Consider the following 142,896-nt stretch of genomic DNA (forward strand, 5'->3'; position numbering starts at 1 on the left):
TATGCAGAGTACATTACTGGAATTAGTCTGTTCATGTATCCTGTTCCACGGAACATTTTGCTGAAAAAGGTCTTCAGCAAGTCTCAGTACTTATTAGTCCAGTGTCCTAGGCCTGATTTACAAGAGATGAGGTTACACTTCATCCCGGGCGTAACAAGTGAACAGTATTTTGTAGCCAACATACTGTAACCTTGAGAAATTACAACCAAATGAATGTTGCATATGAATATGCATATAGAGTTTTGCATAACAGGTGTAAAGGTAGTAAGGTAATGATTAAGAAGCTCTACAGTTGTGAAAACAGAATAGGCATCTAATGACCTAAATATTTGTGTTTCCAACTCGACTGTAGCAGGTGCCTAACTGTAAACTCAACCACCCCAGAGCTGTTTTCTTAATCCTAATTTATGTTTGTACTTTTAACACTCCCCCCCCCCCCCCATTAATGCCATGTGTTTATTTGGCGTTTCAAAGCCTACGTGTTTGAACCCAAAGAAAGCATTGTTTTTTACAATCGTTAGCTTTAGAGAGGCATACCCCTGTCAATACCAGTAGAATTGTGGGGCTGTAATTTATTTTCTGTTAAACTTTTTTTTTCTTTTTTTTATGTCTGCCTTAGGTTAAAGGTATAAGAAATACTATTCTAAAATTAAGATGCTCCTTTTTGTGTGAGTGGAAACTCCTACTGTAGTATGCTATCTTGCTTTTGCTGGTTTGCCATCATTGTATTTCTGCAAATATCAAATGCTAATGCTTTATTTTTTTATCAGCTACATGTGTGGCACTCCAAGACGAAAGAAAAAAAAAAAAGTAGTGAAAGGTACTTTTACACCTTGTAAGCACTGACTTTTGTATTTAAGACATGTCAGTTTTCATTTCAACACACATTACACCTGAAGACTCCCTCCTCTTCTGTCCAGATGCGTATCTGTGTATCCACTCTACCTAAGAGAACTGGAATGTAACTTCGTTATGTTTGAAGCAAAATGTAGTAGTTACTAACAATCTCAGAGAGAGTATCCAACATGCAATGGCTAGATTTGTCAGGAACTGTATTATTTTCTTTGCATTATGAGTTTAATGGAAGCCACACAAGCACATCAGGTTCATGATTCCAGCTGTGTCTAGTTTTACTGGAACTCCACCTGTGAACTATTAAGCAAGATACTGTAATTACAAAATGTGTTGCAAAATTGTTTCAAGTATTTACTGTCTGAACGCACCCTGTTAGCTCCACACTCCTGCTGTGCAGCTACAAAAGCAGCCATGTTCTGGGTTACTCTGACTAAAGATCTCATCTTACAAGTTCTATTTGAATCACGTCACGGGAAGATGAAATGGTGTCATCACTTGCATAATCCTAAACCACTGATAAGTGAACTCGGTGACTATTTGGAGATGTTTTTTCTTTAATGAAGAAAATAAAAGATGCCTTTAGTTACATGGAACTTGGAGAAGATATACAGAGAAATGTCATTAAACCTATGAGTCTCATTCTTCCTCCCATAGAGAAGTTGACTTTGTCATCAAAACAGTTCAGTTCTTTTGTGGACATTTGAAATGTATATGTTTTCAAATACCAACTAAAATTCAACAGAGTTCCTGTAGCTAGCTAAACCCTACTACACTGCAGGGTAAATTAATTACTTGGTTGTGAGACTACTGGAACAAACATTTCCTTAGTACTCTGCCCCCCCTCCAATATTTTGACAGGAATCTATTGCTAATAATAGGTCATATTTAACAGATAGAAGAGGGTTATAGCTTAGTCCTATGGATTTTGAGTTTCATAGGCCCAAACAAAAGAAAATGTATATATAAGTTTGTTTAGAACGGGATAGCATTTTTAGCATAAATGAGAAAATATAGCTGGCAGTTTCATAGAGTACTGCACGAAGATTAACAAAACTTAAGAAGACAACATATTCCAAAAGCAAAAGGACTTTTTAGTCCTTCTTTGCTCAGAGTTCCAAATTTCCTTTTTGTGCCAGAAATGAAATTCTAAAATTCAGATTTTGCTTATGTAATCATTTTGTCAGAACTTGGCAGCTGTGATGATGGCTGGATTCACACAGCTCAGGATTTCTTCTAAAGTAAACAAGCAGAGCGGCTTAAGCCTCAACTCAGGAATCTCAGTAAATTAAATGCTCCTTTTGGTGCCTTTTGCAGAGAGGATTGCTTATCAGAAGTTTGCCATAAAGCAAAGCAGGTTTCATTAGGATGAGCACAGCAACAATTTGAACACCATTCCCCTACCCTCCCAAAAAAGACTGGTAATAATGGTTAATCAACCATATATTTATGTGACTAGCAAGCGAGTCAGCAACTCTTTTCTCCATCAGCCTGTGGGATGACAGTCTTTTGCTCCTGTGTGGTTACTTGCTGGTGTGACTACCCAGTGGGCAAACGCTCCTTTGGTAGCGCCAGTGAAGGAGTGAGATCTACTCACCGTTCCTCGTCACAGGACCCTGAAGAATAAACTTCCACTGGCCTCTGTGAAGACACGCCTGGTTTAACTGAAGGTCTCTTCACAGCTCTGCCACACCTTGCCACCCACTCCAGCTGCAGCGCCATCTCGACGTGGGCTTTGCCAGCACGAGCACCTCTGTGACCACACTTCGCTGGGCTCAGCCTGCTCCACAGCCCCCCTGCAAGCTCGGACAGCGGGTCACTCTTCTCCCTCACCAGCCAGGGTGCTGGGATGAAAGGAAAGTTCGGCCCTCAGGAGCCGGGGGAGTCGCCATTTCTGTCAGCGACGGCCTGCAGGTTGAGACCGGTGAGCTGAACAGCGGCGGCCCTAACGCCCCAAGCCAGCACCGCGGCATCACCCCGATCTGGCTGCGCAGCCCCGAGACTCTGGGCCGCACCGGCCCTGCCCCGCTGCCGCCTCGTCATGGCTGGCGGCGCAGAGCCGCCCGCGCTCCGCCAGGCGGCGCCGTGGCACCCGCTCGCGGCGGTGCCGCGTGCCGGGCGAGATCCGTGAGGCGGGACGGGCGGCGGCGCCACCGCGCCCTCTCGGGTATTCGCAGCTGGGCTGCGGGCGAGAGGGGCGAAGGTATCGCTGAGCCGGGCAGCGCAGCGTCGGGGAACCATGTTCTCTCTGTGGAAGGCCCTTCTCTCAGAGACCTTCTTGGGTAAGTGGTGGTGCCGCCGACGGAACGGGGGGCTGTGAGGGGCCGCGGTGCCTGAGGCGGGCCGGGGTAGAGGCGGCGGTTGCCGCCCCACTGAGAAAGTGGGTAACGGCGCCGGCCGGACTCCTTGAGCCTCGCTTGGGAGCCCCGTGGCAGGGCAGCGCCGGGATCTCTCTCAGGCGCGGCCGGCGCCCGCAGCGCCGTGGGGCTCGCAGTTCGTAGGGAGGTGTTGCCTGTCAAAGGTCCGTGTAAATACGCTTCTCCAGTGAAAACAAGTAAATCACGGCCACTGCCGAGTGCCCTGCTGCGCGGGGCTTTGCTGGGGTTCTTTTCATTCTGGTGCCGGAGTGCCTTTCGTCCTTTAACCCAGCGCAGCGTTTGCTGCGCGCCCGCAGCTGGGGGCGCGCGCAGGTGTGTGCGCCGCCGGCACTCAACTGCGCGGCGCTGCCCGAGCGGGGCACTGAGGCGTCGGGCGGGGAGGGGGGGATATGTCACCAGACCGCTTGCCCGCGGGGCCGCGGGTCCAGCTGCTTGGCGTACCGTCTAGGTAGTGCTGCGCTACGGTGCCTGGCTAAGTGCTCCTCAGGGAAGAGCGAGGCACCGATGCACGAGAGTGATTCATTTAGCTGCCTGCCTGTCTCTGAGGAGCCCGCAGACTGCGGGTGGACTGCTAGTTTAGCGGGCGTTGTTCCCTCTGAGCGCTCAACCCTTCCCTGGATTGGCCGCTCCTTCGCTGAAGATCAGAGTAGGAGCTGCTGTCTGACCTGGGAAGAGCGGTTTCCTTTTCACTGTTCTGTTTTCTGGGAGAATGTGTTTGTTTAACTTGAAACAGCAAATATTTCTTTTCTGAGAGTGAGGGTTGTTACTTGAACTGCACTAGTTCAAGTGAATATTTGATATTCATCATTTGGAAATATAAAATTGCATCTTTTGAAGCAATCTCCAGGAAACTATGCTGCTAGGAGTAGATGATGAGGGTGTTTTTTCTTTCTTTCTTTTTTAGGCTACATTTCTTGGTCCCTTTACCATGCACTGCCACCGATGATCTATTACTTTCCCCTTCAGACGCTGTCCCTCACAGGTCTAGAAGTTTCTGCTGTTGCCTTCTTTTCTCCTGTATTCTTGATAATTGGCCCTTTTTGGAAGTTGGCTAACAATAAGCACATCCTAGCCTTCCTGAGACTGACTGTGATTGGTAAGTATGCGCTGTAGTGAATTATATATTCCATCTTGATATCAAGGCATAAGAATAAACATTCCAAATTGCCTCAAAATTAAGATAATTCTGAAGAGACAAGAATAAGAAATTGTTGCTGTCCCAAACTCATGCTTTTCTTTTTCTCTCAAGCATTTAGATATGGTCAGAGGAATGTTATTTGCTTCCATTGGGTTGGTTTTTTATTTTTGCTGCATAATCAATGACAAATCTAATTTCACTTTTATCGCTAAAAGCTTTTAAATTAGTAGAAGTCATGCCCAATAGGAAATAAATAATTGCACAGAGATTGGCAGAGCAGGTGTCTTTTGTATAACAGTTCTGTGTCCACGACAATAGCTAGGGAAGAGACATTACAGAACAGCTTGGAACTATTATAGAAGTAATCTGCTGTGAGTGAAACATTCTTCTTGGTAGACTTTACTTTCTGAGGCAGGGTTGTTTGGGTTTTTTTTCTGTTAAAAATTGTTTGGGTTTTTTTTTAATTGTTAAATGTGTCCATATACCTGTAGCATATTGATGGGGTTATAGGCTCATCCTGAGTGTGAGATGGCTCTCATATTGTCAGTTGCACAGAAAGCTTGATTTTAATATTAGAGATAAAACTGCCTCATTACCTGTCCCATGTGCTCCTCACTAAACCAACACTTGCTGGGGTTTCCTCTATGGCCTTCAGCTAACTGGTGCAAGTCTTTGGTTATGTTGATTTTCTGAAAGTTTGTTGAGAGAAGGTTTGGCAGCTACAGTTACATTCAGAAGCAAGTTATTACTAATGAATTTGCAACACTTGAGTGAGCTCAGAAGAGGCAAAGTTCTCCATCCTGCATACAGGGAAAATGCTGCTGCCAACTGGTGTTTTTCAGAAAAAACAGGTTTTGACTCCTCATTTACCAATATAAGATGATAATCGGAAAATCACTTTCCATATAATTTCCTTCTTTTACTAGTGGAAGACAGAACAGGATCATTTTATTTACTTTCTCTGTAGAACGTGAGTTTAAAAAAGAATTCTTGTCCTTTATCTCTTAAAAAGATACTGGAACTGAACACGCTGGTGTTCATCAGCTCTTTGCTCATTGGTTTTGTCAGTTTACGTGAAGCATTGTTTTACCATGTTCCTTTCTACTCTTTCTGTCATATCCATCCTAATACTTTTTAGTTTTTAATAAGCTTTTTCGCAAGCAGTGTCTTCCACTTCAGTTTTCTGCAGCACAGCTCAGTGAGTTGCTTTCTACATGATGTACTGATTTAGAAGCTAGTAATGAGTGTAAGCCTTTTAAATTGACCAGGCATTCTTTCAGTAATTCACAGTAACACAAAATTTATTTAAGGTTAGTCCTTCAGATCATCTTGCTGTGTTTACTAGCTCACTTTGCCAAGAGAGATGGAAATCACTTCAATCTGTGTGGGTTTTGTTCTGGGTGAGGAGCAGTGACAGGTGGATAATGATGTGTGAAGTTGGTTGGTTGGTTTATGCCTGTTTGCCTCACCTGAATTGCAAGCTCCTGAAGATATTAATTGCAAACAAAAAGCTAGCATCTTCATTAGTAATCTGGGGAAAGGATATGTTAGTGAAAGTGGTTGTAGAAGGACTCCAGAGCATGGGCAAACTGACTCTCTATGCCTTCTTAATTTTGCATGAACCTGAGCAGTGCTGTACGGGTATCACCTCACCTTTCCTGCCTGAAGAGGAACTGTTCCTACAGTGACCACATCTCCCTGCTTTTTCCATCTCTAAACAGTCCTAATACTGACTACCCCTTGGTGGGTCTTCACAATATTCTCTCCCAGCTCTACTGTACTTTGATTTCTGGTACCTGTTGCTCCTCAGTGAGCATTGACATTTGGGGAAGATGCAAGAGCTGGTTCCTCACCCTTTTTGTCTCCAGCAGAGCTTAGTAGACAGTGGTAGCTCTCTTTTCTTGCCTCCCTACTGCAGGTTCTAAACCACTTTAAGTTATTCAGGTGCCCTTGCACAGGCAACTCTGGGCATTAAGACTTTCCAGATGGATCATTTTACTTGTTTCTCATCACTTTTATTGTCTTTTAAAGCAATTCTGTCTTACCATGCTGTGTGGCTGTTGCTCCTATTCCTTAATTATTCCTGCTTGCTTTCCTTCCTCATACCTGACATGTATTCCTTCTTTTTCTTTGTGAGTTTTTTTTTTTTTTTTCTTTTTAGAAAGCCAGTGACCTTTCTGTGGGTCTTGTTGAACAACATTGGGCAGAACAATCTACCTCTTCATGCTCCACCCCATTCCACTGGAAATACTCAGTCTTTAATTTCACAATCAAAAAATCTGGAAATTCTTCATGCTTAGCTAAAACCAGAATATTTAGGGGCTTAGGGTTTTTTTTTGGTGGATTTTTTTTTGTGTGTATGGAAAAGGCTCTTCCCTTATTTATCATTATCTTTCTTTTTGCCTTTTCAGAAAGCTTTATTTTCTCAAAACCTTTCGTTTTGATTTCTACATGCCTTCAAACTACCTGATTTTGTGTGCTATTTTAAAAAAACGCCAACAAACCAAACAACAAACTACCCTTGTGGTAGTATCCATTTCAATCTTTGTCTTCAGACAACACACAGTGAATTTTCACACTTGGACAGATCTACTTACGTTTTGTGTGTACTTGCTCAGCAACAAAAGGTGTGTCTGCTGTGAGCAGGCAAACCCACGCTAACTTTAATCTGGCTAGTACAAGTGATGAAAGATTTGAAGAGCCAGAGTCATAGATTTCAGCAGAGTTTAAGAGCAGAGCTCTCTGTGCACTCATACGAGTAGATCTTCACTCCACATTGATTTTGATTTTACTGTCTTTGTTCTTTTACCCTGAGCAGAACACGTAGGTAGACAGTTGGAGGATTTCTAGCAGGCATTGCCAGAATTTACAGCTCCATTCTTGGCTTTCCTTGTTTAATGCCTCTTCAAGTTTGACTCATACTCACTTAGCAAATGGCTGATAACAAAAGAATGTTGCTTCTCCAGCCATTTGTTACTCATTCCGGGCCAGAATTTGCCACCCTGACTGAATTTAGGAGATGTGTGATTGATCACTGGTCACTTGACTTGGAAACCTGCAGGCAGAATTTAAAACTGCTTGTAAAGGTGGCATCACTGTGCCCTGGGAGATGGTGGATGTTCATGGTCTCTCCATGAGTGAGTGGGGGAGTGACAGTTTCCAGTAACAAGATGACACAGGCTGCTAATGATCAGACACTAGGCAAGAGAAAGCCTTGTTCACTCCCAGTAAGGCAATTCCCTACTGATCCTTGTGTAGCCTGTGGTGGCTGCTCCTTTCTAAAAAGACCACTGCTTTCACCACAGCGCACTAAGTTTTAGGCCTTCTGAGTTATGTGAGTGCACTGTGGCAAAAGCCATGTCTTTTTTAGAAAGGAGCAGCCACCACAGGCTACACAAGGATCAGTAGGGAATTGCCTTACTGGGAGTGAACAAGGCTTTCTCTTGCCTAGTGTCTGATCATTAGCACCGTACAGAAAGTGTTATGGGGTTTGAGTTATGTAACTGCACTGTTCAGGAATATCTGTATGCTTAGATATTTTATCCCTATATGCTATTTATGAAATTAATGACCCCAAGTATTTAAATCAAAGCAGTCACTGCAATCTTGGATAATCATGTAATGTTTGTTTGTTGTGTAGTTTTTTTTCCCCTGAAAATGGTAACTGCTGTGATGTCATATATACCCAGTTTCTATTTACACCTACGTTTCCTTGATTTGTTTAAAAATGTGTAGTGCTGTGTGTTTTCAGATGAATGGTGTGGCCATTCAAATTACAGATAAGATTGAACTAATGCAGAGTGGAAATCCTCATTAATTGATCCCTATTGCCCATTAAAGCAGCCTCTATGTGTGTGTGTTTGCTTGTAGGAAGCTTAGCATCATACCAGGCACCAAATGCTTCAATTAGACTGTTCATCTTGGCTGCAGGTGTTTCCTCCTCATTGCTGGTTCAAACGGTAACGTGGTGGTCAGGAAACAGTTTACAAAGGTATCTTTTTATACTGATGGGATTGTAAATGATACTTCTTTATATTAAAAGGCTGGTTTTTTTCTGAGAAGTTGAGATATTTTGTTGTTTCTCGAATGCATCACTATTCCAAAACTGATTCCTACAGGTTCATTAGGATATGGGGCTTCATGCTAGGCAAGATAATGCTCCTTGTCCTTCGCATCTGGTATACATCACTGAACCCAGTCTGGAGCTCACAAGCTGCCAATACTGTCATACTGACACTTGGGTTTATAGCAGCAGTGGAGAGAATTTATTCAGGTAAGCATATTACAGCAAAGATGCCAGTTATGGAAACAAAGTTATACTTACTTATGTGTCACTGGGGTTAGATTCTTTGTTGTTTTTTTTTCTCTCTCTTTTTTTTTTTTCCTCCCAGTACAGTCTGGTTTCAGACCTGATGCAAACGAGCATTGCAGATTTTAGAAACCATGAAGTGCTTCCATCTGCCTATAACATGGCAGAACCAATATCACAGCTCTGTACAAGCTGGGGTAATTTGGTATTGGAACTGCCAGCTAATTGCTGTATCAATAATGTGCCAGTAACACAAACAAATGCAAAACCTAAACCAATAAAATCAGAATGGGTTATCCTCATTCCAACATGAAACATCTGTGGTATTTCTGTTATTTTCTTAATTCTGTCTGCTCTTTGAGTTTCTCAGCCAGTTTGTGTCCTTTGGCAGAGAAGGGCAGACAGGGCAAAGCTAGGGAACAGCTGATGTGACAAAATAAACAGAAATAATTGAAAGTGTGGATGAGATGTCCTGGTCAAAATTTGCCTGAGTTCCTGGAGTGTCTGGACAGAGTACACAGCAGTTGGGGCTGGCAGAGCTAATCACACTTGAAAACTGTGACAACAGTATTTTCAAGAAAGACAGCATGGGTGGACTGGTTAGGTAAGGCAGCTCATGTTAAATTCTGAGAAGTTTCTTCCTTCTCACTATAACCTGAATAAATTAATTGAAAGATAAGACCTTATCTGTGTCTAAGTTGGTATAAATTGGCATCTTGTGTCTTGTTTGTAGCCTTGCGTTACATGATATAAATGAAGCCTGAGCTTTCATCGCCATTTAGAAAAGGAATCTACTGCAGCAGGTTAGGAAGGGAATGTCTTCTTTCCAGGTGACAAAGCAATAAGTCTATACAATTAAAGGTGTTGCTTTCTTCTTAGAGCAGAGAGGATCTAAAGTGCATGGAAAAAGGAGAAGGAAGTGAGTTTATTTCAGGCTTCTTTGGAAGTATCATGTTTTGTTCTTATCAGAGTTTAGAGTTTCAGAGAACAGAATCCTCTGAACAAATTCTAATAACTTTTCTGCTGATTTTGAAAGCTATTTTAATTACTTAAATTCCAGTAGTATGAAGAATAATCATATGGATAGATAGCCGACTTTGTACACTTAAGGTGAATAGCTTTTTCTGTCAGACCTAGGAATGTTTTTGGTTTTCTTTTTTTTGTCTTACCTATTTTCATGAATGATCTGGTAAGTCAGGTTTTGTGTATGAGTCGGTAATTTTTCTAGTAATTTTGTGATATTGATTATTTATTTTTTTCAGTAATCCTTTCTAATGGAATTTGACAGTTTACTCAGTTACATTTCTATTCTTATTCTAGGTGGAGACAAGAGGAAACAAGAAACAAACAAAACTGGTAGTGCAGTTAGAGAGACTGTTTCCCACCCTCATTGGCTTTTGTCAGGGATTGCTTTTGGCAGCCTCATGTTCCTCACCTTGTGGATATTTGGGGAGGTCTCCCTAATTTCTAGATGGGCAGTAAGTGGACATCCACATACAGGTCCAGATCCTAATCCGTATGGGTAAGTTCTTGGGTTTTTTTAATTAATACTGTTTAAACAAAACAGTAATCAAAAGCCAGTGCTGTACTGGGTGATAAATTAAAATTCAACCAGCTGATGGTATAAGAACTTATATAGAACAAGGTACTTCACAAGGAGGACTTGTGGATTCGTTCTTGCTTTCAGATACCTCTGAGCATTCCATCTGTAACAATAAATTTTGTTCTTTTCTAATACAGAAATATTTTTATTTCAGCAGTAAAAACTTGTTCTGTTACATCACAAAACAATTTTTAAATTAGGACTGAGGCTTAAGGACTGATGAATAAAGTACATCTGTAATATGCAATAAATGAATCTAGTAGTTGAGTTCAGAGGGAGATAGAAAACAGTGTACATCAGAGATGCATGCAGGTAAAAAAGTAAACTGCGTGCACTATTAAGAGAGATACGTCTATAGAAGTTTTGTTTAGTAAGAATTTAGTCTTAATATTGTGTGTTGCTCAATCAGGTCCCAAAATCTAGAATGAGACCAGATTACTTATTCTGAGTCAGCTGTGTGTAGTGGCAGGTGAGGGAGATAACAGTTGGGAATTAGCATACACAAGAGCTACTGATAGCAATGTTAGATGCTGTAGGACCCCATAATTACAGTGAAGAAAATGCTTCTGTTTGGGGTGGCTTCCTCCTCATTTTCTCTGAGTTCTTTGGCCTTTGTGCTGTTAGTTCAGCAGAGTGCTTCTGCTGCTGAACACAGCTCATACATACCATACGTTACGACAAACTGCCGTTATTTCCAACTGGATGCTGTTTACATCCAGTAAAGAGAAGAAAATGTAGCAGGGTGTGAAGTAAAGATATTTTATTCTCAAATTGAGCTCTGTTTAAAATAAAAGGATTATAAAATATTACTAAGCATCCTTGTCTGTCTAGAACTTTGTTTTTCAGCAGCAGCTGTTTATAAAATTATATTAATGTGGTATTTCTGTTTCCTTATTGTTATATTAGAGGTACAGTTCTGTTGGGCCTGGCCCATGGCCTGATGCTTTCATTCTGGACTTGGTCTTCTGTCACCAGTTTGGCCTGGTTTCTCATAGGTAGGTGCAAATCCTGACCAGACTTTTTGCTTTTATTACCTTGTTTTCTTTACTGTAGCATTCCCTTGTCTGACCAGTTGACCAAGGGTTGCAGGCTAAATCTCCAGGCCGTTGCAGAGCAGCATTGTTCTGTTAAGAAACCAGTGCTGAGGCACTATTCCTATGAGTAGTGTCTCAGTTCTCACCATCTGCATTGTGTAAGGTTACATTGAGGGTTGCAGGGTTGAGAGGACACAGCCTCTTGGTTCTGCAAGAGGCACAATAAGTTGGAGCTTAGTGAGCAATTCACCTGGAAGTAAGCTTGCCTCCTCAGTTGCCAAGATCTCCAGGCAGTAAAACCTTATGAACATTGAAGCAGTTCTGCTTGAAGCAGTGTACCTGTGAATCAGTCTGCGCACAGTGTGTCTTGGGTGGTGGGAAGATGGATTCGAGTGCTGGATATATAGACATCTGTTTTTAGGAGGATGGTATAGCTATGCTGTGGAGCAAGCTGTGTGTGGAGAAAGGAGGAGATAGAAATAATTCTGCTCTTGAAAGTGGAGAGGTGTGTTTTTCATACCTTCTCAGAATGGATGGATGGATACAGCTTGGCTTAATTTGTAGGCCTATCTTATTGAAGTCTACTGAGATAAATGCTGCTTAATAAAAACATAAATCTGTTTCTTTTTTGCCTTAGCTAATTGTAGATGTTTATAACAAGAATACAAAGCAGCACTTCATACAAATGTTTAATAATAAATTGGAATATGTCAAAATACAGACACCAAAGGAAATGATGAGTTATGCTTTGCTTTTTTTGATTCACCTTTTTTGGAGCACTTAAGAGCCACACTTGGAAGTAATTTTCTACAACTTTGAAGACAACCATTTTAATGCAAATTGAGTTTCTCCTAGTCAGGAACCAATATATAATACTAAGTATCAGGAAAATCACAATAAAGGCACAAGAGTTGACAGTGCTTAAACTGGTGGTTGTTTGGATAGTTTACCTTTTTGTGCAGGTGTTAGTTTTAAGAAATGCACGTGCAGATTGTAATATGAGGATGAACATTCAATTTTTGTTGTACACACTTCGCTAATTTAAAACAAGTACTGAATGTTTCCTTAGCTAATTCAAGAATTGTATTCTAAAATATTCGGAACCTTGATGCACAAGAGTAAAATAATATACATTCTATACATTTTGCCATCATGATGTGAAAGTTAGTAAACATTTTCTTATCTACAATAAGGTTTTAAAATTAAGTTGTCCTGTTACAGACTTTCTTTGGTTTTAACGTTCTATTTGGGGTTAAATCCTGTGAAAGACAATGTAGTAAATCAGAGATCTTGCAGTTAGTAAAAAATGAATAGTTGTTTTGTTGCCTGTTACACTGTTATCTAAAGGGAGAGAAGATCAGGGAAAAGTATGTTTTCTCTTCACATTAACCTATTTGATTCTTTCTGTATTAAAGGGGTTTCATAATAGGCAGATCTATTAACCTCTTAGAAACTGCATTGTCTCTGTTGTGCTGGGAGAGTTTTGTGTAATAAAAATTGTTCAGTTTTGACTCTTGATGATGTCTTTTTGCTGCACAGTTTTCAGCCAAATAGACCATCTTTAAAAGAATGAGATATTCAAAAAGCAAGAGGCAGTCTAGCTATTGGGAATAACTGTCCTTTTAGTGATGCAGTTCTCAGGGCTGCAGTCGTAGTTTTATTTCCTGGGCTCTCTTTTTCCCTTGGCCAGACTGTAAAAAAGAAGGTGGCAGATGATATACCTGATTGTGACCTCCTCTATTCTTCTCTATCCCTTCACAGGTTTAGCTTCTTCGGCTGGACTCCTTTATTTACACACCTGGAGTGCTGCTGTTGCAGGAAACGTTCTTGCTGTCTTTACTATGTGTGTGTGGCCTCAGCTGGTTGGACGCTTTGTTAGCTGCCTGCATCCTGGGAAAGCCATGAGTACAGCCATGTTTGCCTATGTTCTTGAACTATTCTTCTCTGTGTGGTGTACAGCTTATAAATTTGTACCTGGAGGAATTTATGCCAGAGAAAGCTCCCATCTTCTTTTAGGTACATTTATGTCTATGAATGAATACAAATACGCTTGCTTTAGCCTCAAACAGATGTTTCAAATCTATTTAGTGTATAATTAATCTTTCCAAATGCCCAGTTTCTATTTGATTTACTATGGTAAGAGTTTCTATGAGAAAATTAGAGGTACATGCTAAAAATAATCTACTTGTTTCTTTACTGCTAGAAATAGTTTAAAATGTTGGCAGAAAATGGAATTCAGTTGAGGGGAAAATGACAGTGGAAAAAAGTCTGGTAACTCTGCACACAACTGAGGAAGAGATCTGTTTATCAGTCACCCTAAAAATATGGCTGCAAACCATGGTGTGAATGCACCTGTGTGCATCCATACTGGCTATCTAAGATAGCAGTATAGTGCCTTGGGTAACAATGTGGTTTCTGGAAACTCAGGGGTTTATGAAGGACACATTACTAGGACTGTAACATGATTCAGTGCATTATTTAGCCCTGCTCTGAGGAGCAAAGTGCAGCATCTGCTGATCTAGGTAGTCTCTCTTTGAGACCTGAACTTTATTTCCATGTGGTTCTACCTTACGTGTTCTGGACACACCAGCATGTTTGGAGGAATATTGATAAGCCTGCAGTGTCAGAAACATTCAAACAGGAGTGGAAGAAATTGCCAGGTATTTGCCAATGAAGAAGAATTGAGGTGAGCAAATATAAAGGTTTTAGCAAAATGATCCCTTGATGAATGTGGGGAGGTTGAAATCAAACAAACTCTTTTCTGGTTTTGTTTTCAGAATTATTTTCTTTGCAATAGCATCTTTCACTAATTACATTTCAACAATGCCAAACACTGGCACATTTTAAAATGTGATGCACAATCCTATGTTTTGTTTGAAAAGCACTAATGAATGCTGTGCTTGACTTGTTACTCGAGCGGCTTTAGATTTCATAAGTGTCTTTGTAGCCACTTTCAGTCACTCCAGCTTCTTAGTCTCTGTGTTTTGTAATGTACAGCAATCACATGGAGGGTTTCAGTTCATTGTGTTTTGAAGAGTTCCATTGCATTTATTGCCATTTTCTTTGTTCTGAATGTGCTCTGAGGACCCATGGAAACAGTTCTCAGTTAATTTTCTTTTTTTCAGTGATATGAAGAAAGTGTGTGTTAGAGGAATATCAAATGCTTTACTGAGTAATGCTTTGACAAAAGAAAAGCTGTTATATAAAACCCATTTGTCACTTCCTTTGAAATACACACCGGTGATTAATTCACCTGGCACTGTCACTGAGTAGTAACACAGAGATGGTCCTAACTTTCTCTTTGATTAAAAAAAACCCTGGGAACAGAACCCATCTCAGCTAATGGTAGTACATGAGTTTGTATTGCATCTGAGAATCTGGTTTCTGTCTTTGTGATGCCATTCTGTTGCTTATCAAATATTTGCAAATTATACCATGAGACTGTGTACTTGTTGTTGCACTTCTGCCCTTACAGCTTGGCTTTCTGGCAAAGTGCTTGTTTTCTTCTGGTTTCTTTCAGGTGCAAGTGCTATTTCTTGCTTTCTCCTCCTGTCTCTCATCCTTTCTCTTGCCTGCCGTTTGGGTAGGGACCTGCACCAGGAAGAGTGACAATGAAAGTAAGATCATTATATTCAGAACTCTTGTGCTGCTTCACTGTGATGTAACAATGCTGAAGGGCCAGATCCCTGGTCTTCCATCAACTTTAATGGCTTTGAATCAGTCTCCCCTTGAGGAAGGTTTTTTGTGTGACCCCCCTTTCTTCACTGCGCTAGATCCAGCTTCCTGGTTTGCAAACTTTCACTACACTAATGTAACAAGGGAAATAAGAAAATACCAAGTAATGATTATTTAATCTTCAGCTATAACCCTGAAATAAAACACAATTTCTACAGTTCATTATGCCACAAAGATATTGTTGACATATACCCTCTCCAGCAGAGCTCTTATCCAGTTCATTATGCTGTGATGCTTTCTTTGCAGGTAATTGAATCCTAAAGCTCATAAGGGATGGGGAAAGAGCTTGTATGATTAGTCTGAACTACCTGTTCAAAAGAAAAGATACTATCACGGTGCATGTGAACAGTTAGTGCACTGAAGCCACTTAGTATCTTTTAAAATGTATCTTTAGGTATGTTTAGTTGTCTATTCTTAAAAAGCATAGCTGCTTCTGTTGGCATTAAAGTCAAGAATAAAAGATGCTGACACATTAAACTAGCCTCCCAACCTCCTGCAGTCTGCTTACTCTGCTTAAAACAAACTGGTGAGCAATTGTTTTGTAGTTCCTAAATAAAAATGTTACTTCTGTCTTGGTGAGGTGACAGAGTAGTTCATTTGCAGCGATAATGTGCATCTACATATCTTTTTCATCAAGCTGTCATTGAAAGATTCTGTAATGTGCTTCTATGTAGGTCTAATAATTGCTCTTGTCCTGGTTAATTCTGGTAAACTTAGAAAGCACTGGGCTGAGGTGAGTTATGTCTGTCAACAGGGGCCTGGAAGCATTTTAGCATCACTTATCTACCATCTACCAGCCTTTTTTGGTGTAATACTCTGAAACTCTCGAGCAAATCAATCTTTGCTTGAGAGTGCTGGCCATGTGCTTGAGGTTCTGTGGAAGCTGGTGCTAGGATACACAAAGGGGAGAGTCTTGCTGGAAAATTTGCTACTTGGCCCCCGATCAAAGGATTCAATTTTAAAAATTATTTATTATTGTTCTTCAAATTGGTACATGAATAGAGAAAGGGAAAACATGGCTTTAAAGGAATATTTCACTAACAGAAGAAACCTGATAAAAGGTGCAGTAGTGGAAGCCAGTGGTACCAGCAGAGTTCAGCTATCTCTGTGTTTCCAAAGTGAATAATGAGACAGGTTCTAAGGATTGCTTGGTGAGCACCCAGCACAACCTGACACTAAGGACCACAAAGCTATCTGCTAATATCATGGTGCTTATGCTGAGTTGTGAGGGAAGAGCAAAAACAGCTGCAAGTTGCGTTAATGACAGTAATCCCTGTTCTGCTCAGCTTGAAAGACTCAAAGGCGGACTGTATTTTGGAGCTCACCATAGTCCAGACTCCATAACATGAAGAGGTCTTTGGCTAGACATGTTTGCTATTAGGTCCACTCTTCAGTCATTTTTGTATGAAGCAGGTGTTGAGTGGCATTTTAACCTTTTAGCTTTGAGTTCTTATTGCAATACTACTATTTTGAAATATATTAAACAATATTTATCATTAGTGGCATGTTTAGTGTCACTAGCTCATTTTGTTGGAAGTAATGCTTATGTGAACAAATAGAACAATGTAAATTAAAATGTTTTGAAGTGCTGTATGTATAGTTGAGGAGGATACTGTGATGGTGATAGGTAGGATCTTCTCTATCAATAAATCTCGTATTTCCTACATTACTACTTTTTTGTATGGCATTTTCTGTGTTTGAGCTTTGAATTGTCTTTGCTGTTAGAGCCATAAGGTTGAACGAAATGCAACAGCAGAGAGTTTATAAATGGTGCATTTATGAGCAATGCTTAATATATTCAAGCTCTGTGAAAAAAAACTAATGACTTTATATTTTACAGGGTTTATAATGTTATGTATTGGAGTAGACTTTCTAATGGGACCCAAGAAAGACCTTAGCTCTATCTTTGAAGTGAAAAACAACCAAAAGCCACTATTCAAAAGGAGTAAAAACTATATTAAGCTATGTAAGTATAATTTTACTTTCTTCTGTGACTCTAGGAATACTCTCTGAGGAGGAGGACTAACGCAGTCGTGTGTTTTGCTCAGATGTTTTAGAAATGTTCTTTAGGTGTTAGTTTTAGAGCAAGGCTTGTAATTGTTGCCCTGGTTCACGTTTTAATGACATGTACTATCAGAGAATTGGATTCACTATGATTATGGTTGAGAGAGAAGCTATTCCTCACAGAGTGTGTGTGAAATGGAGACTGGAAAAAAAAAACTTGGGGGGGGGGAAAGAAAATGTGAAAGTGGATTTGGCATAATTTGTGATTTCATTGTGGCAGTTGAGGAGGAGGCCTCTCTGTATCTTGAGATTTATTGCATGTGGGACATGTAATGGACAATTTCTTATCCTGTTTGGTATGTTGATTTGAGCAGTTCAGCGTGATGCTGTTTATAGGGCTGTGTGAGCCTGGTTGGCAGTGGGATGGGACTTGTCTGGCCCAGGAGCTGCTGTGTAACGTGAGGAGGCAGTTCTGCAGAGACTGTTGTGGCTGACATCACAGCGCAATCTTGATGCCTTGCTGCATGTTCAGACCATGCCTATGCTTGGGAAACCTTTGTCATCTCTTGTCTGTGTACTATGCCTGGGGATACCAGCTTTCCAGATGATAGATGAGGTTTATTTTTTTCCTTAGGTTTTGAAGAGAAACTAGAATATTTGAGGTTTTACTGTTTTTTGGCTTTTAAACCTCTGGAATGCATCCAAATGATGCTTTCAAGTATTTCTCTACATTCATTTGATCTTTAGATTTGTTTTCATTGGTAGCTTACTTTTTGGAAGAAAAGAAGTCTGTCAGTATTATGAAGTTTGGTAAAGGAAAAAATTGCTAGGCATTAAAGCATGCTAACCTTACAGAGATCAGGATGGTGGAGGTTCAAATTCCTGCATCTTTTTTTTCCTCTATGACTTTGGATCAAATCACTTCTCAGTAGCATACCTCATTGTGTCTCGTTTGGAAAGCGGAGACAATAGTGCTTCACCACTTGAGAGCTGTGTCTGAAATCTGTATGAAGCTCTTTACCCTGTATACTCATGTGTCCCCTGAGAGTTTGTGTGGTAGAGGCAATGTGGGCACTGATGCAAATGGTTTGAATATAACTACTCAAAAACATTTCACGTGAGTGAGTAAATACATCACTGTACTGTCTGACACAAAGAACAGCCCTTGCTCAGCTAATTCTGTGACATTACAACAGTAACTCTTGTACTTCATCATGCCCAGACTTGCATTGCTTCTCAGCTTCCCCTTTAAGCACCTTTGCATCTGGCAGAGTATGAAATTGCTTGACATTTACCCATGTAAACAGTGTATTTTTTCTTCTGACGTCATCCATGGTAAAATTTATTTCAATTTTACACAAAATTGTTCCAGAAAACTTGCATTAAGCTAATTACATATCTGTTTAAAGATTTTTTTAAAGAATAAACAGAATTTTATCATGAAAATTAAATGATTGTACATACTATATGCTACACTGTAAATGAAATAACTGCAGAGGGGGTTGATCATCAAATTACAGTGTGCCAAACCTTGAGAGCTCCTAAGTGTCCACTGCAGTTACTTGGAAGGCTACAGGCGCAATGAGCAAGCTCTGAATTTGCATTCTGTGAGGCCACAGTGCCTTTCCAAGAATGTGTCAAGCAAAGGACTGCTCTGGAGGTCTGGTAGGGTTCACATCTTTCTGATGTCTAACTGCTTGTGAAATGAACTAGATTTTCTTCCATGCATTGTATTAATATAAACCAAAAACTGTGTACTTCAAATGCATACCTGGAACACAGAGGAAAGTTTACATGATGCTCTCTTTTGTCTATAATGAATTTTTCAATAGCCACTGTTTTTATGGAAATATGCCAAAGCGTTTTGGTATTTAGTATCCACTCAGTCTGTTGTGTTTTGGAGAATGTAGGTCTATCTGCTCACATACACATGCTCTTAAGTGCGTTACTCTGGAATGGTGTTATTGCTGGCATATGTGGAAATTGAAACATATACGTTTCCCATTCTATGAATAGCACATCTTGGAATGACAGTGATACCCAGTTCTGTTTAACTGAAACGATGACATTATTTTTCTTTTTATCTAAAAATAACTTTTCCGTGTATCTCTGTTTCAAGTATTGTGGCTGTTTGTTGGTGTTGGATTGCTGGGCTTGGGTCTACGTTATAAAACTTACCAGAAGAAGTTGGGCCAAGGGGTGAGTAGTGTGTTTGTGAAAAGGGTAACTTTCAAATACACAGTCAGACACACGTGATAGCTTAGGTGTGGTGGTTGGTGCTGCAGAAGTGTTTGTGCCAGTATCCAAGTATTCAGCAACAGCGATGCAGAAATGAAGGTGCAAAAAGCTTAATTTGTAAATTCACATTGAATGCAGGAAATGTCTGATCTTTGGAGATTTATAGTGCTGCTGTGAAGGAAAAAATATTCTGGAAAACCCAAGAGATGCTTGCCTCATACATACAATCTGGGTGTTACTTTGAAAAATGAAAAATGAGTTAATTTGAATTGTATTCAAAACTTGACTACATGATGCTGTTAGCAGCCTGAATTTGTACAAGGGAAGTTTGAATGGGTAAACTTCTGAGGTTTCTTTTAGCTGAAGGAATCCTGTGCTTCTGTATTGATATGCATAATTGAATTGAATCTCTCTGAAAAGTTGGTTGACTTAGATTAGATTTAGACTAGTTACAGAAATTGAATAAAAATTGGAGAATTCCAGTTTTCTACCTGGCAAAAATAGGTATTGCCACAAGAGTAACAAGGTCAATGCTCGCAAAGTTTAAGTAAGGAGAAATTATGTGTGTGCACACATGCACACAGACGTAAGCAGTTGACTTGGAACTTACCTGGGTTAGTAGTACCTTAAAATGTGGGAAAAAGTGGGTAATTCCTCTTCGATGACTAAATTTGTATTCGCTTTTACTTGTACAAATTTGTTTTCACTATAATGACTTTTCTCCTCATGTTAATAGAGGATTTTTCTCAGAAATGCCTAAAGTATTTTGTAATCCTAATAATTTACTTAGGAAAATATGTTGGTTAAAACATCTCTTCTTGTATGTCTTTTTACAAAATCATGTGTCTGAGGTTGTTGACTGCAAAGGTATAATAAATAAAAGACAAATTATACTTGGCTGCTTTTTTATTTAGGTTCCAAAAAGAGACTTCTCTGCTATGATCTGGCCATTTAGATTTGCATATGACAATGAAGGATGGTCTAACTTGGAAGGATCAGCTAGTTTGCTTAATCAGACAGGTAACTTTTTTCCATGTTGTTTATATTTGAGAGGGTTCATTTGAAGAGGCAGAAGCAAGAATATCTGCTGGGTAACTGAGTCCATTCTTGCGTTAACACAAGGACCTAGGGGCTTTCTCCCGAGTTTGTGAGCTGTTCCAATACAACCACTCCTATTAACAATCCATTTGCAGAAGTGAAAATATGAGACAATAATGGGCACATTTGATAAACTGAGATGCGGGGCATTCTTGTATGTATGAGATTCCACAGCTTATGGCTTATGTCTGAGTGTTTATTTCATCTTTGCATATTTATTTATGAATTGTAATGAATGCATTTATTTCTGGAACCTATAGCTTAAGTTCATGAATATTAGAAAAAGTGATTAACCTGGTTATGTTCACTGAGCATTTCTTTGTGGTAATGAAGTATCACTTCTAAAAGAAGCAATTGGCAAGTAAAAAATGCAACAGATTAAGAAGAAAAAACCTAATTCATGATTATTAGAAACAGTATTCTGAAGTTGTGTGTTATATATATATCTCGTTATATAAAATACTACATCAACATTTCCAGAAAATACATTAATTCATTCAGAGTTAAGCTGGAGATTCTTAAATGATTTGTTTGCTAAAGAAAAGTGGCTGATGTGAGAGCCACAGAGAAGAGTAGCTAACTTCTGCAGCATGAAGGTTATTTTTAACTGTGTGGTGGTGTGCGTTCCTTGGGCTCGTCTTCTCACTATTGAAATAGTGAAGATGTGTCATGTAATGGCTTTTGTGACTGGAACTGCTGTCTGCCCTGAAGGGAACCACCATCAACCCCATGCAGTGGTTTCTGTCATTGTTATGTGTCTCACACATATGTTAATGATGCAAAAAACTGGGAATCCACTTAAAAGTACTCTGAACTGCTATTTTCCCTGCTAGCATTGCTTTCAGAGAACTAAACAAGACAAGCAAAAAATCTTAGGCAGCAAGAGTGGTGCTGGATGGAGCAGTCTAAATTCCTAATAGAAGGGCTGCGGATGAAGTGGTGACTCGATCTGCCTCCTAGATAAGAAGAGCACTGCAGGGGGGTGTAATCACAGCCAGAAGGGAGCACTTGCTACTGCAGCAGCTGTACACAACTGTTGCTCAAGCTGAGCCCGAATGGTTCAGTCAACCTGTGGTCAGCTTGCAGAGTCCCACCTGCCTTCAGGCATGGGCGAGTGCCAGTTCCTTGAGGGACCACATAGCTCTTCTTGTATCCTGCAGCTAGCATATAGGGAAACCTGCCATGTTCCCCTGACAAAACCACACCTCAGCGTGTAAACAGGGAGAGACCACAGAAGTGGAGGTGGCTGTGGCTAGTCAACAGTTCACTAGAGATGGGAACTGTTTGGTTACCCTGCCTGGGAGCTGCTGTTACGTTGCAATGGGCTGATCAGTTGTTTTGATGGCAGCAACCTGCTCTTGCACAGGACCCTTTGGGGCAGAATAGGTGAAGGTAAGTGCAGATGTGCTGCATAGCACTTAATGAGTTGAAAGCAGTAGATTCACTGCTGTGCTGTTAGTCTGTGTGTGCATATTAAGTCTAATGTATTTGAAACAGCCTGCACTAGGTACATGCACGCAAGCTGTTCCGTAAAGTCTAGTGTGTGTCTGGTTGTGGACCTGGCAGGAGCTATGAGTATCTCTCCCTCAGAGTCTCTGTAGCCTACAGTGACTGAAAGTTTGGGCGTGACATTGTTGCTAGTTTAAGATTTGCCCTGATTGGCTCCTGAATGGCTTATGTCCATCCCTGTGTAATCAAGAGTGAAATGATGACATTACATAGAGATTTATAAATAACATTTTAAGGTTGCAATCACAAATTAGTAATTATTTTCTTTTTTTATTCTCTGTTTTAGGTGCAGATTTTATCACTATAATAGAGAGTGATGCCTCTAAACCATTCATTGGGAACAACGATCCAACAATGTGGCTAGGAGAAAGACTAGGATTTTACACAGATTTTGGTCCAAGCACAAGAGATCACACTTGGGGGTGAGTCATCTTCATATGCACAGTGACAGTCAATAAATGTAAATACACTACCCAATACTAACTCCACTACGGCATTGGCAAAGAACAGTTGGAATAATAGTCGCCATAATTTCTTGTTGGAGCTTGTATTTATGAACATGCTTTGCTTTCTTAGCATTACAATGCAATGCAGACAAAGTTTTTTCACTTGAAAAATGATCAGGGTTTGGTGCCTGCCCCTGCAAGCTGCTTTGGCTTTGGAGTTGCAGAGAATGGCATCCTGCCCCTTAATGTGCAGATTTCAAACTCTGTCATCTTAAGTATTATATCCAATTCACTTTTCTCATTTTGTTTTGGACTATGAGAACTTTTGGATTTCAGACTTTAAAATATAATAGCAGTTGTAAAATGTAACTGCACCTGGAGTTATTAGAAGTTTTGAATTCATTAATTCCAGTTGGGGATGTATAGTGGGAAATGTGCATAGAAAGGCATGTGTATATTTGACCAGATTTTTTTGTGTCTGATTTTATTTTAGTGATTGACCAAATACTGGTTGCATACCTTTGAATAACTTTGTCCTCTGGAAAATAATGGCTTCTGATGTGGTTTATTTCCTGAGGGATATGTAGATCTCTGCGGCAGATGGGACTTCTTAGTGATGTTGCAATGGCTATTTTATTTTTTGCTGTATGTAAGGGGAATTTAGTAACTTTCCTCTTCCAGATCCTGTGTCTTTAAGTGATGCAAAATGGGGCAGAAAACTAATTCTCTGAAATTTTCTTCATGAAATATTTTTTAAAACCTGATGCAAAATGCTTTTAAGGTTGATTCCAAACAGCAGCTGAAAGAATGAGAAATGGCCTGCTTCAAAGATGTATTTCCACCTGCTTCTACTTTTAATAAAACACATTACTGGTTCTGTCTGAAGATGCAGATTTTGAAAGGCTGAGAGTAAGAATTCATATATATGGGGTGGTATGTCTTAGTGTAGGAATGAATTTAATAATACATATTTAGATACACACTTCAGTAATACACACCTAAATTCCAAAAAACCCACTAGAGATGGTTTGTGTTCTGGTCCAATGGTTTGGGTTCAGTGGTCATTAGTCCTCTGCTCACTCTTATCTGCTTAGTTCATGCTTGTGAACCACAAATTGTAACTGTTTTTCCTCTTATGTAGGATTATGGCACTATCAAGGTATCCAATTGTAAAATCTACCCATCACCTCCTTCCATCTCCAGAGGGAGAGATTGCACCTGCCATCTCCATGACTGTCAACTTCACGGGGAACCTGATTGATTTTGTCGTGGCTCACTTTGGAAATGAAGAGTGTGTATATTATTTATTGTTATATATGTCATGCAAAGTTGGGTAATGTGAATGTATTTTGTAACTTCTGGAATTTCTTTTGTACCCTTTAAAATCTGTTGCTGTAATGCTGGTTCTAACAAGGCATGTTGGAGTAATTACTATGACATAGCTACTGGTTTAAAGTTCTGTAGTGTTTTTCAAAAGGGACAAATGTGACACACAGAACTCAGCTGAGCCTGATGTCTGAGTTACTAGATATAAAGATACAGTTCTGTAAAACCACAAGTAATAGGGTTACAGATACATCTCCATGCAGGGATAGCATCTTTCTGACTTTCTGCAGGTGGAATAGATTATATTTCACAGTCAGTGCAGATAGGTACAGTTGCAGATAGACAGCATTAATGGACAATTGATGTTTATTAAAATGAAAAAAAAAATCACAATTCTGAAACCTCCAAGAAAGAACAGTGTTGAACCAGCAATAAAAATATCTATTCTGTGTCCTTCTGAATTTGTGAAACCAGAAATAGGAAACTTGATCTCTGGATTCTGAAAGAAAAAATTACACCACTCACTCAAATATGTGATGGGAAGATCCAGGTATATATTCCAGTCCTTACTTTAGAATAGTGTCTTGTTTACTTGTGCGTGATACTAATAAGAAGTAGTTTTGTGATGCTCTATGTAGCTGTATTTTCTGGCTTATTTGCTGCAATATTGGGTGTGTTTGTGGTTATATAGTAAGACTTAGACTTTTTTTAGTATTTGTTATAATTCACAAAGAGGCAAATTAATGGGCTGGCAGCAGAAGATGACGCCGCTCAGAAAGCAGTAGGAATTCTCATGAACCTGTACTGGGCTTGCCCGTTTCCCTCCCTGTATAGAAGCTGTGCTCCAAGAAAGCAAATCATTTATAGGTTTCCCTTTTACTAAACATGTTTAGTTGTCACAAACCACTCCCAGTTTGCACTCTAGAAAGGAGTTTCATTCTATGCCTCCCAAAGATTAGATGTGCCTCACTGAGAAACCGCTTGTCAAAGTAGAAGAAAATAGCACAGTATTCCCCCTTCACAGAGAGAAGAGAGAAAGATGAAGGAGAAAATAGGAGCACACATGTGGGAAATGAGTGCAAAAATGATTGTGTTTTGAGGTGAATTAGTTTGTAATTAAATGGCACACACAACTGCTGTTCTGTCTTTCTTTTGTCTGCTGCTTAGAGTGACATAAACTATAGAATACTGGATAACTAGGGATTTGTTTTAAAGACTGTTTTTCAAAATATGGGAATATATCAATGCCTGTCTCACTTAAAACAGCCCATCTTCTTGGAGAGGTGTAATTCTGGAAAGAGCAGCTAGCTCTTCACATAGACCTAGGTCAGGCTTCTGTTTAAATGGTTGGGGGTTTTATCTTCTCTGTGTGCTGTCTCTCCTTAATGAATTTGCTTCAGTCAGTAGTGCTATTTAAAAAGCATAGCAGCATTTAAATTCTTGTCTTCTCTTGGAGTTACAGATTCCAGAATCAATGCCTCAATGGTACTGAGCCCAGTCTACCAAAACACAGAAGAGAGCATGCTTTACACAGCTGTTTAAAGTTCTTCACATGAAGAATCATAGAAAGTAAACTGCCTTTACGTTATGTTATGACAAATCCAAGGACAGGGAATAGGATCCAATGCAGTATATTAACAGGCTCTGCTTATACTGTCACTTTTGTTAATGCTGGAACTGTTGTGTAAATCTTGTTAAAGAGGTGCAGAATACCTGCCAAATGTCCTTAAGTAGTGTTAATGGGATGACGTAGGTTTTAAGTTATATTTCATAAATTATGTGACCCACACTTTAGGGCTATATTTACCATGATCTGTCCATCGTAAAATTTTGTAAGCATGTGAGCTCTTTGTTATTCACCATGCTGTGCTAGCACAATTAAGTTTCAAGTGCAGGCAGAGACAAAGCCTCAGATGACTGAAGCAGTTACATTCACATTTCCTAGTGATGAGATCAGTATGAAAAACAAAACAGTAATAGAAAAAGTTATTCCCATAATGGTTAGAAAGAGAACCCCAATTACATCTACCTGACCATGTGGCTTTTATCAAACATAGTGATCGTTTTGAATCAGTGAGCATTTGGTAAACTTTCATACTCTCTAGTACTGAGCAATAAAAAAGGTACCAGACTTATTTGTGGTTTGCTATGTTACAGCACAAAGATTCTCCGTTAAAATATATACATATTAAAAGTATTTTCCATTTCTTTCAGAGAGGACTTGGACAGAAAACTCCAGGCTATAGCTGTTTCAAACCTATTGAAGACTAGCTCTAAGCAAGTTGTATTTCTGGGATACATCACTTCAGCTCCTGGATCCAGAGATTATACCGAATTAATAGAAAATGGAAATGTCCAGGTAAAATGCTGCTTCTCTGAGCAATTAATGATAATATATATTTGAAACCTTCAGCTTAATATTTCAGATTGGTGATTTGGAAATAGATGTCTAAGAAAATACGCGCACGTTTTCAAATATATCTTCAACTACCTCGTGCTGTTACAGAGAAGGTGTGGTTACAGTGATAGAATAGGATGCAATGAACAGCCCTTTCTGCAGGGGGGTGCCAGTTAGGTGGTGGAACTAAAAAAAATAAATAGTGGCAGTCAGGGTTGTGAAGCATAAGAACAGGTTCTTTCTTTCTAACCTATCACAGTGCTTTAGGCAAAACGATTTTCTGTAGCAGGTTTACACATCGGTTCTGTTACTGATTTAAAGCCTACTTATAAGGAAAGCTTGCCTTATTTGACTTTTTTTTTTTCCCCTTTTACTCATAGGATATTGACAGTACAGATTATGACAGATGGTGTAGCTATATTATGTATCGTGGAGTAATAAGGTGCGTTAAAGTGGATCGTTTATTCATTGGTTTAAAATATCTTTATGACAATTAGTTTTGCACCCTTCTGTGGGTAACTGGACAAATCTTATATCCCTAAACAATTATGTATGGACTGTTAGATATATCATTACTCTATAGAATCATAGTGGTTGGAAGGGACCTTGAGAGATCATCGGGTCCAACCCCCAGATCATCATGGAATAATGTGAAACAGTGTTCTTGGGATGAACTGGTATATTTCTGAGTATAGTTTTCAAAGACAGTATTAGAGGTTTCATCCTTCTTTGTCAAAAGCCTTCAGATCTAATCTGCTCTGATATTGTAAAACTACTGTTTCTCAAAGCTCTGGCTTTGCAGCTTCACTCTGAAATGTGAAGGCTAAGCTCTAATTTGTACGTGACACAGAAGATACAAATGTTGAACTATGATTATAGGGTTTGTTTGAGCAAAACGCTGATCTAATCCAACCAAGATTTGTGCAGGATTTAAGGGAAACTTTAACTGCATAAACCCATATTGAAGCACTTTCCACTGCTGAGACCTATGCACTCTGTATGTTTTAAAACCAAGTTATTTCTAAATCATTCTCTTGGGGATGTATATACCAGAAAGGAATTCAGTTTTTTCTGACTAAAGTGTGCAAGTTCTGCACTGTTCACAGGAGTAAAACCAGTAACAATATTGAATAAAAAGAAAAAAGGCAACAAACCTCCTCATCTTCAACCTATTTTTTCTCATTGCTCATATCATTGATGTATCAGTTCCTTTCTTGAATTTCAAAATCTCTTCAGTGAAAAATTGTTGAGCTTATGCCAGTTTACATATTCTAAAGCTGTAATTTAAAAATAAGTTTCTAAATTTAGAACTTATTTTTGTTGTCAAACACTTGTGCTTTCTCAGTTTTTTCTACTTGTCATGTGTTATGATGATTGTGTTTCTATAGCACTTTAAATTTAATGTTGGTGAGACAGAAATGGAAAGTTATGTTGGTAGGTTAAATAATAACTCTTGGAAAAAAAAGAGACATGAAATTACTTTATTTCTTCAAACTAACTCTTCTTGTATCTGATAGGTTGGGCTATGCTCGCATATCTCATGCTGGTTTAAGTGATTCAGAAGTCCAGATGGCCAAATTTAGGATCCCAGATCACTTGGATAGCTATATTGATAATGACAGAATTGTCACTGATCCCAGACAAGTTCCTGAGGACATCCATTTCAATCCCAGGTCAGCCTATCGTAAAAAATTAAGGGAATGATGTACTTGACATCTTGTAAAAGAGAAGCTGAGGAACAAAGTAGTTCTTAAAGTGGGAGGCGCTGAGCAGAAGATTAGGAAGCAAGAACTTGGATTTGTAATTCCTTTTTTTCTACTGACTTGGCATGTGCCTTGGAAAAATCAGTCTGCTATGTCATATCATAAATTGAAATGCTTATTTCACCCAGGTGATTAATTTCAGAGATTGTTTGGTAAGGATATTTGCCAAGTGGTGTGGTGACTCACTGCATAGATGATGAGAGATGTCCCATGTTTCTCAGCACTTTTGAAGATTGGGGTCTTAATATACTGTTACTTAGAATGCAGAATATAATATATACATTAAATATCCTTTGCATAAAAATTTTAAAACATACTATTTAACTGGAGCAAAAATTAAGGGAATGCCTAAGGCAGGATGTAGAAGGAAATATGTCAAGGAGAAAAAAAAGGCTGGGATTTTATGTAACAAGTTATTTATTTCTAAAATGCTGCCATTTTTCCACTGGCATTTCAAAAAGAAGAGAAAGATGGAGACAGGTACTTATTCTACACTGAATATCACCAGAAGAGTCATGAAGATTGAGGCAGATGTTGCCACAGAGACAATCTCCAGCAATGCAGTATTTATTACTAGTATGCATTGTACAGAATGTATTAATTTCTTATGTATACCTACCATTTGAGCTGCCTCACCTTTTATTTACCACTCTGTCACTGGTTTCCTGTCTAAGCAGGAGTTTGCCCAGTCTTTTCCACATAATGAAACTTGGCTGAAGTTTGCATTCACATTCCCATTTTTCTCAGTTCATTTCAGTGAAGGGTATTTTTCTTGTCCAAATTTCTTTTATGTCTGTCTATAAGCAGAAAATGTGTACCCTTTAGGAAAAAGTTTAACTTTTTCCAATTAACTACAGTTCTTTTGAAATACAATGGTATTAAATGTTATTTAGTACTGACATTTTGAATCAGTACTACATTTTACTTTTGCAGGTCTCTCTATGGCAATAGTCAGTAGTCAGAACTTTCAGATTTAAATATGGCATGAAAATTTACAATTTTCACCATAATTTTCAAAAGCAAGTTGTACAATATTAACAATAGGATATACTGTTTGGATGCTATGGGGGGTTAAATTATATCTCCATGGAAGTCAGTAATAAAAAAACTTCAAGAGCCCTGGATTTAACCAGATAAATGCACCGCTTACTTTTGTCAGCTGGAGTTCCATTTATAGAGTGCCTGTGGCATTAATCCAATCAGGGTGATTAAGTGTCCGTGTTATACTCAAAGACCTGCAGTTAGATAGTGTACATAGATTGTGATTTTTCTGTAAGTAGGATTGTAGCCTGTTTCTGAAATAAACTATGTAGGATGTTCAGAAGAAGTGTTAATTGTACCATGCTAAGTGTATGCTGTGAACACATGGGTTAAATCATGTTGTAATGGTTTTGTTTTGTTAAATATTTTTCTTAGGTTTGGATCTTATAAAGATGGACATAATTATGAGCATATTCATCACTTTCATATGAGCACCCCTAAATATTTTAAACGGACAAATTAGAATGAGAAAATCCCGTAACACTGGGACCCACAAGGAAGGTTTGCTGTTTGAAACTGCCTTGGCAGCTCGAAAGACTGCATTGCTTAAAGATGAGCACCTCCCATGCTGCAGAACACTGTGAATGTCTGTGTAACAGTTGGTGACTATTTTCTTTAATGAGTTGTCATTGCTGTGAGAGAGGGAAGATTAATGCATTTTGATAAACTGGTATCTACCTGGGCCAGGTATCTGCTTTTTGTACATAGCAAAACAAGGGTGGGAACTTGCTTTGGCAAGAACTTCTTCAACTTTTTTGAAGGCATCCTTTATTGTGCTGTTGCTGAGTTGAATGTATCTATCCACCTTTTCTTTAGAGTGCAGATATGACTGCTTTCTTCTCCTGGGAGCTCATTGCAACAATCACAAGCAAGGAATTTCAGCTGACTTCCACAGTTTTTTGATGACTGAGGCAAAGCAAAATAATGTGGTAGTGTAGCTAACCTGTAGATAATACACTGCACTTTGTAGTCCTGCTGGTATTGCTATAAAAAGATTGGTCTCAGGTTTTTCAAAACAGGAATGGCACTTGTGTGTTTCTTCATCGGGAGGTATGCAGTAACAACCTGCTTGAAGTGGGGGGGGTTTTCACTTACTCAAACAGTGTTTACATCTGTTCCTATTCCGCATTTTATTCTTTCCCGAGTTTTATTAGAACAATTTGCAGGTGATTGGTGTTCATGTTGGAGAAAAGGCAGTGGCTTTTACTGACTTTCTGGTTTTTAACAGCACATTAGACACTGCAGTGCTTTTACAGAGGGTCAAGTACCTCACAGTAGCTATTGTTATCAGAGGCTTATGTGAACATATTGCAGAAGAATTAAAAACAATCACGTTCAATGTGACAGGGTTTCTGAGAAGGGAGAAAAGTTGATTGTAATTTTTATTTAGAGTGAACTGTAATAAAACAAAACCTGCATTGTTCCTTTGCTAGTACTACACCTTGGTGGAACTAAGTGGAAGTGGGGCTTTTTTGACCTAGACAGTGAATTACCTATTATGTAACACGTGTGTAACACTGTGTGAAATGTTGTTTTCTCAGCCTCTCTTGGCAGTGTCTTTTATGTTTAACTCCCAATCATTCAGTATACGTGCAGAGCTTCCCTTAAACAATGAAAACATCTTCAGTGTTGTCCAAAGGAAGTTTTATGCCTTTGAGAAATATGCTGTATGGTTTATTTAAACAACCCTCTCAACTTGGAAACCACATTTGTGGTGTTGGTATTTAGTACTGTGTGTCTTTCCAGTAATACCTAAACATACTGTAACTGCAAGGAGTAGGACAGAAAAGAGAGTGGGGATTTTTTTTCTCTTTTGATTCTCCACCTTGTGCTTTTGAGAACAGCTTGAACTCTTTTCTGTGTGTGAGCAAATACAGGACATGTCTTTGTTTTTTGTTCTATGGAGTCGGGTAAATGCTGCCATCACCAAGCTTGTCACTTTGTTCTGGTCACCCATCCTTTTGCTCCCTTGTTTTTAGGACTCTGTTTCTAAGAGTGAAAAACTTCACTAATCTTTGGGGCTAGTGGATATTTGAAAGGCACTTGAGGAATACATAGTCAGCACCACTTCATCTCAGGTGGTATTCAAAGGCCTGACTTTGTTAGTTCAAATTGTTGAACTGATTTACCTCTCACCTAGAAGTGCTAGGTTTTTCCTTGAAATCCCAAAGTCCAATTAAATGTACCAGATATCCTTTAGGAAAGATTTTAAATCCTCTAAACACAATCTTTGTGTCACCCTCCAGCAGGACCAGATAAATGAGGTTTTGGGATGACGAGAGTGACTTCCTTGCACTTTCAGCAGTTTTCTTCCACAGACAGCAGTCGCTCCATCACTGCCTTCTCCAAGCCTGCCACAGCAGCTGGCAGTCGTACCAGTGTTGCACAGCGGCTCTGAGTATCCTCACTCCTTCCCAGCCCGCTGTCATGGTGGCTCTGACACACATCCAGCCACAGGTTTGCCTCTCCACAGCCTGTAGGAAACATAACATTATCTTGCCACATTACTTAATATTCTCCACAGGCTGACTCTGCAAATCCCTTGTAATGTGAGCAGTTTGTTCTGCTGAGATCCTGAGCAGAGATGCAGGAAACTATACTCATAAACACACAAAGCTCGATAGTTTTTTTTTTAAACAATTAAAAATTAGAGTTGGGGTATTTTATTTTTTAGTAAGTTAGATGCCAAAGTGTGACTTGCACAACAGATCAGACTACATGTCATCTCTGTGTGTAATCTTGCAAGTCTGTGAGCAAACTTGGACAGATTTCCACAGGATTTAGAAATGCTCACCCCATTAGAAATGTTTGTGTAGACACTGGAAAAATCTGGAGTCTGAATATTCTCCTCTTCTGAGTAGCTTGTGTAATTTAATGTTGGTGGATCCATACCTTGTGCCTGCTGTCAGAAAACACTGTATGCACATGTAATGAGTAGCAAATACTTGTTGACATTTGCATCATTTTATCAGGATGACAAAGAAAAAAACTATGACCATGAACTATTTGTCTGCTGCTTCTACTATGCATTCTACTAATGTTATGGGAAGTTAAAACTACATTTTATTCCTCAAATCTGCACACTGATTTAATCCCCAGTATCTGACAGGTTTAGAAAAATGTGTAGTACATCTCTCCATCACAATCCCTATGTTTCAAACTATGAAAGAAATGTGCTAGAACAGGTCCTGCTGCAGGGGTGTGTGTGACTAATCTTGCTGTTTTCTAATCATACTCACTTCATCTCTGCTTTCATAAGGTAGTATGTTATGAAAGAAAAAGTTTGTGGATATAGTCATGCATGCAGAAATAGCATAAAACTATAAAGATGTATAAAATAGACATTATTTTCTAAAGGTTTGAAGTTTTGCTGGCGGAGAAAGGCCTAGAATAACATGTTATTCTGTTGTACTTCTAATTCCACCCTCTTTGAATTCTGTGCAGGTCAGTTAAAGTTTCTAGGAATATAGAGGAAGAGACAGCAGTACATCAGGAGCCCACCAGAGTAAGGAAAAAGGACTCTAGGCAACACGTAAGAGAGCAACTTCTGAGAGTAATTGTACTGGATTGTTCAGCAGGGTGGGGACTCCAGTCTTCTCTTACATATATTCCTGCTTTGGTGCCTTGAGTTAGGCTTTTCTATGTGTGTTTTAAGCTCAGCTTCAAGAGCAGTGGCTCTGGTGGTGTCAGAGAGCACTCTGGAACCTGGGAGCTGCAATTCACACCTCTTGGGCTAAGAAGGACCTGAAATTTTTACTTCCCATTTTCCAAAAGGGTATCACAGCTACAGGCTTACTAAACACAAGTTGGGCACACCCTTTGGTTTTGGGCTGGAGTTGATGTTACTGGAACAGGTCGGGTGCATCTTAAGTGCGCAGGGGACCAGCTCCTATATGTCTTGCTGAAACAGAACACCAAAAATATTCAGGGTCTTCTATGGAAAGTGAGGGGGCTTTGTGGCCCCAGACAGAAGTTCTGGTTGTTTTGATGCACCTTCAGGGTTCAGGTAGAAATTGTGAGCTGCTCTCAAGCCTGGCTATTTAGAGCTTCCTAATGGTGAATTATGCAGATTTTCATTTTATTCTAGTTTCAGTCTGAAGCTGAAAAAACCCCTTATAAATCCACTTGAAGGATTTAAATATGAGGGTTTTTTTTCATGTATACAAAATTACATTGCTTTGCAGTGTGTTACCAAAGGGCCTTCAGAGTCAAAGTTACACATCTGTGGAGCAAGTGTGACAAAAGTTCTTAAACAAGGAGCGTAGTATATGGGATAGGGCAATTAAAATGAGCTCAATTACTTAATGAGGAGTGGTTTGAAAGCAGTTACATAATCTGCAGCTGCTACTTTCTGCCACCTGAGGTCCTCTTTTACCCCGATAGTACTGTTCGGCAGCTCCCACGCAATAATAACGCTGAGTTGAGGTGTTTCATTGTAACTCTGAGGGTGACAAAATCTTCTCAGAAGCATTACATAAACCTGTTTGTATTGAGTTGGATCAGTTACTTTTTTATATCTGCAAATGATGTACAAGTGTGATTGCTGGGCTTCTGGTAGACAATTTGTTTCTCTTCTTACAATGCCCTGTACTGTGCTTTGTTGCTGCTTTATCTGCTTTGTTAATGTTCAGCAAATTCTGCTTTGCTGATGTTTTTATTTCCAATACAATTCTCTCCCCCCTCTGACGTGTAAAACACATCATGGTTTGTGATGCTGGTGCCTAAAATTAACTTTCAAACTTGTTTCTAAGTGAAGGAAGAGAAAGCAAGATATTGGAGAGATGCAGTGGCTTTAGCAGTTTTGCATCTTGATACCCTTTGGAAACAGAAGGGATCCTCTTTCTCAAAGACCCCTTCTACACTGTGTTTCTGATAGCAAAGAAGATAAAACTAGGTAAACAGATCCTCTTGTGCATATTAGCCAGCATTTTTCACAGTCTATGGGTGGTTTTTTAATGTGGTTGCTATTTTAGAACAGTTAAAAAAAAAAACCTCAAACAATTACGGTCTTTCTCCTGCAATTTTAAGTTTGATCTAGCAGGTTGTAAGTGGGCTGATGCATTTCCTGCCCCTCTCCAGTTCCTGGTTATTATTATTTATATTAATGTTGATGGGAACATTTGCATGTATGTGTTGAGAGCCAGATCAGGATATACATCTAGCTGGGAAAACAAGTAAGTGAATGAACAAGAAAAATAAGCATTGGTTTGTTGTTTCTCGCTTTTTGGGGGTGTTGGGGGCAGTCTTGCTCTCTGACCTACCTAGCTATCTAGCTGTCAGAATGCTTGCACTGGCACAAAAGGAAAGATGCCAGGAGGACTAGGATTAAGAGGCTAATGCTGGAACTGCTTAAACTGTCCTTGAGACAATGCTTGATCAACTGCAACCTGATTGATCTGCTTTATGTGAAATGAACTATTTCTGCATTTTGTAAACTCAGGCTTCAGAAAGAAAATACAGCCATGATTACATAACATCTGCCAGCCTGGAGACTTGCATAGTTCACAACTAGTGGTAACAAAGAGGTATTTATACCTTCTTGAGGTTGGAATGAAGGTGCATGTTGTAATGGGCCTTTTTCTCGTGGGGCAGGCCTTCTCTGGCGGCAGCATATGTTCCCCTTGTTTCGCAGGCAGAAGCAGAAAACAGAGGCTCTTTTGTGTTTCCCTATGGATTTCTTTGCAGACCTAGTTTTTAAGGTCAGGGATTATACTTGTGCATTCAACTATTAAAAAATATTTTGAACTTGTGTTTGTCAAACTTAGAGTATTATTTGCTTTTGTCCTACAGATAGCTGTAGTTACGGAAGCTACAGTCTAAGGAAAGATTTGTGAAGTATCCTTCATTTCAGACTCGTTGTGGGGGGGAAATACAAACCTTTCCCTAGGTCTAAATAGCTTCAGGTACAACAAAATAAGGATGGGTTTTTTGTGTGTGTGCAAACTTACTTTAGATCTGTGTCAGTTTACAGCTGCATAAGGCATGGGAAAAGATTTCTTTTTGAATATATATATTTTTTTTTTATTCTGAACAAGCAGTCTTTTTATGGTCAATGTGAACAAACAGGCACGCCTAAAGGAATTGTTCCTCTCAATCCAGAATTAGAACAGATCAGATGAATTGCAACTCCATGGTGCCCCTATTGGGTATAAGAGTTCGGGATGACACGCGCAGATGTGAATGTCTGGCATGTGGGATGTTAGAACTACTCAAGAAGTGGAACCTTAGCTGGTCCTGCTTTACTCTGATACAGATTAGTATTTTAAAGGTGGTAGTGTAGAATATATGACAGTTGCTGAGGTAAAGAAAAGATGGTGCATATAGGAAAATACCAGAGATAGAGGCAAGAAGTTCTACAGAAACAATTTCAAGGAGTTGGTGAACAAGTAAGAGTTTCAAATAACAAGGTGGGTCATTCACTGTGCTGACACGGTCTCAGTATATTATTTTGAAGGCAGAAATAATGCTCTTAGGAACTCCTCCTCTAAAAAAGCACTTGAAAACATAAGATGTTGCTCAGTGAAATAAATACCCTGTACTTGTGCATTCTGCCTATTTCACTGAATAAGGCAAGGCTCAGAAACCCCCCGAGCAACCAACAAACCATGTGTGTGCTCAGCTGATTGAGAACTGTATGTGAATGCATTGCTTCAAGGAGACAATTGCCTTACATCTGGCACTTGTTCAGTTCTGAGGCCTTGACTTTCTTCCAATTTAACCTCTTAGATTAAGTTGTTTGTTTTTTTCCACGGGTAGTTTCTGCCTTGGTAATCCTCCGCTGTGCTGCAGCAGCCTTTTCCCGTCTGCGCTTCAAGGCCGAGTAGGGCAAGGGAAGGCTGTTATCCCTGAAAGGAGGCAAGATGCTGAGCTCAACTGCTAAGCAGCAATAGCCTTCAAGGTGTCTTCCTCCTTGGGCTGGATTTCTAGGAGCAGGAACAGTAAGTAGGGAGCGTGAGGATAGACTGATCTACCCCTAAGAGCAGCTGTTGGCCCCCGTGTACCCCCACTCCCAGCCTGCTGCTGCTGTAACATGGCCCCGCCGCTTCCGTGCGTTGAGCCTTTGGACGGGAGAGACGGAAGAAACCAAAGAGCTTTTTCTGAAATAGTTGGAGATGTGGCTGCGCTGAAGTTGGGTATCAGAGAGCGAAGGGAGGGGCTGTAGTCCGGAGACCTTCCTTCCCAGCACCGCCTACCTGCTGCAGCCGTGACGCCGCAGCCCCAGCCGCCGCGGGGCAGGCATTACGTACGCGTGCAAGCGCTCGTTTACCCGCGTAGGGCAGGTACCGGGTTTGCCGGCCTTCGGGCAGACAGAGGCCGGGGCTTGTCCCGACAGCCCGGGACCGAGGAGGCGGCCCTGGAGCCGAGGCTGCCTCAGGCTCCCGGGCTGCCGCCGGAGCGCCTTCGGGGCTGGGAGGGGGAGAGCGCGCTGCCGCCGGGGCCGCGCCGGGTAACGGTCGGGAAGCGGCGGGAGGGGCGGGCGGACCTGTAGCCGCGGGGCAGCGGAGCGCTCGGCCACGGACCGCCCGCGGCCCTCGGCGGGGCGGGGCAGCCTCAGCAGTCCCGCCCCCTGTCTCGCTTACCCAATCGGAATAGGATGTGGGTGCGGCCCTCGGCCTCTATAGCCAATCAGAGCCACGGGTGACACAAAGTGCTGCTCTTTGCACGCGCTTTCAAGGCTCGGAAGAACTGGCACCGGCAAAGCCCAGTCAGAGTGGAGGGGGGGCGGGGTCGACTCGGCCTTAAGCCCAATAGGAGGCCGGGAGCCGGCGTGGGAGGCGGCGCGGGGCAGGCGGAGGGAGAATGGCAGGAGGTTCCTGCAGTAGAAGAGCAGGACGTGCGGCCTCTCAGGTTAGCCAGAGCCAATGGGCGCCGCCGGTGGGCGGGGCGGGAGGTGTCCGTGCTTGGGCTCTGTGATTGGGAGAGGGGCAGAGGGAGCCGGGCCGGGCAGGGCAGTCTGTGCGCTGCACGAAAATGCACTCGGATGCCGCCGCTGTCAGTGAGTAGCGGCAGGGCCGGGCCGCGCGCTCCCGCCCGCCCACCGGTGGCGCCCGGCGCCGCCGGCCTCGCCTTTCCCACGGTGTGCGCTGCCGCACGGGTGGGGGCGGCTTTTCCTGCCCCTCACCGAGCGGGCTCGGCCGAACGCGCCGCCGGGGCTCCCGGTGACGGGGGAGGGCGTCGTGCCGGCGGGGAGAGAGAAGCGGTGTGCGTACCTGGGGGCGGGAGCCCGCGGGGACGGCGGGTGCCCCGCGGCCCTCGGCGGGCTCCCCCGGGGGGGTGGGAGGGGCCGGGGCTGGGCGGGGGCGGCCCGGGCGGGGGCGGGGGTGGGTGAGGGGCGCAGCGGCGGAGTGGGCAGGGGGCGCTCGGAGGGTGTGACGCAGTTTCCCCGACCCGGCTCGCGAGCGGGTGAGGCCGCGGCCGGCCCTCGTGGCTGGCTGCGAGGCGGCCGGGGCCGCCGAGGGAGGGGGGCGGCAGCGGGCGGCGGCGCTGCCCGGCGGCCTCGCTACGTGGGAGCGGGGTGTGCGTTGCGGGGGGGAGGGAGGGGGCGGGGTGGGTGGTGGTTAATTTAACGGATTCCACCGGGCCGGTGCAGAGAAACGGGCTGTGAAGGGGAACGGGGGCCGCGGTGCGCCGTGGGAAGCGTAGTCGCTGGCTGCGGCCCCGCGCGGCGGGGCTGCTGGCGGGGGAGGGGGCGGGGAACTACAGCTCCCAGCAGGCACCGCGCCGCACGCCGCTCCCGCCCCCGCGCGGGGGTGCGAGTTGCAGCCCGGTACCCCGCGGCCGGCGCGGAGCTCCCGCGAGGGTCGGGGAGCCGCTGCGCCCCGCGCTCAGCCCGGGGCAGGACGCGGCCTGAGGCGAAGCCGCTTGGCTGCGGGGCAGCAGAAGGGGGGAGCGCGGGGGGATCGCGCCGCCTGTTGTGGAGGATCGCAGGGAGGGCTTTGTCTCTGCCGTGTAGTTACTGGCACCGCTCTCAGAGCAGGCGGGACCGCATGCTGGAGGCAGGTTGCTTGACGCGGGGGTGGGGGTGTTGGGGGGTGTCACACACCTGCGTGTCAGCCGCGGGGCTCGGGAACAGGCCCCGTGCCCGCCTGCTGCAGAGGTGAGGCTGTCATCCCGAGCACAAAGCTGCGGGTCCCATTCTCGTGAAGCCGCCCAGGGACGTGTTCCCGCTGTGCACCGACCGCCGGGCCGGAGACGCTTCGTGACCGCGGAACTTGCTTGTGAGAAAGATAATGAGATGCGGAGCTCTGATCGTGCGTTACGGAGCGCTGGTCCGACTTTTGGGCAAAGTCCTGAAAGCAGTTCTGGACAGAAACGCTGCGTAAAGGCCTGGGCTCTATTGAATCTTCCTGTTTCTCAAAATGAGAGGTTGGACAGGGGCAGCCTGGTAAAGCCTCCAGCTCGTAAGGTTATATAATTTGTTTTGTGGTTCTCTTTTAGGTTTGGGTTTTTTTTTTTTTACCTTTTTATTCAGGGATCATTATATGTTGGTGATTAAGGCTACCATTAAAGCACAATTAACTGCCTCGTGTTGGAAATGGGAGGATAATTATTCTAGAAAATGCCTTCTGTTCAGTCTCTTTGTCATGTGCCCTGTCCAAAAAAAGGGGTAGGTCTGGATTATACACATGCAAGCCACAGTTACAAATATCCACTCCTCCTGCACCGGGTGTCAGACTATATAGTAATTTTTTTTCCCCATGCAGAAAATAAGGGGAACGCTGTTTCACAGCCTTCAGCTGTTACCGGCTTCTCTTTAAAAACATCCCTTGTAATGGCTGAATTTTTCGTATCAATACTTATTGGGGGGGTGCAATTCCTGGCCTTGTATACGTGTTACTTTACATAGGAACGCTTTCCTAAATGCACTAACTTAATTATCTGTAGCTTCATAGTAGTTGGGTTTTTTTTTTCTCATTGATTTAAATGCTTGAAACAAGATGTGTTCTTAGCATATTGTTGCACATACAGAAGTTAGCACACTGTTCCTTGGCTGAACGTTTCTTTTGCACCTTCTTTCTGATCCTTCTTAGATTCTTACCTTGTTCTTTTGATACAGCCTCTGTTGACACATTTTTGCTCAGTCTCAATTTCTGAGACTGAAAATACATATATATATATGTGTATATAGTTTTCACATTATGTGAGAAAATCAACTTCCCCTTTTTTTACTGCTTTTTTGACTTTTAAGTAAAAGTTTCTTGCAGCTCCAGTAACTGATCAGGTCAGGTGGTGAGTTGAGTTAGGCAGGTAAACCGTCATCTTCTCACTGCTTCTTTTAATTTGCTTGTATCAGGATGAAATTTTATTTGTTAATTTCAGCACTTGATAATTTATTTTTGTCTGATTAGGTTTTGTGCTAGTTGTAAAGTGAATTATTAATCCTTTATTTACTTTTTTCCCTCTCACTTTGGAGACATTGAAAACAAAGACTGTGGGTTTTTCCACAGGATTATTTCCTAGTTTTGTTTGTGTCTTCAAAAGAAAACTAAAACTTGCTTAATTTGTTTGTCCTGGGCTTGCCAAAAAGCCTTGCACAAGGAAGTGTGGTACATCCCATGAAAAGCTATAACTCTTCTATTTAATTTGAATATTTGAGCATTTAAGAGTGTAGTTATTTCTTTTGCTGTAAGACTACTAAGCAGTCCGGCTTCAAGCAGGACCCTTATTTTAAATGTGCCAGTGTTTTTCTTCTTACACTGTCCAATTAAGTCTTTTGTTTAAAATCATAGCTGAGATTAAGCAGAATTTCTACTTTGGGCTCATAAAGGCATAGAGGTAGCTAGCAGTTTGCTCAGTATTTTTAATACATGTATAGTTGTGTTCCTTTTTTTTGGAGGGGGGGTGAGGGGGCTGCGTGTGTGTGTGTATATATATATATATTGTTAGCTTGCTCTCAGGAACCAGCTGGTGTGACACATGCTTCTGTGTCACTCAATGCAGATGTGTGGCTGGACAGACTGTGGGACTCTGTCTACTGCAGCTGCTCATTACTGCCTTTAGCTGTTGATTACTGCTTCCCAGGCTCTACTGGTGAAGTGGTTTGTAGGAGCACTCTCTAATCCACTCAGTCAAATGTATCTGGGTTAGCTCTTGCCACTTACTTAAATCGTCTGAACTGACAGGGTTGATTTTTTTTTTTGCCTGCAGTGGATCAGGGAACGCGCCCACGACCTGTGCTGCTGGCAGAGCTGTGGGGTATGGAAGTTTTGGCAGAGAGGAAGAAGCAAACAGCTGGAGCAGTAATGCTTTGGGCTGGCACAGCGTTCCTAGGCTGCAGAGCCGTGGGGATGTATACCAGATCTGCGTGGTGCTGGATACCCTGCTAGTGCGTACTTGACAGGGTTGCATTTCTGCTGAATTAGCTAGAGCACGAGATACAAAGTTTTTATTAGCTTTATGCCCTTTGTAGGATGACAGATGACACCTCATCTGGCTTGAAGTTAGGAGTAGTGCTGGCAAACAACTGCCAGGCCGTAGCAGCTGATGGTGCAGAATTAACTCACAGGCGCTTTTTTGAATCAGTTTGGTGGTTCAGTAAGAGTTGGGCTGGATGAACACTTTGCATCCATGGGTGTAAAATTTTGCTTTGTAGCTCAGTTTCACATGTTCTTGACTGAAAGAGTGTGTGTTCACAGCCCGAGTGACATGAAATCACTGAAATGCTGTTTGACTTGGTAATAAGTGCTTTAGAAATAGATTTAAATTAGCTCTAATTAGCCACCGCTTCCAACTGGTCACTCCAGCTTTATTGTATTTTGGCAAGAATCTCCATTATGAATGTCTCAAATACATTTAGTAGGTGCACAAGTGGTATTGGCAGCAATAGAAACAGATGTTTTGCACCAGAAATACACTCGTTTTAGGGCTTTTCTATAAAAACCCCAAAAATACTCAACCAAAAAGACACACTCTTCCCAAAACAAACCAAACCCTAAAACCCCCATGAGCCAACATGCACGGTTTTTAACCTGGATGTTAGGGTAGCATGTGTTAGCATAAGTCTTCCTTGCTCAGAGTCAATTTCAAGCAAATGGAAATGCATTCAGACTAAAGAGTTACACAACTTTTGCGCTGCATAAATTGCTCTCAAATTCTCAGTGAACTTTAAACTGCAGTAGCTCTTTTTGTAAACAAGCCTTCAGATCAGGGTACTTTTTAAATGCTTAGGTGGAAGGAGGATTTATTCCTATGGGGAAAAAAAGATTAATGCTTTTCCCTACTTTGTGTAGCATGCAGTAGTTTTAAAATATTTTGTTGCAGATAAAGTGACTGACTGATGACATATGGTAATACCCAACATGAGAGTTGAATGTGAACATTTACCCTAAAATAAGTGGGTTTTAGTGTGTTTTCATTTCAACTGCATTTTGTTGATTGGGCTTTTTATATTTTTTTTCTTTTTAATAGCTCAAATCATTCTGTGTTTTGCTTCAGAACATTTTAGGCTGTTGTGTGTGGAAATTGTACACAAACTTTCAACTGTGGGTTTGGATGCTGCTGATATCAGCAGTAGCTCTGAGCCTGGTGCAGCTCTGTATGCATGTGTGCAGGAGAAAGGTCCTGCAGCACCCTGTCCTTAGCCATAATGCCTAGATCCTATTGCTCCTCAAGCTAGGATGGATCATTCCACTTCTCCTTCTATTTAATTGCATGTCCTTGCTGTCCAGGCTGGAATTTACTTCTATTTTCTGAATGATGCCCTATGTTCAACTCCACCAAATCAAGGGAGATGCTGCTTTTCCAGCCTGGTCTTCTCTGCCTCCCCTTGCTGACATCATGGACTGGGAGAGAAGGCTCTTCTGCAGGCTTGTCCCTGCTAAAGGGAAGGTGTCACTGCCTTGTGGAGTCAGCTACACACACATTGGAAGTGAATTCTTAATCCTATTTTTGACAGGAATGCAGAGTCAGCTCCTAGCTGCTCAGTACTGCAGAGAATCTGAGTTTTTAGGTGTGTTGTGATGTTTTTGTGTCAATAAAAATAACACCAATGCACACTTCTGTTCTCTGCATTTGGTGATGAATATAGACATTCTGGTTCCTGCACATAAGTATTGAAGGCTTTCACCAGATGTAGGTTTCGGAGGTGAACTTTTAAGTTCATTAATCAGTATAAATTACCTTAATGTTAGGATAATTCTGTGAGTAGACTAAAGAGCTTGAAGAGGCGTAGTTCACAGAAGATTGAATTATTCTTTTTTGGATAAGTAAAGTTTACTTAAAGCTAATTAAGGAGACAGTACTTTGAACTGTTATTTCCAGTAAGTAACTATTACTTCCTACAAGTTTCTTCCAGTTCTAGTATTTGAAACCAAGGAAACCAATTACATAAAAGTAAATGCATAAACATTCCATTTTTATTTTCAGGAATGAAATTGCCTAGTATGTGCCTTCTCTCTCTCTGCTTTTTTTCTTTTTTTTTTTTCTTCTTTTTTTTTCTTTTTCTTTTGTTCTTTTTTTTCCCTGAGAAGGTTACAGAAGGCCCACAAGGTTTGCACCGAGTAAGCTCTATCTTAGCAGTAATAAAAATTACTGCTACGACTACTTCTATACTTAATTTTTAATACAAAGTTGTAGCCATTGCATTTTTATGGCACGTGTGCCTGGGACAAATGCTTTTAGACCTGCTGTTACCACAAGATTTTCTGTTTGCTCAGAAAACTGATCTAGAACTTCTAAAGGAAACTTGGAGTTAGCTGCTGATCTGGTTTAGTACTGCTGGTAATTTTTTACTAGGTTTTTAGTAGATTGTAGTGTACCCTGTAGCTGTGTTTTGTCTGAGCTTTAAAGTGATAATTCTGAGAGCAGGAACTGACTTAAGGTTTTAGTTCAGGCAGGTGCGTGGCAGTGTGTGAGTGCACACAGGCAGAAAAGAGCTTTTCATTTTTACACCCCCCTCCCACTTAGGTATTAATTTGTGTTTTCATTTAAATAGCTTGGCAACACATCATTCCCTCCAGTTAAAGAATTGACCTTTAAAGTTTTTGTCATTTCAAATAGGAAAGTAGAGTATGAAAGTTCACCTGTATGATTCCCTTATATTTAAGATATGTTAAGGTTTTTGTTTGTTCATTTTATTTGTTTGTCTTACTGTGGGGTGTAGAATGATTTTTTTGGTTTGTTATGAAAACAAGCCCGGCTCGCTGTTTCTTTTGCTTTTCCATAGCTGTCAGGTCCATAGTATAAACCTTAATCTATCATATTTTTAAAGTTACTTCTAAACTGTTTGCTTTTTACATTTAAATTGTATATGATCGTGATTAATTAACTAACCCAGGCTTTAACACTTACCATTAAGTGTTAATGATAAACTGCAGACAGGATTTAAATTCCATGATATTAGGTTGGCTCTGGCATTTCCTTTCTGGATTTGCAGTTATTTTACTCTGATATTTTTTTTTTTGCTTTAGCCATTCTGAAATACTGCAAAGTATTTAATGCCATTTGGAATTTCCATCACTTCAGTCCTTGCTAAAGATAAGCTAACATCTGCATGAAAAATAATTTAATCAGCAAAATACATACACTTTTTTGGCATACACCTCTTGAAGTCTTAGCAAACAGCCCAGCACACTTAAGTATTCACGAAGGAAACAAGTTTCCTTCGTCTGATCCTGGGTCAATAAACTGTGTGGTACTTCGCTATCGTTTTTATTTTCAGAGCCATTAATGTGTGTGCTTCAAAACTCTGGTATTCAGTTGAAAAAAAGCTTCACACACGGTGTCTTTCTTTGTGTAAAGCTCACAGAACCAACTGCTGAGCATGTAGCTTCATGTGCTGCATCACTCTTCTCATGGTGGGGCTGGGGCGGATGGTTGGTTTGATTTAACGTAAGACATTGCTGCTGTCACAAGAGACTTTTCCTCTCACTTGGGAGGACCTTTCCTGTCTCTTGCTCTAACTCTGCTCAGCTGGTCTCACATCTCCTTGATGACCTGATTCAGACCATTGAGTTAGCAGTGTTGGTTTGTTTATGATTTTTGCAGATAAGACTCCTGGGGCAGGGGGCTGACCAGGGAGGTCAGACAGGCACAAGTCGGAGGCTGCATAAGCAAGTGTGGAAGTTTGGGAGGCAGGGGGAGAGAAGAGGGCAGTTCCTGAAGCCTACAGATGCAGCCAGCTGTTGAATCACTTGCTTGTCATGTGAACTACATGATGCTATCTGAGCATGGGAAGTGTTATTATTTTTTATTCTGGTTCTTCCAGAATATTTTTTTCTGAAATACCCCTTTTCAGTGGCATAGTGTACTTTGAGTAGCTTTGCAATATAGGTACAGCAGACACCGTGTCCCATTCAGAAGGTGGCCTGAGATGTAATTTAACGTCCCTAATTCATCAGCTGCTGATCATACTTGGTTTCATACCAGTTGCTGTAGAAGAAGCCCTATTTTCATTTTGGATAATATCCCTGCTTTGCAGGCTTCTCCTGGAGAAGAGGGAAAATTTTTGGGCCCCTCAATTCAAGAAGGGCATAGAACTCCTTGAAAGAGTCCAGTGCAGGGTCACCAGGATGGTTAAGGGAATGGAACACCTTCCTTATGAGGAAAGGCTGAGGGAGCTGAGTCTCTTTAGCTTGGAGAAGAGACTGAGGGGTGACCTTATTAATGTTTATAGATGCGTAAAAGGGCGAGAGTCAGGAGGATGGAGCCAGGCTCTGCTCAGTGATGGCCAGCGGTAGGACAAGGGGCAACGGGTGCAAACTGGAGCACAGGAAGTTCCATGTGAATGTAAGGAGAAACTTTTTCACGGTGAGAGTGACAGAGCACTGGGACAGGCTGCCCAGAGAGGTTGTGGAGTCTCCTTCTCTGGAGACATTCAAAACTTACCTAGATGTGTTCCTGTGTGAATTAGTCTGAGTGATCTAAAGACTTAGGTTCTTTATAGAATTTAGGCTGAGCTGCAAAGGAAATTGTACAATTCATATTCCAGAAAGCTTAGTCTGGTCTGGCAGTTAACAACATTAATCTTACCTTTTAATCTTGCCCTTCTCAGAATGGTTTTTATATCCATGCACCCCTTTTTAAATTTCCCCTATGTTGAATTGGGGGTTGGCTAAGAAACTTAGGGTTGTGTTTTTTTGCAGAATGGGTCTGCTTAGTACTGGTTGACGAGCAAAAATGGAACTTTACTGAGAACTTAATGCATCCAGTGCAAAATTTTCCTATTGTATCTTGATAGTAAGATAATGGATTGTCTTTTACTTGGTATAGATAAGTATAGCTAAAGTTGGAAGCTGGTTTGGGCACTTCTGACTTACAGAGATTGTTCTGGTGGTGGGTTGGGGATGTTACATGGAGAAATAGGTAGCAAGTAGTGAAATTATACTGACATGATAAATGAAACATGATTCCTAAAAATATCTTTTGATTATAATTTTTAAAAAATCTGCAATGAATTCCATACCGATGTGTGTAACAAGTAAGTTTACAGAAGTCAGTTGCTTTAGATCCACTTTTTAACTTTGTAGCAGTGTGGTTCACTGACCCGAGGATCTGTTACTTAGTGATGACTTTGTTTATCCTTAGATTCTGGGTTATCTGAAGTGTATTTTGAGAGCTTTTCCTTGAAATGTTGGGGATGGAAGTATGGGAATTATGTTTTTTTTTACCTTACTTGCGTCTTCTGTCAGCTACTGGGTAAAGCCAAATTAAACATCTACCAATAGGAATAACTTAATGCATTGATGGGGTGCTGGTGACAGTAGACACAGATTTTCACATACATAAGAGTTTTGCTTGAAATACTTTGCTTGTCATGTAGTACATGTCTCTTTTATAATTATATTGGGTTTGTGCTTAAGTTCTGGTAGGGTAGGTAATTTACTTTCCATTTAAATGGGAATAATTATATAATAGCTGACTGTCTTTGATCCCTGTCAGCTGACATGTTTCCAGCTTCTGAGATTCTTGTTGGTTTGCATGCTCTCTGGCTGGATAACAGTTGATCCTTTTTGTAAATTACTTATTTTTCAGTTTTGTCCTCGGCACATTTCTAGCTAAAATAGGGAATTTAAAAGAATAGAGAAAAATTAGTTTGTTACTTTTTTTTGCAACTGAAGCAAACTCAAGTGTTTTATTTTTGCACCATGGAAGCAAAGTTAACATCTACACTATGGCTTCTTTCATGAAGTGTCAGAATATTTTATTTTTGGTTTTATTGGCTCTGGTCTTTACAGCTGCTGTTTGTGACCTTTGGTTTGTTACACAGAAGTCATGTTTCAACTGTGTAAGTGTATTCCAGTTGTTTAGTTTTGCAGAGAAATTAATATAAAGGCAAGTACCTGTTTATTAATAAAATTATCTTTTTTAAACTAGTTTTTTTAGTAATGAATTTGGAATATTACATGGTGCTTAAATTGATTTTTTTTTTTTTCAAATAGATGGAACAGAAGGACTAGGTACCAGGGAAACCATAATGGAAACCTTCCCAACTGGAAGGAAAAAAGTTGTAAATATTTTATTTTAATATAATCTTGTATTTAACTGTAGTGAGCTGTAGTCCTATTTTGCTAAGGATCATCTATGCCTTCAGAAAAAAGCCTATGTAGAATATCTGGTGCATATTACTGTTTCGACTTGATGTTGAAAATGTTAATGCTGAAGGCATATTGAGATGGCTTTTATGTTATAGTCCTGTGATGATGATATTAAACCAGCAGAACATATGAAGATCTTGGTTGCTACAGCTGGAAACCAGAGAGTTTAAAACTTTCTTTTTTTCCTCCCCTAGATTTTCAACTGAATTCTCACCTATCAACACTGGCAAATATCCACAAGATTTACCACACCCTCAATAGGCTGGTAATGACTTGCCATTTTCTCTCAGCAGAATAGCTAGGACTTCAGTCCAGAATGTTTCACCACTGAAATCATTAAGTGATTATTTACACTTCTAAAAATGAGGACTGCCTTTTTGTATGAGAGGCTGTTGGCTCTGGATCCGTTAAGTGATAAGCAGTATATAAGATTATGCTCTGGGGGGTCAGAGGAGCATTTAAGCACTTGTTCACTGCAATGTAGGTTTCAGGTTTTGTCTCTGTAGAAGTTTTCCTACATCCATCAAATAATGGCAATCATGATCATTATCTGATTTTTTACAGTTCTTGTGGAAAGCATACTGAGTGAGCAAGCTGTCCTGCTACAACCATGCAGAGTGTGAAACACGATTTTTTTGGAGGCTCTCCGTGCTTCTTTGCTGTTCATTTACATTTGTTTCCTTGCAGCTGTAGCTGGAAATGACAGTATGGGTTCTGTTAGTACACTGCAAGTTTAGTGGAAAAGACATTGCCTAAAAAGGGGGATAACTTGTTTCTGAGATTTTAGTCGGTTTGGTTTTTAATGAGTTTTCTTTAGAACATATGAGTGTGTTTATCCTTAAGCAAAACCCTTTTTGTAGTCTCATGCTCCATTTATTAATGGAATTGTTCAGTACAACAATGCAAAATTCCCATTCAGGAGATAGTTATTTCCACTCCTGGAACATAGTTGGATATATTTTTGATTTTAAAAAAATATTTTACAAATTATTTTGTTGTTGTCCTTGCACTTTTTAGATAAATTTGCATGGGTAGCTTTTGAGATGAGTATGAACTGAAAACAAAGACTCTGCAGTCTAAGCTAGATGCTCCCTATGTAATTGAGATGAATATTTATATCAGAGGTTAAAAACATTACTGAACAATGAAGATCACCATCTTGTTTAACTGTATCATTCCTAATCTCTTGCAGAATCTGACAGAGGACGTTGGTCAAGACGATCGCCAGACAGGTATTTAGTAGGGATGTAGTAGAAGTAGAATGATAAACATGAAACACATTTCATCAAAGAAGTTTCTCTGACATAACTGAAAACTACATTGTAGAAAGCTAAAGGAGTTTCAGTAAACAAGTGCCAAGAGCTTTTAAAGTTTTCTCCAAAACAAATGTTTGTGCTTTTTATTTATCCAGTTGTGAAGGACTTGCATAAGTTTCAGCTGTATCATAGTCATTTAACTATTTCTTAGTGTAAGTACTTCACTAGACTTGATGAACAATTTCTCTCACTCCTTGGGCTCAACCCATTAGACTAGCAGAACATCCATGTTCTTACAGCGTTTTGACTCATGAAAGAGCATTAGTGAGAACAGAGCAGGAGCAAGACCTTGTGGCTATTTTGATGCCTGTGACCGAGTTTAAATGCTGTCCTCCAAACAGCCCAGCTTTTTTCTTGAGTGGTTTTGATGCAAGTTGTTCCTGTTTCTTATCCAGATGTCCAGTCAGTGTCTAAAGACTATTAGCACAAATCTATTTCCCGTTCAAGAAAATGTCATTGTCTTTTGAGACCTTCATCTCTGGTGCTTGGTACTAGCTTGCTGCTGTTCTTGTGCTTTGTGACTCGGTATCTTGCAACAGTTGTTACCTACCCCCTTTTGCGCTTGTTACTCATGAGCTGGCATCTTCCTTGATTTCTTTTTCTTCCTTCCTTTCTGTGTTTCAGGCGTGATACCTAAGGAGGAAGGAAAATAACTTACTGGCTTCAAGCCCTGATCACTCAGCAGAACTGTTCTTTAAAACTGACCATATCTGTCCTACCATCTGTCTCAAAAGTTTTCCTCTATCCTGAGGTGCGCTGCCTGTGTTTGCTGATGTTACCTTGAGCGCTTTAAGAAAGTGGAGAGAGCTGTCAGTTCCTTCTGGAGATTTCTAGGACACACTTCTAAACCTACCTCACTCTTAGCCTAGAGCAATGAGAAGAGATGCATAGGACTGCATTGTTTGGCATCGGGCACAGCTCACTTAGGGCTCACCTACCCTCCTCCACACTGTGACAGATAACTTGGTTTCATAGGTGAGCTATCTTGCCCGAGCCACAAAAGGCTTCAATCAAGTATTTTCTTTCAGTGTGGTTTGTGATTTGATACTTGAAATTGGTTGATCATGTAAAAGAAAAACCTCTGCAAAAGACTTTGAGTCAGATAGTTCGAGAGAGAGATTTTATTGTCCATATGATAGAACTAGCGTCTTCTTCCACCTTTTGATGGAGACTTGGAATTTTCCCCTTTCCCCTATGGAATGAAAATACATTCCATAATCTTTATTTACTTTTGATCACAAAAAGCTGCTGTGAAGCATTGAGGTAGTGCTCTTCCGTCACAAATCAACCAATACGAGTAGGCATGTTTAAGGTATTTGGAATTTGTCTTATCTCTTGCCCAGCACTGCTGTCATAAAGGTTGGCCTCGGAGCTCTCATTATCTCTACTGGAAGGTGTTTGAGCATATTACTGTTTGATGAACTACTTTATATTGACACAGCCTGTTGACTGCCTTGTGTTGTTTGAGTTAAGCTGTTTCAAAAGCTTAAATATGCCACTTGAATGAGTTTTGGCACAAAACTGCAGTAAAAAGTGTCATTTTTTTTACAATAGTTGTAAAAGAACCTTTCAAACCAGGAACAGGTATGAAATGAGAACCAAAAGTAGAGATTGGTAATGGCAGGCTCCTTATCTTCAGGTTTCATTCTAGTATTCCTTATGCTTCTGCCCTGTTTTATGTCTCCTTGTAGAAAAAGATGAAGCCCCAAGGTTTGCATAACTTCCAGGTGGTTCAGTCAGAATGTGTGCTTGGTTTTCCTCCTATGAGAACAAACACACCTGCAAAAAGCTATCCTGGCCATTGTGAATATAGTACAGGAGGTCTCCTCTGTCCATTTTGTGTGGGACTTGACACTTTTGAAACATCCTGCTGGAAATCCTTGTTTAAATCTAAAAAGAATTACATTTATAAGTGGTTTTATTTTTATGTGCCTAATTTTTTTGAACTTCTGTTTTCCAGCATTGCTGACTGCATGCTGAGAAGTGTCAAGAGCTATTAATGTTGTTACACAATTTCTAAAACTGCGTAGATGCTGTGAATTTGAGGTTCTATGTCCAGAACTCATTTGAAAGTCATGCTAATAACTCTGTTGCAAAAGATACTTTGAGTCTTGCCAAACACACCTAAAGATGACGTTTTAGTTTTGAGTGGTTATTTGTTACACACTTAATATTCCAGAGCAAGCCTTACCCTTACAGATTACTATTTGTTTTCTGACATAACTATCCTGGTTAACGTTACTATGTTGTGGGCTTTGCTTTTGGGATGATTTAATAAAAGCATATCTAAATTTGGTTGAGATTTCTAAAAGCTGTTATAAAACATTTGAATATTTAGAAGCTCAGAAATATTAATCTAAAACTTAATGTATGTTACAGTTACTTCAGAGCAGTTGTTTCTGAGCTGAGAGTAAGGAATGTACTGGACGTAAATTATTTTAAGCAAATGATAAGCTTTATAGGTATTAGCCAAGTCTCTTTTCTGGGTGAGATCCTAAATGGAGCTAAAGGGTGGCGGTTTCAAAATTCCTTCAGTGACTTGGGACCTAAGACAGACCTCACTTCAAAATTCCAGTAACCTGTAGTGATTGCAGTCTCATAAAATGTGTTTGCATTCAGTGTGCATCCCTATCTGAGGCTGTAAATGTGTCACAGGCCTTTGCCTTTTCAGCTCTTTGTGGGGGTAAGAAAGAGGCATTCGGATTCTGTAAACAATTTCTTCTAGTATTTATATGCATTAACTTGGAAAACTCTCTCTCCAGAATTTGAAGTAATAGTTGCTTTTATGTCATAACTACAAATCTAGCAACTTGTTAATAGCTTAGTCGTGATTTGGTTATTAAATTGTGACTTATTTACGTATCCAGACTAAAATGTCTTCCTCTTGTCACCTGGCTTGTTGAAAATAATGAGGTAATATCTTCAACAAAAACAAGGCTCATTTCTATTCTTGAAGCTCGGGGGCGGGGGGGAGTTACTTTTGCCTGTCCTCTTTTTGTTGTTGTTGTTGTAGAGCAGAAAACCCTCTTGAGTCCAAAGCAAATTCTGTAGTGTGGAATTCAAGCTAAAGAAAATGATTTTTCCTTTTACAACAAAATTGCAAGCTGTTTGATGTTTTGATGAGTATCTTACTTTCCTTGTTGTGCATCTGAAAAGCCATGATTGTTAACTTGCTTGTGGTGGTCTTGTTGCATCCTTAAGCGAGCAGCTATATCTTTCCAATTGCTTTAGCGTTCACAATTTCTAATTATTTTTCCTTTGAAACATCCCTCTACTTAAGCATCAGAAGAGCAGGATTATTCACAGGCATTATCTAGCAAGGTGAAAATTACATGTCTGTAAATCACTTCTGTAGGGACACAGCTTGTAGAATTCTTATTTATTGACCTCTGTTTTTTCTTTTTCTTTTTTTTTTTCCTTTCTGGTTTTGTTGCTATTCTAGGAGTGTTCCTCCCATGTGGTGATTATCTTGTGTATTGTTTTAAATTTCTTAGGGTGAATTTTAGTTCTTGAGTTGATGTTTCCCTTTGGTAGCTTTGTCTCCTTGCAAATTTGGAAGTACTGAGTAGAACGTTTGGCAAACAACATTTATACTCGGCAGGCTTTTGGCTGGTGGTGGCCTACTCAGCAGCCATTTGGAGGCTCTACCTTGCAAATGCTAGCTTCAAGTGTCAAAAAAACAGTGAGAACTAGGAGGGTTCTGCCATTCTTGAGTTGAGACCCAGGAGTAAGAAACTTTGAAGATAATCTCATCAGAGAAGCTGCACTTGGTAAGTAAAGTTCCTGTCAAACTTTGCATGAAGTCAGAGGGAGCTGCATGTTCATTTGCAGATGGTCGGACCTGTGAGAAGTGAAATTAGTTGTGAAAGGCTAGACCTAGAAATTACATGTGGAATTAGAAAGCTCTGTGTGGAAAGGTTAATATTGATGCTACTTTGAGTTTTACTGTAAAATAAGAAATTGCAGAAATTTAAATAAAAAACCCACAAGCTCTTACAGTTTTTAGCTGTAAATAGAAATAAAAGATAGAAATACACTGCTGGTCTAATTTCCAGAGTTTGCTGAAGTGATTATGACTGCTCTATACTGATTCTAGTAACAAAAGGAAGTGCTTCTAAAGTAACACACTTGTACCATGTTTTGAAGTGGTTTAGAGATCGTTCAGTAATTAAAACATAATGAAGACTTGGTCCAAACCTCTAGTTACGAAGATATTAAATCTGTGACATCACATATATGTTTGTCCACCCGGTGTCTGTCTGTGTGTGTATTTCTTTGGGGAGGAGGGTTGTACATGTGCATTTAATAGCAACGTAACAATTTCCAAGCTATTTCTTTTCTTCCTCCTCCTGTCAGTTTGAGAGCTGCAACTAGATACATCCAAACCAAGAAAGGGTACAAGTTTTTCATGAGTCATTGGAGAAATTGGGTTATGGTGAATTCTATTACTAGTTTAAACCTTTAAAACAGGTTTGTTGATCTTCCTAAAAATGTCCTATTATTTAATGAGGAAAGCAGGACTTCTTGGGTTAAATTCTTTGGTTTGTATGAGGTTGCAGATCTGACAAAATAATTTTCCTGTTTTAGAACTGTTTTATTTTTACTTTATATATATGTATTTTATGTTTATCTTTTGCTGTGCTTTTCTTTTCACAGAGCCCTCATATATTTATTTTCCCAATGAAATAACCAGTAAACTGGACAAGTACTGGGGGGGTTGATGTTTTTCCTTGCATTTTACCAGCATTCAATGCCTGTGGCCATCATGAATAGGTTTTTTTTTAATAGAAAAGCATTTAAAAGCTATCAAGTAGCTCTCAAAGGAATGAGAGTGCTACAGGTTGTACTCAAGTACATACGTATTTTCCAAAACAAGGTGTTAGCACACATTTTCATTTATGAAGTTTAGTGTGTGTCTGAGTCTGGCTGTCTCCAGCCATCTGTTAAGTTCTGCTGTCATCTTCAGTGTTTTTAGTTTGTGTAGGTTTTAAAAAAATACTTACTGTCAGAATCTTTCAGTAACTTACATGAACAGAATTTTGCAGTGTCATTAATTTGCAAATATCAGATGGAACTGATGACATTCAGCAGATCAGGTTCCTTAGTTGCTTTAATCTGGATATTAAAATGCATTGGGCAGACTGTGAGTTTTTGATAGTCTCTGGCTTACCTGTTTCTGATATTGGCGAGAAGTTAAGTATTATAATTGTTATAACATAAATAGTTATAATTTCCTTTTATAATGTCTTCTGGACAGTGCTTCTATCTAGAAGTATAGTCTTCTGATTATACTTCTGATTTTTTTTGTGTGATAGTAGTTTATGGAGTATAATGCTTGGAAGCCTTTTGATAACTAGTTAATTTTAATTTTGATGATACTCTTAAAACTTGCTTTATAAAAGATAGCATAGGTATGGCTGTAATTTCCTGGGAGGGTGCTGGGGTGGGGGAGCCTCAGGGAAGAAACAAAACAAAATAAAAACCAGGACATACATAGGAAGAATTTGTAATTGGAAATCTCTCAAACTAGAGAGATTAATTTTCTTCTTAATAGAAGGCATACTAAATGCAAAAGCTTTATTAGTTGAAACCACATTAGTTCATCTTGATGTAAAAACTGGTTTGAACAGCTTGCCTAATGCTAGAGAAATGCATAGGTTCATATGGGTATCAGTTTCAGTGCATGTTTACAGTAAAGTACATGTAGCAAAGTCTGTAAGGCTGTAAGGTTCCTTACATGTGTTTCTCCTATAACAGGAGAGAGACTTTCAAAGATACGAAGAATAGGTAAGCAAAAGATTGCCGTTAGTGTCTGTTGGGAATCAGTCTGCTCCCTTGGTGTCAAAACGCAGTTTTATCGATTGCTTCTGTGCTGTGATTTAAAATAAAACAGTTTGTGGGCATCTGAATAAAGCATAGCTAAACTTGGATGCTGTTGAAGCTGAGAGAAGGTAGCTTAGGCATGCTGGAGTTCATGTTTTCTTGCAAGTTTCTTTGGCATCGCTTTGTGTCCAGATTTTTACACCTCACCTCTCTCTCCCTTTCCTTTTAAAATTCTCTGCATAACACTTTGATAGCTCTTTGAGCTGCTCTTACACACACCTTTCTCAGGTGTCTGTGTGGTCTTCAGTATATGAAAGTAGGACAGAATTTTGCCTGGAGCATTAGCCTGCTGTTTTCATGAGACAGCAAAGACAATTTAAGGACTTGCTGTGGTCAAGAGGGCTGGTCCTGTGCTCTTTCTTGTGCTAATGTACAGAAAGTTGTTATTCTTTTTTGTTTGGGTTAATTATCTACAGGTTTGGTGAGCTGGATTGGCCCATTGAAGAGTCACCAGAGATGGGAGGAGTATGTAGCTGAGCGAAGGGGAGGGAAAGTCTGCCACTTGATTGCCATTAGTGTTTGAATTGGCTGTTTCCTACCTGGGCACTTTCATTCTTTGAGAACTATCGGGTCCAAATGATACAGCTAGCAGCTTACTTTTCACACTAGTGGCTGCTGAATGTCTCTTCCCCTGTACTCCCCGTGCCTTCACACTGCCCCTCCCTCCCCCAAACAAAACTAACCCTGCCAAAAAAACAAAACCAAACAAGCAAAACCTTTCCTACCCCTTGCTCTCTGTGTCATTAAAAAAGGTTCTGTTCTCTAGAGGTAGGTGCTCTAGTTTTTGAGTCATGTCTATGTTGCAAGAAGTAATGAACAACTTGCAGAAGTTCTGGTGTGAATAAATGATGAACAAAAAGGATGCCTTTTTGAGGACTTGGATACTTCTTCAGGATAGTCCCAGTCCTTGCCTTTTGTTAGACTGCAGCAGCACTGGCAGCACTGTACAGTTTGGTATTAGTACTTTTGGTCTTAACTGAAATCTGGTTGTAGAATGCCGTATAAAAGTCAGATGAATTTTGCTATTGAAAGGAGAGCGCTTTTTGTGATTTTTATTTATCTTTTGTTTTAATCCACTAACTTTCTCCCTTCCCTTTGTAATATACCTTTTAGTGGACACAGTTTAACTGGTCTGCAAGTTTCATTTCTTGTACTGGTGTTTTTAATTCCCTCTGTAGGAAGTCTCCGGTCTTGCAGTTCATCAGACTGCTTTAGTAAAGTGATGCCTCCAAGGAAAAAGAGGAGACCTGCAGCAGGAGATGATTTATCTGCTAAGAAAAGTAGACATGATGGGTATGTCATCTTACCATGAGCTAAGACTGATGGAATATCTAAAGTTGAATAGCTGATATGATCATGTTTTTAAATACTAATGGAAATGATATTCAAATTTGCTTGGTTTCTCAATGTGGAACCATAGCCTGTGATTAAACTGTGGGATATTGATGAGCATATCTAGGTTCAGTTTTTCTCTCACCTTTTTTAGTTGTAAAAGAACCTTGTAGGGAATCTTGCTTGCTCTGGTTTGCAAGCTGTCAAAACAGACATACTTACTTGTTCAAAAACAACTTCTAAGACATGCAGTAATACCTTCCTGTTTACATGCATAAAGTCTGGATTGGGCATTCTCAATCTGCAGCCTGTCAGAAAAGTGAATATAGTTGTAGCCCGCTCAGCTCTTAATTGAAGTCCTGCTAGTCTCTCCCTGTCATGTTGTGATTCGATGCTGATCATGTAAAAGGAAAGGTGAAGATTGCCCAGGGAAGGTGATAGCCAATGGTGTAGTGGTGTTGGAGGTGGTGATGCTCAGCTTCCCTCTGGGCAGCAGGAGCACAAGCGGGTTATCACTGTGTGCGCGAGGAGGATGTTTTATCACCGTAGGTGTTGCGTAGCTGAGACTTCTGCAAGTGTTGGATTTTCAGTAAGTGTATGTTCAGTCAGCCTCAGTCACTCAGAAAACATCAAATGTGCTCCTTGTGTGCAAGAGAGTCACGATTTGTGTGCCCTACATTCAGAACTTGTGGGAGTACAGGACTGTATGCTCCTGCATGATAGGTGCAGGACTGTCCTGATGCTGATTGGTAATGTATTCAGCCAGGAAGTTCGATTGCCACTGCATCAGTCATTAGAATTTGAGCTCTATTAAATTCATGTACTACTGGTGACTCAGGAAGCATGTGTTTCCACAAGTATCTTTAGGAAGGTAAAACCATGCATTTCTCTCCTGTAAGCCTGAAACCAGGCTGGGTGCTTCCCTTTTTATTCTCTAGCATGAGTAAGAAAAATGCTGGTAGCCAAATTAAGCCTCTGGTTATGCCTCTGTAACTCCATTGTGTTTAATAGGGTTGCACAACTGTAGCTGCACTGGAATTTATTAAATGACCTGTTGATGCAGAAGAAGAAAGAGGTTTCAACTCTCCCTTTCATTGCTTTGCATATGTAACACTAGCAAGAACAAAAAAGCAGGACATGTCCTTAATATTTTTGTTGCCTTGCAGAAGTAACAAAATATAAAAGCTCAATAGTTGATAGAGGTCATTACAGTTTATTTAAAGATCTGCATGCAATATGGAAATGAAACAAGGAAGAAATGTTTCTGTAATCTAAGTAGGGAGGTTCATGAAATTTAACTCTACCTCCTTTTCCTAGGACACTGACAGTAAAAGAAAAGCCCAAACCCCTAGGAAGTAAGGTTGCCTATTAGTAAGAAATACTGATTTGTGTAATTTAAATAAGAAAATTATGAGAAATTGATTTTTTCCTCTATCTGTAGAGTATATATATAAATTTAAACAGCTTTTTGAAAGCATAATTTAAAGGATTTTTCTTTTTTATATCTGCCTTTTAGTTTATAACTAATGGATCTAGGTTTCATTGTATTGCCATGTAAAGCTTCAATAAAAGGCAGACCTCAGCCTGCTTTTAGAAGTGGAGGTGAAACCAAATCTGCCAGTCATAGGCCACAGGGGAATATCCTTCTCTGTTGTGGTTCTGATTTTTACTGGTCTTCCTTCTTAACTTCTACAGGTTTTAGGGCTCTCTCTGCTTCCCTGTGTGTAAGTCTTTCTCATTTTGGTCTTCAAGGAAACAGTTTTTATGTCAGCATGACTGGCAGTATGAAATCATTTGCTTAACATTCAGCTTAGTCTTGGAGCATTATCTGCTTTCAAGCACAGATTTCTTCAAATTTGGCTTGTGCCCCTGTAACCTTCTGTGAACACATTGAACAACGAGCAGGCTGTCTCCTAGTTCCATGCTTGTTTGTCAGGTGGAGCTCATGCCTGCCATGTTTGGTCTTTGGAGGTCAAATGTCTCAGTTTGTCAAGCAGAAATCAGTCTGAAATCAGGAACCTCTAGAGCAGTGTGCTGTAGCAGACCCAGTTATTTGCAAAGCCATTTCCTCCTATATTGTATGCAGGGAATGCTGTCTACAGTAACAACAGCATGGCTACTGCAATGTCAGTTTATGGAATAAGGGGCTTCTAGGCCTGGTTCTTTACTACTGCTTCTGTTTCAGAGGCAGACTTCGTAGAAGCTGTGTATTAGTAAGTCAGGATAAGCCTTCAAGGGCCATTAGCCTGTCTGGATTCTGTATTGAGCAAAAAATGTGGTCTATGTCTGTTCTTGAATGTCTGCTTTCAATGAAAAAATACGTGTGTGCTCCAGAAGAGACGGCTTCCTAACAGAAATGACTTGTCACTTCAAATGCTTATGGAATGATTTAAGTTCTGTATGTTTCTCTCAGTGGTAAGCTTGCAGGGGCAACATTAATGAATAAATTTGGTAATTGGGACTCTCCTGTTTGCCTTCATTTTAGAAATGCTGGGTTGTAGGCTGAAGGTTGTCAGAGAAGTGTTGTCACTAACAGTGTTACCACAGCTGTGACCAGATGTTGATGATTCCTCCTGATTTCTCCATACAAAAGAAATGTATCTTTTTAAATCCTTATATGCATGGTTTTGTTGGGTGATATTTTCAGTCTTCACTATTTCTGGTTTGTTCCTGTAATCTCTTCAACTATGACAGTGATATTTTTGAGATATGTATTCTTTCCAGGAAGTTTATTTCAGGAAGACTTTGTGCTGAGAGAGAAGCTCTTAAAGTCATAAACACATCTGATACCAGGGAGCTCATAACAGCCTTCACTGGCAGTTTCAGGCTGCTAGGGATAGAGCCTCCTCTTGGAAGACTTAGACACTGTTTATTGAGGAAAAACATTTACAGGAACAAATTTAGTTGTTAGTGAAGTTATTCAGAAATGCTGATGTGCATAGACGGATTATGGAAAACAAAGATTCCAAGCATGCATCCCACCCACCCTAATGGAACAAGAGCTTGAATTCTGTTAATTAATGTTAATAGCATCACTTTGAACCATGAATTTAGTGCTTCAGTAGGAGGGAGTTTCTATACCAGATGATCTGTAAAGAAAAGAACTCAGTGTATTCATTTCTGGATCATAGTAAGATTTATCCTGTCTTAAAGAATGTTACTGGAAAGAAGCAGTTTAGCACACACTCACTGGAACATTTCTGTTTTTCTCTCAATATCACAATCTTGACTTTACTGTGAGAGTTCTAAATGCAATATAGAGTATTTCAAATTGGGGTTAAAAATACATTTTCTGTACATTGCTCTTCCACCTCTGTGTTAAGTGTCTTAGGAAAGGTAAAACAAGTTTCACATAAAGATGCTTGCTAGGTAAGGATATAGTCCTTGCTGTGTAATTACTTAATGCTGTGTATCTGTTACACAACCTCTAACCAAATACTGGCTTTTTCCTTAGGGGAAAAAAGGAAACGCCTAGCACAATGTCTTCTCTTTCTGATAATTTCAAAAACAATTCTACTCCTTACTCCAGAATCACACCAAGGTCAAAAATCCTACAGTAATGGATATTTGTACCTTAGAATGATGAAAACTAGGAATATTTATCCTCTTCCCTGGAAGTTATGTTTTCAAGGTATTAGATCCAGTTCTACTTGATCCTCCTGGATGTGTGTGGACCACATACAGGTCTATTAACATGAAAAATACAATCTCTTTGTTAAGTAATAAACTCCATACTTAATAGTGGCAAATCTTGAAGTTTTGAAAACACAGCCAACACACTGTTATTAACGTGGGAAAGTACAATGGGAGTGTACTAACCTTGGAAGTTTTCAAAACCTTTAGTGTTGAGACTTGGTTTTGTTCTATTGTTTTAATAACTGTTTTGGTCCTGCCCCATGCAGACAGCCTGTGTTACCAACTGTCATAGATGCCCAGACCTTGTTCCTTGAAGGAGAGATTAAGTACACGCAGGTATAATTCTCCCTGTTCATGCACCTCTTCAGTGGACTTCCCTTAATGGTTCTGAAGGAACTTAAACTGGACATGTGACTATCAGCACATATGCTGTTGTACATACTACTCCTTAAGTAAGCCTGATGAAGTTCAAAACATTAATTTAAAAGTTGAGATGAATGTAAGTCTTTAAATGGGGAGAGATAAGACATACTCATCTATAAAACTTACCAGTCAAGTAAATTTATCCTGAGGGTGTCCTTACACAGTGTCTGTCATACCTCACAAGTTATAAAACATATCTTTTTCCCCCCTCTCTCTCCCCCTTCTTTCTGCCATGGTATTTATGAAGTTGCTAAAATCATTATTGTGAATGAATAGGTAAATGTTTTATAAAAATACTTTGTGCTGCAGTAATGAGAATTCCCAGCAAAAATTGAATATTTAATACTAATTAATCAAAGTAGTAGGGGGCATCTTCAGACTAAAGTTTGCATCTTTCAAAATGTAAATAATCTGAAAGCTATTAGTTACTCAGTTTGAAGCTCATACAAAATGAGGTAGAGATTTTGAGTAAGTTCTGGTTGCATAGAAACAAGGCTGCTGTTCATGTATTTCTTAAAGTAAACAGTGACCTTCTGAAATGAGCAGGCTGTAAATTTTCATCAGGGATTAACTTTTAATTTACTATAATACCCTGCACCTTCCCACCACCCCACCCCCCCGCCCCCAAGAGAATGTTTTGTGTGACTAAGCTCCATGCTTTCGCTGGTCTCAGTGTGAATATTCTGAAGCTGCAGAGCCCAGAGCTGCTGCTGTGGTAGGTGGAGGTCTCACAAGTTCCAGTACAGGTGAAGCCTGCTCAGAGCAGTAGCTACCCAGCTTTAAAAACTGCAGTGGATTGAAGAGAATTACTGTGACCGTGTTCCTTTAGCTGGCAGCAATCGTGTGCTCTGCTGGTGTGTGTCTGAAACTCTGCAGGTTTCTCTTGCACACCATGAGTACATAACCAAATTACCAAACTGTAACATGCTGTTTGAAGGTGCTGGTCATCTTGAGGAAGCCACGAGGCATAAAGCACTTGTTTGAAACTTGGATCTGTTCATTAGATGTTTGGTGTCCCCAAGGCATTCAAATCTCTGGCAGTTGGCATTTATCTGTGTAGCTGACCTTAGCACAAAGACAAGGCACACCATCTTGCAGCATGTACAGAAATATTCCAAAGTTCTGAGAAGTATCCAAAGATAGAAAATGGATGCCAGACATCTCCAGCAGTTTGTGTTTTCTCCTCTGTGTTTGTGGTTCTTGAGGGAATCCCATCTGTATTCATGATAGTTCAGAGAACAGAGTCTTTGGGATTACGTTTATCCTGTGCTGCCTGGTTGGGCTTGCTGTGGTAATTGAACCGAGTTGTCCTAGGCTGTAATCTCAGATACTTGTCTACTTAGTTGTCTCTATCACCCTGCTCATCTCTCTTCACCAAGCACTTCAGGGACGAGGAGTGTCTTGCTATTAGAACTAGCTGGTTTGGCTGGACTTGGGGAGAAACTCATTTGGTGTTTGGAGCAAGCAGGGAGAGAACAGGCTTCAGCTTTGTACATGGGAGACTAATACTGGCACTGCATTGATCTGACTGGTTTCTGTCATACTTTTTTCAAGTGATCCTTGTCTTGCAGAATATGTGATCTGCTGTTAGTTCTCTAGGTTGAGAGGAAGGCATCTGAGATTCATCCAGCCATTTATGTTCCATGGGGTTATAGTGCATAGTTTGTTTTCATTACAAATGTGATACGGTGTCACCTACACTTTTCATGAATGTCTGGCTAATTAGTTTGTAGGAGATAACTCAAGATTATATCCTTTCTGATTTTATTTTCTGACTTTATGAAGTAATTTCTCTTACTGGCACAGGTTGGAAGTTCTGTAATCAGTTCTGGTTTCTCAGAAATCAAACTTCAGTGGTCAGATACTGAACTTTTTGATGCCAGAGCATTGTGCTGGGAATTTCTTGGCCGTATGTCTGGCACACGGACTTACTAATGAGTCTTCTTGTTTCCTGCAGTTCCTAAACTATGACCTTAATGTTAAGCACAAAACCTGACTTTCAGTCCCATATCAGTCCTATGAAAACTTATGAGTAGATGCTGTGAATGTATAAAAAGGGCTTTTTTTCCCCTTTTGTTTCCTGGTTCTCCATTCCTCTTACACATACTGCTGGCATCGGTGCCTGGGTTCAGAGTATTTAGCGCTGCCACTTGCAGATGCAGGAGTACTTTTTCTGAAATATCTGGATGACCTAGAGCTTTGTCAGTATTTTTTTTTCCTTGAGGGTTCCTTCCCAAATCCTCTGTTCACATACTGACAGCTAATGTATTTGTGAGTTACGTGAACAAACAGGGTGAGGCACTTCGGTTATCATCCCTTTGTAAGAAAAAGCATTGAGTCTTGTGAGGAGGTCTTTGGGAACCACATTAGTTTTGCATGTCCTAGGTTTCAGCAGTGCTTCTACAGGCTTCTTGACTAACCAGAATAGAATAAAAATGTTGACTAGCTCCTGCTGCAATCAGTTTTCAACTTGGTATTCCAGTTGGTGTTTGTCACGTTTGTTTGCTACAAAAAATGGGATACTGAATAATTAGACTTCTGCCAAAGTGGCAGAATGCCTCTTTTCTTTGTCTCAAGATACTGATGCCTTGGAATTCAGGACAACCTAAAAAATACTGGATATATCTTTCACAATCATGGTTCATTTTTCAAATATGAGAATGTTATCAGACCTGTTTCTAAAAAATATAATATTACCCCAACTCTGACTTAGACCTTGTGGTGTAGTTGATTTCTCACTGGGCAGTACAGTTGGCCTTCTCCTTTGCAGTAGAAGTAAAGTTTATACAGTGTAGGAAATTCAAATAGAAAAAATTGTTTCCAAATTAAAAATCAAAACTCCCAAACCCTACCACTTGTGGGTGTATGAATATATGTTTCTGAGATGTTTATGGCTGGCATTTTCTGCAGTGTTTTGGTTTGTTGCAGACCAGTGTATTTCATGTTAATTTTTTTTTCCTGTGTTGGAGTTTCTTAAAAGCCTCATTTGTATTTGTCTTCCAATTAGCAATGTATCATTTTGCTCTGGCTAGTGTCACTTTTCTAATGGCTAGTTGCTTTAAAGAAACTGACAGTATGTTAGGTGGAGAATAGTGGGATCAGTGTATCTAAGTTCTTAAGTCTGTGTCTTTCTAGCAGGACAAGATTGTGACGAAGTCAACTCCAAATTAATTTCATCGGCTTGTTTCAGAATTCTCCTTGAACCAGTCAGGCATTCTGCTGTCCTTCCCCAGCAGGGTTTGACACTGTGAGAGGAAGGGCTTGGAACACTTACAGAGCTATTCTTGGCTACCTCCTCTAGTCCGAGCTGTTTGTTACTCGGCTCTTTTAAGCCTTGATGGGCCTGTGCTACTGCAGAGAGTGCATAGGCAGCAGTGAACAACTGCTGGGACTGCTGAATCTCTTTCCTCTAACAGGCAGAAATGGTGCTGTCTCTATTTCAGATAAAACCTGCACAGGGTGCTGTAACTCATCAACTTGTGCTCTGCCTTCCATGCATCAGGTGTTTCAGATGCCGAACTCAGGACACTGGTACTTCAGTGTCTGTTTCCTGAATGTAGTTAAAGTTCTTTCTGCTTCTAGTTAACAGAGAGCAGTACCCTGCCGGTCAGTTCTGGGGATAGGGGTGCTTTAGAGCTGTCTTTTCAGATAACTGTCTACTCCATGATGAATGAGGTTCCTTGAGTTATTGTCAGTAAGGGCACATAACTTGTTCTCTGTGGTTGTTCTGTGTTCGCAACTGATCAGCTTTCAAACAATGTAAGTGTGGGTCACATGTATTTTTGGCATTCATGACTTTTGTAAGATACTTTTGAGGAGCCAGAATTGTATGTGCAGTTCTCCTCTGTTAATAAGTCAAAGTGCACGAGGTATGTGTGTGCTTACAGGTAGGACCTGTGTTGACTGTGACCTGCAATTACTCCAGATTTAGACCCACAGCCAAGCTGCAGCCCATCAGTTGATTGTGGTAACTAATGGTGTGCACAAGACTTGAGCTCACAGAAAGCAGTTTGGGGTTGAATTTGAACTAGTTTGTGTTTGTTGTAAGGAAGGTTTGTGTACGTGGGTCAGGATGATGAATCAGATGAAGTGGGACAGACCGAGCAAGTGCAGTACTGAGGTTCAGTGATTCTTACTCTCTCAAGTAGAGTCCCAGATGTCTGGATGTGAGGGCAGAATTTTGGGTAAACTTGTTCATGAAAGGAAGAACATTGTTGCTTACAGTGGCTGTTGACTAAAAAGTTGCTTTTAGAAATGGATTAATTACTTTTTTGTCTTTCTTTTTTTAAGTATGTATAGAAAATATGATTCGACTAGGATAAAAGCAGAGGAAGAAGTCTTTTCAAGTAAAAGGTGCTTAGAATGGTTCTATGAATATGCAGGTAAGGGTGAAATGCAAATTTCTTCCTAATAACAGTTTAATCTGCATTGCAATATAAAAATTGCATTAACAGCTTTTCCAGTGAATGAATATTGAGACTTTTGTAGAAGTCTTAAAGAAGCTTTTCTTATGGTCTGAGTAGTGTGAGGTTGAAGAGTTCAAGGGGCAATTTAGTCTGCATCTATTCTATAAAAAGCATCGAGAAAGTATGTAACTTAACATACTTTTTAACATATATACTTTTACTATTCAAATCTACAGTTAAAGCTGTACTTCTGTCCAAAATGTTGTTACCCCCTGGCTTTCAGAGTTCAGTCATGTGCCATGTTTGTGCTGAATAGTACAGAATTAAGCTTTGGGAGGAATGGGTCTTTAATTAAAAAGAAAAGAAAAAGGTGGGGGAGGTAGATGAGTTTTGTTCCTGCTGAATCCATTTCTTAGAGTTTCAAGCAAAGAAGTGCATAAATTCAAGTATGTCATACTAGTCTTGTCTTTATGTGCTTTTCCATCACAAGGTATAGGGGAGGCAAATTGAATTAATTTTTTCTTTTTGCCCTTATGTATGAGAACTAACTTCAGGTGTTACTTCTAGGATTGTTTAATTCTATCACAAAATATCCTTTTACTAGTGAAGTTGATTGTTATATTAATTTTTTACACATGGTTTTCTGAAGGGGAAAAGTTGAAGTACGGAGAAAATTTCTCATGACTAAAGACTAAAAGTAAATTAAATAGGTGATTGACAAAGAAAATAAGGTCATTGTGTAATTTTCTGATGATGTCTTGGATAGTGTTGCTTACAGTTCTGTTTTGTCTATTTCTTACACATAATGAAGAGTGACTTAATTTGATGTAATACTTTTTTCTTCTCCTAATGAAATTATATAAACTAAATCAAATACTTTGAGATCTCATTTGTTTGTGGCAGTCTGTGAGAGGAGATCCAAACAAATTCAAACCAAATCTAACCTGTTAGTTTTTCTGCCTTTCAGACCAGCTTGTTTTACTTTTTTGCTGTAGCAATAGAGATAACTCTTTTGCCAAGACTTTCATGGAAAGAAGGAATGAAAGGAAGGCTGTGTATGAAGGAGCTTTTGGGTTTCCATCGAATACATACATCAAAATGATAAAGAGAAAAGCAGAGAATATGATTCCGTTCACAGTATTGAGTAACATTCTAAAACCTGAATTTTCAAAGAATGATCTCTTTTAGGGTCTTACTTCATAGTTTTCTCCTTTACATAGGCAGCCAGTTGACACTGCATTTTGGGGTTTTTTCCCCAGTGTGTCTTTACGTTACAGAATGAGTCTTCTTAAAGACTGTTGTGTACACTCAGAGAACTTAGAAGATGTCATGAAAAGATGGCAAAAGATATAATTAAACCTTGTTACTTCTAGGATAGTAGGTCACCTAATAATAAAACATAGATCAATCTTCTCTTTATAAAAACTCATTTTCTTCCAGAGGTGATGTTTATATGGGATAAAAGTAGGCATTTCAGCCTCTTAATTTCCCCAAATGAGCTCTCTTAAACATGAGTAAAATAATTCTAACAAAATAGTCCAAATACTTAAAATGTACTTAAACAAAAATAGAATTGCACAGTACAATTCCTAATGCCTATGTAGTTTTTTTCAGTAAAGTATTATGGAAGTTACAGATAGCTTGAGTTGTCAGCATGTTTTAATAGTAGTACTTTCTAATAGCATCTATCTTTGGAATCTTTTTTCCTTTTAAGTCAGCAAAGAAATAGCTGTAACTCATCCCTTCCCCCTGCAGTTACTTAAACGCAGATAATGTGTGGCCATGGTTTAGCAACATGAATAAATAGGACTACCAGATTTTTATTCTGGGCTCTGCTTTTTTGCAGATGACATTATATAAAGATAATATATGAGACAATAAGAAGTGAGATTCCATGAATGATAATGTCTTGTACTCCAGAGCTGTGCGTCATACTTCTGTGTGATAGGATCTTACGGTAACAGTAAAGATTCAAGCCAAGATATGCGCTCTGCTAACCATTGTCCACTCATTTAATCATGGTAATAGATGCTCTGCTAGACTTCAGTGCATTCCTAAAGATCTTAGTAGTTTACACTTCCAAGATTCTCTCAGTAAATGGGTAGAATAAAAGATGGCAGGAATGAAAAGTTCCTTTACAGTCTTTTGGTCTACAAAAGTGAGGTAAAGATTTAAATGTATCCAAGTCTGATAGTAAATGTGGAAATATTTCTTGTGTGTCAAAACAAAGAAAATCTGAATGAAATTTCAGGTTGTACTGCATGACTGAGTTTCTCTTGCATTGTAAAAGGTCAGACCTTTTTAACTTTCAGAGATAAGCAAAATGTCTTTTTGTTTGCAGGCACTGATGACATTGTAGGGCCAGAGGGTATGGAGAAATTCTGTGAAGACATTGGAGTTGAACCAGAAAATGTAAGTTCAAAGTCCATTCAAAAGATGCCCAATCTGTTCTGATGTATGTGACCCAGTCTTTTTCCATCAAGAGTTAAGAAATCAGCGAGACTTTAAAAACAAATTAAATACAAATGAGGGAAGTTTATATGTGCATTTGGAAACAACCTGCCTTTATTTTAACTCCTAAACAGTTAACTTGTAAAAACTCAATTTGTCTTTGCTGTCCTGCCCTGCCAAAAAAAAAGAGATTAAAAAAAAAAAGGGAATAAGTTGTCTTTTCTGAAACAGTGGGACAACCCTGGAGGTTTGAGGTAGGAACTGGGAAGTAACATTTCTTTGGGTTTTCTAGGAGAGAAAGTGATTTCAAGTAATGTGAACAATATTAGCACTCCCATTATGCTATTTCAGAACACAAGTAAGGAACATATATGATTACATAAATACATTTTATGCATATATTTATAATTAAGCATAGAAGGGAATAGTTGTGACTTGTACAGGCTTTTTCCTAGTGCCTACTTCGTGCTCTTTAAATGTATATGCAAGTCCCACCTCTGGCAGGATCCATAAAGCATCTTCTCCGACTAACTAAAATAAGAATTATGATTTTGAAAGATTTACTGGGAATATGAGATGTGATTGGCTAATTTTGGAGTTTATTAGTACAATAAACCCTTGAGAATGCAGACATTTGGATATGTAAATAGGTATTCTAATTTCACATTAAAAACCATACAGAGCTGCACTAACATTAGCTGGTTAATGGTGCAGCTGCAAATTCAAATGACACTATTTTTTTTCTTCTATTCTGCAAAGTCAGTTGTCCTGCAAGTTTTTTACATGTATATATCAAAAGTGGTTTCTTCAGTTCCTGATTAAGATTGTAGTCTTGGTTTCTATCTAAAGTCTTCATTGCTTTAGTCTTTGTGTGAAGTGAAAAGGACTCTGTTTCTTTTTGGGTGAAAAAGCAGTGTTTCTGTATCAGCCTCTGCTTTGATGTACGTTAATGTCACCCAGCTTTGCCTGACATCTATTGGAATTGTGCAGCATATTCAGAACTGCAGAATGAGGTAGTGTAGCTGGATTCAGGGGGCATCATTACTAGCTTTAGAACAATTGGTTTTCAATTATTCTCGTGGATTGCAACTGATGTGCATCTAGCTGAGGGTTTAACAAATGTCAGATGTAACTTGTCAAATGGATATCTATGTTTTGTAGTTTTGAGAAAGCTTTTCTGTAGCTTTTGCACCAACTTGTTTTCCTCCTAGCACTGCTTGCTAGGTAACTGCATGCTCCCTGGGAGCGTGGTGGCTACAGGTAACTTGGGTGGGGGGTGTTCATGCTGTATCTTTGCACTGTTATCTTCTCTTTGTATTGTATACAGGTTTGTCACTTTAGGTTTTTTAAACCTGAAAACAGCACAGCGAAGGTCTGAATGTCCCATTTATTTGAGTAAAGCATTTGTAGCCTACTAAATAGTAGTCATTTGGAAAATGAATGGAAATGAATGGATCTTTTTAAATTCTTTTCAGTCTTTTTTTTTTTTCCCACCTTTAAAACAGGTAGTTATGCTTGTACTAGCATGGAAGTTGGATGCACAAAACATGGGCTACTTTACATTGCAAGAATGGTTGAAAGGAATGACATCACTACAGTAAGTGATAGCTTTAATAAACCCAGTTTTCTAGAAAAAACCCACACTTTGATGCTTTGACTCATAACACCTAAATCAGAGAGCTGTTCTGTGGAGTAGAAGCTGTATTTGTTTGGTCCTTTTTATGGTGATATGGTCACTTGGAGGCAGCTTGAAACCCTGACAGCTGCATGTTTAAATGCAGTTGGATTAAAATGTCTGCAGTCTTAAGAAAACAGAAGTGTCATGAGGTTGGACGTGGTTTCTGTCCCCATGGACATCTGTCTTTGCCACTGGATTTGCCCTAACCTTTAGACACTGATACGTTGTTAGAGCATGTGTATTTAAAATCCTAAATATGAAACCTTTCTGTGACTCTGCATTGTCATGACAATTACCTTTCAGAGAGTTGCTTGCTCCAGTTGAGAACTTCCCTTCATGGCATAACTAACATGAATGTAGTGGAATAATCACGTTTCATAAGAGAGTTGTAGAAAGAACCCTGGTTTGATCTACCTTGCAGAATGGAGACACTGAAACTGTGTGGGGAGTTCTGTAGTTCCAGCAGAACTGTGGCATTACTGTTTCAGTGCTGCAGTGTGCTGGTTGGTTGCCATGTGGAGACAAGCTCTCAGTTTAATTTATCGAGGGTGCACTTTCTACAAAGCCAAGAGCATTTTTATCAAAGTACCAGTTGAAGATTTTGCTATGTCATCTAAGTCTGTTCCACACTGTGGGTTTAATCAAGGCATCTGATGCAGACAAACTCATACACGTGCCTTCCTGCAGGGTGGTGTGTATTGAAGAGTGATGGGGATACGTGTTAGAGATCCTTTTCAAAAATACCAGACACCTGTGTAAGAATGCAGACTCCAGCTTCACTTTGTGCTTTTCTTGTAGGTGTGATACTACAGAAAAATTGAGAAATTCTCTGGATTACTTGAGATCTTTATTAAATGAGCCTACCAATTTTAAACTTATTTATAGATACGCATTTGACTTTGCACGGGTGAGTACTGTGGGAGACCAGCATCCGAAATTCAAACTGTACTTTCACAAGTAATACTTGAAAGACGTTACATTGCCAAGTATGTTTCTCTTAAGACACCACTGAGGATTGCTTCTAGCAAATGGAACTGTTCCATGTTCTAAACAAGTATGTGCAAAATGCCAGAACTGGAGAAGTGTGTTCAGTGGCTTAGTGTTTTGATTGGTTTTGTTACATCCCTGCTTCCAGCTCTTCTGTGACTTTGGGGAAATAATTCAGTCCCCATTCTGTTGCATACTGGAGCTTTGTCACTTCCTCTGGCTTTATAACTACCTTGGGTTTTTTCTTACTGTTTAAATTTTGTGAGCATAAACATACTTAAAACAGGAAGGTACTTCAGGCATTTCTGCAGGTAGTAAACACAACTAACATGATGTAATATGACACTGTTTCTGAAGACTGTTGGAAGATCATTAATGTTGCTCTTAGTGTTTATTAAGCACTGTCCTGATACCAGTCATCCTACTGTAAAATAGTTGATAAAATTGCACCTGGTATTGGAACCCATAATAGAAATAAGACCGTTCCTACTTCAAGAGAGCAATAAAAGAATTTTCTGAATTAACAGTTTTTACATGGAATTTGGGTATCCTTCTTGCTAGCATGATGGGATGTACAGACTATTTAACATAGAAATGACCACAGGCAAAATTAAAGTTCAGATTTCAGTGTAGGAGAAGCAGAAGCAGCAAAAAAATTTGCAGAAAAATGGTAATACAGGAAAGATAATAAATTGAACTGATGGCAATTCTGATAGTTAAAGTCTGTCATAAATAACTCAGGTTTGAGGTACATTGGTGTTTTCTGCATGTCAGCATGCAGAGATTCACAACAGCTCACCCTTAAGCAAGGAAACCTGCAGCTGAGTATGACAGAAGAGCAGTAGCATCATCTTCATTCTTCCTTTGTGAAGATATATTCTGCCAGTTTTGCTCATTTTAAAATGAAAAGGCTAGAAATAACTAATGTTGCCAAAGAAGTTGAGGTACTGAGGTGTGCTGGTTTAACCTTGGCTGGAAGCCTGGTGTCCCCCAAAGCTGCTTTTATCACTGTCCCTCTCAGCTGGACAGGAGAGAGAAAATACAATGAAAGGCTTATGGGTCAAGATAGATAAGGGTCACAGAGAGAACATTCACCAATCACTCTCATGGTCAACACAGAGTCAAGGTGGGGAAATTGGTTTTATTTATTGCCAACTAAGGTTAAACCACCACATAACCAAATACTTGGAATAGGTTAAAAATGTTGTGCTAGGAGCAAATCTGCACCAGCCGATGGCCTGTCAAAAGTTAAGTGAAGAAATTTTAAAAGAGGATAGTGGGTGGCGTTTTTTTTCAAGAGGTAGTAAACTGATGTGGCAAATGGTGGTCTTGACAAAGAATTTAAGCATGTAAACAGATGCTGTGACATCATTTGTGACAACCTTCCACCTCCCCAAAAGAAAAACAGATTGTAAAACAGCAAATCAAAGGCCTGTCAACGGAGGAATTGTCAGACCTGTGGAGGCTGGGGAGGTCTATAGGAGAATGGCATCTAGTAAGGATAGAAATGAATGCTGATAAAGGCCAGTAGATGTATCTAGATGCAGCATGTGGCTGTACATCATTTTTATCAGAATAATTGGAGCGATTGATAGAAAAAAGCTGATGGGAGCAGTTTTGGGTTTTGATTCTGAAGACTGTCATTTCCATCCTAAGGGTAACTATTTCAGGGAAGTGCTCCATGACAAAAACCATTTGTCTGAGCTTCTGAGGTTTGAAGGCAGGATTTTTGAAAGTGCCTGCTGTGATTTGGTATTCAGAGTTAGTTTGTCAATAGAAATAGGTATCACTGAGTTTTTAGGCTGCATGCATGATCCAAGTCAGCGTGGATTTGAGGAAATAATTTAAAACACCATATGTTGGTATTAAGCACCAATACTTCCCTCACTCCCTGTTTGCCATTTTCATTGCCAAGTTTGAGAACACAGAGATGCATGGATTTAGTGGCTTAAAGAGGTCTTTCATCTGAAATATTGTGGGGAGGAAACCTCAGGCTACCTAACATCAGTGAAAAATGAAACCTGAAATTTATGAGAGTTTGTCAATACATTCTATCCACTGTATTCCAGAAAGTGAGTGTCATTATCTGGAATGTATGTTAAGAAGGAAATTGGAGCATCTGTCGTGGCAGATGTGCCATTAGGCAGTTGGAGGTGGGTTTAAAGGGCTAATCTGAACAATTTGTTCTGAGCAGGAGTCAGAGAGGGAGAATGTAGAAACTTAGCAACGTCAGACATGTGAAAACAGCACGGCCAAAGTAAAGGCAACAGAGCCTGATTTCATTCACTTGGATGTGTGGGCAGAATTCAGAATATGAGCATTATGGAAAATAAAATGCATTCTGGCTAATTGAAAAGCTTTGTTCTTCCTGGAATTTACCTTTTTTCCTCTAGATCAGGTTGAGTGATGTCCTTCCCTCTTGGATTTAGTGACCAGAATTTAAAACAGCTTCTGATGCTTTCTGAGTTGCTGGCGTCCCCATTTTTCTTCCAAAACAAGCCTGCATTAAATTTTGTCTATACAGCTTTAGAATTGAGGTGTATTTTGTATGAAATGGCTTTCAAGAAGAGAGGATAACCTTGTGGCTAAGGCATTCAGTTGTCTGAGAGCTGGGATTTCTCTCCTATTGAGGTTTTTTTTTTTAAAGAAAGATGTGTATTCTGCAGTACATACTCTTACAGGTGAGGCATTGGGTTTGATTCCCTTTGGTTTGGGTAGCTGTTTCACACTGTTCTGCTAAGCACTGCCTGTATCCTGCATATACCCATATCCTTGTTTTTTCTTAATTTTTTTGACTTTGCAGCCTGTAGTCATGAGTACATGCAGAGACATCAAGGTCTGCAGTAGCTAATAGGAGCTGTCCTTCTTGTGACCTCATTAATTTCTGAATTTTTAGCGTTGTGCTGCAATCAGTGCAGGGTGGGGGTTGATGTCCCATCTCTGACCACATTTGTTTTTTACTTTCCAGACAACAGATGTAGATGGATAAAGTACTTAAAACAACCAAATGGAATCTTAGGTGTACACGTGTTTCTTTTGAGGTGTGCAGAAGCTGTGTTATCAAATACATGACCTTTCCCACTGATTAGATGTAATGAATCCACCAGGTACAGATGCTGCTGCTTTTTCCGAGCAGAAACAAAAATCACCCGCTAAGCCTGAGTACATATCTGCTACACTGAATGAAAACTGGGACAGTTCTGGCAGGGGTCTCCAGGTGCCAGTGTATTATGTTCCCTCTGTTCATTTGATAATTAATTTAATCTGAATTTCATGTAATCAGTAGAACAACAGAACAAAGGACCTCCTTGGCTCACTCTTCCATGGTCGGTGTTACTTGATAGCTCCTTAACTGTCTCCTGGCAGTTCATGTAGTTGCACTGCTGCAGGAAATAGGTGCAGCAGTACTATTTTAAGAGATGGGTGGTGCACATATGGGCAAACAGGGGTATGGGTCTAATGGCAATTGCTTTCCAGAAAGGTTTGAAGGCACCAAGAGCAGTGCATGCCTCGTGTGCAATAGCAGCAACGGGTTTTGACAAAGCAAGTAGAAAGAAGCCTCTCTGTATAGCAAGTCATTAGCCATGAAGGAAACCTTACTGGGAAGTTGTGTCTTACTAATAACCACTGTTAGATACTAGTATTTCTTTAATTTACTTTATGTATGGGTGGGCTGTAGTACAGGGAGCATGGGAAGTGAAAAATCCTGAAATTGTGCTTTTTTTTTTTCCATTCTGACCTTTTTATGCAGGAAAAGGACCAGCGCAGCCTAGATATCAATACTGCCAAGTGTATGTTGGGCCTTCTTTTAGGAAAAACATGGTCCCTTTTTCCAGTATTTCACCAGTTTCTAGAGGTATGAAGTTTAAAATAGAATCACATCTTTTTGATCTGTCTTCTCTGATACTTTAACTAGAGATCGAATGAACAGCTAAGACTTTTTTGGTTCTGATTTTGAATATACTAACCCCAAAGCAGCACTTGTAACTGATTATCTTTGCTTTATTCCTTTTCCCAAATCCCTGTGCTGTTCAGGGTTATTTAATGCAGGACAAAGTATAGAATGTCTTTGATTTGCTTTTGGACTTTCATTTTATTGCTGTATGTTTGTTCACTAAAAGATCTTAATCGGAAACTTGAGTTATTCAACACTGGTTTGACCACTAAGTGGTTTCTTTAATCCTGTTTAGTTTTGGAGGGCATACAGATGAAAATAATTTATCACAAAATTTACATTTTCTGTGAGAAATATAATATATTTTAGTAACTTATGTTTCTTGCCTTAAACAGCAATCAAAATATAAAGTTATCAATAAGGACCAATGGTGTAATGTGCTTGAATTCAGCAGAACAATTAACCTTGACCTCAGTAATTATGATGAAGATGGAGCCTGTAAGTACTACCATATGTTGGTGTCCTAAAGTAATTTCTGTCTTTGAGCTTAATCATTCAGTGTCCTTTTACAGATTTTTTTTTTTGTAAAACACAGTTATTTCATCTCTCTACAGGGCCAGTGTTATTGGATGAGTTTGTGGAATGGTATAAAGGAAAACAGATGACATAGGAGTTTAACTATGCACAGCCACTCAAGAGTCACTGTTACCACAGTTGTGTCAACCATTAGCCATAAACTGCTATTTGTATCAGAGTGCATGCTGCTTCTCTTGCACTGCGTCCCCTCCGGGGGGAGCTCTCGGTGTTCGCTATTTAACAAGCTAGCTCTGCTCGCTGTGTAGCATTGTTCTCTTCGAAGGCTGCTTTGCATTTTGTATTTACACTACGGATTGGTGAACTTGCCAGCGTTTTCACTGTGACTATGTGTATATTGCTGTCTAAATTTTGTATATGTGTATAAAACAAACAAACAAACAACAAAGGCTTCACCTAGGGATTATTTCTGCAGAAATGTATTGTAAAGATAATTTTGTGGCATATTTCTAGTCACCATTTCCATGTCTGTTGAAACTAGTTACTTTGGGTTTTTCCTTTTGGTCTCAAATGTAGCATTTCAGAGAATGAAATGAACAGACTGCTTGGACATAGTTACCTGGAGAACTATTGTCAGTTTTAATCTTACTATTTGAGATGCCAATTTCTGAGGGGGAGAAGACGTGCTGTGACTTTCCTCACCGGAGCTCGCCAAACCCGACCTGTTGCTTAATAGGAATGAAACATTGGTGTCTTAAAAAGCCAATAATATTTAATTACAGAGATTAAAACACTGTAATAGTTGTACATGCCACAGATGATTTCCATTTGAAGACAAAAAAAATACTGACTTTTTAATGTTAAAACTGCAGTAGCCATTACAGGTACAAATGAACAAATTAAAGTACCTTTCAAAAATGGGTTTTAGACTTTTGTAAGTTGCCCTTGGCCTACTCCTGTTAATTTCTGGTGTACCAGGAATGTTTGGTCTGCGTTGGGATCTAGTGAAACGGAAAGTTTGAGCTAAAAGTAGTGGTTTGGGGAATAAAGTCTGCTCACGGCTAGCACACAAATAATACAGGTTTGGGGATTTCATTTGTTTGTTTGTAACATTAGTCTTTCCCAGGCTCTCCAACTTTGTGTTTCTAAGTAATTAAAAATACACTATCCAGTAGTCAGAACATCACTTTTTCTTTCATGCTGGGGATGGGAATTTCCTAGCAGCAGAATGCCCGTTGCAGGCAATGGGCTTGTTAAACACCAGCATTAAATGACAGGACGTTTTAGTGGGGACCACTGCCTGTTTCACTCATTTCTGTATCTGTAAAGGACAGTTCTAGTGATTATTTTGGGGAAAATGAGTGAATGGAACGATGTTTAAGTAATTCTGTCACGTTGTCTTTGCCTTACCCTTCTTTATTAAGTGATGTTAGTATTGATTTTTATAAATTAGGTCCTGGAAGTATCTGGTGCTATTGAACTGAGATCCCTAAGGATTTGTTCAAATGTTCCACATTGGTTCATGGAGCATTTAACCAAAAAGGGCCAGTGGATGTTTTGGAACACAGAATAGCATTACTTTTCTGGAGACATATATTACAAGGTATTGGCAGTTTTGGTATTTCTCTAGAATGCAATCCAAGGCAAAGGACTGGGGGGGAGAGGGAGCAATTCCAGTTGAATGTGCAATTTTGAGCTGTAGTGAAGGTCCTATTCTGCCATTGCTGAAGTCAGCAACAACTGTCATTAACCTAACTGCTTTCAGGATTTAGCCTAGTTTAGCAAGAGCACGTTTAGTTTGCTGGTCTGGCCCAAGAGGTTGTAATTGTGTTGCTGCAGGTGGTCAGTTTGTGCTCAAATCTGTTTGGTGGTGGTGGTTTTTCTTTGTCAAACTGGTCTGCCAAAGACAAAAGTTGCCTGTGTGTGTTTGTGTATATTTGTGTATATATAAATATGCAGTATGTAGAAAACACTCCCTTCCCCCATGAAACAGTCATGTTTGGGTTCCCATGACTCTAAATAGTGCTTTTTAACGTGAATAGTGGTAAATCACACACAGCCATGGCTTTCCCATGTACTAATACACGTAACCTTAATGCCGTGTTCCATGCCAGTTTGCACAAGACATTAATTCAGTGGAGTGCAGTGTTTAATGTTTACAATAAGCCTCTTACTAAGTCACACACATTTTATTAAGACTTCTGATGTAAATGTGTATATTTACCATAACAGAACTGTAAGGAAATACCAGTGGAGCTGCTGGTTTAGTTCTTAAAAGAATGAACTTGGAAGCAATATAACTGTTAACATTAGGCTAAATCATGGTTGCTAAGTGAAACACTGCAGTTGTTCTTAAATCTTAGGCTAGTTACTGACTCTAGAGAACCATTTAGCACAGATTGGCATGATTACTGTAACAAATAAAGGCTTGCATAAAAGGTTTTATATGTCACAAATAATTTGGCTTCCAGTAATGGAAGCAAGAGCCAAAGATGCTTTTAATTTACTACTGTTATAGGTATAACTTTCACTTAACAGGGTCAACAGAAATCTGTTCAGCTCAACCAGATGCTCTTCTTCCAAGTTCTGCTAATGTTTAGCAGAATACAATCTTTATTTAAAAGCAGAGGAAGAGAAACCCCAGAAAGTACTTGTGCTGTGTAAGTAAACAAACTGCACTTTTATTTTCATCAGGTAAAAGTTAATTGGGAAAAGAAGCATTTGTTTGGAAATTATCCAGATGGATGCTGCATTTGCAAGCAGGATGAATTTGTAGTCTTCAGCTGCTTTATAAACATGCATCTTCATAAAATAAGCCACAAACTCAATCACAGCTAATAGATGGCTTTCCTGACATGTATAGAGAACAAACTGACTGCAGCAGGCCTGTATGGCTTGATAAGGTTCCCTGTGCTATCTGTCCTTCTGTTCCTGCTATATATGCTGATAAGCAGAGCATCTTAATGCTGTGAGCTCGTGTATTTTGGAGAAATTCCCTTTCAGCTTTAAAGAATTGTGGAAAATTTACTAGGCTACTGAATTTACTTTGTATTTATTACAAGTGTGGTGTTTGCTTTTTCCCTTGTTATGCCATCATATAGTTGATGTAGGGTTTTTTTCCCCTTTTAAAAGTTATATACAGGGTATGTTGACGACTTGGACGAGGCACTGAGAGGTTCATTCTGGGAGCAGTGTCATGGGTCTCATACCAATCTCTCATGTTCACTGTTACTGTCCTTGGAACAGAAGCTTGATGATCTATGTGCAATTCCTGGTTGGTACCTGGGAGATGTTAGGTGGAAAGCCAGTTAGTCAAAGGAAAACAGCATCCAGAGACTACAGCAGTGGATAGTCTAAAACTGATGGATGACAAACATTTGGAGCTTGTTATTACAATAGCTGTAGAGAATATTAGAAACATTCCACAAATTACACATCAAAATATTATTAGTTTTTAAAATTATTAATACAATTCTGTGTTATTGTTGCTTTTTCATTCTATCTTTTTCAAGGAAATCATCGTGAAGAGGGTAATACTTACCAGAACCTTTCATAGCCTTGTGCTTTCAGTTAAAGCCTGATTCAGGTTGCCATTAAGCCACAATAAATACTTGGGTCACCTTTGTGTAGCCTTTTCTAGTGTTTGTAGAGAACTGAAGACTTCTGCCATTTTACCACAAATAAATGCAGATATGCTCACCCAATCAGGATCAGTTACAGCGCAGTGCTGCTCGGTAATGTTCCCAAGTTACTTTTTTGGAGGGCAAGAAATGGGCTTCAGTTGTGTTAAGGTTTTCCCAGATTTCTGTTGACCCTTGGTCACAAGCCTAACGAATTGTTTAATGCTCTTGGAACTCCTATAGACAGCTTTAAAGGTTAGCTTGTGCCCTGGTTTTAGTTATAACTGCTCAATACCTCTTTCTAGGCCTTACATTTTGTCCTTCCATGTCGCTGTAAGAGTGTGTAGAATCCATCCACCAACTGGAGATTTTGTTGTCTGTAATTGAGACCAAAACTCAGCTTGATTTTTTTTGGGGGGGGGTTATTCTTTCATTTCCCCCTGTGTGTGTCTGTGTGTGTCCCTGTGTTGCCACAGAGTAGCACCTACTTACGCTGCAGCAGCAGTGTAACCTGTGACTGTGGCTGCTTCATGTCTGCATACATCAGGTGTGCTCGGCTCCCGCGACTCCTGACCCGAGGGAAATGCTGTTACAGCACCTGACACGCTCAGCCCGTTAGTTTTTAGGTCTCTCACTGGTGTTGATGTAAAATGGCATCTCACAAATAAACAGTATTTGTGTTGGTTTCGCCAACTGACTTCAGATCTTTCTGTGGCTCCTACTTCAGGAATTGTCCAATCTGAACGGGCATCGTGTCAGCTGGCAGCCTGTATCGATTAGTAGCAGAGAGCTTGTAGGTACTCTCTTGTTGCCCTTACTTCTGATAGTAAGCTGAATGAGTATTTAAAACTCTGTTGGGAATGGGTATGTTCCAAACAGTGTAAAACAGTTCTGCAGTGCAAGAACTTTCCACAGAAAGAGTCGATTAGAGCTGCATTGTCCTTTAAAATGTGACAAGGAGTGTGATCATTACCTGCTCAGCTTGAGCCATGGAGCTCCTGATGGAAACATCACTGCTGTACGGACTGGATGGCCAGACATGAGGTAGACTGAAGGCTGTCTGCATGCCTGGGCCCAGAGGGTGGTGGTCAGCAGTGCAAAGCCTTGCTGGAGGCCAGTGGCTAGCAGTGTACCACAGCGTCAGTGCTGGGTCCAGTCCTCTTCAGCATCTTCAGTACTGACCTGGATGATGGGGCAGCGTACCCTTGGCAAGTTTCCTGATGACACCAAACTGGGAGGAGTGACTGTCATATCAGAGGGTCATTGCTGCCATCCAGAGGGACCTCCACAGGCTGGAGATGTGGACTGACAGCAACCTCATGAACTTCAACATGGAGAAGTGCAAAGTCCTGCACCTGGGGAGACACAACCCCAGGCACCAGAGCATGCTCGGGGCCACCCAGCTGCAAAGCAGCTTGGCAGAACAGGACCTGGTGGACACCAAGTTGAAGCTGAGCCAGTAATGGGCCCTTGCCACAAAGGTAGTGAATGGTATCTTGGGCTCTGTTAGACAAAGCATTGCCAGCAGATGAAGGGAGATGACCCTTCCCCTCTGCTCAGCACTGGTGAGGCCACACCTGAAGCATTGTGTCCTCTTTGGGCTCCCCAGTACCAGAGACACCCTGACATACTGGAGAGGCCAGCAGAGACACTGAAGCTTGTCTCCTACAAGACTTGAGAGCTGGGACCATTCAGCCTGGAGAAGGGAATGTGCTGGGCAGGGATCTTACTCATGTAAATGCCTGAAGGAAAGGGTGTAAGGCAGAGCCAGACTCCTCAGTGGTGCCCAGTGACAGCACCAGATGCAGTGGGCTCAAACTGAAACACAGGGGGGCTCAGTCTGAACATTAGGAAACCCCCTGTGTTTGTGAGAATGACCAAGCACTGGTACAGGTTTCCCAAGGAGAGGGGGGAGTCTTTCTCCTTGGAGATGCTCAACAGCCATCTGGATGTGGTTCTGGGCAACTGTTTCTAGGTGGCCCTGTTTGAGCAAGAGGGTTAGACCAGATGACCTCCAGAGGTGCCCTCCAACCTCAGCCATGCTGTGATCCTGTGATTTCTAAAACCATATGCCTAAGAAAAATTCCCAAGTTATCCAGATGGAATGCTGGAAGAGAAGCCTAGTCTGGTGATGGTGAAATGTGGCAGTATTTTGATTTGATGAAGTTAAACACTTGTGTTCTTAGGTTTGAGAAGAGTTTTCCAGTTATTTGACTTGTAACAAGCTGTTGTGTCCAAGCAAAGCAGGAGAAGACCTGCTAGCACTAAGACCTGGAAATTACAGCCTAAATGTCCAAAATACATTCACAAACCTGTTATTTAAAGGAGTCAGTAGTTAATCTTCGTACTTTGTATTGCTTGTGGAGTTACAGATCTGCTTTTGACTAGGAAGCAGACTTGTAACCTGGCAAAGACACTAGAGAACTCACGTAGACAGATGCCACAAGAATTTTTTTTCTTTTTTAATCTCTTGCACTATTTGAGCTGCCAGTGATAAGGGGAGTGATGTCAGGTGCTGTGGGAACAGCAGACTCAGCTCACCTGGGCTAACTCAGCTCACCTGGGCTGGCTGCTTGGGCAGGTTACCTCTGGCCTGGCCAGAACCTTAAATGCATTTTAACTTTAAATAATATTTTATGTTACAATAAGGATATTGTAATGTCGAGCCCATTCATGATATTCATGTTGGTGATGAAGGCAGGGATTTGTCTTCACCAGTTCTCAAGAATGCTGCCTGCTGCTGGTATTTATCAGAGGGGGTGAGTCTCAGTCTTTCTGTGCCATGAAAACCTTACTGTTACTGTACAAATAGTTTCTGATATTAATTATGTGTAGGTTAAATGTGAATCTCTTCATGCTCAAGGTCCAGCCCAGTTATCCGCATACTCTGGAAAGGCTGAAATTCTTTGTGCCTACAGCAACTTATGTATTTATGGTACTTCCATAATTATGATTGAAAGCAAGAGCTTTGTTTCACCCCCATTACTGTATCTGAAGTTCTCCATCTGCTCTTCAGACTTGTATTTTTTCCAGTACTGATACCCTGTGAGGCACGTTGTGTCCTGTCCCGTGCCCTGGGAGCAGGGTGCACCCCTTGGCTGCCTCCTGGGGCTGCTTTTACAGGTTCACACAGCACCGTTTGTATGGAGCCTGTGCTGTGACTGGGTCTGTTTACCCACTGCCGGCCCCAACGTCTTACCTGAGCGGGAGTGTTGCTACCTGAAGTTACTGCTGAAGCTGAAGCAGCTTCAGCATCCCTGCAGCAGCCTCTGCAGCAGCACCGTGCAGGGGAAGGAAAAAAGGTGGTGTCAGTGTGATGTCACATTTACACCCCTGTAACTGCAGCGGTTCTCATACCCTGTAGGTGCTCTGGAAAACCTGCCCGTGGCCAAAGGCGTGAGGTTCCCGTGCGCACCGCACGGTGCGGCGGGGACGGTGAAATGTGACGCGGGTGAGCGGGCAGAATCCGGGGCGCTGCGCAGCTGTTGTGCGCTGCAGGGCAGGGAGGCAGGATGGGGGGAGAGCAGCCGAGTGTGACCGTACTGCTTGGCAGCCACGGAAAATAGAAGAGGTTTTGTGTTTAAGAGCAGCTGCTAATGAAGCGCGGAACTGGCGGGAGGGAGAGTGTTTGGTTTGAATGAGCAGGTGATAACGTGTCTGGAGGGATCGGTGCCTTCAGAAAGGTGCAAGATTCAGTGAGTTGTGCCTCATTAAGTTTTCCCAGAGCTGCCAGCCAGCTTTCTGCCTGTTCCTCTGCAATGACATTCCCCTTCAAGGACTCTGAACAGCAAAAGGGCCTGGGGCTACCTTCAGCATTGTGGAACAGTCACAGAAAACAACACATTTGTTACCTGTTTGTTTAGGAGGAGTTATTGTGTATCAAGCTATCCATGGGCCCAGTACAGCAGCTTTTTGCTGCTTCTGATTTGCCCCCTGGATAATGTTCCAAATTGGGTGTAGGATCCTTTTTATAGGGAACTGCAGTTAGGTGATAGTGTGTTGGCTTTTTTAAACCACCCTTCCCATGTCATCACACTGTCAGACCACAGGTGATCCCCACAGCAGCCAGATCTCCGTAGCTGACCTCTCCTTTCCCACTTCTGCTCTGTTGGTTTGAGAGGTGGCTTTTGTTACCCTCAGTGTCCTGCCAAGTCACACAGTAAATTCTGTCTGGTAATGGAACACTGCTGGGATTTAATTTACTTCACAAACCCTGGGAATTCACAGAATTTTAACCCACAAATGTGGTTCAGGGAGCAGAAGACAGGTACCCTACTGTTTCACTCTACAGCCGTGCCCCACAGGAAAACAACAGTAGCAGTGTGGTGAGGATTTCAGTACTGCTTGTAGGCAGAGAGAAACAAAACAGTGCATACTGAAGGCAGATTCTAAGCAAAACTAATATTTGAGGGCAAAAATTAGTGAGAAAGTAAATAAATATTATAACTCTATAAAAGCTTTATTAACAGGTGTAACTACTGAGTAGTTTCCTCCTTTCAGCATCCTAGAGTTGTTTTTCATAAACCCTGCTTTTGTTTGCAAGTACCCTTCTAAACAGAAGGCCCTGGGTTCTGGCCTGAATCACCCTTTGGAATTACAGTGGGTTTAAATTAGCTGGATCCAGGCTTTATACATCTCGTTAGGTCTAGTTCTGTAACTTGGATTGCTGGTTAAAGGCAGATAATTGTTTTGAGAGGGGGGAAACCCAAACCCACCAAAAAACCCAACCCATGGTATTTAAATTATAAAAATCTACACCTTTCCTTTTACAATCTAATAATTTTTGCACCTACTATGTGGTGTAAACACCGTGGGAGCTCAGTATTAACACTTTCCTGTCTTAACTATTGAAGTCTGTTCTTCTGCTTTGTAAAACTTTAGAAAATCCATCAAATGCTCTTTTCTTCTTAACAAAATACTGTCCCTGTCCTAAATTGGGCTGACTTTTTTGGCTGGGCTTTTCACTCGACCTCTGGAGATTGCCAGGTGTTGTAGAACAGTTCTCCAGCCCTGTCAATGCGTCACCCTCCGCCTCGCTGGAATCGCTGCTTTCGGAGGTTGTATTTCCTGTCGTCTTCGGCAGGGACGAGTGTGAACTGTGTCTCCTGCTTTCACTGGAGAAGCCTTGTGGGATGGAGAAGGAGCGTGTTTCCTCATCACTCTGACCCAGCTGCAGATGATCTATGCTGAAGGCTGACTGTGTTTTCCCAGAGGAGTGAAGACGCAGCAGATCTGCCGTAGCCTTGCGAGACTGTGTTTCTTCGGGCAGGCCACAGTTCCCGGTATCCTGCAATTCCGTGGAGTCATCGGAGTCTTCCTCATCAAAGCCTCTTTGCATTGGATCTGCACAAGCCTTAGTTACATCCACCTGCATCCCCCATGGTAGCAAGTCATCCTGCTCTGCAGTAACCATAAACTGTTTGTCAGTTGCATGTTCAGGCAGAGACCAGAGAGAAAACTCGTTGCTGGAACGCAGCAGTGATGGGGTTTTAACAATATCATTCAAACCAGCGCCAATGGGAGCAAAAATGAACTCCTCATACTCAGATGGACTCGTGCTTCTTCTTAATGTAATGTCTTCTTCACCATGATTCTTTCTGGAGGAGTTGCTGTCATAGTGCTCGTCAGAACTTCCCTTTGATGTGTCTTCTTCTTGTTCAGCGGGGCTCTGTCTGAGGGAACGCTGAGGTTCCACAGGAAGCTGAGAGCACTGTGGTTCACCCTCCTCAGAAGCACTCTCTGTATCTGTGTCATACATGGGAGAGTGTTTTAGTGAAAGTAACTGCTCCCCAAAATCTGTATTCTGATTGTGGAGAGACTCGGAATCAGAGTACGTTACTGTCAGCTCTTTGTTCGGAAAATAATCAAACGAGTCAGGAACTTCCTGACTTGAGGAACTGACTGTGTCCGACTCTGACGTGCTTACACGGTCAGTACCTTTATCAGTGTCAGGTGATGGTGATGCTGCTTCAGGTGTGATGGTATCTGATCTGTAAGTAATGGTGGTTTCAAAATACCCCCTGTTCTCGTCTTCATTTTTCCCAATATGCCAAAGTTCAGCAGCCACATTTGGAGACTCTGGCAGTGCTGAGAACTTCTCCCTTCCACTGTTGGTATGAGCTTCTTCTAGTGGTGACTGACAAACTGGCGTGTGGTCGCTAACATCAGGTTGTTCCAGTTCAAAGTCTGCTAGAGAACTACAGTCACTCATTGTGAATGGAGTCCCTTCACCTGAAGAGCTGTCGCCAAATATATCTGCTGGAGCATCTTTTTGATTTGTTCGGTCTGTTTCACAGCCATAGTCCCTAAGAGGAGAGTTTTCTCTTGTCTGGTAGATGCTTAAATTCTCAATATTTGTATCTCCTTTGCAGCTGCCAGGTAAAATGAAACCCCCTACATCACTGGTTACATTTACGTGGCCATTTGGACCAAGTTGTTCATCACAGCTTTGGCTTCCAGGTGTACAATTTGTAACACTCGTGGGTTTGTTGTGTGGAGCGATACTTCCTCTTCCAGGAGATGCTGGTGGAGCCTTTGTGGTTTCAGACCACGAACCAGAGTTGTTGCTTACCTGGCTGTTCCTAGAGTCTCGTGCAACCATACGTGTTCGTGCTGTGGAAAATGGAAAGCCCTTTTCTCCTGAGAAAGATGAATCTGAATCTGAAGAGTCAGTGTGATCTGAGGAAGAGTCACTATTTGGTCTCCTGGGTGCAGCAGGGAACCTGCTTTTCTCTGAGTCTTTGTTATACATGCGTTTTGGATCTTCCCATAATGAAATGCCATTCCTCGTTAATTTTCTTGGTGTCTCTACACTGCTGTTCTCAGAGTCTGTCCTTACAGACACCAGTCCATCATCAACGTTTATATTTTCATAACTGTTGATACCAGTTTCGATGTCTGAAAACCCAGGTTTGCTCTTCACATCCATCTCCTCGTTGCTTTCTTCCTGGTGCTGCCCTGCCCTGCTTGGAGCACGTGCGCTGCTGTCGGTGCCGTTTCCACACACAGCAGAAGTTTCTGCAGGAAAAACGCTTCTGTTTCTTGAAGGGTTCTCACCACTCATGAAGAGACTGGGCCCTGTGTTTGCTGGTCTGCCTGCAGAGCACTCTCCGCTCCAAGTTTCATCTGAAAAGGCCTGATTAGAGTAAGTATGTTCTGAGCTTGGATGTTTGCTCCTGCGCATGCGTCTCCAGAGGCTGACGAGGTAGGGTCTGGCAAAAGCACCCAGGCAAAAAGCACAAACAAACGTAATGAGCACGGAGAGGCAGACAGCCAGCACGAGGTCCTGCTCTGTTCTTCCTGCTCTAAGAAGGCTGCTAGTGTCCCGGGCTTTCCTAACCAAAAATGTTGAACCACTGTCTTTCACCTGTACTTTGTAGAGGAGATGTTTCTTCTTTGTTGTGTTAAAAATACACAGATAGAGCCCCTCTGCACTTTTCTCAGCATCGTGTATCACCAAATTATTCATTTTGTCCAGTGTAATATGAGGCAGATGACTGTCTTTTGTAATTCTGCCTTCAGGTGCCCACCAAGAGGCTCTGTTACCTGAAATAAAAGAAAATAAAAACTAAGTCTTTCCTGAAGGTGTGGGATGCTTGGCTTGCAGGGTCAAGTTATTTCTGTAAGGACAGACTCTGACCTATCTTTGACAGTTTTAACTATTTACTATAAAATCCTCTTTTCTTTAAAATCCATCCCTAGTCATTATACATGGTACCAAGTATCTGTTAACCCATCACATGCCCCCCACCCCCCCAGTCAAAACATGATACGTATGGTATAGTTGCAGACATTACAAGAAAACAGATGTGGGTGAGGGAGGTTGCTGAACACCTAAGTAAGTTCTGGGTCATACTAGAAACACTTGATCTCCCTCATGCAAGATCCCTGTTTCTAGCCAGCCCATCTGCAGCATGGCCATGGTCACTGTGTGCAGCTAGGAGAGCAAACACTAGTTCACTGTCAGTGTTTCAACCACTGTGATTTTCCTGTAGTTACTGCTTTGACTGCAGCAAAAAGGTTTCAAATCAAGGAGATTTATATCTGCTCAGCAATTGCTCTGAACTTTAGCTAGCATAGGCGATGGCTGGTTGTTGGCTTTTGGAGTATGTTTGGAGGCTGCAGGTACACCTTGTGGCTTTTGTGTCTGCTTGCATTCTTGGATGGGTTTTGGTGTGATCCAGTATATTGATTTTAATCCCATGATCAGAGTTTCCATGACTTTTCTTCTTAATAGACAAAGCAGGTGGCATTTCTGATGGGCCCCATGTACCTTCATTCAGGGATAAAGCATTCCAAGAGAAAAGCCTTGCCACCTCCACGTGCTGTTGGAGTTAAACCGTTTGGCCTTGTGGCACGTGAGAAATGCACCTACACTGGGTAGGTGTACCTGGTCTGAGTTTTCTGTCTGCATGGGAAGTCTTACTCATTTAATGTAAGGAAGGACATGTTTTCCTGGGAAACGTGGCTTTCAAATACCCTAACCAGTATACTATTATCTAATCAATAATTGCCATGTTGAATTGTTCAGTTATTTTCAAACAGAATCTATAGAAATCTGTTTTTTGAACCAGATTTCTTCGATCACTCTGCATGCATTTGGATTTTAGCAGCATAGGGATAGAGCCCTGGTTTTACATACCTCCTGTATTGTCCATGTCACAGTTCAGCACTGACGTCTCCCCTGTTGGGATTACAGCCCTCTTGAGCAAAACACTGTCGCTGCAGTTTAAGTTGAAACTTGAAAGGTACAGCTGAGGTTTCTGTGAGTTGTTGGCAGATTTATTGTATGAAATACTCAATTTTCTCATTGTGGAGTCAAAGAAGATATGAAAGAAATGTTTGAAAGCATTTAGCCCGCAGGTAAACTGCCAGGCATTATTTGACAAATCCACTTCAAGTTGAAAGAAGTTCAAACCCATTAGTACTTGGGGTAGAGGGGTTGTCAAAGCGTTTTCACGGAGATCCACAACCTATTTGGAAATAATTCAGAATTCATTTAATAATTCTTACAATAGAATCTTAATTACACTATCAGGATTAACATTTATTTTCATTGACAAGCACTTTTGCAGTTACAGGACTGATACATCTAGTTAGGATTTCAAGAGTATCGTTCTAAGCTTTTTAACTTGGAAGTTTAAATTGTGGCGTATCTGGGATTCTCCCGCTGTGGATCCAGTGTAAATGGGAACACCCAGGGCTCTCCCCATGGAAGGGCAGGGGCTCAAAAAGGACACCTGTCTGTTTAAGCCAGTTACTGATTGGTGTGTGGCATAGATAAATGGTGAATTTATGGTTATATTTTACGTATTTACAAGCTTGTGTGTGTCTTCCTATATATGAAAAGCAAACATATGTTATATAAGAGTTATTATTTTCACCATTTACTATAGTTCTATAATTGTACACTAATGTAGCACTCAAAGACCAGCAGGATCATGCTGAATAGTTGGCAATACCTTTAATGGTGACTACACAAAACATTGAAACAGCTGTAATAATCCTTTACAACCTGTAATTTGTTGAGATCCCTGAAGGCATCTGGCTGAATTTGAGTTATCTTGTTGTGCTGCAAGTGGATGTCCTTCAGCTGTGAACAGTTCCGAAAATCATCCAGACCGATCTGCCGGATGCTGTTGGATGACAGGTGGACAGTTTCCAAAGCCTGCAGCAGGCCCAGTCCTAGGAAGAACAAAACTCTTTTACATTTCATGTTCTTGTTTTCCCAGTGGCATCAAGTGGCTTCTGAAAAGTCCTTGCAACAAAATTCCTTCCATTCCTGCCTTCCGCAGGCCTGGAGTGACCCTGCCTTTCCTGTCCTTTTCTAGAAGTTGGGTGGCGTCAACAGCAGCCACGTCACAACTGATGTGTTACAAAAATTCCCATCTCTATAACAGCAGGAACATCCTCTTGTGCTATCAGAACAGTTACAACTGTCATCTCTGTTCTGACTGTGATGTCGCTGCCCTGGGCACGCTTGTCTGGAGAACTGGAGGTAGGAAAGGAGGTGTGGGAAAAGGCTGGAATATGCTGAGTTTGTAAAATCCAAACTTGTTAATTGTAAATAAAAGAGGCAGATGCCAGATGTGATGTGGTATCTGCTGTTCATTGCCACCTGCAAGTTCACATGAGTTTTTCCTGCCATATTCAAAGGATGCAAACTGGACTGAATACAAAACCTCGTTGCTCACGCTTGGCCGCCTGTGAATCAAGCATGGCAGTACATCCTGGCAGTTATATTTATCTAGCAAAATAATAAAATATGCATCAATGTATTTTATAATCTAAGGGATTCTATATTGTCTATGCAAGAACCTTACAGAGACCCCAGAATAATTAAGCACTTTCAAGTGCTTCAAATTCTGCCCTGGTGAGGCCTGGTCTGGAGTATTGTGTGCAGTGCTGGGCTCCCTGGTTCAAGAGGGACAGGGAGCTGCTGGAGGGGGTACAGAAATGGGCTGTGAAGATGATTAGGGGACTAGAACATCTCTTATGAAGAGAGGCTGAGGGACTTTGGGATGTTACAGCGTAGAGAAGACTGAGGGGGGGATCTTATCAATGCTAATAATTACTTGAGGGGTGGGTGTCAGGAGGATGGGGTCAGTCTTTTTTCAGTGGTGCCCAGTGACAGGACAAGAGGCAATGGGCACAAACTTGAATAGAGGAAGTGCCACCTACAGATCAGGAGGAACTTCTTTACCGTGAGGGTGGCAGAGCACTGGGACAGGCTGCCCAGAGAGGTTGTGGGGTCTCCATTAAACGTTCAAAACCCGCCTGGATGCTGTGCTGTGCAGCCTGCTCTGACAAGGGTGACTCCCCTGACTAGCTGATATCCAGAGGTCCCTTCCAACCACTATCATTCTGTGATTCTCTGAAGTGGAATGGTTTCCCACATGGCAGAGAATTAGTAACAAAAAAGCAGAAAGACAGAACTTAGAGCACTCTGTGTAGGTGCAAAATTCTTCCCTTTATCTGACTTTGCAAGACAAGTGGGGTTTTGGTTTGCCCCTTCCCAGTATTTTAAAGATCTAGAGCTAATAAATCCGATTATCTTATCAGAGATAAATTAAATTAAACAAACAAGGTATAGGGTAGTGTTGCCCATACTGCAACTTTTGCTTCATTTAAATACTGGTTGGGCCATGTGAGCCATCGGTTTCTGAGGACAGAGGCTGTCATAAAGCCTGTGACACACAGTTCAGTGACTAACCACCACTTCTAAAAGTCTACTGAAAAGTTAGAGCCTTCTCCGCTTACTAGAAGGAGCCACTTCGGTTGGGTACCAGACAGCACAGAGCAAAATAATTTAGATGGAACAAAATATACCTTTCTGTCTTCAGGAAATACTGAAACTGGAGCAAGTTTTATTTGAGAGAGTATTGGCTTTCTTTTTAAGAGTAATACGAAACCGATTATCCCTAATTTTTGTGATGTTCAGGTTCATCACTGGGTTGTGGAGGCTGCTGTTTCTCCAAAGATCCTTACTTCCCTTTCTAAACAAGAAGGAACAACCCCTGCTTGGGCTCTCAGCAGGTAAATTTGGCTATATTTGACTGACATTGAGGCGTTACGATCGCAAAGCCTGCTAATAAAAAAGCCCAACCATACCCAAACTGCCACATTTGCTTCCCAGCAGTCTGTGTTCACATGCAGGTGCCACCTTCCCTCCCCTCAGCGTAACTGACTGAGGTAAGTCGCATTCTGAATTCAGCAAGATGCACCAAATCACATGCAAAACCAACTGACCCCTTGGGAGTGAGGGCCTGACAGATTTCGAGCGCTTACCTCTTGGAACTGCGTGGAGATGATTTCTTTCAACTGACAGTACTTTCAAAGCAGGCAGGAGGCAGCAGCTTTGCCCATCTGTTTCAGACCCATGTGCAGGTGCGGGTACGTGCAGCGTGAGGGTGCGGATGGCATTCCCGTCGAGGTTGAGAGTTTCTAGAACAGGCAGATTTCTACAAGCAGCGAAGGAGAGTTCTGAAATCACATTGTTACTGAGATTCAGGTGTTTCAGCATCCACTGGCCATTTCTTTCTTCAGTGCACGTAAAAGTTTTGATGTTGTTGTAACTCAAATCAGCCGTTACCGCTGTTCGTGCTGCACCTTCTGGGACAGCAGATATCCCGGTAGAAGAACAGTTCAGCGAGAGCTCCCCGACCCACCGGCAGCCTGAACTGTGATGTGCATCAGGCAGAATCCGCCGTGCCTCCGTTCCCACTGATCCAGGCAGGTTCAAGTAGAGGACCACAGCTATGACACTCAAGTGAAGGTTATCCATAGTATCCATAGTAGCTATAGGCAAAATGTGAAATGATGGCAAGTCCAGCGTAACAAGAGTTAAACAGAAGGCGGAACTACTTGGATGGTAAAAAAAGAGCAACACCAAATACCCAAAGCATTAGCGATGTTTTACCTTACACACAGTTTTGGGCACTCAAAAGGAACATTCATGAACTGGTATCCTTCCTCCTTCCACCTCTCCCAAAAAACAATTTGGACCTTTTCTTTCTTTTCCAGCCCTTCAGTGGAGAAACACAGCGTCTCTCTCCAGCATTCCTGAACAATAGTGGAGACTTTTGAACCCTCTGTCAGGTATCATATGCAATTACCACCGAGCAAAGTCCACCAGATATAATCCATGACAAACAGGTGTGGAATGACTTTCATTCTGACAATTAATACAATACTGGTTTCCCTGACAATAACACAACAACGTATTTTTAATGAAAAGCTATATTCTAACAAATAACACTTCTGAGCCACTGCTGCATGTTATAATTTATTGAAATTATTTCTATTTCAAACAAAGATTAGAAATTTGATTGTCTCTCACCTACTGAACAACCACTGCCTATACATATGCCAAGAACTCCTTACACACCAGCTGTTTCAACGTACCCAGCATGGTATGTCACATAGAGGCATGGACAAGATACTTTAAAACACATGGAATCCTCAGTGCAGCTGTGGGACTGAAATAAATCATGTGCCACACAGTGTTTTAAATACTGATAGATAAACGTACCTTGGGCAGTCAGGAGGTAAACAACACATAAATGCACAACACGGGGCATGTACAATACCAACATTTCTCCAGCTGTGTAGTGAAGGCAACAAAATACATTAACAGTACCTAACTGTTGGCTAACAAATTGATCATTTACTTCATTTGGTATTTGTATAATCACTTTTGCCACGTTCTGAGAAAAAAAATCCACACTTCAGTTTTCCAGACCATGATTCAAGGTACCTTTGTGACAAAGCTTTTGGCCATGTCACATACTGTACTTTAAACAGACCGCTTGGGAATGACAAGCATCCACTCATAGCATCTAGGTGTGTCAGTGGTAACCAAAGAGCTTTACCAGGCTCTTTGTGTGTAATCTACTTGACCAAGACAGTATCTGTCATTTTTCAAGATGTTTCAGCTTCAAGGATGCTGCTGCCTCTGTTTTCCTATGTATGTGTATGTTTATATATATTTTAAAAGATTAAGTGACCAACTTCCATTAGCAGGAGTGAAGATTCTAAAAATGTTACAGCTGATGCCCTCCTCCTGACTGACCAGACACTAGTTAGGGTGCTACCCAGCAGCAGAGATGTGTGCATGTTTGCAGCAAAATGTGTGTTGAAGTGGTTAGTAAGAATTAACTGCAGTGAAATGGTACAGTTCATCAAGGGAGTATGCAAAACGTTAGTGCCTTCCCAGAGTCTTCAGTGTGAGCAATTCAGTGGCTTTTGCTACATTTTATTCTCTTTATGCCACTTTTGTTTGGACAGCTGCCCTGCTGCCCAAAACCCCAGCAACTACTGAGCACCAAAATGGGGCTTTGCCTTAGAGCAGTGAGGGGAACGTGAGGTCTCTGGCCTCCCGTGTGGCGTGGTGCCTGACCTGAGGATCCCTCTCGAAGAATTCCACACATACACATCCTGTGTGAGGACTTGGGGTAAATACAGCAACTGGGACCTTAGGTATAAAGCTCTTGTTGCTGCAGGAGCTGGTTTGTATTTTGTGGAATTCTATGTCCTGAGAGAGCTATAAAACAAGAACAGATGATAGTTTATCTTCCAAATGACCAATGCTGAAGTTAATGTGTAACACGTGCACAGCTTTCAGGAAGGGAAGCGTGTGCTTATCTAGGAAAACTTGTCAAAAATCTACTTGCGACATCGCTTTTGTGGCCTCCACTGCCCGACGCTCCCGCAAAACAAACCTACTTTAAAGGGCAGAAAACACACGGGGAGGGAGGAGTGGGAAGTTTCTGATGAGCTGGAACACCTTACCTCTGCAAAAGAGTTACAAAGCTCTCACAGTTTCTATGAGGTCTCAGTCCACCATGAACATGTTTTCACTCCTGACACATTCCGATATGCACTTATCTACTCTGCTGTGGCAGGATTCGATGCCGTCACATGCAGAATTACAGACCAGCAGTTTAACTTCAGAATTTAATTCTGAGGTTCTCAATAATGCATCAGTACTGGCATTTATGGGGAAGAAGAAAACTCATCTCAGACACTGCTGCTCACGGTCATACTTCAGGTTATTACCTGTTGAATAACAAATTCATACGCTGCTCACATTTAAGTACCCAGGAAAATGCTTACTACCCCCCCAAAAAAAGTAAGTTACATATACCTCTTTAAAACTGTACTTGCAATAGAAACACACTTTATAAATACTTCACATAACTTAAGCAACCGCGCAACTGCTGAACTGCACAGATAGAATGGGAGCTCAAGCAACACTTCCAACATCTCGACTATTTCCAAACTGAAGTTACATTTCCACACTTGATAATAATTTTCAAATATAATTTGTGCTAGCATAATTTTTTTCTTTACCTCTGTGAGAATACAAGGCAGAAATAACACAATATTCTAAAGTGACTCTTCCGTTACCCCTTAGTACACAGATGGTACACCACATAATTTGGGGGGAAATCACTTTATCACTCTTTGACAGGAAACGAAGACAAAAATTTGGTGCTTCAGCCATAATTCTAGGCAAATCCACTTGCAGGAACAAATGGACGTTCCTGCTGAAGCAGTTCAATCACAGTTGTGTTCTCAGCAGCCCTCGAGGTCTTGGGATGTAAGATGAAAATCTCCTTTAAAGGCAACGGAAGGCAGTCGAGATCGTTGCTAAGATCACACTCTTTAAGTATGTTCTACAGATCCCAGTTCAGGAAGGTACTTCAGCAGACTGAAAGCTTCCTGAAGCAGTGGCACTATTAGAGCTAACAGGATGATGACATCATACCGCTGAATGTGTTAGCCTTTGCTTAAAAGTATTACGTAGTAAGTGTTAGTATAAACTGCTGTAAAACCAGAAATCCTTGAAGGCATGCAATTACTTCATACAAAGACATGTAAACGCAAAAGAGAACTCTTCTGGTGGTGGTCTGTGGTTTAGTGCGTGGCTCCACACGGATTGACAGACGTCTGACAACCCATGTTGTAACTTGTCACCTGAACCTTGAACAGTGTCCCATCCGCACACATGCAGAGCTTGAACCGCAGCCAGTTGCCGTTATTGAACTGCTCCCCGTAGGAAGAGCTCGGCAGTCGCGATGGGCTGACCATCACGGTTCCGTTCAGGATAATACTGTTCTCCTGTTAAGAGGGAGAATTTAAACAAGGCAGGTTGTTTATGAAAAGGGCAAGCTAGTTTAATGAATCAATGACATCTTTAGGATGGCTGTAGGAATCAACAGAATAAAAAGGTGCCTATGTGAAGGCTTCATTTTTAATTAAATCTGTGAGGAACACCCATGAATTTCTCAATTATAGCCAGCAATGCACTTTGCTATTTCAGTGGTAGATCAATACTGAGAGTCACAGCAGGATGGCTTTTCACTTGGCAGACCTATTAGCAAATGCAGTAAATCTAAAAACATGTATGTGAAAGGGGAATCAGTGTTTGAGTTCATATATGAAATTCATTCACACACTCAATAAAAGTGAATGTATCTCTATTTTTGATCCCCCTTTACCTTTTTTCCATCATTCTATATGCTCTGCAGTCTTAATAGTGGCCAAAAAATCTTAAAGGAATGCTGGCAAGTCTTGTTGTGACAGCACAGAAGGTAGTGCTCCTACCTGTATGCTCTGCCCCTGTGTTAAAAGTTGCTGTCCACAGCGAAACCCCCAGCAGACAGGTGAATTCCCTTTGGTACTCCTTTCAGTGCAGAGGCCAATAGCTTAGCTTTAACTGCTCTGTGGGCATTTAGCTACTGGAACCGCTAATTAACAGCTAAGTAATCCATAGAAAGCTCCATCAGGTTATTATCAGACTGAATTTGAAACTAAGCTGTAAAAAGAATTGCTGATTCGTTACTTACAGCTTTCAGCTCCATGTTACCCCCCATTCGGAACTCGATGGTCTTGCCTGTGATGAAAACACCTTCATTTCCACGGACAATAGCACGGCCATCAACCTTTATGTTTAGATCACTGGTTGCATTACTGGTAATCTGGGAACATAAAAAGAGTCTGTTACACGATGTAAATGTGCTGCTTGGGTTTGTCTGAGTAACTTTAATTTTCTTAAAAATATTGCTACACAATTGAACAAAAAGCTTCAATGCACCTTTTGCCCTTCTCCCATTATGCCTGTGAAGCTTCTGCCCACTTATACAGTCACATCTGAAAACAGGGACTACTTAGGTTTAGAAGGTATGTCAAACACTTCACGTTTGCATATTGTTTGTGATAAAAATAACAATTCGTATGACAATTTTATGGGATACCCAGTTAACACTGGTACCAAATACAGGTTTCTTGTCAGGAGTGACCATGTAAACTTACTCTTGTTTTCATTTAATCCGTTCCTGATACGTATTTAAAATTACAGCGTTTCTTTTAGTCGGCAGAGGAAACACAAAGAGCAGCAAACTAAATTTTCTTCTTTGTTTGTCCTTAACAGGAGGTGCTTCCTAAGGCACCTCAACCCTCTGCAAAACCACTGATACTACTCTACTAATGTTATACAGGAAAACTAGAGTCTGTACTCTCTGTAAAGCTTTTATTGTAAGCTATGATATGCAATAAAGTGTTTCAGTCTGACCTTGAGATAAACTCTTTAAAAGTACACCAATATTTAGGGGGTTTGCCTTTCTCACAAAGCATACTCAATGTAGAAAACAACTAAGAACAGAACTTGTTTAACCTAGAAGCCATGAACTGAATTAACAGCATTAATTCATGTAACACTGTGATTGTTCTCTACAACCTTACTCAGACTTCTGAAATTCTGAATGTATTAACATTTATCTCCAACAGAAGGAAAATGAAGTTCTGGTAATTATTTTTGTAAGTTCATAGTAGAAACAGAAGCTTTTCATAGAAATTTTATTTCTGAAGCAGTTATCTAGGCACAAACAAATGGAGAAATGCTTAATAAAGAGACACACACATGCCTAGTTGGCATGCTATTCTGGATATTACACTTAATGATTTCAGTTTTCATTTCTGTTGTCATTTTTAGGATGATCTATGGTTTATTTTCAGAGCTGCATTTTTAGCTATACTTAGTCAAATGTCTAAATATGCTTGAAAGGTGTAATTAATAAACTGTTTTGTTATTCTACAACTACGGCAACTGTATAACGAGCTTTTACAGAAAGGAAGCTGTAGTTACAAGAGACATACCCTCTCTGTAGAGGCCTTCTGTACATTCAAGATTTTAACTCCATTGGGCAGGTGAAACTCATGAGTTTCATAGTCGGTGCTGAACAAGGTATTTTGTGTCCGTGGGTCAACAAACTCCATGCCAATATCGCTGGTAATAGACGTTTTGTCTTTTTCTACACTAAGCCTGGTTGTTCCTTGCTGAAACACAATCTTCAGATACAAAGTCATTAAGTTAATGACGTTTCAGATACAATATTTATTAACAACCTAGAGTGTAATTCCACAGCACACTGCTCCACAACCTTTCAATTCCTGACATAACTTACAGGCTGATTATTTCCAGTGATCACCAAATCTTCATTGCGCCTGCCTCCCACGGTGCTTTTGTACAGGGGGTGGATAACGCCCATGTCAGACACCTGCTTAAACCGCAGCAAGCCGCTCTCGTGGAACTCCATACTGTCACAGCCATTGGGACCGATTCGAATTACTGCCCAGATAACCAGAGTAATCTGAAAGAGAAACACATTTTCAGAGATTACTTTGATCACTTGGATCTTCCCACAAGCATTGTATTAGAGGTTTTATATGAAATAATTGTTAATGCTAATGTTTAAGTGAGCTTTAGGTGTGAATTTACTTTTGTCAGTTTAATTCCTACTGGAAACATCAAAATAACATTTAATTATGAAAAGCATTTCAGACTCGTCTGAAATGGTAACTAAAATAATTTGTATACATATATATATATATGAAATTAAATCCCATCCACAATTAACTATTTCTCCTGTTTAAAGGTAACCATTACCTAATGAAATTTCCTGAACAAAGTAGCTCAGCTCAGGATATACTTACCCATGAAATACAAGAAAGCACCTTCACATGTTAATGTCCAGTTAGGAAAAAGAACTCATTACTTGTCATTGATGAAGCAATAAAAAAGGTGCTAATTACAACAATGAAGGTTTAAGTGCAGTGGCTGACTAAACCTGAATGCTCATATGCAGCTCTGTTACTGTATGTAAAATGTTCCTGACATATCAGTTTATCCTGAATGCATTTGTACTGTACTAGTAACACCGCAACATTTGCTGTTACTGAGTTTTGAGAACAGAGACACATTTCCAAGGTTCCTAATTCTGTGTTGCATAAATGTGTTCCTTGCTGGGATCATGATAACTGAAATAATCATGACTGATCTTACAAGATTCTCCCACCTAATTTTGCTCTGACTACAAAAGAAGAAAAAAGAAAGGAGGAAATAAGAAATCTCCTTCAGTGCATTTTAAGTCCTCCTCAGCCATTCAGGAATGTTTTATTTCTCTAATAAAATGTCAAAACTAAGTACATCCTAATGTTGCTTACAGCTGAAGTATTATACTCACAACCAGATTGATGACAGCCAAAATAAAAAGCAGAACAATCACACAAATGGCCAGGTTGCCTTTTCTGCCACGCAACCCTGTCTTATGGAGACGGTCCTCATCGATCGGAATGTATCCTGCTTTGAAGTTACTGTTGTGCTCCTTGTTCACGTTCCTGCGCTCCACGGCCTTCTCCCGCATAGACTTCTTCACCGGGCCATTCGAGCTCTGCTGCAGTACAAAGCATGGATCAGCTGCTGCAAGGCATGTAAATCCACTGACATGACACACACAGATGTATGCAAGAGTATAGATTTGAATTGACTAGTGGAATATATTAGATACTATGTCAGCCTGCCACTCTGTACTCGGAATACACACTTAAAACCACTGCAATCTCTGCTAATGCCATGATTAAAATCACTACATAGTCAGACAGTGCATTTTTATATAAAATATAAATTGTTTATCATGTCAGATAGGAATTATTAATGACATTGTTGCAGCAAAAATACAAATACCTGTAAATAACTTAATCATGTTTTTACCTCTTGGGGACAATACAGGCCATAATCCTGCAGGTCATCTACTGATACACAGGATTTAATTCCCTCCATGCTGATGTGGGATAGACTCTCAAGGTGTCTATCCAAAAGGAGTGTGGTGGATACATGTTTGAAGTAAGTTTGCGAGCACAGAGTTTGCATTCAACTTCTACTGCCTGCATGCAGCATCAAGAAAGAAGGCCTCAAACTTGGTATGGGGAACTTGGCCAGCCTAGCTTTAATTTCATCATTTGAAGTTACTAGATTACAAGGGATATCCCATCAGTGCAACAAATTGTAGAGGAAACTCTTGAGATATTCATAGGGAAAATAAAACTTTGATTTACTTTTTAACTTTGTTCAAAATTACGTTCCACCTCCCTTGAATTGAACAGGCTGCTATTTAAGGGTTCAATTCTACAACAGGGCTTTCTCTTTCTGATGGGATTAAGTTTGTTCATCTGAAATGAATCCTGAGGCTGTGCTTTATGCTTATTGCACTTGTATGTGTCTATACTGATGTAACAGACAAAAATGTCTTGGTTTTTTTCTGTTCCCAAAGAACAAGGAAATGCTGTTGAGAAAGGTGCTTGACCAGAACAAGTTTATGGAGGGCTTCCTTGATCATGCTCTGGAAGCCATTCTAACCCTGAACAAACTCAGAACTGGCTAGGCAGGGAAGCTGAGAGGTCTGTGCTCTGGGGGAAAGGAAACAGAAATCTTATCCAACAGGACAGCATCTTGTCCTGAGGATAGTGTGTTCTTGACAAGATGTGACGGTGAGATAAAACTCCCGTGTAGTTCTTTCACCTGGTAAGGCAGCACCCCAGAAGACGGCACTGGGACTGGGAGGACAGGGGTGAAACAGCGACTGCACGAAGGAGTGCTGGAGCATCCATGGCACCCGGGACAAGGCTGCTAAAGGAAACTGGCGCTTCCTACTCTCTGCCTCCACCGGCGCACACACACATACACAGACTCACTCGCATGAAAAGCCCCGTGGAGATGCAGGAGCCTCTGAAAGATGCACGTCAGGGTGGTTCTCCATCCGGCCTGCCCGGTGCGGTCAGAGCCCTGTCGCACCTGCCCGCCCGCTGACAGCGCCAGTGCTGCCGACTGATTCAGCTTTCGTTCCCGTGTGCGAGCTCGGATGCCACGGCAGAGCGCCAGTCCCCAGTCTTATTTACACACCCCGCCGAGCTGCCTACCAGCCTGCCAGCCACTGACGCGCAGCCCTATAAATACCAACCGCACTGACCAACGGCTTCCCGGGTCGTGGCAAGTGCCTATTTACACAAGACAGCCACATTCCCGGGCAGAAACGCCACAACACTTTATTTGAAAACAGAAAGGCTCCCTTCGTTGTCAGAGGTGCTGCGGGCTGGGCGGCCCGGGGGTAACGGGGCTGTAAGGCGTCCCGCCCCGACAGCGGGCTCAGGCCGCCTCTCCCCCCAAAGGCAAAGGCCGTCCTGCCCGGACAGCGGAGGGAACGGGTCGGAACCGCCACCCATGAGCCGTTCCTCCCCTCCCCGACTGGTGCTGGCCGTGGGGGAGCGAGGGGGACCGGGACAGCCCGCCGCGGCCCCGCCCGCCCGCCGGGGCCATCCAACCGGCCTCGGCAACCGCCGCGAAAATGGCGCCCCCACCCGAGCGCCCCCGCCACAAGCAGCGCCTCTCGGCCGGCCGGAGCGGCTGCTCGCGGGGCTCGCCGCGAACCGGCGGGTGACGAGGCGGGCCTCGCTTCCCCTCTCCTTCCCGCCCCACGGCGGAGGCAGCCACGACACCTCCCAGTCCCTGCGCCACGGCGGGGACAGACCTGCTCAGACGCCGCCGCCGCCATCTTGCTCCGCTGCTGTCGCTGCGGGGGGGGGACCACGGGCGCCCCCTTGTGGCGCGGGACGGCAGGCATTCAGGGGCGAGCTCGGCGTCGCTCCGGCTCCGCCGGTTGCCCGGCAGCGCCACCCGGCGGGCGACGTGGGTGTTCGCCCCTCCGCACATCCCGCCGGGCCGGTCCGCGGGGCCGCGGGCAAGCGGGGGCCGGGCCGCCGCGTTACCACAACCCAGGCGCGCCCTGCCCGCGTCGCCGTGGCACCCACTGCCGCGCACGGCCCGGCCTACGGTACAGTCGCGACTATAAAGGCGGCGCGAAGGCGGAGCTGCCTAGAGCGGCGGGCTCGGGACGGCCGTACCATCTCTCCGCCCCCTCGCACCGCCCGCCGAAGGCTGCCGGAGGGACGGGGACACCGCCACCTGCCCCCCGGAGGGACGCGGGAACCAGCGCCGCTCGTAGCAACACCGGGAGACAGCTGACAGCCGGCCATGGCCGACGGCTTGAGGAGGCTGGTCGGGGCGGAGAGCGGCCGTGTGCTCCAGGAGAAACTGGAGAGCTGGTACCGGGACTACGAGGTGGGCTGCGGCTGCCAGCGGCGGTGGGGGGCTGAGGCGGGGGGGGGTGTAGATCCGCCTCTGCTGGGTACGGAGGGCTGCCCGCCTCGCCCCGCGGGCCCTCGGGGCGCGGGAGGCCGTTGCCGCGGTGCCCGGGTTGCGCGGCCGTTTCCGCGGTGACGACGGGACGCGGAGCCTCCACCGCCTCCCGGTGCTCTCTGCCCCGGGCAACTGAAGCCTGCAGCCGGGCGCGGGGAGCCGCTCATGTCGGGGCGCTGAGCCACTTCCCGCAGGCTCCACACACGGTGCCCGCAGCACTCGCAGCTTCTGCCGTTTCGGGTTTTGCCCGTGACAGGGTTCGCTGAGGGCAAGGACTGGGTGGGGGGGGGGGGGGGGGGTGTAAAAGCGATACTGGGGCTGTAATGACCGAACCTGGCTCGGGAAACAGTTTTGTACAAGGAGCAGGGGCGAAGGTGGGCTTCAGCCCCCGCCTGTGGCCTGGGAACAGTCAGGAAAAGGTGGGGGGAAAAGGCTGTTGAAAGTGAGAAGCGGGTTGTCCGGCTTCCCGGCTTTTGCGGAGTGGGTGGGAAACCTGTTAGACCCGAGAAGCTGCTGCTGGTACCTGAGGAAGGGCTTTGCAAGGTGGGGGAAAGTGAAGAGTCTCCGTTAGGGTTGAGGAGGAGGCTGGAGATGGATGAAATGGCATGCAGGGAGGAGGATGAGGTAACGAGAGATTGAGGAGGCAGAAGAGAAGGTGGAAAATTTAGGGAAAGATAAGATAAAGGCAACTGGGATTTGAAAATTGGGAGTTTTCTCAGCAGGAACAGTCTTGACAGGGTTGTTGCTCCTGTGTCCCCAGGCTACATTAGCTTCAGGAGGCTGGTATTTGATTTGGTAAGTATCTGCAGTGTGCTGTGGCTGGTGAGGAAAGGTGCTGAGCAGAGATGCAGACTTTGCAAGGAAAGCCACCTCCTTTTCTTACTTCATGGTATGTAGGAGTTACAGCACATTAATGGCTGAGCTCTCTGCAAAGGATGGTTTTAAGGAGGAGTTTGAGGGTAGCTTGTAAAGCTACCACAGCGTGCAAGACACCAGAGGAGGAAGAACAGAGCACCCATCTTCCAAATGGGTGGCGGAGGTAGTCTGCAGCATACTGGGAAACAAAGATGAGCAGCTTCGAAAAAAGAAGAACTGGCAGATGGAAGCACCGTGGGTGTTATGCCAGTGTAATGAGCTGGAAAAATGCACCACTGCAAAAGTGGTCTTCTGGTGGAGGTTTGCAGGGTGAGACTGTGCTCCTTGAGGCCAGAGGAAAACATGTAGCAATCAAAATGCAGGCTGACAGGGGCATCCGTGGGAGTTTTAGCTGTTTAGGAAGCTTGCAAAAACCATATGGAACCATTAAAGCCTGAAGACCCTAGAGGGTGTTGAATGTAATGCACAGGTTATAAGGGTTTAAGGAAGCAGGTACAAAGGATGTGTTCTTCTGGCATCCTAGACAGATTAACCCCATTAACTCCTCTTCAGAACAGTGTTAGCTGAAAGAGGTGTCATTTTGCTGTTCTGTTGTTTCCTAGGCATAATGTTGGATTTTGTCCATGTTTCAGTAGTTTTTGTTTCAGTTGGTAACTTAAAAATCAGATGAAATTGCATGGAGGCCTCAGGTGGCTGTTGACAGAGCAGTATAATAGCCATGTATGTATTACTTTGGCTAATATGGAGAATCAGGTTTTGGACTAATAAATTCTTTTATTCAACATCCTCCTATCATATTATTTTTAAAACTCTGTGTTGAAAGATTTTAACACAGACCCACAAGTGTCATGATTCTTGTTTTAAAGATACTTCTTGTTGCATCTTCTTTATGAATGTGGCCTGGCCTTCACCAGAGTGGTAGGTCCTGGTGCATGGGGGGTTTCAAAGGCTGGAAAACACTGGGGAAGTGGAGAGACTTCACCCCCCCAGGAACTGGCATATCCCACAGGAGGCACTGATACGGCCTGGGCTTTGCCAGAACAGTGGTGGCCACCCCACACAGGCAGCCTGGGCATGGGATGGCAGTTGGCACAGGGAGGGTGTCTCTTTGAAAGTGAGGCATTCCACTGGCTGAGTGGGAGATTTGAGGTGCACATAAACCAGCAGGAGGAAGAGACTTCCCCTGAATGCTGAGGTGCCCTTGCAGAACTGCTTCACTGCTCTGCAGACTGAAGAGGAAACAAACACCCAGCACATCAGGAGAGATGCTGGAGCTGAGTGAGGCAGCCTGATCTGCTCCCTGTATAGCAACCAGTGCAGCTAAGAAAAGGTGATGTATAATGGTAGTAGATGACTCAGGGACATCGCTGAGAGAATACCAAGCTTCATATGGTCTACTGCCTATTATCTGCTGCTGTTGTTTCACTTGGGCACCAGTGATAGTCAGCAGCAATCTGAAGAGTATCCAGGCAGATTACAGAGCCTTGGATAAGGGACTCTGGAGTGCAGGTAGATCTTTCTTCAGTCCTCCCAGTCAATGTGAGGGGGTTTGAAAGTGACAGTCAAATGTGGTGAATCAACAAATGGTTACAGGACTGGTGCCACAGCCAGGGATTTGGCTACTTGGGACTCGCTTTGAGAAGCCTGGCCTACTGGGGGCTGATGGGGTCCATCTGTCAAAAGGGGATTGCCAAGCTGCTGAAGAAGGCTTTAGACTAAAATTGCCAGGGGAGGGGAACCTCAGTCCATCCTACTTCAACCAGTTTGACGCCTGTGCCAGCAACAGATGCCCAGAGCCAGGACAAGAGAAGGCTCCAGGAAAACTTTACAGCAGCCTTCCAGTACCTAAAGGAGGCCTAAGGGAAAGATGGAGAGGGGCTGGTTACAAGGGTGTGTAGTCATAGGGCAAGGGGTAATGGGCTTAAACTGAAAGAGGGCAGATTTAGATTAGATATAAGGAAGAAATTCTTCATTGTGAGGGCGGTGTGGCCCTGGCACAGGTTGCCCAGAGAAGCTGTGTCTGCCCCCTCCCTGGCAGCATTCAGGGCCAGGTTGAATGGGGCTTTGGGCAACCTGGGCTAGTGGAGGGTGTCCCTTGCCCATGGCAGGGGCATTGGGAGTAGATGGTCTTTAAGGTCCTTTCCAACCCAAGCCATTCTATAATAGAAGTTCTGATGTCTTGTTTGTTCACCTATTAAGAATGTGATCCTTTTAAAGATGAATATTCCAGTGGATGCAGTAGAAAAAGGTTGTGACAATGTAATTATGGGGAAAAAAAATCATGATCATAACAGGAACCATTGCAAGTAAGAATGTCCAGACAGATATATTAATACACATTAATTTACAGATTAATTCCTGTGATCAGAATCTGAACCGATGCTGTGAAATAATAGAACTGAACTCTCAGATTCAAGGGCAGCTCTTCACAATCCTCAATGAAACATCTCGAGAAGGTAAATCAGTGCTTTGACTGACACATTTCACATGTCATCTTTTCAAACTCTGGCTTTTTCTGTAAGTGTTCTCACAATTTCTTGATGTATGAATTTTCTTAGGTGGGCATTATGCAGGTGTGGAAACAATAAAAACTCGTCTCCTGCCATGGCTTGGGACCTGTTTTTCCTGTGCTACTTCAGGAAGGCTCTTTGAAACCAGCCTTTCTCTCACTCAGGTATGTAGGAAATGTATTTTAAGGGAATAGAATGGTGTGAATTTATACCTGCAGGAGAGCTTTAATAGCTTTCTATTAATAGTAGCCTTCCTAATTTTGCTTAATAAGTCCTTAGTTGCTTATGGAGACAATTATGTTATTTCTCTGTCATTCTTATGTCTCCTCTTAAGTTCCCTTTGAAAAGGAAATCAAAGAGGCCATTAAAGTTACCTTTGGCATTCTAGGTCTTACGCTGTTTCACCAGGAGTGACAATATGGGGGAATTTGCTTTGTAAGAGAAGCTACACTCTTGTTCTGCTTTCCTTTTCTAGGTGAAGCATTATGCTACATTTACATTTGCAAAGACATCATAGAAGCATTTATGCCATATCTTTATTTGTAAAAACCTAACACTGTGAAAATACAGGTGTAAGTTGAAGGTGTGTGCAAACTCCATGCATTTTTTTTATTGTGGGAAAAATATTTGTTTAGTATCTGAGTATTATATCATCTCCAGAAAGGGGAAGAAGTGCTTATGTCCATCATGATATCACCATGTGCCTGACTTGATGTTTGGACTTAATATGTATTTTATACTTACTGAAGGTGTTGTAGTACTGACAGTTTGGTGGGAATGCAAATTTGCTGTGGCTTTGTGCTATGAAAGAAAATCAGAGCACTGGTGGATGCAGATCAGGGGCAAATATTGAAGATCTTGAGGTTTGACAGTGATGCCTCCATGTTCTCTAATTCTCATTTTTACACCTCTTCTGTCAAAATCTTTCACAATTAAAATAGGCCCAATGAAAAGTGATACCCCATAGGAGTCAGATATATAGTCAAGTGAGTACAGTAGAAGAAGTAGAGTTCTACAAAAAACCCTCCACAAAATGTAAAATGATGATGTTATTAGATGACAGTACACCTGGTACACCAGTTGTGGATTTGCCATTGCATGTGACATTCAAAATTTAAAGAGAAGCCTGCTGCACAGTTACTTACTTAATTCCAGTGGTATCAGGCAAATATAGCTTGTTGTCTGTGTAGCAGTGTGCATTCTGGAATGACATTAGTTGCCTCTTTTCTAATATTTTTTTCTGTTATTTTGTGTACACAAATTCCCAAAAACCTTACTTGAGTTGGTGATTTAGTCAGAAGATGACAGATTGGAAATAAAACCATGCAATACATCTGCAAGAACACCTTGTTTAGATGATGTGTATACAAGTTGGTAAATCTGCTTATAGCCCTTCCGTATTCTCAATCATGAGGTGTAAATGAAGTGAGTATTTTTTCTTAACATAGTTGAGTCTTTATTTTGTGTGCCTGGAAGCTTTTGCTTATGTCTCTAGGAGGTATGCAATTGCTTTTGTTTTCAGTTACTTTAGAAATGGTCTTTCCTGAAATGCTTAGGAATACATCTGCTAATAATGCTCCTCTACACTGCTGAAGGATTCTGTAAGGAAGAACATTCAAGCACTGTGATTTTGTTTTATTGCAGGATTCAATTGAGAAAGAGAGGCAGCTGAGAGAGCTAGCCAGCAATCAGAATTTTCAACTGCAAGAGCTGCAGGAGGAACTGACTTCAACCCGTCTACAGCTCAACCACGTGCAACAAGAGTAGGGGAATTAACTGTCATTCTTTTTGCTTTGTTTTTTGTTCATTTGTTTTTCAACAAGGCATTGTTTTCTCTTGGCATCTAAATACTGTCAGAGATTTATTAAATGTTTCCTTTCTGGCTTAAAATCAGAGCTTTACAGTACATTTAGGCTCTGGATTGTCCACATGTGTCCAAAGTGGGGTACAAATTACACAGTCATAAATTGCCTTGGTAGGTTTGCTTCTGGCAGAGGAGGTGGAGAACATGCCTGTGTTCCAGACAAAAGGGGTTTGTGTAGTGTGTGACCATTCCAGTGGAATTATAGTCAATGAACTGTATGAATGCTGAGCAAACCTGGATAAAAAACAATTGAGTAGCTATAGTGCAACACTTATTGAAGGACCTACAGTGTGTTATAATTAGTTATGGTATGTAATCAGTATGTCAACATCTAAGATCACACTGTGGTAAGATGGAGGAAGAAAGAAAGACAGATTTTCAAATAAGTGACTAGGACTGAACAGTATTTGTCCAGTTGCATAGAACACTTTTTCTGGACCACTCTAGTCTCAAAATTACTTAATTACTTCAGAAACAAACTTGTGCCAGTTTCAGGGCTGTTACAGAAGTAGCTCTAAGTGACAGACACTTCCTCATACATCCTAGTAGGATGAGGATGATTAATGTTTGCTGTCCTTGGGGTCAGTACAATAAGTGATACAATTTAATGCTCTTACTAAGTGATTCCCAGAATATCAAGTTATCAGAACTGCAAACTCTATTAGATTTAAGAGGTTCAATAGAATAATTTCATCCTGTATCCTACTCTTGCAGATATCTCCTGTTTTCATGGAACTGTAGAATCTCAGCATGGTTTTGTTTGGAAGGGGCCATCAAAGACCATCTAGGCCACCCCCTCTGTTGTTGGCAGGGACATGTTCCACGAGATTAGGTTGCTCAAAGACCCATACCAACCTGACCCTGAACACTTCAGGGATGGGGCACCCACAGCTTCTCAGGGCAGCCTGTTTCAGTATCTCACTGTCCTCATCATAAAGAATTTTGTCCTTATATGCAATCTACATATTTTCTCTTTTAATTTAAAACCATTACCCCTTTTCCTATCACTAGGGTAGGGGTAAAAAGTAAAGCCCCTCTCCCTCTTTTTTATAAACACCCTCATGAAAGGGGAGTAGTGGGGGAGAATCACTTCCCTTGACCTGCTGGCTGTGCTTCTTTTTATGCAACCCAGGATATGGTTGTCTTTCTGGGCTGCAAACACACATTGCCAGTTCATTTCTGGTTTTACATATACCACTATATCCAAGTTATTCTACACAGGGCTACTCTTAATCCATTTTTTTTCCACCAGTCTGTACTGATATAGGTGATTGGCCAGCCCCAGGTGCATCACCTTGCACTTGGCCTTGTTGAATTTCATGAGATGCACATGGACCCAGCTCTCCAATCTGTCGAGATCCTACCTTTGCCATGCAGGTTATTAATTTTTCTTGCAGTCTGGAAAATACCCAGCTGGCTCTTGAAGACACAGAGACCAAATCAGCCACTGCTCTCTTGGCAGCAGAAGATGAAATTGTTCAGCTAAAATCAGCGTAAGAAAAACTGAATCTTGGGGTATTTCTGGCAGAAAGTCAGCATTCAGAGACACAGTCTGTCCTTTACCTGAGTGGGTTTGGTATGTTCTAAGCTGTTCTGTGCTGTAACAAAAAAAAATACGTCTAGCTCCTTAACATCCTGTAGCTTTGTTTACTGGTGTTACAGAGGCAATGAACATAAGTAGATCCATGTGAGATGAATCTTTATGGCTGAACTTCTTTTTTGTTTAGGATAAAGGAAGGATTACTTTGAAACTAGGAACTTGATAGCATTTGAATCGTGTAGATCAAGTTAACTAGAAGAGATTAATTTTCTGAATCTAGCCAGAAACTGTTTGCAATTTGCTATCATGCTTTTGGAAGTAGTGTGTGTGTCTTAAATAAAAGACATTTCAGTCTTTCTATCTTAGGATAAAGTCCTTTATATGGCTTTTTCTTTTATACCATTTTTGCCACATCCTTTTGCCTGCCTGCACAGAAGTTATGGCTATTGGTAGCCTCTGGTTTAAAAGTGGTTTTTGAGTTTCTAAGTGTGTTGGTCATTGGAAATTAACCTGGGTAGTTAAGGGTGCAGCTGGGGAACCTGCCTTTCCATTTCAATATATGCATTCTTAAAACTCATTTCCTTTTGTGGCTTAAACAAGACAGTTCTAGAAGCAGTAATAGTTCTTCACTATTGTGACATATAGCCCATGGTGTGTTTATGTGTGTTCTATTATCAGAAAAGAATAGAAAGTTGAAATTAATTTTAACAGCATGTGAATTCTTGTGGTAACTGACATTTCAACAACAGAAATATAGCCATACTTGTTAAATGCTTCCTGCCTTTCAGTAAATAACATTGACACTCTTAAAAATGGAAGAAACTCAACTTGCTGCTTATACTGTAGGAAACGATATTACTGTCTGTGAGTTTATCTTTCCCTTTGGGGGTAACTGAAAAGATGAGCTGCATGATAATCAAACACCACTACCTCAGGCCATTAGAGTTTCTATTTCTAGTATCAGGTAGAATATCACTTGTTCATCTCCTGATGTTCACCATGGCTTCTAGAGGAATGTTTTTGATTTGTTGGGTGAAACTAGCTCATATAACTCCTTGATGTTTAGATATAACCAGATTGCTATCTTCCTGATTAAAATTGTTAGTAGGGAATCAAGCATCTCACTATTCCTATGTGTAGGTTTTAATGCAGACTGGACAAAAATTTATGTTGCTATTTGTACCAATGACAGAAGAATAAAACTACTGTCTTCCTGTAAATTCAGGAATTCCATCATTTCCACATACTTGCAGTTCATGTTTCCTCTCAGTTTAACTGGCACTCCACACTGGCATCTTCTGATTGGGTGTTCAACCTCTGATTGAAGCAAACGTTTTATTTCTCATATTCTGTGAATCATCTTTTCAATATTCGAAAATATTTGAACCCTATGGGTGAGATCAGATTTGACTAGTCTTTACCTGCCTGTCAAAACCAGAATCCTTCTACAAGTAAAGGGAGTGAGGTGGGAACTGGATCTGTCAGGGCAGAATATATATTTTATTTTTCAATACAAGGAAAAGTTTGTCAGGAGTGTCCTTTATATCTTTGGCTATAAACCTGGGTTTTTTTGAGACTTTTAGAATAGCTGATTCCTCTTGTCTATAGTTTGTCTGTCTTGCATACCTAAATCAAAGCATGTTTTGCAAGACATCTTGGTCTCCTGTGTTGTTACAGCAAATGTGGTCTAGACTCAATAGAATTAAATTCTATAGCCAGTATGCTTTTGTTGTATAAAGTTATTAATTATAACAAGACTTATCTATTTGCTGCAGAATTATGAATGAAAATACAATTAAAAAATTAATAACTATCAACATTTAGAAGTAATGGGAAGTTCTTCAGGGAAGACAAAATATAAAATGTACTAAACACTGTTGTTATATGTAGACTAAACAAAATGCTATTAATATTATTATAAGTGGAGGCATACTACTAGGGTGCTTGGACTTGTGTCAAGGTCTAATTGAACTTAACGAAGCCAGACAACCCACTTTGAAATAAATGAGGTCAAGAGGGCTTTCTTTCTTGATCTGCTGCATGGAAGACCTCTTATATAGATTTTCAGGAAGAAGTTTTTATAAACATGGTTGTAATTGATTGCAGCCAATATGGCAGTTATCTCACTCACATTAAGACCTTATGGTATTGCTGGTGCAGGGTCTCTTGAAGTAAATGGGCATTTGACCAAAAGTTATATAGGTGGAGTTGTTCTTGACTTGAATTTGAAGGCAGTTTGACTGAATTTGGAGGAACTGTGAGAAACTTTAATGAATTGTTTGAAACTGGAGGGTAGGAGTCGGCTTCTTTATCGATAGAGCATTGAGCAGGCACTTGACGCACATTCTCAAGGCTGTTGTATTTTCCCCCGAGAAACTGAAGATGCCTATTCTATTTTTAAATGGTTAGATGGTGGAGTTTAATACGCTAGTTATGGACTAAAAGTAAAAGCAGGTTATAGAAACTCTTCTGATTTTTCTAAGAACTGTATTTTACCTTATTGTTCTCATTATTTTTCTTGTTAGCATCTACATCTCTTTAATCTTAACAGAAAGATAATACTCTCGTCATTTTAGATTAATATTTAGCAGAAGAGTGAATGATCAGTAAAACTGAATACCACATAGATTTAATTAGCATGGAAAGAATTAGCTTACAAAAGCGAGCAGTGGTAATTCCAAAATGTGCCTGAGTTGTTTTTCTCCTTTTGGTATATAGTTTTTCTTACATAGGAAGAAACATTAATTTTCAGTGGTGGCTTTTCTTATGTTTGTGACTTACGACATGACTTGTGATGAACAATGAAAGATGCAGGTATTTCTGCTGGTTTCAGTCTGTCATGAGCTCTCCTGTTTTTCATTATTTTCCCCTTTCCTGATAAAGGCAGACCTATAACTAAGGACCTGTTTGTGTTTGTAATTATTACCTCCTGTTGTGTTGTGGATCTCACAGCAGTGAGATAAAGACCATCAACATTTGCTTTAAAACTTTCTGAAAACTACCCCTGTGAATAGGGGTGAGTAACAGATATAAAATAATACAGAAGTGAAATGATTACTTTTTATTTATCCTTTCTGTTGGAAAGTTACTAATACTGCATTGTCTGTCTGCATTTTCTATCATGGCAATTTAAGTACAGATTGACCAGAGTGTTGTGTATTATGTAGAGGCTTTTTTGTTTGTTTCTGTACATACTGGTTTTCCCTTATCTCTATCTCTAGAGCTTGTCTTCCCAAATCTACTTTCCTTTCCCAGTTGTTCTTTGTATTAGAATCCTTCAGCCTTTTTTTACTGCTACTTCCTTTCTTAGACTTCATTATCTGAGCTAGAACATGGACACCCGGTATTAACCAAGCAGTGATCTCTCCTGCAATATAACATGTAGCATATCCAGTTTTCTCTCACAGTACACTTTTTACATTTGAAAGTGTAATTAAGAGTCTGCTTTGGAGTGTGCTTTTTAAAACTCTTGATTTCCCTGTACTTTAGCATAAGCACTTGCTCAATATTTCTCTTTGTTCTTTTTGTTTGATGATGGGGATTAATTGATAGATGGTTTGCGTTGGTAGAAGGACATCTTGTGACTAACTTTAATCTGTGTGGTTAAGTCTGAAGACCTCCCGTGCACAGGAGAAGGATGCTCTGAGGAAGTTAGATCGTCTGAATGACTATGAGCAGCAGATTCAAATACTGCGGGACGAGGTTTCTATCCTGGATGCCCAAAAGTCTGTTCTCCAGAGCAGGTAGAGGTGTTACTCAGAGAAGTCACTGAATCAGAGAAATTGTTCATGTTAGGTGGCATGAATTCTCTCCTAATTTTTAAATTAAAGTACAAAGAAAAGCTAAACTTTTGCACTTTGTTATGAAGGAACTCTTAACTGATTTCTCTTAGTGCCCAAATATTTTAAGTTAAGTTTCTGACAAAACAGTAAAAAGAGCAACTTTACAAAAAGTGTTGAGAGCAACTGTGTGGGATAAAGAGATGTTCAACTTTTTTGTTCATAAGTCAGCTCTCAATACCCTACCAGTACTGGGCAGAACTTGTTACATTCTCACTTGTTGGACTTTGTAATTCTTCAGTGGTACAGCAAGAGGAACAGATCTCCCAAGCATTACTAATTAAAAGTTTGTTTCCCCAGAACATAGTTCTTGACCATATACACTTTAGGAATTACTTTTAATTTTATGATCCAGGTTCTAGCCCATAAAACATATTGACACAAATGCCTTTGTATTAGACTAGCCAGCTGCAGCTTTACCCAAAATCTTGACTTACCCTTGTAATATTTAAATTGACACAACTTTGTGCACTAGGCAAAAGCATCTGAGGAGGGTGAACTGACGTCACGCTTCTTTCCATGTCTGTTATAGGCTTGCACGGAGCCACTCTCCTTCCCCAAGGCACAGTGAGAGCAAGTCGCCTAGTCCGCTTCCCCGGAGGAGCTGCTCGCCCGGCCGAGCCAGGCACACGAACGCTTCCCGCCGCGCCTGCCTCGTAGCTCGCTTTGGTGACATTTACGCTCAAGAGCGCTTGGACGCAGAGACCCTCCTGAGGACATACATCAGCGACATGGAGACGGTGCAGAGGATAATATACGTTGCAGCTGTGGTAAGAAATAAAAACAAAATTCAGGTTTTACAGGCCAGAAGTGTTTTATAAAGTGTTATGGCTGGATGGGATTAAGTTGTGTATAAACTAGCATTTCTGTGAAGTACAGAGAGGAAAATGTCTTTTTTTCCCCTATTTGATTTCCCTTTCATTCCCTCACACTTTTACATTAAACTCTCAATTTAATGTTGCTTTGACTGCCCTGTCCCAACATTGGAACAGGGTCAATGATCTACAGCAGAGGAGCTAAAAGTGGCACATAAGAAGGCTGAATGGCTCTGAAAGGTAGATGATTTCTGCACTAAACAACATCGCCTCATTTAGATGAATTCTTTGGGGAATACTACATTTTAGAAAGCTACAAATCTTTCCATATTGTGCTTCCCTCTTGCCTGCAGATATGTGGTTTTCTAGTTTTATTGGGTCCCTTGAAATTACCTTGATACCTCACACTTATCATGAGCTCAGTCTGAGTAAAGCTGTTTTTAATTTTTCGGTACTTAATCTTCTAGTCTAAAGTTGATGTAGTACCTACCTGTGTCAAGAGGCAGTGTGTCTCTTAATGTGTGCGTCATCCCAAGCACATTTAACTTACTGAAGTGTTTTTCCCCACAACTGTCATTCAGTTTACACTCTTGAATTCAACCTTTCTTCTCAACAGAGAAGAGGTGCTCCTGTCTGACATGTCAGGCTGGGGCACACAAAGTGCTCTTACTGAATTCTGCTCTAGAGATCTCTGAACATGATTCCATGGATCATAGGTGTGTGATGGAATCCTACATAAAAATGGAAGGTCAGGTGGGAAGCTTTTCAATCCTGTCTTCTGCAAATAAATCACTCTTGATTTAATCAGAGAAGACCTCCCAGATGAGTACTGTTTTTAACTTTCACTTTTACAGCAGTGTTTTGTATTCCTCCTTACAATGATGATATTGGGCTAAAATCATCCCCTTGGATAACTGATTAAAAATTAATTTCAGTCTCCAGGATTTAACTAGAAATTCTTTGTTTGCAGGAGTCTTTCCATGCAGCAAAGATGGCCTACAGACAGTTCAAAATACGTGTAAGAGAGACTCTATCTCTAGGTCACTCGGGGCCTGAGTCACTGGAAGACACTGTCCTGGATTATATAGTTCGCCATGAGGATCTGTATGACGTTCAAGCCAGTGTCAATGTACGTTAAGGGCAGTGGGGAAGTGACATGTTGATGTACTTCAGTAGCTAGTAAACTTGGAGTGTGTAAACTAGAAATAAGCTGTAACCTGAAGAAGGAAAAAAGTTTATTACATGTATTTTATGTCTTGTAGCAGTTTCATAATAATTCCATAATAATATTGTGGTATGGCCCAGTAACCACTTGTTTTATTTGCCTGTGACCAGAATGTCTCTGTCTGCTGGGATAATTTTGGCAAGACACAGTGTAACTGTCTTAAATGTAAGCTAAATGTCTTATTTTTCTTAAATTCTGTGCTCTACTGAAAAATTGCATCTCCCTCCTAACACTGATGTCAATCTTTGTTTTTAAAATAGCAGCACATTCTTTCTGAAGCTAAGATTTTCTGGACCAGCTTAAGACTATACTGCTGGGAGCTTCTTATGCTGATCTTTAAATGTAGAAAGCTGAGAGGCATATTTAGGGGGGGATTTCCATACTTGTCCATAAATTAAATTATTAGTGAGCTCAAATTACTCAATTATATTTCTTTTCAGGAGGTAATTCGCTCCATGAACATCACCCCAAAGATTTCATTTCCACCAGAAATTGATTTCATTGTGATCAGCACATTGATTCAAGAGCTGTGCCGTGTGGCTTTTTCAATGCAGACACTTGTTCCTCCTCTTGATATTGCCTTTGGTACTGACGGAGAACTTTTCAGTGAGACCAAGTAAGAACCCTTTCTTTTCAGTCAGATTCTTACTATTAAAAAAAAAAAAAAAAACATCAGGTTGTACAGTCTACGTCTTTCCTAATTAATATAAAGGTTTAAGATGATATTAATTCGGAGAAAATATTCCTGGTCTGTAGAGCATTTGGTATGTCTTTAAGGTTTGTGATGGTATATAAATGCCAGGATGTAGACCTTTTCTTTAATGAACAGCAGAGTGATTTTCTGGATAAACGTCAGTCTCTAAAGCATTTAATTTATCCTTTATGAGAACAATTATCATCAGCTTTCCTTTCCCTATGTAGTCTCTATCTGCCTCAAGTGTTTATAAAATGCATGCATCTTTATTCCTCTTTTCTGGATCATTTTGTAAATGTTTACTGGGATCTGGTGTTTGATACCAGGGTCATTATGTGTGCCGTGACTTCCAGGCTGTAGCTGCTGTACAACATATGGTATATATACACTCCTATCTCTTCTGGTTTAGAGCTGAGCAAAAAGAACAGCGCCTTTTAAAACCAGGAATTTTGTTTCAAAAATACACATCATACGTTACATCTTTTTACCTTAGGGTCAGGGCTGAGGGCTTTGTCAGCTGTCAGAGACTGCAGGGTACTACTATGCCTCCAAGAAAACTAATGGGATTGATAGCTTCAAAAAACATTTCAGAAGCAAGAAAAGCCACACCAGTAAGGAGGCTTCTAATAATAATCATTTAAAATAGAATGGAACTCAGATGGGGAAGAGCTTGAAAAGCCAAGGAGAGAAATAAGAGAAGATAAAAGTAGCCCTTCAACAGGAGAGTCTAAAGTCATACGTTACTACGTAATGATCTGGTCCAAATACTGGGCAGTTAGCTATCTGGTACCCAAAGCTATTGGCTGAATTAAGAAGGGAGCAATACCATAGTATATTCCTGGAACCATAGTATAGTCCTGGAATGCTTTCTCCACCTTTTTCGTGTGTGGCCTTCAAAACACAGGTGTAATGTGTTTATACACGCTCCTGGGGGAGACATATGCACACATCCATAAATCTATATAGTTAAGTATGTGGCATATATATATGACTACATGTATAGCATATATATACGTGGTAGACAGAGATGGAGCAAAATTTGTAGAAATTAAAATAGTTCTGTTAGCTGTGATACCATTCTTTAAAATGCTTGGCCAAACTTTAGTGTCCCTTATACCTTCCTCCATGCAGAACTGCATGCCTCTGTTTCCAACACTGCTTTATATAAATTGCTATTGTATCTACATCACTGATGTATAGATGCATTGCCTTTATACATTTCAGTTATTTACTGTTTGCATTGGGTTTGAGTCCACAAAACCAGACATGCATTATTCAGCCAATAGAGACTCAGGTAGGGAATATATAGCTGGTATATTAATACGGGCCTTCAAAATAACTTCCTTAGCTAGAAAGTCACTGTTTCATTATAAAATTCTGAGGGTCTTGCTGATAAAATTGGCTCTTATGTCTCATAAAATACTAGGATGTAACTTTACAGTTGAGAGAGAGCATTTCTGTAATATCCTGCACAGGAGTCTTGCTTTAGCAAGGTATTTCAGGAAGATGGGATGACTACGCCTGCCAAAATGCTACTCAGGAGATTGTCAGTGGACCCAAGGACCCTGCTTTGTGTGAGGCTTACACAAGATTATGGTCTAGTGGCCTTCTGCAATGTGAGATGACTTTTTTGGAGTGTCTCTCAGTAGAGGTAGAGAACATATTCTGCTAAGTCTGTCTTACAAATTCATTTTTTTACAAGTTCACGGAAAGGCCACTTATTTTTGTGATACAGAAATATTGTCAAGAAAGGTATTTATGAGCTGTAACTAATATTCTGGGTTTTATCAGTATTGCTGACTCGAAGTATCATCTGTATCTTTTGGCGCTTTGTACAAGAAATGTCTTTACGTATCTGTTTCAACAGGTACCATCGTAGTTTTGACTCTGATTTCACAGCTGGCTTGGTGGCCTATCATGTATGGCCTGCTCTGATGGAAAATGATATTGTAATTGTGAAGGGAGAGGCAGTTACAAAAAGAGGAGTTCTGGTACGTACTTTTGTTGAAGAACATGTTACGGGAAGTCAGTTGATTTAAACACACTTAACATTTAAAAAGATAAATTCTTGATTGTTTCCTACATGGCTGGAGTTGTGTATATCAATTATCAGTTGGGTTTTAGTGCCTCACCCTGTATTTAGGATGAGAAATGCCATTTGCCTTAATTTATTTGTTATGCAGATTTATGATTGTTGGCAGAGCCTGTTCTAAGGAGAAAGTTTACGATGTTGACTCTCTGTTCCCAAGCCTTGTCTCCAGCATGGTGTGTCTGCTTGCCAAGTATGTCTTTATTAAATGCACGCTCTCAAGAGGTTTGTCAAACTCTTTCAGTGGTCTCGCAGAAGTAGAAGCAGAAGCCACAGACGCAGCCGTAGCACCAGTCCTCTTCTATCTCGCCATGTAAGCCCCAGCTGAATGCTTGTAGTGTTTTAAACTCAGCGTGTAGGCAACCTTTTAAAAATGCTGATGTGCCACATGTACATTTTAACATTGGGAATAAGTGCCTTTGGGTCTGGAATGAGGTGAAGCTGAACTGACAAATGGTTATTGCCTGGCACGATTATCAGTAGAGACAGTGCATGAGAAGTAGATTATAGTTTAATTCTCAGAAATATCAACTGTGGATCGCAGAATCCTTTCCTCCTACTCGCCCTTGCTTCAGTACCTTTCTGAATAACTGAATGCATCATCTGGAAGTGTTTTAGTCATCTTGCAGTATATATATAACACATAGCACATAGCTTGTGCCTCCTGGCATTAATAATCTAAATTTACCCTCCAATGCCTCAAAGGAGCAGAAAATCAGCGTAGGGTGGACAGGAGGAGGAGAACTGAGATGATATGTGAAACCTTAGCAGAGTTCTGCAAATGGTATAGTTACACAATATTTTTAATTATTTCTGTAAAAATAACGTATATTTCCCTAATTGGTAGTCCATCTTATTAAATTGACATGGGTGCCCTCAAGATATGAATATTGAAAATGTGAGAGGCTTTAGGTAAGACTCAATTTTTTGTGTATGCAGGGAGTGATAAAAAAGGAGAAAGTTGTTTAATTTGACATTGTAGCCATGGTGCTGCACTGATGGAGGAACATGTGCAAATTTTCTATCTGTTGCTGGATCCCCAAGTGCCTTTCTTGGGCACAGTTCTCTAGCACACCTGACTTTCCTTTTCTGTTTGTCTTGCAGTTGTCTCGAAGCCGCAGTCCTTCACCACTGAGGAGCGGAAGCCCAAGTAAGTGGGCATAAAGTTCATTAAAGACTCAATGTTTTCACATTCAGTCCTTGAAGGACTGAACAAAGAAATGAAATAACTTCTTTTAGGTCTTTGACTCTAAAATACTAGCCCAAGTATATTTCTAAAATGGGCAGTCCCTTTCTTTTCTGCATGTGTAAAAAGGCTGAGATTTCTGACTTAGAGGGGAGCTTGTGTTTTACTACCCAGAGGGCTGTCATGAGTGCTCTCTGCTGGTTGCCTTTGTTGTGGCCAGTTCTATAGTAAACTCGTTCCTTTGGAAAGTTAGCTGCATGCTTGTTGGCTCCATGCCTTTCAAAATCCAAAGATCACTAAGTGGTGACAATGCAGCAAAGGATTTAGAACAAGTTGTACTGAAACGTGTCTTTTCTTCCATAGGGCGCTAACTGAACGTCTTCCTGCGTTTGAGTGCATCCATCCAGCTCCGGTGCCTTTTCTCTCCAGGAATACCTCAAATCTCGCAACAATGTGAATGGCAATTGTCACTGCAAATGGCGTTTGTGTTCAGTGTGGGTTTTAGAATTATACAAGGCTTCTTTTAATTTTAGAAACTAATTCAACCCCTATGATTTAAAAAAAAAGCGCATGCAGTACAGGATCATACTCATTTGGTAAAATTTGCAGAGGACTGAGGAACCACACTGTAATCCTGCAGATGGAGATAGAATTATTGCACCTAGATTTTTTTCCACAGATACCAACTGATGCAGTTTATCATGACAGGATGCTTAGTACAACCTGAACGTTGCAGAATGCTGAGGTTAGCTGTTACTTGAAAACAGTTTCATTAATCGGTGCTTCTTTACAATTTTTGAAAATAGCAATAATTTTAGAATGTGCCAGTCTCACACAGCATCTCTTTAAACATGTCCTTGGGGTAAACTGAGTTTTCCAATTGCAATGCAAAAGATGCACAGAACAGTCCTAAACTACCAATACTCCAGCAATCCCCAGGACTTTATTGACATTTACTTATGAAACATGGGTGTGTGCTTTAGCAAGGCAGTAATCGTCCTTGTTAAATTGATTATTACTTATTATTAGTATAAAATCTTTTAGTTTGGAACTTTGAAAGTGTGCCATTAACTATTTGTAGGCTTGAAATATTTGCTTGAGATGGTCTATTTGGTATCCCTTTTAATGGGCTTCCACACCGGACTGATGGATTAGTAATTGTTGTGAACATAGTGAAAACACCCTGCCCAGCTGTATTTTACTGTGGGTGTTTATTAAGTTTTAAGTGTAAAAATTAGAGAACTGAAGAGATTTTACTCTGGCCCTTTAAATATCCCCCCCCCCCGTAAATGCTTATTTTAATATCAACATTTTTGTTTTTGAGAACTGAACCTCATCTGTAGGGCCAGCCTTAAATACTGCTCAGGGCATTTTGGTTTTATGTAGAAACATAGGATTTGTCATAATGGAGTTGATGTGTAACTCATCATCCCCACTGTCTCATCCCAGTCAATACCCGATGCTTCAAAGGTATGTGGAGCATTCCCCAAATTTTGGAGAATTTGCCCAACTTTCCTCTGAAGGAGGAAAAATGCCTTTTAATCAGCCTGTGCCCTGGAACATGGCATTTCATTAATACCACTGTAATGACACGAGCAAAGCCATTTTTATTACTTCTGAAACCATTTAGTCCTTAAAACTAAGTTACTGGAGCAGTTTTTGTGATCCCTTTCCAGGGATCTTATGCAGATTTACACATACATACTCTTTTTCCCTACTTCTTGTGTGGCTCAAGGCTTTGGCATGAGGTGCTTTGCCTGAAATCTGATCCTGTGCCAGACAGACTTCAGCGTTGGTCCCCATGAGTCATGGATCAGCTGTGACCCTATTTCTGCAGATGTATTTTCATTGGAGTTAGGCCCGTTCGTAACTGAGGAGAGCAAAACGAGGTCCTGTACGTCCAGAGTCATTCACAGAGCCCTTCTGAATGAACTAAGGGGACACAAAGGCACATGCACATACGTGGTGTACTTGTTGTCTAAGGAAGTCACAAGAGCAAATAGAAAGCAATATATTTCCTCTTCTAAGAGGCTGGTTCTTGGTTACAGCTAAGGAGCTGAGCTTGAAGTAAAACTGCATATTTCTGCACTGATCTCATGACTGAAAACACCCCAGTTCTGGTAAAACTGAGCACCTGCAACCTGTGCAGCAACAAAAGACAATTAGATATCCCAAGTATGGTTTTGAGCAGAAAAATGAAGAATTTCTCAATCTTGTGGTTACCAAGGGCTAAGGAGATGTGGGTTTATTAAAAATTAGGTGTTGTATGTTTGTCTTCTGCATGTCATTACCAAGGCATGTGTTATGATTTTGAGCCAAAGTAAGTTTCCATACCAACTCAGAACTACATCAAGGAAGTATGTTTTTCTTGACAAGCATGAGAGGCAGGGTAGTTCTAGACTTGCAGACACCTGTGACGCTGCTAGGAACTAATATTCCCAAAGATATAAAATTGTCATGAAAGACAAGCTTGCAGTGCTTGGTGGACTGCCTCATCTCACTCCCCCAGCAGCTGCCTAGGGAACAAGTTAGTCTCAAAGTAAAAGGAAGAAGTAATGAAATGATAGTCTATGACTTGTGTTGGTAGTGACAAAGCAGCTCTAAGATTTTAAATTTATTTTTGCATAATGTTTCAGAGCAGAGCAAACAATTTTCAGCAAAATAGGAAGTCAGTCCACAGCATGGTAATGCTAATCAGTGAAACAAATCGTATTCTTCTCAGCTGTACTCTGCAGCCTGTAGTCTTTTTATAGGAATGTACTGTTTGGTGCTGGTTGCCTGCACAGCTTGCTTATAGCCAATGAAATCTATGGGCCAGATAGAAGATTGCTTTTGGTGTGAAATTAGGCACTAACAGCTCCTGTGCTGCTTTTTATCCACATGACAACAGTGCAGAGAATGCATAGCAATAAAGATGGAATTAACTGGCAAATGCAAAAGCACTTATAAAAAGGGACTTCTGTATTTGCTTGCAAGACACTATGAAGGAACAGATCATGAATGTGAAATTGAGATTTTAAAACCTCTTAAGATATCACATAAGATTTTTGTGAGCTATTTTTAAAAAATTATTTTTTTATTTTTCTCTAAATCACAAGTCTGTATAATGCCACACTTGTTAATACAGATATTTAGAAACATTGTAAGGGTGGATTCTACTAAGTGGCAAATGACAAGGAAAAAAGCCAATAAGGCTTTAATTACAAGATAGTTTTAGAACAGTGTGATCATGATCAAAGCGTTAATACCAAGAAAAAGAAGGTTAGATTTTGAGCTCTTCGCAGATGGACTGATGGATGAGATTTAAGAAAAGCACACCTGTAGGCCAGGATGTTCATGTAGAACAGCACACATCTGTGAGAAATTTCGAGATTGCTGGACAATCTGTCCTGCATGTCAACTCTTTGAAGGCTGAGCATGTCTGTCTCAATTTGAAGGCTGGCCTGGTGTCAGCCTAAACATGTGGATATTTTATCACCTATTTTTTTTGTCAAAGACAAGGTCATCAAAATATCTTCAGTCATCCTTCAATGCTTTCAGCTCAAAAGCATGAAGTAGAGACTCATGCAGAGCTAGCAGATATTGAGGGTAAATGACCCAGCTGAATTTGCTACAGCACAATGAAGATTTAAATTCAGAAATTATCTTAGCTAGATTCTGCCAGCATCCTGACAGGAGATAGAAAGTTGGGAGCAGGAGGTTGGCGGAGTCCTCCCATCTGATCTTGCTGGCAGTGAGCTGTGGTGCTGATTCAGTCTTGTAGGAGGCTCTGCAGATGAGCAGTAGGTTAAAGCAAAAATACAGACTGAAGAAAGTAAATGTGAAGGCCAAAAATTACCAAAATGGTCCCTGGAAAACATACGCCTGTACATCCTCCAGGATTTGAGCCATTTAGCCTCACTTTTACATTGCATGTACTGCAGAAGTCTGTCATCCCATAAAAGTGCCATTAGAAATGAATACTGTCAGCTTTATGTAACCTTTGCCAGCTGTTTTTGATCAGTATTAACTACACAATGATTTTCTTACTGCAGCATTAAGTAGTCTAGCTTTGCATTAAATGAATTGGTTATACATTAGCATGTTTGCAGATTTAATATTCTAAGTTTCAGTACTGTTGTGTTTCTATTAGTTGTGTAGCACACAAAGCAAGTATACCAAGGTGTACGTTTAATTTTGTGCAGCTTTTTGATAGTTTAAAACAACAGAAGTAAGCAAATCTGTTGCAGGCTCTTGCTGATGCACAGGTGTGTTGTTTGTATTTTCACTCAGTAGACAGCACAAACATTGTGCACTCTGTGTTGTTTTTCTGCTGGCAGACAAAGGCATGAACACAAATGAAGTGGGTGGTGCAGTTATACTTTTTTATGGCTTTGAGAAGGCAACACTTCTGCCTTGCAAAAACACAGTTCTCAAATATAATGTTATGTGCTTGGAAGTAGAATTTTGACATAAGGATGCTGTTCACTACCGTTGGTATTGCTTCCTGTGAAACTGTTTGTGCCTAAAGGGCTTTGGCCTGCGTTCAAAGCTCTTTGTTTTGAAAGAGAAACAAAAAGTATAAGGAGATATCATTTTAGGCTTATTCCTTTTCTTCACAGTAGCTGGCATTTAGCCTTTTACATTAAAGGAATGTAATTGATCTCAAGTGGCTATGACACCTTTGTAAACTGCAGTCACGACCCCCAGTGAAAGCCTGTCTCGGTGTTGATGCATGCACCCCCAAACAGCGCGGACAGGACAAACAGTTATCAGTCAGAAGTATCATCCTCCACTCACAAAACTGTTTTGCCCTGTGAACTTCTACACAGGTTGCTCTTTTTATGGCTGACTCATTTTAGATAATAAAAAATATTTCAAGTGACAAGCATTTTCCAAGTGTTGTCTGTTTCCTGTTAAAGTGTGATTCTTGGGTACTTTGTTGATGAAAAATAAGACAAAATGTTGCTGTTAAAAAAAAATCACAAAATGACTATAATTTTTTTCAAAAATATTAGAATATGGAATTACATTAAATAGCTTACAACAAAGATTTATCAGAATCTCTCAGGAATGAAATTTAAGATTCAGAAAATCTGAAGGGCTGTTGTATAATTTCCCCCCCCCCTCTGTTTCTTAGGGCTCAGCTTTGACAGCTTTCAGAGTGACTTGTTCATATAGTAATGCTGCAGTTAGTGAGTGTTGTGTTGACAGACTTCCTTTTCCAAAACCTTTGTGCATGCTTGATGGTTTTCTGTGTTGATCAGAAATTGAATGCTTTATTCTTTAAAAGCACTTTGCACACTGCGAGTAAGTGAATTATTACTATTCAGACTGAGGGGAGTTACTTCCCGAGGGCATGTGAAGCAATGGCTGCTTCAGCGCAGCTTATCTTTGACTTAACCTGAACATCACACCTTTGCCCAGAAAAGGAAATTTTCTACACGATGCTGTAATTTGGGCAGGAATTTATCCAGCTAAACCCACAGATAGAGCTATGCCAGTCTTTTAGTAAAGAAATACAATTAGTATTCTAATTTCTGGGGTGGTGGTGGTGGTGGGGTGTGTGTGTGATGTATTGCTCAACCTGAAGAGCCTGTGGTTTAAATGAAGTACTGTCTTCAAATTCTTCAGCTACTAAATCAATGAAATGGATATGAAATTTTGAATTTAACCATTTTCAGTTGATTAATACCAGTTAGACCACATGATTTTCTCACCCAGACTACAATTTCAGGAACAACTAGCTGCAATCTATGTAACATATTAATTTCAATTAGTCCAAATAAACAGCATGTTTTAAACTAGTACCTCAAAACTATATTTTAAATTGGTGATTTTGATAGAGAATTGCTAAAATACCAAGCCTAACCTCTTTGTGTCATACACTAACAGCACCAGACTTACTCTGAATTTAGCTTAAACCAAATTAAACCAGCTCTCAGTTGCTGTTATTGCAAATGGACATCTGATGCCAAACCTTGAGGTGAACAATATTCAAGTTGGAGCACAGGAAGTTCTGCACCAAGAGGTGGAAGAACTTTTTCACAGTGAGGGTGACAGAGCACTGGGACAGGCTGCCTAGGGGGGTTGTGGAGTCTCCTTCTCTGGAGATACTCAAGACCCATCTGGATGCCTACCTGTGCAATATGTCACCTGCTTTGGCAGGGGGGGTTGGGCCCAATGATCTCTTGAGGTCTCTTCCAACCCCTATGATTCTGTGATTCTGTGACATCTGTTTTCATTAAGCTTGTGGTCTTTCGTTGTTGATACTGCTGTAACTATACCAGCACCATTTATCCAGAGTTGTGATAGGTTGTCCAGCATGGGAATTTTAAGCTTGGGAGTGTCTGTCTTAATACTTGTCTGGGGAAAGTCTTCAGTTTCATAGAAGAAGAGAAAATAGATAGGTGTGAGGGATTCTTCTCATTTTGTAATGCTGATGTTATAAAATATAAATAACAATTTTACAATACTGTCAAGAGCTTACAAATGATGACTGAAAGTACTATTTTACTGTTTTCCTGATGCTTGGCTTCATTGATAATGCTGAATAAGCAGCATCATGGAAGCACCAGCCTGAGAGTAATTTTTGAGCATGTCCTGAACTACAGAATGCAGGCTGCCAGAGGAAACTAGCTACAAATACAGGATGCTATTTCATTCCTACCACTGGTTAATAGCTATCTGATAGCTTCAGAATTCACCACCAGAATTCTTTATCAGGGATCAAGAAAATAAAAATGTGCTGGGATTTACCTTTATTAGCTCACAAAAATTAGGGTGAGCAGAGCCCAGCTGGGGTTACAGCCTGCTGTAATTTTGGTGGGAGAGCCCTTAATCCCTTTGAGGACTCAGTCATGGCAAACTAGCATAGCACTAGGGGGAGAAGCCTGGCAGAAAAGGCTGGAGTCTGAAGCAGGCAGCCGGTTTCTTTTTAACGCCAGCTTTATGTAAAAGGAAGCCAATTTGAGTTAATCAGTTCCCGCCTTCATCAAGGAGCCATACACATGGGCCTCGTTGGAAGAAAGAGCCTTGTCCCTGGCACGCTCCTTCCACTGCTCATGGAAGAAACAGATGAATCCTTGTTGTTTTCCTTCTCTGAGATGGATGGCATTTTAAACACAAAAAGGTTTCCAGTGCTCTCTGGTGCGTGAAGAGCTGTTTCTGTTTTGGCTCTGCATAGACTGAAGGAAAAAGGCGTTGACAAGGTAAAGAGGACCAAAAATGCTGAAAGGAGAGTCAGGATTGAGATGTGACTGGAAATGGTGGGTGTGTAGCATGTGTGCAACAGAGCCAGGGCTCACGGCAGACCCTTGCCCTTGGAGGCTGGTCTCGCTGGAGGGTGCAGAGTAGCATCTCTCTGCCTGCGGGCAGGGTGGGAGCTGGGCTGTGTGCTCTTCCTCCTGCCCAACGGGACCCTCCTGGCAGGACGCCGGACCTGGCCTCTCCTGCGTGTGCCCCAACAGGGCGCTGAGGCCATGTTTGTAGCATAGCAAAACCATCATCGAACCTTACCACAGCGCCTGGAAAAGGCTAACGGGCGTTTTAGATGAAAGATTATGTGCTGGGGGAGACAAATTTTTAAAACAAGTAAAAGAAAAAGATAATTCTATTTTTCTTGAGGAGAGATTTGTGTGCAGAGAGAAGCCCCGAGCTCCCGAGCTCGCCATGAGGCAAGCGGCGAGCGTCTCCCGCGAGATGGCAGTGTTGCCTCACGCACAGGCACAGCGGGGCTTGGCGTGAAGGCCGCGGTAGGCGCTGGTTGCCGACGTCAGCTTTGCGAGAAAAGGGTGTAAATGTCACAGCTCTGAGCAGTATCAGCGGATGCCCATTAGCTTCCCGAGTGATCTGTTAAAGGTTGCTGCCTGATAAGGACAGTTCTTGTCTGGTTCGAGAAAACGTCACCTTTCAAAATTGTTATATTTTGAGTGAGTGTTCGGTTGTGATGGCTGGCTGGGAAGTGGTTCTGCTATTCCCCTTGCCTATGACAGAAAGAGGTGTTTTCCTAATAAGATCTGCAGTCTCTGAATCAGAAACATATGCCCCACCTTTAGCAGCACCTTCTGTGGATTTTTCTAATCAAAGACAGGGTCAGTCGCATCTCCTAAAGCATCAGGGTAGAGCTGGAAGGAGCCCTGCTACCACAGCAACTGCTCTGGATAATAATTTTCTTAGTCTTATTAATTGCTATTTTAATGCCAAGTTTGTTTTGCACCACACACTATCTTTTATTACAGCATAGGTCCAGAATTTCACTTCTCCGGTGCTTGGAAATTTTCTGATTCCCAGCCCAAATTTCTTCACTTCCAGGCTATTTCTCTCTGTTCTTCTGCCAGTATTATTCTTTATCTTCAGAAGTCCTTGTTCCCTCCTTTGGTATTTGCTTTACTGATGAGACCAATTATCTCTTCTCCTAGTTTTTATTTCTCTAGGCTAGGAAAGACGAATCTTTCCATCTCCTCTGATGAGAAAGGCTCTTCATTCTCCTGATTATCCTGTTTGGGTGGCCCTGGGTGTATTTCTGTTTCAGTCCATCTCTTGAGCACAGATGACTAGAACTGGTGCTCAGTGTTCCAGATAAGGCCTGGCAAGAGCTTTGTATCGTGCATTTATCAATTTCATTGTACCATTGTAGCATCTCTGCGGGAAGGGGCTCAATATCTGTGATCAATTAATAAGCTTTATTCTCAATTGTTTCAAACTGATGAGTTTTTTTCCCCTAGAACATTAATTAATCCACACACTTTTTTGTGGGCTCTTGATCTTCCATCTCTAAACGTCTTTCATATGGGTGGCATGATTATTTTAGAAGTTCTGAACTTTGGACATCCGTTTGCATGCATACCATGACAATAGTGTCTGCAGATGCTGTAGTGCATCACAGTGTGTCCCTCTATTACTAAAAGCTACCACAGGGCAATGCCTTGTGGTAAGTTGCCTGAACAGAGTTTAACAACCAACCTTACAGACTTCTAGTAGAATTAAAAGAAAATTCTAGGAGTGTCATTGCAAACTTGTTGAAATACAGGGTATCATTCAACAGACAGAAGGTCTCTGTCAGTGTTAACCAAATCAAATACTAGAAATTCCTCAAGAAAACAATATAATTTGTGCACCTGATGGTGTGCAGAAAGAGCTTAAAATTAAGCTGAAATATTTTTTGAGTTGTTCACACCTTGCCTTTTGATTGATCAATGACATGGCTCTCGTTTCTTGAGAAATTATTTTTTTCTTTTCAGTCACAGACTCACAGACTGGTTTGGGTTGGAAGGGACCTTAAAGATCATTTAGTTCCAACACCCTGCCATGGGCATGGACACGCTCCACTAGCCCAGGTTGCTCAAAGCCCCATCCAATCTGGCCTTGAAACACTGACAGGGAGGGGGCAGCCACAGCTTCTCTGGGCACCCTGTGCCAGAGCCTCACCTCCCTCATAGGAAAGAATTTCTTCCTACTATCTAATCTAAATCTACCTTCTTTTGGTTTAAAGCCATTCACCCTTGTCCTATCCCTCCTGCCCTTATAACCAGTCCCTTTCCAGCTTTCCTGTAGGTCCCTTCAGGTACTGTAAGGCTGAAATAAGGTCTTGCCAGAGTCTTCTCCTGGCTAAACAGTGCTAGCTTGCTCAGCCTGGCTTCAGAGGAGAGGTGCTCAAGGCCTCTAAATAAGCATCAGGTCCATGTCCTTATGTTGGGGGCCCAAGAGCTGAATGTAGAACACCAGGTGGGGTCTCAATTAGAGTGGAGTAGATAGGATTGCCATATTTGTCCATCTCTTAAATTTGTCCAAGATCCACCTCAGCCATCTCTTCAATACAGGTATGTCACTTGTCACAGACAAAATACCCCTGTAAAATTATGCTCTGTGATGCTTCTGGATTAGTGCTGCTTCTCTGTAAGTTTCTCTGGTTTTCTGGGCAATCCAGAGCTTCGCAGTCTGTTCCTTTGGTTGGATGGGAGATGATTTGGTGCCATCGTTTCATGTCTGAATCATGCAACCAGTAACAGCCAAGCAGGCAACATACATGGGCTGCCTCTGTCACTGAAATGTCCTGTTAATGTCCCGTACATCTCGGTGCACCCACAGGATGCAGTTACTGTCCCCATGGTTCTTCCTCTACATTTCACCTCCTGTACAACACTTTGCCTCTTGCAGACTAAAAATCTTCAGTGCAGGGACAGCTTGTGCTGCAGGGCTGGATTTCACAAGTGGTATCTCTGCTCAGCAGATGCAGCCTTGTGGTTATTGCTGCTCCATGCAACGTGCTGCCCCGGTCCCGTGAGACAGCTGTGGTCCCATCCACCTTCCTGCAGCATGGCACCAATCATGATCTGTGCCTGAGTACGGTGCAGTTTGAACAGCCACAGCATCTAGGATAAATAAAACCAACCCAGGCAGCTGGGTGAGTATTTACATGCACCAGTTCCTGTGAGCAATAAAGGCAGGGAGGGAGGATTAGAGGGAATATGATTAAAATGTGGATTGTCTCTACACAGAGACCCTCCCTAAGTCACCCCTGAAATGTAAGTAGGCCGTTCAGTGTTCCTGCAGGTAATGACACACTATTCCTGTATTTTTGAGCAGGCTTAAAGGTAGCCTCCTCATATCTCTGTGAAGCAAAGAGTGCTCACAGGGAGCAAAATCACTGGGGAGATTTAGCTGAGCCAAGGACAGGAGGTTTTTCACAGGGCAAGCTCTTCCCTCCAGCTGCTGCCTAGGAGTCTTCTCAGAACCTGGATAGATGGGCTGTTCTTATAATTTTTTTTTTTTGTAACATGGCCTTGTAGTAATATCAGATAAATGAAAACTTCAACAAATGGGGAAATTTGCCTGAGAGAAATTGCTTTTGGCAACTGTTCCTTCCAATTAAAATGAATGTCTGAAAAGCCTTGGGAACAATTAATAAAATGCCAGCACTAGATAAGATACAGATAATTCTTTGTGCCTGTTAATGCTTCCTATAATTAGCACATGTGTGTTCAGCAAACTCTGCCTGACAGGAAGGAAGGAAGGAAGGAAGGAAGGAAGGAAGGAAGGAAGGAAGGAAGGAAGGAAGGAAGGAAGGAAGGAAGGAAGGAAGGAAGGAAGGGAGGAAGGAAGGAAGGGAGGAAGGGAGGAAGGGAGGAAGGGAGGGAGGGAGGGAGGGAGGGAGGGAGGGAGGGAGGTTCTGATTAAGCTGAGGGCAGCCGCTTTACATCCTGAGCAGGCCAGGGCTTTCCCACCTTCTTGCTAGCAAGGATAGGATTAATTAATAGAAAGTTTTGATACTGAGAGACTCCCAAACTGTTCCTAGGGCCTGCAGTGGGCATCAGGACTTTGTTCTAGGTGCTTAGATGCAGTGGCTACATCTGTGTAAGCATTTGGGTGGATGGCCAGGCAAAAATAAAGACAAAGGAAAGGAGAAATTCTATCCCTTTGTGGCCCAGGGTACCAGTTCTACCAGTAAGGGCTTAAATGCTGATCTGAAGCAGTCAAAGACTCAGGCAGGACTTCCAAGTTGTGTTTAAATTTACTTCTTTCTCAGCCTGTCAAATAATTAGCAGTTGTGATGGCAAAATCCTGAGGAAATCTGTCCTTTCTTGCCCCTGAAATGGCAGCCTCAAGCCCAGGATGATTGTGTGCTACAGCAGGGGGGACAGAGTCTACTTAACCCCCAGAGAGGTGTGGACATGCAGCTGGTGGAGGTCCTGGGGTAGGCTCTGTACCCTGGGATTTGGCCCACAGACCTCAGAGGCTGTGCCTGTCCTCTGTCCCAGCTTGGGTGCCAAAACCATGTTGAGAAAGTGCTGAGCCAGAGTAGACAAGACCCATGTGTGAACACCTGGGAGTCCCATAAGACCTGTGTGTGATGTCCCAGAAAAAAGCATGCAGACAGAGGCTTCAGGAGGTGCTGCTGGATTTATGACAGCCCAGCAGTAGGAGATGTGCCCCCAAAACCTGCGAGACGGGGCTGTGGAAGGAGGTGCACAGGCAGGCGCCTCAAGGAAGGCTCTGGAAGGACAGATGTGGATGTACACAAGGGGAGAGCCTGTGGGACCCAGAAGAGGCAGAGGCAGGCAAGGAAGGGAAGTTTTGAGCCTATTATCTTCATATGGAGAATGTGTGAGCCAGGGGTGTGGGAAAGCTGAGGATATGCATGTGTGTGCATGAAAGGGAGAGGGGCAGGGAGCAGCCAGCCTGCTTGTCTCAGAAACAGCAGAGGCAGAGGGCTTGGGCCATGCCTTCTAAGTAAAACCAACTGTAAGGAGAGCTTCAGACAGCATGGAATTAGAATTGAAGATGACAGATCAATGTCATCATCCAGGCTGGGGTTGCAGACCTCTCCCCCAACAGCTGAAGCACGGGTATGTAAATCAGCAAGTACTTAAGAAATGAAAAGCACAGAAGAAGCTAAAGGGGCTGGTTGGCACATCCACTCCAAGCAGGGTGAAACACTACTGCCTGTAGAGGTAAGTGTGTGCAGGACAGAGACCATGCTCTGGGGATGGCAGCCCTATAGGAAGCTATCCCTGGAGGTCATGTGTTGCCATCTGGGTTGCAGCCCAGGCAGATTTCCTCAGCTGAATCTCAGAGATGTGTAGAAAAATTGCAATTAAGCAAGCCAAGTCTTCCCAGAACTGCCGCAACCTAATGATTTCAGAAATGACTGCAGAGTAGCTGTGCTGCTCCTCCACTGCATGGCTTTGGTTCAAGGGAAGGATTTATTCTGGCTGTGCTATAGCTCTGGGTGCCTACATAAGCCTGCTTTCCTTTTCTTTGTGTACAGGAATGAGGGTCTGGGCCCAAAGCTGCCCTCTGACTAGGCTCATTCCCAGAATAACTCCTCCCCCAGCCTTCTCTGCCCCCCAAGAAAAAAAAAAATTCTTAATCAAATATATAAACACTGGCAGCTTTCAGGTTCGTGTTTCTTTCTGAGCCTAATTTAAATGAACAGCAGACATTTTATGGGCTTTTCCAAGTGAACCTACAGGGGCTTATTTGCTTGAGTCTGACTTTCTGACAGCTCTCTACAAGCCTAATCAAAACCAGACTTACTCTCATATGAAGCAGAATAATCTATATTCATGCAGCTACAAAGAACAAGGCTAAATGTAGTAAGTCATTAACCACTACTATAGCAGCAATCATTTGCATTTACCACACTTGGATTTTGGAATAAGGGGTGCATTTGCATTTGTTCTGTTCCATTGTACAAGAAAAGCTGTAGTGGTGAGCAGTTGAGTAAACATGCATCTAGAAAATGCCCCACATGTGTAACTTGGGAGTTTGAAGCTACAACACAGAGGATTCCTCTTTGCTCCTCTACCCACAGGCAGAAATGCTGACCTGATGTCTCCTGAGGTGAGGTGCACCCTAGGTCCCTTAAGGGAAACTGCTGGGGACAAGGTGCTCCCTTTGAGCTGGGCAGGACAAACTGTAGGACTGTAGCTTTGTCTGTTCCATCTTTGCAGTTTGTCATTCTTCAATAAATAGACAATATTTCTGAAATGTTCCCAAGACTTCCTTTATTTAGACAAATTCTGCATGGTAGAGTTAGGGTGGAGCACACTGTGGGACATAAAGTACTTCAAATATCTTGATGGAGAGATAACACTGAACTCTAAAAGAAGACTTTTTTCTATTTCTAATTATCCCACAGTGTTCTCATCACATAATATCACCTCTCTCTGTATGAGGATGTGTTCACGTTCAGCTCCTGACATCTGGAAGACATTTTTCCTTACCTAGCAAGTACATTTTCAAGTGAAATGTAAAAAGAGATGCTGAACTGATAAAGCAGGGATGCACCTTTGGGCTGGGCCAGATGGTGAAGTGCTGTGAAGGAGAAGGCATTCTGCCCAAAACAAAGAGGAAGGGAAAGAAAATCTGTAGGATTAGGCCAAGCTGGAGGAATGGCAAAATACTGTGCCCATCTGGGAGGCATTGTGCTGTTTAGCTTTCCTTCACCTTCTAACAAAGATGTTATGCCTGTCTGCAGTTGGAGCGCCTTCAAGCAGCTTTGGATTCCAAGTTGGCTTTCAGTGTTTCCACTGTTGTGTGTCTGAAACTCTTCCCCGTTAGAAGACAGCCAGCACTGGCCATGGTTTGGGTAGTATGGTCCACCTGATTTCCTTGAACATTTGGCCTTTCAGTGAAGTTCAGCTGTTCAACACTGAAGCCACGTTTGCTTTTGCCTAAATAACCTACGTTATTTGCAACTACCCATTGTGAATTGTCTAGAGGAGAGATCCCTCCTCTCCTGTCTCCAGGTGATTTGGAAGGAAATGCCTGATCCTAGCTAAAAGTTGTCTTGTCTGACTCTTTCTAAACCAGCACCTGTTCATTACTGTTGCGTGGAACACATCCACATGGGCTGTTGGGATTTGGTGGTATTTGAGGTCCATTTGGCACAGGATGCAGGACATCTCCCGTAGGGACCAGTAACAGGACCAAGACACGGAGCTGTAGCATCACCTACGTGGTCATGTTCCATCAGTATAGGATGTTTTGGGTGGATGTACAACTGAAAACAAATTCATTTTGGTTGGATTGTTTCTCTAGTGACTTGCACTGAAGGAAGGTGAAGAACAATTTCATCTGTGTAGATTAGACTGTAATTTTTTTCCCCTGGCCATTCTGTTAGAGTGTTCAGATCTGTAGTTTTGATTAAGGTCTGTTTAACTGAGAAATTTTTTTTGGGGGTGATGTTTTTATTGTTTGTGCTTCTTACTTTGTACAAGGCCAACAGACAGACAAATGTCATTAACTGCATGGACCAGGTGTTTTGTCTGAAGTAATTATTTTTCACTGCTCTGTGGTGAGCATCACTTGTTTTATTTTATTTTTTTAATGTGTTGTAGCCGTTTGATACATTTTCCAGGTTTGCTGTCTGTCAGTGCAATACATTACAGTAAAACTTACTTTTAGAAGGGTGGATGACTACACATAAAACATTATCTTGCTTTAAAAGTATGGAAGTGTCTTTTATTCTGGTTTTATGAGTAATATCCAGTTTGGGCATAAGAACACCCATGCAGTATAAATCCAATGCTTTTAGATATTTAGACCTTTCTTCATTTTTCTAAACCGTGGATGTATTGACATTTTCTGAAACCACCTTTAAGGTCTTTTTGGACAGACCATTTATACCACATCATTTTTTAGATTTACTTTTTGATGTTTAAGCCTGTCCAGTTTTATAGGTATCATGGTGATGCTTGGAAACAGGAATTTCTCTTTCTTTTTGTTGCTGTTGCAAACACACGAAGTGATGGTCATAGCTGACTGAAAAACATCAGAATTTGGTAGGAGGTTTTTTTTAACCTCTCTGTGTAGAAGATGAAATAATTGGAACTCTCTGGATGTTTTTTTTAGCAAGACTGCTTTTCACTCTGGACAGGAAAAAAAGACTTGGACAAAAGCAATAAAATTACTCTTTTATTGTGTAAACTTTCAGGGAGTTTAATGGTGGCTGTTGCACTGGTTTGGAATAAGATGCAAACTCTTTTCTATGAAATTATTATTAAAATTATAGTGCCCAGTTATGCACTAATTCATTGTAAAACTATAACATGCAAAGGGTGTTGCCAGGGACAGATTTACAGCCTGGCTTCTGGTGCCTTCCTGTCACTTCAGAGGCCAGGGCAGTACAGCCAGCAGAAGGCATTTTTACAGCTGCACACTGATTCTTGTATCTTGCAAGTGCAAAAAGCCTCATTTAACAAAAGAAAAGCCATTTTCCAGGAATGCTGGAAGACTGACACTCAATATATCAAGGGTTTCATTTGCAAAATGTTGGCTGGGTAGGATAATCATAGAAATGGGTGCACTGAGACTATTCCACTTGCACGTGCACCTAGCTACACAGAGGACCCCACCGATTTTTGCCCTTCCTTTCTATGAGCGGAAAGAAAAAGGCTCATACTAGGACTTTTCATGCAGAAAACCTTTGAGTGAAACTTTAAATAGCCTTTCAATGAAAAAGAAATGTTTTTTCCTATGCACTTGTATTAATGATGAGTATTCAAGTTCTGCATATGCTTAAGGAAGTGAGTCTTGGAAACTGGATGCCTTGGCTAATGGTGGCATAGTGGAACATATAGTAATAATATTAAATCATATTACATAAAAAAACCCAGTTCTGTGTCATTTGGGGAGGGCAGGCTCATTAGTGAAGGAGGGAGGCATAATAATTCACAGGATCAAACTGATAAAACCAGCCATCTCCTGGACTAGATTGAGCCATTCCCTGACCCGATTACTTCTCATGGGAAACCTGGATCCTGCAGAAGAGAGTGCAGCCACATGAACGGAGTGTGTGTGAGTTTGCCCCTTGCCAGCAACAGCAATCAGTTATTTGTCTCATTTGAAAGTGATTTTGAGATCCTGTCTGGGTAGGGTTTTTTCTTTCTTGTGTAAATAGTCTTCTCCTTTCCCATCATACCAAATCTGAGTCAGAATATCAAAATCCAAACTCAGTTTTCTTGCAGATGAGGCTGGCAGTCTTTATCAGTTCCCCTGATTATCTGTGGTGATGTGAACACTGCTTGGGTGCTACATGTCACCCACAAATCGCAGCCCAGCGATGACCTAATGTGTGAACTAAGTGCCTTTCATAAGGGCTTGGTTAATGAACAGAAACAGTAAGAAGGTTTTCTTCTGAACACAGAGCATCAAGGTATGTGTATTTTGGACTCTTTATTTAGACATGCCCCAGATGTGCTCCTTGCAGCTTGTCAGTCACTGCATTCCTCAGATAACTCTGTGGTAATTATAATACTAGCAGAAGTCTAGTCGCTGGTGCTGCACAGCAGCTTTCAATATACAACAATTTCTTGCTTGAAAAGTAGGAGTCTCAGGTATGTTTTCTCTTTATTGTCTTACTAGGAGGATTGCTTACTTACACATCTTTAAAAGGAGGAAAACAGAAGGTGATACATACACAGACTGCATTTTTGCCATCTCTCCCTGAGTGCCAGCAGATAGCAGCAAAATGTAGGTTTCACTACTGCAAAACTTTTTTTTTTTAAACCTGGACACTAAGCCAGGGTTTTTTTAAAGTAAGGTATATGTAGGGGAAAATTGAAGTTTTATGCTGAGTTATTTCTTGCCAAGCTTTTTCAGCTGCAGGATATAACCAAGGCCAAACTTTTTGGAGCTTATTAGGACTATCAGTAGAATTGCATGGTGATAAAGTTATGAATCTGTGCCATAGTGCCTGTGTGTAATGGATATCTGTAGACATATATATATGTGTTTATTATGCCAGGGTGCTGTGGCACAGCTCCATGTTTTTCTTCAAATGCAATTGCTCTTGATTGCTGTATACACGTGTTACATACACACAGGAGAGAGAGAAATATCTCCTCTCCCTATGTTGACTAATTCTTTGAAGTGAGTGTCTGCTCATAATGGTTTAGTTATTGACAGGCAGATGTCCCAGAGCTGGATTTAACTGTACCAGAAATCAAGATTTCAGTGATATATATTTTTTGATATGGCATTTTGAAAAGGCCGAGTATTCTGAATTTAGGAAAGACAGAAATAGAAATGGTTTCATTTTATCTCATACTTTAGCCCCAATAGCATTTTTTAAAAATGACAAATTCCTTTGTCAGGAGCCACATTCTATGGCACAGCCACAATTCCCAGGAGAAATGAGAGCTGTGATTTGGGTCTGTTGTTCAGAGCTGTGGTTGTGCAGGCTCTCTGCCTTGGCTGGTATGTGCAATACACCAGTGTCCTTACAGTAGTTCCCATCAGGATTTATAAGGAGGTTTTTGTTTACCAGAAGTTGTTGGGAGGAAGACATGGCTTTCACACAAATAAAACATGTAAGGATGCTCACAGCCAAATCAGCTTTTATGAAAACAGTTTTAAAGGTCCTGCTTGCAGCAAAACGTGTCAGGAAATGTGTGTTTGAGTTGGAAAGTCCAACCTCTCTTGTTTTGTCTGACACCACAGGAGGGAAGAGAGGGGGGGACAAGGCTAAATGCAAAGGGGTTGCAGGAGGATGTTGCCTGCATTACATCATCTTCCCTTTCCCAGTGGGAATCTTCCTGTGGGGAAAGTACAAACAGCAGGTTTCAGGCTGTGAAAGGTGACAGACCCCCAACTATGGCTGTTTGCCACGGAGCTGGGCTCTGAGCCTTGCCTGGCATCAGCCAGCCACGTCCTGGCTCCATGTTTTCTTTGGCTTGCCTGCAGTGTGCTTTGAGTGAAAACTCCTGCACACAGCTTGCTGTGCTGGGGTGACAATGGACAAGCGCATGGACAGGCAGAGGACAGCTTAGGGACAAGGTGTCCCAGTGCTCCCAGGAGCCTGTGTTTCACCCCGGGGTTCTCTGGGCTGCTCCACAGCACTGAGATTAACTCAGAAGTGCACAATCCTATGTAATTCCAAATGAGCTTTTGTGGGATGCAGATGGAGAGCAGCTCCTTCTGTGGGGCAATTTGCTATCCAAGAACATGCTCTGGCCTGAGGAGACCATGCATCACATGAGACCTTGGACTTCACTCTAAAGTGAAGTAGGGTCAAAAGACTCCTCTCTTCTTAACTTGATGTTTGGGGCACTCTTGAATTCTGAGGTTTGACTCAGAAAGCAACCACTGGCAAGACAGGCAGTTTGATTGTAAAGCTGTTAGAGTTTTTCAGTTACAAAGCTACATAGGACACTGTGGTTCTGTACTGTATAACTACACAGTACACATGATGGGATTCAGCTGGAAGAGCTCCAAAGCAACATTTTGTCTCTTATTGATAATTATTTGTCATAGACAGATGAAGGAACCGCCTCCCCCCACCCCTTCCTCCCAATCCTGGTTAGCTTTTCAAGCTGGGAGATAATTTGTCCATAGTTAAACAGAAGATATTTATAGAGACATTAGCTGGTTGTACAAAACACTTCAGAAGTTTGTTTAGAAGTGATTGAAATCAGCTGTTACTGAGCTGAAAATCCAACCACACAAGCTAAGACTACAGTCCTTGGCTTGTCTGGTGTCTGTTAACGCAGTCCTTTCTTCTTCCAGCAACATTACCCATTCAGCACAGGAACATCCATCTCCTGCCTTTCATTGGTGGATATTAATAATGTGAGGATTAAACTCATCATTGAAGAAGGGCAATTTCAGTGGGTTTTAATGGGAAAATGCTCCAGCTCTTATATTGAAATACATTTAAAATATTGCCATGTTTGAGAGGTCAAGCCCTGAAGCATCAGGAAAACTATCAGTTGTAAAGCTAGCCAAAAGCAAGTGATATGGGAGGTAATGGAGGGTCCTTCCCTGGCAGAGTCCTGCAGGTCAAAATCTGCTACGGCATTAAGCTGCATTAAAGAAGTGATAGGGTCAGTGTGAACCAGTCTGTCCTGCTCCCATCCAGCCCCACTGGCTGCCCTGTAGAAGCCATGATCCCTTTTGCCCTTACAGCAGTTCTTCTACCCCTCAGCAAGTTGGGGGCACAAGTACAATGGTGTCTTTTATACAAACTGAGCAAGTACAGCAAAAAATGTCATTAGGGTAATGAACTGAACCTGTCTCATATGAAAGGGAGCTTTACAGACGATGCACTTCTCACTGAAGGCAGCTATGCTCCACTGGTGTCCTTCCTCTGGGCCATTTCTGGAGTATATTAGAGAGAAGCATTGCTTTGACTCCTATAAAACATTAAAACAGATCACTGGTTTTAGGGAATTAATCACTAGGTTGATAATCACCAAGTTGATGATATTTTATTTGGAGGTTTTGTTTGGGTTTTTTCTCTACATGGGGGTGTCCTGTGGTTTGATGTCTTCCAGTGGTGGCTGTATTCCTGGGGACATACTTCCTTGATGAATAGTGTGCAAAATGCTTTCATAACAACAACAACCAAAAAAAAAAGCCAAAGATGCCTTTAAAATATTTCAATGCAAGGCGCCTGAACACGGGGTGAAAGGAAAACCTCCCCATATTTAATCTCAAAGTCAGAAGTTTATTGCTGATGTTTACACAGATGCCATAGAGCTGGAGCCACTGCACATCTGGGGAGTAGGCGGCTAAATCTCCCTTTCAGTTTTTTTTACTGGAAACAGTCAGAGGAGGTTGCCTGACAGCATGAATAAATCAACATGTTGTCCACAGGAAACAAGGAGATAGATGGAATGAAGCATAAATAATGTAATACTAACATGGAGAGATTATTTTGTACCTTTTTTCAGAGGGCTGTAGTGAATGGTTTGCTGGAAAAATTCTTAGAGAGCTGCTGTAAATGCACAGTTATGAATGATCTCTTCACCTCCACGCAAAAGGCTGGATTAGTGGGATTCCACATGGCCGCAGACAGAGGGGCAGGGGAAGAAGTGGGAGACAGAAGATGACACAGAAAGATCTTTTGACAACTTCAGCGAGTGAAAGAACAAAGACTTGTTGATTTCAGCAATATGAAAAAAATGATTTTGTCTTTTCCATAAAACTTCCCAGATTACAAGAATGAAGAGGTATGACATTTTTTAGTCATCTGCTTTTCCCCATAAAAAAAGTTCCCATGTCTTATCTTTGACAAGAGCAGAGTGGCTAAAACTTGCTTGGAGAGAACATTTAAACCCCCTATTCTTTCCCAGTATTTTTCTTCTCTGAGCAAAAGCTCCATCCTCCCTCTACTTTCTTGTGCTTGGACGTAGAAGGAGAGGTGCCAGTCCAAGGGCAGCATTACCAGGAAAGCTGTGTCAACACTGAAAACCTTAGCTATTATCAAGAGAACAGTTGGCCAGTTGTAGCCAGAAGTGCTACTTGAGGGGGTGTCTCAGCCATCACAGCCATGGCTAGGTGCAGTTTTGCCTTGTGCTCACACTAGTACCTGCTTTATGGTGGGGTTACACTGCTCCTAGCCTTGAAGTCTGAAGATCATCTTCTGGAAGCACTAACTTGCCAGGTGTATCATGAAGATTCATAGAAGTCCAGGAAGATAGTGACTGGAGAATGCAAGCTCCTGTTGTTTCCTAAGAAGCTCCAGCAGGTCCCAGGAAATCAAACTATTCGAGTGATCAGATCTTGGTCCTTGCTGAGCCAGAAAAGGTCTTTTTCTTACCACTTTGCAAGCCAGCTGCATAGAGATGTTTTTTTGAGTGCTAAATCACTGAGAAACACAACTGCAGGAAGTTACAACTCAGATTTGAAGTCCAATGACTTCCCTTTGGATTATGGGCATATCATCAGGCTTTTGAGGCAAAATGATTAGAGCAAAAAGAATCTGTGAGTTTTCTGAATCACCAAGTTGTACAAGCCTATTAAAATGCGAACCATACTCACAGAGCAAGGGAGAATGCATGAAAGGCCCTGGGACAGGTACAGCATTAATTCATGAGAACTTTAGCTGCTGTCAAGGGGTTTTACTTCATAATTTCTGTGTTTGAGGCTTTTTTTCTGAAGTAGTCCATGCCTGCTAGAAAACATCAGAGGAATAAATGCCAGGAGCAATTTCTAGTTCTACAAATAATTTCAAGGGAAGGAGAGACCAGTTCTTCCGAAGCCCACCTGCTCCTTTCAGAAACCTATCTGTACTAGTTCTTTTCTTCCTATAAAAGCACCTTCAGCTCTTACCAATGCTGTCTGCCTGCTTCTGCTCATGCCAAAGCCTTTATGTGAGTAAACTGAATGCTCCATCTTCTGCAGACAGGCTGCAAATTGACCCTTGGTACTCCTGAATACAAGGAACCCTAGCAGGGAAAGAGAGTCTGTCCTGAACATAAAACTGCTGCAGGAAAGCTGTGCCAAGGGTGATTTATGCTCAGATTCTTCTCATGGGTAGCATAATTATTTATTTGTGGGGTCTTAGGTTTTATTGTACCAGAACACCATTCTTCCATGGGGTTTTTTTGTGTTCCTGTCATAATGCTGCCCCCAAAACATATGTGGTATCATCGATGTCCAACATTAGATATTTTGACATACAAGAAAAACAAGACAGGAGGGGTCACGAGAGATTTTTAAAGTTCCAGAAATGTTTCATTGCATTCATGTGAGCAGAGGAATGATCTCCTGTTCTCACTGAGTGTGTGCAGCTTTTCCAGGATCCTGTAAAAGCCCCAAATGAACTTTCTGTCACAGCAGAGTATGACAAAGCTCTCTCTGCACATCTGTAAAGCGGGAAATTTGGCCAGTTCCAAAGTCTTATTTTTCTTTTTTTAGTGGAAATTCCCTTTTTGCTGATTATGATTCTCTGAATGTTGTTTTTCTTAAGCAGGACAGATGGTTAGAGAGGTCTGTCAGCTATTCCAAAGTGATCTTTGTGTCCTACAAGCTGTTGGAACCAGTGTCTTTTATGTTGGCTCAGACCCTGTGCTGCAGGTTTCCCCCCTGTCTTCTGGGTCCATTTGTCATTACTTGCTCCTAAAATCCATCATGGAAAAACAAGTGGGTCCACTACAGCACTCAGGGTAGCCTCTGTGCATGGTACAGGATATGGCTCCTTCACAGTGACTTTGCTTACTTCTCTGTGGCCAGCCCTAGATGGTCTCTGATAGCCCTGTTCTTTACCAAGTGGTGGCCAAAGGCTACTGGAACAATTTTAATGACTTGTAAGATTACTCTGTCCTTTGCAATTACCAAATGATGAGGCAGTTGCCCTTTGCATCAGTCTTTGCTGGACTGATGTTCTATGGTTGATAATACCTGAAGTAAGGACAATTCCTAAACAAAAACTATCTTCAAGTTATGTTAAAGGCGTTCATTTAAGATCCACCCCATGCTATACTGAGCCAAACTGAATCTAAACTCAGGGAGCTTCTACCTTGGAATATTCTTCTTTTTCCTTTAGTGTTTTTTAGAGTTGACATCTTCAAGATGGAAACACCTCTCTGTTCATCTTCCCAGCAATTTATGTGGGCTGGATAACAAATTGAGAGAAATAAGCCTCTTAGCAAATGGTCTTCTTAAACTAGCAGATGTTTTCTTTATTTGAGCTGAGACAATCTGATCTCTACTTCCTGGATCTCCATAGGTTACAAAAAAGTTGCAAATTTCCTGTCATACCAAAGTTTTCTGGTGGGTCCAATTCATTACCCAGGTGGTGGCTTTTGACTGGGGTCTTTAGTTTCTTTGTGATCTAATGTCTCTTAGCTACATCATCTAATCAGCAGCTCATCTCTGGCATAGGGGCAGAGAAGCCCAGCAGGCTGGCAGGTGCTGTTGAATTTATGAAGACAGAAGCAGGGAGACCAGGAGAGACATGAGCTCAGGGGTAAAGCAAGGAGGTGGTGAGTGCTGAGCCTGAAGGCCAGGGTGTTAGACGTCGCAGTAAAGGCTAATAAAGCCTCTGTCTGTGGGTTCAGGAAAGTCGGATTGATGAAGGCGTTTTGGCTAAAGCACAAAGAGAGATCGGAGCAAAAAGGCAGGGTTTGGGTGGACAGAAAGCTCTCAAAAAGATTCATCTGGTCATTGCTGGCTGTGAGCTGTTGTTTGTCAGGGTATTTCTCCTTGTATTGGAGGTAGAGGCAATGGCTGCCTGGGGAATCAGTCACTCCATCAAGACTCATGTTTGCAACTTCCAAAAGCTCCTGGCTTCTTCCATTTCTTGGAAAGTCCTCAATAGTTAAGTTTCTGGTCATGCCAGTGATTTTCCATGCTCCTGGCGTATGGAAAGCTATAATGCCTGCCTGCCTTACTGCTTTCTCCAGTGAAATCCCCTTGTTTTTAAGGATCTTAGAAAGCTCATATGCTTGAACACAAGAGCAGTCCCATGACAGATGACTCTTCTCTTACAGTCCCAAGCCATGTTTTCTAGCACGTATACCAGGAAACACTCTGGTGGTTTTATTCCAGGGTCACACACCAGTGACTCTGTGACTGTGCCTGCTGCTCCCTTTCTCTCTCTTTGTGCTTCTTTTGCCAATATAACACCCTGGTGATGTCAAGCCCTTACATCCACATTTCAAATTTTGGAGTAGCCTCTTCTGTGTCTTTACATGGGCAGGAGGACACTTGCTGAAGCTTCAAGACACCTCTATTGCCTACTTGTTCTCAGAAAAAGAAAGTGCTTTCTGTCTTAATTTTATTCTGGGTTAGCAACACTATTTGTGGTTTGGTATGGCTTATATGAGGTAGTGACCATAATCCTGGTGAATTCTTTTCTGGTGGTTTCTACACTAGTGTTGACAGTACTGCTCTTTCCCAAGAAATGAACAATAACTATACTTTATATTAATTTGATTTGAGATATTAGGCCACAACTAATAATTCTGCACTCCCTAGGCTTTTGTTTTCTTTAGAAAAAGGTTAAAAGATTGGTTGGTACTTTTGTTCTGGTTTTGGCCAGACTCCAGCAAAACAAAGTCTAGAAATCACACTCTAATTAAAACAGTGCTTACTGAGAGCCATCAAGCTATGAAGCATATCTGTGTTTTCAACTCTGAACTTCCTTCCAGAGGACATTATATGTTTTAATGAAAAAGAACACGATTTCTTTAGCATGTTTTTTTTTTTCCTCCTCATAAACCACAGAGATAAGGTCTGTTGCATATGTTGTGTATCAGAGAAGCACTCAAATGGTTAAGAGAAAACCAGAACATTTTGGGCAGCCTGTTTCATTTTGACGACTCCTTTACTTCTTTAGCAAAGGGGGGGGGGGAATAACCGACATTAGCTGCAGGCCCTGCCAAAACAGACATTTGTTTTCCATTAGCTGCACATATCCTTTCTTAAGGGCTTACTATGAAATGAGACACAGCTCTGGGCATAGATCTGGTTTATGTAAAGAATTTTTGATAAGTAAACTTCACACTCAGAAGTTTACTGTCTCTTCCTCTAATTCTGTATGGATTATCTTTCTGCTTAACACCCAACGGCTCTCAGTCTGTCCCACCCAGGAAGAGGTGCCCGTCCAAATTTAAGAATAATGTGCTATTTAAAATGTTAGAATTTTAGTTTGAAGCTATTTAAACCTTCTTGAGGCTTAAAAAGTGCTCTCTCTGGGCTCAGGTGGGTGCCACAGAGAAAGGCAGATGAACTTCTTAGTAATCTACAGCAAGGGGAAGAAAAAAATGTTCCAGACATTTTTTATTTTTAGCTGAAGTGTGAACTGGAAGTGATGCTTTGGCCAGTCTGTTACCAGCAATCTAGTTCATGCCTAAGCAGTAACTTCTTTTGAAATCAGGTTTTCACATGATCCAGGTGCAAGAAGCTGCACACGGCCATACGGGTGCCAGAGAGCTTCAGAAGACATTATTATTTATACTTTTAGATTGAAAAAAATCCACAGACTTCAGTGGCTACATTTTTTATGGTGCTGAGTAGCACAAGTGCTGTGAGAGGTCACTGCCTCTGAAAAGTCAGGTCGTTGATTCTTTGAATAGCACAAAACCCAACAGAGACTGCAGGAAGAGAAAGTGAAATGCAGTCTTCATCATTATCACAAGGCCTAAATGAAATCAAATGAATGGGAAGCTGAAGCTCAGAAATACCTCGGCAGCCCACATGTTCCTTTATCCCCATCACAGCTATCCTGGTCCCCATCATGAAGAGCTGGAGGAAACAGATAGGGGTTTCAGCCTGTTATGGGGGTCAGTGGGCTTGGATGTTCTTTGACCAAGGGAGGAGAGAGCCTTGCACAGTCTAGAGGTCTGTGGTCTGCTAGCAGACCGCTCCTGAGAAAGCTGATGGGAGTCTCCTGCTGCTGGCTGGAAGGCGAGCAGGGAAAAGGAGACGGTGGGTAGACAGTGTGCTTGGCAGGGCCTCTGGCTTTAATCTGCCTGGGCCTGTCTGCTGTGACCTGTCCTGTTTCTCTGGTTCGGCTGGTCTGGCACCGGACTTCTCAATCTCCTGTTCCCCAGGAGCTGAGCTCACAATGCTTTTCCCTGCATGCACGGGAGCAGTGTCTTGGTAAAGGGAATAGACTCTGGGAAGATCCAAACTAACCTATGCAGGGAATCTAGTCCCATGAAAAAATGTGGAGGACATGTAATCAAACTGCAGTTCTCATGACTGGACACATGGAGAGGGAGAGCATTTCAGGGACAAATTTGGGCAAGTATGATTTGACACGAATGCCTTGGATATCCCTAGCTGTTCAACAGCAGTTGAAAAGATGTTTGCTAAACAATACTAAATGCTTCTTTGGGAGATCCAAGTAGGAACAAGTCCCCTTTTTGAAATGAAAGTAAGTATTTAACAGAATATTTTGGGTTTTGTAGTGTTTGTAGTGTTAAGATGTAGGCAGCTATATAATTATTGCCAAAGTAGGCAATGGATACAAATTATCTAGCATTGAGTACTTTTAGCTTCAGGAATTTTATTTCATCTTTCAATGGGTTTGTAGCAAATTTAATTTCCCCCTATATTCAGTAGCAAAGACTTTCTGCTTTCCAGGGCAGTAACTCACATAAGATGGTCCAAATGAGATCACAAAGTTTCAAATCCATGCCTTTTTTTTTTCTTTTTTGCCTTTCTAGGCACATATGTTCCCGTTCCTAAAACATGTTCCATCTGACTAACTTATGCCAACTCATCTTCTGGCCAAAATGAAGATAGCAAAGCTTATTTAAAAACTTTCACTGCTTTGTTTTGTTGGGGTTTTTTTAAAACTTAAATCTTGCATGGAGGCTGTAGAAAAATGTATATTCTTTACCCATGAGGTGAAGTTTCACCAGTGCGCTCTTCATCCTGAGAGCAGCAGAGCAGGTATCTTAGAAGCTGTGTCTGGTGTTTACTCTTTAAGCCACCTTCATGAGTACGTCCTACACTGCTACTGCAGTGCTGTGGCCAGCTTGTCAGCCCCATTGTGTCCCCCTGCCACCATGGTGAGGATTTTGTGAGTGATGTGCTCCTTGGGACTGATGCTGCCAGAGGGACACCTGGTACAATTAGTGGTTTAAGTCTATGTTGAGATCTGCTAAACCTGAAGAAAAGAGGTACAAATGTTTTAGAGGTTCCCACTGGAGAACAGTCCTGTCCTTTGGCCACCCAAGCAGGATGGAAGCAAAACATAGGTGTGCTGCTAGGACCAGGTCTTGTTCTTAAGATCATACTGATCTCTTCCCAACATGAACCCCTTTGCTTAAAGGAACAGCACTTGTAATCTGTGCATGGGGCTCAGGCTGCTGAAACTGTATGTCTACTTGTAAGCCTACTTCAGATCAGAGCAGACGGGCTCTGTTGTTCAACAAAGACAGCCCTCTTCTCTGCTTTCCCCATGGAAGAAGGCAGTAAGCTGCCCATTCCTTCCTGCATATGCCTGGAAAATGGGGCAAAGGAGCAGATGACATATCTGCAATACCCAAGACCTCCCTCCTGCAGCAGATCAGAGTTGAGATGGCTTCTGCCTGTAAAAAAAACTGGAATGGAGACCCTCAGTGGTGTCTGTGGACCAGCGTGCCTGGCACAGGTTCAGAATACCCAGCAGCTTGTGGGTGCAGTAGGGCTGCCAGCTACTGAGAATTCTGCAGTCTCCTGTTGGTCTCTGTCATGCAGCCATCTGGGCATTCTGAGTGTCTTGATGCCTGATTTCACCAGCTCCTAGGGGGTCCTAACAGATGGATTTACCTTTAGCACATGGTGGGTGAACATCTATGATGTCATAAGCCCCTGAGGGTTATCTTCACCTCAGAGCAATCCCTAGGCAACAATGGATCTGGGAAGTGAGGAGGTGGCTGGATGTGGAGGCTGAGATCCTGACAGAGATATTTTTTTTTTGCCTTTGTGGGGTAGACTGTCATGATTGTACATGTGG

At 41.4% G+C, this 142,896-nt stretch overlaps 5 protein-coding genes across 6 annotated transcripts; 3 read left to right on the top strand and 2 right to left on the bottom strand.

Moving 5' to 3' along the window:
• Nucleotides 1–3,091: 3,091 nt before the first annotated feature.
• On the top strand, nucleotides 3,092–29,335 carry CWH43 (cell wall biogenesis 43 C-terminal homolog; the record flags this gene model as incomplete). Its single annotated transcript, XM_084266944.1, has 16 exons — nucleotides 3,092–3,134; nucleotides 4,135–4,326; nucleotides 8,239–8,359; nucleotides 8,487–8,641; nucleotides 9,998–10,199; nucleotides 11,187–11,275; nucleotides 13,076–13,330; nucleotides 16,890–17,015; nucleotides 19,173–19,252; nucleotides 20,206–20,311; nucleotides 22,185–22,320; nucleotides 23,486–23,635; nucleotides 25,885–26,029; nucleotides 26,449–26,510; nucleotides 27,586–27,741; nucleotides 29,248–29,335. 16 exons carry the CDS (start codon nucleotides 3,092–3,094, stop codon nucleotides 29,333–29,335), a joined length of 2,106 nt encoding a protein of 701 aa, XP_084123070.1.
• Nucleotides 29,336–36,821: 7,486 nt separating this feature from the next.
• On the top strand, nucleotides 36,822–74,122 carry DCUN1D4 (defective in cullin neddylation 1 domain containing 4). Of its 2 annotated transcripts, XM_084266652.1 has the most exons (12): nucleotides 36,822–36,868; nucleotides 46,601–46,671; nucleotides 47,599–47,638; nucleotides 53,480–53,509; nucleotides 54,784–54,898; nucleotides 63,287–63,378; nucleotides 65,744–65,814; nucleotides 67,359–67,450; nucleotides 68,330–68,438; nucleotides 72,270–72,374; nucleotides 72,809–72,911; nucleotides 73,028–74,122. In XM_084266652.1, the coding sequence occupies exons 1-12, from the start codon at nucleotides 36,844–36,846 to the stop codon at nucleotides 73,081–73,083; spliced, it is 909 nt and encodes a 302-aa protein (XP_084122778.1). In that variant the 5' UTR covers nucleotides 36,822–36,843; the 3' UTR covers nucleotides 73,084–74,122. The 2 variants fall into 2 exon arrangements, with proteins under 2 accessions (XP_084122778.1, XP_084122779.1); XM_084266653.1 differs by lacking the exon at nucleotides 53,480–53,509.
• Nucleotides 74,123–81,080: 6,958 nt separating this feature from the next.
• Nucleotides 81,081–89,065, bottom strand: LRRC66 (leucine rich repeat containing 66). Its single transcript, XM_084266967.1, has 4 exons — nucleotides 88,355–89,065; nucleotides 86,082–86,251; nucleotides 85,209–85,539; nucleotides 81,081–84,112 (listed from the first exon to the last, which is right to left on the bottom strand). The coding sequence occupies exons 1-4, from the start codon at nucleotides 88,857–88,859 to the stop codon at nucleotides 81,408–81,410; spliced, it is 3,711 nt and encodes a 1,236-aa protein (XP_084123093.1). The 5' UTR covers nucleotides 88,860–89,065; the 3' UTR covers nucleotides 81,081–81,407.
• Nucleotides 89,066–89,338: 273 nt separating this feature from the next.
• Nucleotides 89,339–97,969, bottom strand: SGCB (sarcoglycan beta). Its single transcript, XM_084266968.1, has 6 exons — nucleotides 97,933–97,969; nucleotides 95,593–95,799; nucleotides 94,534–94,719; nucleotides 94,226–94,417; nucleotides 92,917–93,048; nucleotides 89,339–92,188 (listed from the first exon to the last, which is right to left on the bottom strand). The coding sequence occupies exons 1-6, from the start codon at nucleotides 97,954–97,956 to the stop codon at nucleotides 91,985–91,987; spliced, it is 945 nt and encodes a 314-aa protein (XP_084123094.1). The 5' UTR covers nucleotides 97,957–97,969; the 3' UTR covers nucleotides 89,339–91,984.
• A 466-nt stretch (nucleotides 97,970–98,435) lies between these two features.
• On the top strand, nucleotides 98,436–114,380 carry SPATA18 (spermatogenesis associated 18; the record flags this gene model as incomplete). Its single annotated transcript, XM_084266851.1, has 11 exons — nucleotides 98,436–98,522; nucleotides 101,827–101,932; nucleotides 102,035–102,150; nucleotides 103,631–103,749; nucleotides 105,248–105,343; nucleotides 108,999–109,133; nucleotides 109,762–109,999; nucleotides 111,015–111,173; nucleotides 111,710–111,885; nucleotides 113,831–113,954; nucleotides 114,297–114,380. 11 exons carry the CDS (start codon nucleotides 98,436–98,438, stop codon nucleotides 114,378–114,380), a joined length of 1,440 nt encoding a protein of 479 aa, XP_084122977.1.
• Nucleotides 114,381–142,896: the final 28,516 nt, after the last annotated feature.

The sequence above is a fragment of the Gallinula chloropus genome, assembly GCF_964237585.1.
Source record: "Gallinula chloropus genome assembly, chromosome: 7".
Lineage (NCBI taxonomy): Eukaryota > Metazoa > Chordata > Aves > Gruiformes > Rallidae > Gallinula > Gallinula chloropus.

Bases quoted from the DNA above. Each gene is read 5' to 3' on its own strand.
- DCUN1D4 (XM_084266652.1), top strand. From the start codon at position 36,844: ATGCACTCGGATGCCGCCGCTGTCA. The intron at 46,672-47,598 runs GTAATGACTTGC...AATCTCTTGCAG, and splicing joins ACCACACCCTCAATAGGCTG to AATCTGACAGAGGACGTTGG. The intron at 65,815-67,358 runs GTAAGTTCAAAG...CCTTTAAAACAG, and splicing joins TTGGAGTTGAACCAGAAAAT to GTAGTTATGCTTGTACTAGC.
- LRRC66 (XM_084266967.1), bottom strand. From the start codon at position 88,859: ATGGATACTATGGATAACCTTCACTTGAGTGTCATAGCTGTGGTCCTC. The intron at 86,252-88,354 runs GTAAGCGCTCGA...TGTTCTTCCTAG, and splicing joins TCTCCACGCAGTTCCAAGAG to GACTGGGCCTGCTGCAGGCT. The intron at 85,540-86,081 runs GTTGTAAAGGAT...ATTTCCAAATAG, and splicing joins GGGATCTCAACAAATTACAG to GTTGTGGATCTCCGTGAAAA.
- SGCB (XM_084266968.1), bottom strand. From the start codon at position 97,956: ATGGCGGCGGCGGCGTCTGAGCAG. The intron at 95,800-97,932 runs GTCTGTCCCCGC...GTACTGCAGCAG, and splicing joins CGGCGGCGGCGTCTGAGCAG to AGCTCGAATGGCCCGGTGAA. The intron at 94,720-95,592 runs GTGAGTATAATA...TTTCTCTTTCAG, and splicing joins TGGCTGTCATCAATCTGGTT to ATTACTCTGGTTATCTGGGC.